Source organism: Mustela lutreola, chromosome 1 (assembly GCF_030435805.1).
Source record: "Mustela lutreola isolate mMusLut2 chromosome 1, mMusLut2.pri, whole genome shotgun sequence".
NCBI lineage: Eukaryota > Metazoa > Chordata > Mammalia > Carnivora > Mustelidae > Mustela > Mustela lutreola.
In genome coordinates, this window is record NC_081290.1 from 95,301,227 (window position 1) to 95,415,873 (window position 114,647).

At 38.9% G+C, this 114,647-nt stretch overlaps 1 protein-coding gene and 1 long non-coding RNA gene across 4 annotated transcripts; one reads left to right on the forward strand and one right to left on the reverse strand.

Moving 5' to 3' along the window:
- Positions 1 to 689: 689 nt before the first annotated feature.
- Positions 690 to 92,024, reverse strand: UGT8 (UDP glycosyltransferase 8). 3 transcript variants are annotated; one of them, XM_059169798.1, is made up of 6 exons: positions 91,454 to 92,024; positions 58,372 to 59,195; positions 12,476 to 12,618; positions 10,916 to 10,992; positions 7,128 to 7,347; positions 690 to 4,907 (listed from the first exon to the last, which is right to left on the reverse strand). In XM_059169798.1, the coding sequence occupies exons 2-6, from the start codon at positions 59,191 to 59,193 to the stop codon at positions 4,544 to 4,546; spliced, it is 1,626 nt and encodes a 541-aa protein (XP_059025781.1). In that variant the 5' UTR covers positions 59,194 to 59,195; positions 91,454 to 92,024; the 3' UTR covers positions 690 to 4,543. The 3 variants fall into 3 exon arrangements, with proteins under 3 accessions (XP_059025781.1, XP_059025792.1, XP_059025799.1); XM_059169809.1 differs by lacking the exon at positions 91,454 to 92,024 and adding an exon at positions 90,575 to 90,837; XM_059169816.1 differs by lacking the exon at positions 91,454 to 92,024 and adding an exon at positions 63,721 to 63,785.
- On the forward strand, positions 17,592 to 21,041 carry LOC131828802 (uncharacterized). The gene is made up of 3 exons (XR_009352581.1): positions 17,592 to 17,653; positions 19,155 to 19,416; positions 20,964 to 21,041. It is a non-coding gene; the product is annotated as an uncharacterized LOC131828802 (long non-coding RNA).
- Positions 92,025 to 114,647: the final 22,623 nt, after the last annotated feature.

Sequence of the window (114,647 nt, forward strand, 5' to 3'; positions counted from 1 at the left end):
GTAGCCATGCTCTTTTTCCCCTAGCTCCAACTTGACCCAAACATCCAAGTCTATGACAGGGAGCCTGAAACATTGTGCAGTTTGTAGAAAAGTGACAATATGAGGATTTTGTGTGGATTCCTAAGACACTTATAACTAAAATTTGTTAGAAAAATGTTTTTGCTGTCTTTCAAAAATTTCACTAACATTTTTGCATGAAACATAGATTTTCAATGCTGGCTGAAAATCTTACCCTTCCAGAAATAAGGAGAATGAGAAGCCCTTTACTGCACATTTTAGAGAATTTTTACCAATAGAATCCATATAATTCTTAAATTTTGTCATGTAAGATTTAAAATTTTTCTCTTTCAAATGTTTTTGATTATACCGGTTATAAATTAGCATTCTCTACTGTGGTTTAATATTTAGAATCCAGCTGAATTACTTAGAAGCAAAAATGAAAATGAATTATACTTTCAATAATAAAACAGATTATGAACTATTCCTTCAAATGGTTTTGTCGCCTTGTTTTGGGTCTCTCATTTTTAAACCTTTTCTTTTCATAGTGGAGTCACTCAATTTTAGTAGCATTTTGGGTTTTGGTGAGGACTTGGCTGTGAAGAGATTAGACAGGACAACTCTGACAGACTAGTGAGCCACTAGCACCTTGGACACCACGGGGGTGAAAAGACAACTCAGGAAAGGGTTGCTGAATCAATGAATAAAACATGTATTTTCAAACACCATCTTTCAAAAACTCAAAGTGCAACACTGTGACAGAGGTTCGTCGATTCAGGACTAACCACCACAAATTTGAGTGCTCATTTCACGCTGGCCATTATGCTAAATAGCCACACACACACACACACAGAGGCACAGTGTGTTTAAAACATTTAGTATGGTAGCCAGTACAGAGAAAGTATGTGTGAGCGTGTATTCATGGTAAGTCCATGAGGTAATTATCACTAGCCAAATCAGAATTACAAAAGTTGAAGATTAATAACTGTTGGGAGTTAGCTTCCAACATCAGGACCCTCGGACAACCAGAACTTGGGTTCAATAGACAATTCTCTGGAAAAAAAAAAAAAAAATGATGAGGAAGTTCCTGATTAAGCAAGACATGCCACAGGAATTGTATTACCAACCACCACCAAGTGAGTCGGTATGAGTGTGGGGTTTACTGTGATGGGTCTTGTTGGCTACTCAGTGCTTCTACAACAGCCCCATGTATTTCTGCTATAGCCATCAGCACTTTACATTATAATTACTTATGTATCCGTATCTCCCAGAAGATCATGAGCTCCTTGAGAGAGAGATGGACCTTGTCATTTGTAAGTTCCCCTGGTATCTGGCATAGTGTCTGGTGTGCGACAGGCATCCCCTGAATGTTGAAAGGAGGCCACTCTGCCCTGGCAGTTCCTAAATTCTAGGATAAATAGGGTTATTTTATATTGAACTCACTTCAGTTGTGTATTTCAGAGAAGGTGCTTACCATTTATAAATAGTAACAGTCCACAAAATGTTCTCCCAATAGAATGAACTTCCGTCAATTTCAGTGCATGTATCACACCCCGTAACATCCAATTACAATGTCTAATATCCTTAATTAGGGCACAAAGCTGGAAGCAGGCCACTGAGGTGGGATATCAGAATCTATCAGACCACTTGAGCATGGATATTCTTATAGTCTTGGCCGAAGCAGGAAATGTATGGGGGATAAAAACCAGGATGCTACATCTTGATGCTGGAGTGTCTCACCACTACCAGTCCCTAGCAGGGAAGGAGGCAGACAGGGGCAGATGGCAGATCACAGAGTAGGACAGTCCTCTGAGGATCCAGTGTGGTGGATTCTCGCCCAGAAGGAGCGGGTGCTGTGTATCACAACGTAGAGGTGGGTGGTAAATATATGGTCGGGAAAGGCACACGCGTGGTTCTTTGAGGACAGTATCCCCGAGCCTACAAAGACCTTATCAGAAAATGATCAATGTAGTACCTGCTAGTCTGAGATTGTCCTCACATTTTAATACAAAGTTTCTATGGTCTCAAGAAGAATCCTGAACGTTCAACTTTAATCACTAACCATGACTTTCACCCAAATATTACTTTCCTTCAATCCTGATCATCCAAATTCTGCCCCTAGATCTATGTGGAGGGATATTAAAAGTTATGGTTCTTAAAGAAAAATGGGTTGATGTGTTAATTCTCATTTGCATTTGATATGATGATGACCAGCTATGAAAATATTTGCAGAGGCTCTTTTTAAAAATAAAATGAATAAATACCTTCTTGAAAACTTTACTTTATTAGAGAATCTAGCCCCAATGTGGAAAATTTAAAATCACTCTATTTACCAAAACTGGCTAACAATAAGCTTACTAGGAAAAAAGAAAAAAGACAGAGAGAGAGAACAACAATGATCAGTAAATGCCTACACTTAACATTCTTCTGGGATAATTTTAAGATCCATGTTGATGTACTTATAAGGTAAATCCCTCTATTTAATAGTAATAAAAAAAATTCCCACATAACATTTTGTTTTTTACACTCATATACACATATAAAAGTTGGGAAACATGTCTCAGAAACCTGTTTATAATGGATATACATACTCTTGTGAAATATAATCTGAGTAAAAATTTTATTCCAACAACATTTCTCTATTTTAAATCATGTTTATTGTTTAAGTTTTCATCACAGTGGAGATTAATTTATGCTTAATCATCCATTGAGTGCCTACTGTCAGCTTCATCCAATTCCAAAAAAGTCAAGTCAACTCATTCATACACTCTAAGCCTGTTTCCATCCCACCATTCATTGCCTGTGCCTTTTTCCCCTTTTAACGGCAACATAACAGTAAGATTGTGAAAAGGTATAACTAACAGACGTATATGTATAATACCATTTCTTCAAGTATTCAGAGAGTAGTACGTCTGTCTGCATTGTACATTAGAAAACTATTTGTGACATTATTTCTAAGTAGAGGAGAGTGGCTCCTGGTGGGAGTGTAATGAAGTTGTATGTCATAGTGTATGACAAGGATTTACAGCATTCTAGAATTTTCACAACTCTTCCCATGTTAGTGAATGTCCTTAGGTGAATGTATGTTTCTACTCTCAGCTGTCAGACATGGGATCTCCAACTACAAATAAATAAGCATACACTCAACACGTGTAGTGCAAACGCTAAGTAAACAGAATGACATGGAATAAACTCATAGTGGCCAACTAGTGAATGGTTCAGCCGGGAGGTCCTGATTTTATGATGTCCGTGACATGCATCCTTCTTCTCCAGTGAGCACTGTCACTGTTCCATGTCAGCCACAGTGACTTGAAAATTCTACTGAGGTGGGGCGTGAAGAAGTGAAGAGGGAAGAAGAAAATCATTTTCACAAGCAAGAGATACAATTTCTCTATCACTTCTGTGAAACCGGTAAAGTCTGTTAACAGAATCTCAAACCTCTCAAAGGTGGTACCAAGAGGGAGAACTGTAAATGTCCCATTTAATTAAATGTTGGCACCTACGTAATATGGATTGTGTGGCCCAGACAACAAAAAAGGATGAAGAACATGTTTTTTAAAGGTAAAACTTTGGAAAGATAACACCTGAAGATTCAAAAATTACATTATAAAAAATCCATCAGTTACAAAAACATTCAAATAACGGCCCTGTTTAAAGATGCCACATAAGCAATAATCTTCAGTACTTTGAACGGAAGTCAGAGTTTTGTAGCTTTGTCTTAATTATGAATTTAACACAAAGTTATTCATTAAAATGAAATAGAAAAAAAAACTACAAAATTCTTTCAGAGGCAAATTATTGGTAGGGGGAAAACAAAAGTAAAATGTGACAACCGATTTATAAATTTACTTAATTGCATGTATTTTTCCCCCAGAAGGGTCCACAGCCTATAAGAAAAAGAAAACAAAAACAAAAAGGCAAAACAAAACAAAAAAACTAAAACAAAAACCCCCCAAAAAGTATAAAAATGGTGCCATGTATCTTTTCATTTTCTTCCACTGCATTCAGTTTTGAGGGAATAGTGTTCTTTCACTGTCAAGTGTTCTGAGTTCACATATATTAAATTCTAGAAAAGAAACATTTGGAGCCTTTCAAATTCATTCTTGAATGTGTTGTACCTTCAACAAATATGCCAAGCAGCCACCTAAAAATTCTCTTAATTAGGAAACACACATACATACACACATACACGCAAACAAACAAATCTTCTTCAAAGAAAAGAAACCATTCCTCATCTGGGACACACACGTATCAAGATTCAAAACTAAGGTCTGACATGGTCACTTAATTGATTTAAATAATTAAGGCTTCTAAAACATTCAGTGCCAAAACTCTCTGTATCAGTATTCAAATAAGATACATTTTTGCATTTTAGGTTTGTGCTTTTTACAGCCATCTTAATTCCACAGAATTTTGTTAGTAAGATCAGGTAATGGAGTGTTAGAATTGTTTACTGACATTTAACTTTTAGTAGTTGTTAGACTAAATTATAGTGATAAAAGGTGAATGACTGAACAGATCTGTTACTATCCTGTGGGCTGTTGGCTCATTTCACCTTCTTTTCATGTTTAATATGGCCATTTCTTTTGTACTTGCCATTGAGGATTCCATTATGGTAATGTCCATTAACTGTGCTATGCTTATTTCTAGACCACAAACTTTTGATTTTTCTGTAGATAAATTTTGTCACCCAGGACAAAAAAAAGTAGAACAAGGCAGCACCAAGCAAAAGCACAAAGGCTATATCCAGTAAAAAATACTGACAGAAAGAGATTTGATGGACAGCGGCACGTAGGTGATGGGCTCCGTTGTGACGAAGAATGTAATCTATCCAATAGACAGTCCGATTGACAGGGTGACCAGGCTGATCCTTGTGGATTTCTGAAAGCTTCTGGGCCCTCTGACGGTAGCTGTGGAGCAGAGAGGCAGAACACAGAATATCATGTCGCTATAAGGTTTAGTACTAGGACTTTCTCATTCTAAAAATGAGGAAAGTAATAAAACCAACTATTCTTTATTAAGTACATAGTATCTTGTGTTAAGACAATAAAATAAATTTTTTTAAATTAATTTTTTATTTTTTATAAACATATATTTTTATCCCCAGGGGTACAGGTCTGTGAATCACCAGGTTTACACACTTCACAGCACAAGCGAGTGACCTGATTAGGATTACAAAGTTGAGATTCAGATTCAAGTGTTTCTGACTCTAAACCCCAGTTTTCTTTGGTTTGTTTTTGCTACACCATACCTCTTACCCATACATACTCCTTCTCTCCCTATGCTTTTAAATACTATTAGCCAATGAGTCTCAACCAGAAGAGGTGTGTATTTATTAGATTCTGAAAGGTGGAGATGAGGAAAAACGCAGAATTTTGTCCCAACACCTTTTTTAAGCAATGAAATTTAACTTTGCTCTGATTTAAAATAACATAAAGTGAAGGTGTGAGGTTTTTATACGTTTCAACAGAGGAAAAGGAGTTGAGAAACACCACTATGAAGCCATCTACAGATAACTGTCATACGGTGCATATATATATACATATATATAGTTTTTCATTTTATACATTTTTTTCATTTTATATATAAAATATAAATAAAATATATACATATATAATACAAAATATAGTAAATATATTAATAAATATATTAATATAATATAATCAATATTATATAAATTAATATAATTAATAAATATATCATTTAATATATTAAATATATAAGTAAAATATATACATATATTTCATATATATACATATATATGCATATATGTATATATGTAGTGAAAATACCCTCTTAAATGGTTAATTGGAACTCCAGAGTACCTCTGTATACTTGAAGACTGCACAACTGGGGTTTAATTGCAGTGTGATGTATGCCTATAGCGTGGCCTGTGATCAGGCCCTGTTTATATCTCAAAGAACACTGACAGAGGGACTGTATGTGGATAATCCAACCTTTTGCTTTTTTCTGTAGACCAAATCCAATCCTTGAAGCTCTGCAATATCTTCCCCCCACACCCAACAAACTTCACTTTGGGGCTCTATTTTACAAACCTTTCTTTAAAAGCCTGTAAAATACTTATCATTTTTCATAAAATCATGTCTTGAAAAACACTCGACTTTGAAAGAAGAGCTACAGAACACAGAGGGATCCCCAAACTAAGGCACCCGGCGCTCCCAGGGCCAGAGCTGGGATCAAGACACTGGATCCTTTAAGAGGTCAGAGCAGGAAGGCTGCCTCTGAGCCCACTTAAGGCAGCATAATGAACCTCAGTGGACCTGAATCCAGCCTTTTATATGGAAGCTCCATCATTTTCTATGAAAGAATTTTTCTTATTGTCAGTTGTTTCTTAGACGATGACAATGTTTTTCAATCCAGTGTTTACCCATACCGTGCAGGTATAAACAGATAAATTCTACTGTCATATGAAATGCAAGATTAACTGAATGTCATATAAAAATGGGGAATACTGCTGCGTTGTTTTAAAACTACATGAGTCATCTCTCCAGACCCTTTGAGACTCAGTGGTTAACTGGGTTAACACAAGAAATCAAATATTTAACCACATCAAATAAATAAATATTCTGATTAGTCATGCACCTGAGTCAATAAATCTCTGTGTTTTGGTGATACTCGTTCTAGGGAAACCCAGCACCAGTCAAGACAAAGGGCACCAACTTTGGAATCAGACAGTCCTGGTTCAAATTTCTACTCTAATAGCTGTGCAACTATGGGCAAATTACTTAAGCTCTCTGAGTTTCAAGCGCCTCATCTTTATAATGTCATTAATGAAAACAGTGGTATACAGATATTATGAGTATTAAAATGAGACACAGAACACAAAATTTGACACATTTTAGGAACCTTATGATTATTCCCACTGGAATTTCTCCCTCAATTTGGCAAATCCTGGTAGAATATTATTCAAGGTCATACCTGGCTGGCCGTATGATTGCTGTCTTTATTTTTCAAATTACAGAAGATGTATAGAAAGCATCAGACACAGGAATCTAAAGGGTATTTCTGTAACCGGTTTATTGACAACTTCTTGGTAAGAACTGGTTACTGACAATATGCTGTGCTATTTATTTATCTTTCATTTGCTTTCATATTAACGGAAAACTTACCTGGGATTATTGATAACTTTCACCAATGCTTCATACAGCTCTCCTTCAGTAACAGTCTTCCATTCTAGCAATATCCCCATGCCTTTTGCCTGGACCCGAGTCATAGTATCATAGTGGTCTCCAAAGAGTGGGATTCCCACGACAGGTACACCGTGATACATAGTTTCAAAAATACTATTCAAACCACCATGGCTCAGGAAGGCTTTAATATTTGAATGCCCTAAAGAAGGATTAAAAAAGAAAACAACTTACAGTACTGTATATTATTCTAAGAGATCTTCCAGGAATCTCTTAAAAATCCACCCTATAATAATGCAAGCTGGTGCAGCCACTCTGGAAAACAGCATGGAGGTTCCTCAAAATGTTGAAAATAGAACTGCCCCATGACCCAGCAATTGCACTATTGGGTATTTACCCTAAAGATACAAACGTAGTGATCCTAAGGGGCACATGCACCCAAATGTTTATAGCAGCAATGTCCACAATAGCCAAACTATGGAAAGAACCTAGATGTCCATCAACAGATGAATGGATCAAGAAGATGTGGTATATATACACAATGGAATACTATGCAGCCATCAAAAGAAATGAAATCTTGCCATTTGCGACAACATGGATGGAACTAGAGCGTATCATGCTTAGTGAAATAAGTCAAGCAGAGAAAGACAACTATCATATGATCTCCCTGATATGAGGAAGTGGTGATGCAACATGGGGGCTTAAGTGGGTAGAAGAAGAATCAATGAAACAAGATGGGATTGGGAGGGAGACAAATCATAAGTGACTCTTAATCTCAGAAAACAAACTGAGGGTTGCTGGGGGGAGGGGGTTTGGGAGAAGGGGGTGGGATTATGGACACTGGGGAGGGTATGTGCTTTGGTGAGTGCTGTGAAGTGTGTAAACCTGGTGATTCACAGACCTGTACCCCTGGGTATAAAAATATATGTTTATAAAAAATAAAAAATTAAAAAAAAAATCCACCCTATAATAAATGTACATTTTAAATATAGGTTTTAAAGGCATAATTTCACTTGATTCCTCTTCTACATCAATTAAAATGCTTATTATAAAAAATAATGAACTGATTTGTGTATATTAGTTAAAAGCCATTTTTAAGTAGCTAAAAATTATGGCTTTAACTTTCCCTTAAAAGCAAGTACCAACTGACTAGCCACATCTATTTAAGTGGCCAATAATAAATAGGAAGTCAATGAAAGCAAGAAATGCCAAGAATACCAGGGTGCAACCACATTCTACTAAAAACAGACAGCCACCTCTGGATACCCAAGCATTTATCCCTCTCTTTATATATATTTTTTAAAGATTTTATTTATCTGAGCGAGAGAGAGAGTGTGCAAGAGAGCACCAGCAGGGGGAGCAGCAAAGAGAGAGAGAAGCAGACTCCTCACTGAGCAGGGAGCCCCTTGTGGGGCTCCATCCCAGGACCCTGAGATCATGACCTAAGCTGAAGGCAGATGCTTAACCAACTGAGCCACCCAGGTGCCTTGGCATTTATCTGTATTAACAGCAGAACACACTTTGTTTAAAAAAAAAAAAAAAGTTACGATGTGGGGCTGGACTCCTAAAGACCATGAAGAGTTTATGTGCTTATCCAAGGAGGAAAACTGTGCAGTACAAAGTATTTACAATATTCAAGTCATGTCAGCTTCTGTGCTTCACAATTTTAGGGTCCAATTTCACAGTCTGGGGACATAAACAAGTAGGGGCTGACACATATAAAAATTAGTTGTAAGCGATGGAACATCATGTAACATCTAGTTGTCACGGGGATAAAAGAAGATAATTTATCAAAATTAATGAGGTATTTCCAAACCCAGATCTCCTCCTGAGCAGCCTATATTTCAAAAAGGGACCAAACGCCTTGTGTAAGAAGTGTAGGACAAAGAAACACTGCATTTAGTGCGTGCCACGGTCAGAAAGGAACTAAAGCTCACAGAAACAAATCTTTTCAATATTCACACACCAGGTACAGTACGGACTCCTGGTGTTGAACCTCCATCTCAGCTGGGCACTGGGACACTGTAGCTAGCAGGGTTAGTCACTCAGTGTCACCTCTGCCTACAGATGGCTTCTCAACTCAGCCCATCTAATGGACCTGCCCTCTCCGTGCATTTCAAACTTTCTTTTTAGCAGCAAAACTTTCTCTTTGAACAAAACCTTACTACCAAGTCCTGAAGTGACAAAGGAGACAGTGCTGGTGGGTGGAGGGCAGGGAGGAGTATGGAAGGAAGGAAGGGGAAAGACAGTGGTTCGGGTCCGACTCCTCATCCCGGAGAAATCTTCTTATCATGGTGAGGAGCCAAAAGAGGGCCCATAAAGTCATACCGGGTGATGAAAAGGACACTAATCTTGGCAAAGGTAGAGAACTATGATTCTGAGGAACCCGGAAGAGCTATGAATTTGAGGAGGGCCACTGGATGTGAACCACTGTGTAGCCAGACCTCGCTGTACAGCCTCTCCAAAAAAACCCCTGAGAACAGCTCAGATGTTCTCAGATCATGGTATAACACTGTGGCACCGAAAGAACAGGCAGTCAAGATTCTCTGACTTAAATTTCTTCCTTCTTTCTACCTCCTATGGAATCTGAAGTCATAATAGTAAAGACATTTTTTTAAAAATGAAAATAAAATACAAGTATTAAGAAAAGTACATTGCCCTGTTTCTTCTTCAATTTTGTCATTTACAGAATAATATATATAATGAACTAGATGAAAAAAATTATATAAGGAAAATTCCTTGCTGTTTTTCAGTTATAAAATTCGATTTGCTGGTTTTTAGGATGGGTCACTTTATTGCATCTAAAAAATGCTTTTCAAAAGCCTATTTTTAAGAATATTATATAGAGCTACTTACATACCTCACTTTTTCAGTTACAAAATTCAATTTGCTGGTTTTTAGGACAGGTCATTGTAGCTTCTAAAAAATACTTTTCAAAAGCTTATTTTTAAAGTGTTTAAAGACACTTACATAATCTTGTATATTTTAGTATTATTGAACAGATGATGGCCAATACTGCCAAAATTCAGTACCATTTTATAACTTTCTTAATATCTTAAAGAATAATATGGCATCACGTTTTCCTAGAAATTTAATGAAATTACAGTTTTACTATCTACACTTATTCAACAGTTAAAATTACATATTTCAAATATCTTAAAATAAATGCATGTAATTATTATTTTAGTTCTCATCTGAGGGTCAGAATCTCAATAAATAAATCATGTGTGTATTTAATAAAATGTTTCAAAAATGTCTGGTGACTTCAGGAGAAATCTAAACAGATGAACCAAACACAGATAGGATGTTTATTGGCCTAAAGATGTTTCCTTGGCCTTTTGCTTCTCTTTGGTTTCAAATAAATGAATAACTTCAAGTTTTCTGAGTTCTCAGGTAAGTCTGTAATAAAACTCGAACACGAATCTGTATTTTCATTGTTTTAATTTTACTACCTTTAGCTGATTAGTCTAATCAGGTAGAACTTTAGTCACTGCCAGTTTATATAGCTTATTAAGTATATTTTCCAGAAAATTAAAACTAGTGACTGGCCAAAAAATATTAATTTATAGACCAAAGGATTATATTTGACAAATTATTTTCCAATAAGATAGATTTGATTTGTTGGCTTGAAATCTAAGATGAGACACTGGATGACACGGCGACTCTTTCGTAAACTACACACGTATCAGAGAAGATGTTCACATGCAAAAATCACATTTATACAATTCAGATCCAAAAGCCAAGTAAGTACCTACATGCAGCTGACTTACCAAGCAGGTCATTTTGTGGTAACCATTCTATGAGCTTAGTGTTGTTTCCTAGATTCTTTGGTTTGGTTCCAGAAAACCTAAAATGTACATCATCAGACAATGAATCTTTCAAAAATCCAACTTAACTCCTGGTACAGACTCTGTGGTTAAATTATCAGGTTTAAAATAAACGTTACATGATCTTTTGTTGATATTTTAAGAAGGAAACCATGCTTTAGCAACAAGAAAATTTTGATATTCTTTTTCACATTTTCACTGATTGAGATTAAAAACAAACAAATGAACAAAGGCCCTTGGCTTATATTGAGATTTTCCTTCAGTTCTCACCTGACTACAGTGGGTGAGGGGGTGGGGTGGGAAGGATCCAAATTAACCTGTTCTAGAAAGTCACTCTCCAGCAGGACCCAGAAGGAGAACCGCAAGAAGCAGGGAGGCCCCACTGGGCAGTGGATAGAGCCTAAGGAAAGGTGTGAGAATTGGAAGAAAGCAGGAAGTACCTCCTCTAGCTTGGCCCCAGAGACAGGAGCTCTGTGGGGCAAAGGATACAATTCAGTGGTTTCTTAAAGATCAAGATCTTTCCAAGATAAACCGTGAACATGCTTAATGACTGAGGGAGTGGCAAGGGTCTGAACTGAGCAGACACAACCTGTCCTCAACAAAGCAGTAGGGTGCTTTCTGGTTTTTCTAATAGAGAAATCGAATCTAACTGGCATCCAGAGAAAAAGTCCTAAACGGTGGGAATAAAAATATATGTCCATTTCATAGCTCAGACAGGAAAAGCGGGACCTAGTCTTTACACAATTGTTATAAAGGAAAAACCTGTAGTATTCAGATCCTACTAGTAATGGCTTGAACCTCTGGGGCCGATGTGGATCACTGCAGGATCCCTGAGCCCAAGGGCAGTGGCAGGCACTAAAGAGATCCATGGTACGTGGTGTTCAGGTCTGATGTTTCCATGGTGGTCTGGGAAGTCCGGAGACGGACACTTGTTGGCAGGGTCTCCCAAAGGAAGTTGGGGCAATCTATGGATCTGTTTAACCAGCATTAACTGGCAAGTTACTGCGTTTTTAAAAACCCAGTCTCTTGGATAAATGAAATAAAAAGGCATGTATAAAGGACGAACAGTTCCATGAAACATTTTACCTGTTTATTCATTCACCCATCATTCTTTACCTCATTCCAACACTGATGTGAAGGTATACAGAAGGTATCTAGAAATGCTTTAATTACAATAACTTTTTTTAAATGACAATAACAAGAGAAGGAGAAACAGGATATAAAGCTGAAGGTAACATAAAAATGCACCCGAGACAAGGATAAATCACTCTGCATCCTATTTTCTTTGCAGGCTATATAGGCTTGATATCTCTCTCTTTATCCATCACAGAGTCTCATAAATTCATCCCTAGATTTCAACAGGCTAAGAAACAGAACGAGAAGTCGGGGGCATCCTGCTCATCCTGCCAGGGAGCCAGTGCGCTGTGTGGACTGGGACCTGCCGGCTAAGCAAGGAGATCCCGAAAATCAGCAGTGAAGAAACCACCGGCATGATTACCTTACCTCCAGATCACTTTCTGGGGCAGTCTCCCCAGAGCTCCAGCCAGCTTGTTAGCAATGTCTTCGGACAGGTACTTGACACCAGCTCCGAAAGATACCAGGACAAAGCCATGTTCGTTAGCACCATTTACCCACCTCTGGAGATCCTATCAATCAAAACGCAGCAATTAATTTGATGAAAGGCCAACACAGTTCATAATCAGCGTCATCAAGAGCCCAGTTTTTAAAAAGTATTCGGGTAATTTTCTTAAACAATTAGGGAGTAGCGGATATAAAATTTTTCTCTAAACATCTGCTTCTGTTTAAAACAGTTCATCTGACAACACTAACTGAAATAAGGAGGGGGAATGGCTAATTTGGTAAGATCAACAAGTAGCAACAAAAAAATCAGTGTCTAATGGCCTAAGATCACGGTCAGAAAACTGAAACTGATGCTTAAAACACCGTCAGGGATAAATTTGTATGAGGAGGGCGCTGGGGGGGTTCAGTCAGTGGAGTGCCTGCTTTCATTTGGCTCAGGTGAAGACTGGATCCAGTCCTGAGTCCCCATTGGGCTGAGTAGGGAGTCTACTTGTCCCTCTGCCCCTGCCTACCACCCTACCCTCCCTTGCCTGTGTGTACTCTCTCTCTCTCTCAAATAAATAAATAAAATCTTTTAAAAAAAATTGTATGAGGATACAAGCGAAAGATGTGGACTGGACATAAAACAAAAACATGAACTCTCACCCTCACTCCTACCCAGGAAGATTTTTGTTTTTAGGAGTGGGCTGGCTTTATCTCGGTCTAAGCTCCATCGTTTTCATCTCTAAGAGTCATACTGTGTAATATGATAAGAAAGAGAAGGAGTTAGCTAACAGGTCCACAAATCCATAGGCCTAGTGAGCTGTACTCTTTCTCTAAATATTCCTCCGACTCACGGAGAACACAAAGCACACATGCTCTATAGTGAGGCATCCAGGGTTTCTGGAAATCTCGGAGTGGTTACTCTCCCTCACAGTGCGGGAAAATGCTAAATTCCAAACCCATCCTTAGATAGCCAACAGATGCCGGCCCACTCTTAACACTGCAGGAATCATTCCCCTTTTGGAGGAAGACACATTCACAGATTTTTGCCAGTGTGGTTGACTTATACTGAAAATGAAAGCAGTTAGTTTTAAGGGATACTATCCTTGCTTTGTTTCATTCTGTAGGCACAAACTTGCATCATCCCCTTGAATAAGTCTTTTGTCAAAGACACTGAGCTTCAGGTTCCCATATAAAAACTAACAGAGCCACAGCACTTTGAGGAACACAGAATTTCACTGCAAGGAAAACAAATGCGCTGTCTGTGGACCACACCTTTGCCGTAATGTAGGCACGAAAACAGGGGACAGGCTCACTCTGTATTCACGACGTGAAGAGTGAGCTGTCTCACGGACCCTGCGGGTCTGTCTTTCAAGATGAAGGAGCTTCTAGGGTGTCACCGTGTTCTTTGCATTGCACACCCCTTTCTGACACACCCTGATTTATTGCCCGGGGAGGGGGATGGGAACTGCACAGTAAGCACTGTCGGTACAAGGGTATCCCCACCTACCTCCATACCAAGTATTTATATGCATATTAGCCCCCACCGCACCGATGTCTTCCTTTCCTTTGTTTTTCTCTTTTCTTTTACCCCTTAATGAGATCTGTATTAACAACTCTATTGTACTCATTCTTAGCAGGAAAGAGGGGGCCACCCGTTTCAAGTCCAAAATGAGTGAGTAAGTAGTGCCACTGGATGACTGGGATGGTGATGGGAGGAGGCACCCCCTTCCGGCTACTGAGTGGGCAAAACAGGTTGTGCTTATTGCTAAAGCTCTCAATTTACAGTCTACTGCACTGACCAACAATATCGCAAGTACTGAAAATGTAACAGTGTTATCTGTGGATTCAAAATAAGAAACGAGAGCAAACGGATTTAAAATTTTCATTTTTGAGACGGTCCTAAGCCAGATGTACTTAAAACGATATGAACGTTGCACAGTAGAATGACTGTAATACTATGCTTTATCCCTACGGTTTGTCTTCAAGTAATTAATTTATCACCTACTGTCCAGTTCTCTAAAGATTAAAATTTCAGGGTCAATGCCATTTTTAAAAAGCTTCCATTCAGATATACCACCCCTTACAGTCATAATGTTATTTAAATTTGCTTCCCAAGGACTTAAAAGGTCTTTGAGTTTGAACTGAATCTATGCAATAAATACTTAAGTTGTTTGTTCTTTGTTCTGCATGAAACAAAATAAAATCCATTAACCTATTTTTCTAGATTTTTTCCAGCCATGCCCATTGACCATTTATTGATATGAAAGGGAGTAGAGAAAATCTTACTCATTATACCTCCCTTCAGGAAAAGCACTCAGCATTTTTAGAAGATAACACTCCAATTGGCTTAGAATGAGGCAAGGGGATTTCCAAACTGTTACTCCCTGGGCTGGAGAAAGAGGGGACGCGAAAGGTCAAGAGAAGAAAACAGTCAGCCTGACTGGGGTCTTGGACGGAAACCCTTCCCCATGATCTCTCATCTTCAGCCTAAATTCACAAAATGTTCGTGAAACATTTTGATGTTTTATGGAAACACAGAGGGTCTGGGTTTGGGGTCTGGCTGACAAGGGAGACAGGCAGCAGAACAGCGGCCCCAGGCAGAGGCTAAAGGGATCCCGAATTTGCTGAACTCAGGGTGAGGATTTGGGAACCGGAAGTATGCCTGGCTCTCCGAAGAGCAGAGAGGCCCCAGGTGGCATTTTGTCTCAATATACAGAGGCAGTATTTTCTGGAATTTAAGATTCTGCAATTATAAAGTGAAACTGATTTAATAACCACTCTTAAAAAAAATAACCTTCATAATAAATGTGTTCAATGTAAAACAAAACAAAAACAACCCAATCCTGGATATTTAACACTGTCACAGGTATTTTAGAGTGTCCTTGCTCCCTGACAAACACCAGGTAAAAATATAGAGTGTTAAAACAAAAAACAACAACAAAAAAACCCCACCTCATTTATAATATCAACAAAAACCACATATATCTAAGAGTAGAGTATGCCTAACAAAATACACAAGATGTACATGAAGAAAAATTTACTGAAGAACAAAAAAGAAAAACTAAGAAGTGGAGAGATGTAACATGTGACAGGAAGGAAGAAACATCAATGTCCTGAAGATGGGTTTTTTTTAAATAAAATTAAGTTCAATGCATTCCCCACCTGTATTCCAAGAGGACTGCTATGGATCTAGAGCAGAGTCTAAAATCCATCTGGGAAAGAAAATATACAAGAAAGGCTAGGAAGATTTTGAAAAAGTACAGGGAAAGAGAGTTTTCCTTCTAGATATCAGAATGCAATCCAGAATTTAGAGTCCTCCCTATGAAATGTTGTTTTAGAAGAGACTGCAAGGAAGGGGCCAGTAAGCTAGTTGCTGTCTACACAACTACACAACAGGAACTGAGCATTCACATCAGTGGGCACAAGTCACCCACCACCGATCAAAAAAAAGGAGGCTAGATCCCCCCATTAATATAAGAGTTGCAGGAGCATTAGAAAGTCAAAATGAATTAGAATATATGAAGTATTTGAAGAAACTCCCCAAAAGGTACTTTTACTGTTTCTGGGTGTGGAAGGCCTTCCTGGTCCAGTCACAAATTCCAGAAGTCATAAAGAAAACACTGAGAGATCTGACTACAAAACAATAAAACTTCTAGAGTATAAAAGATAATTTTTAAAAGTAAAATAATAATAATAATAATAGTAATAATAGATGCAGAAATATTTTCAATATACATAGTAAAAGATTTATATCCAAAACAAAATAATGAGAAAAGAATTTTCACAAACAACCTCAGGAAACACCCATTTCACAGACGGAAAGCAAATGGCATTCACATGGAAAGATGCTTAGCTTCACACGCTAGCCAGAGAAACACAAATTCAAACTGTTTTCATCTCTTATTCTCTGTAGTCTCCACAGTCCTCTGTTAGTGGTGGCAACATAAAATTTAATCCATTTTAAGTTAAAAAAAAAAAAAAAAAAGAATGCAGAATTTACCCTTAAGGATTAATGCTTTGTAATTTTCTACCAACTTTTTTGTTTTGCTATAAGGATAAAATGTCTTTTCCTAAATGGCTTCTGGGTCTATTGACTTAGCACTTTTCCTGCATTAAGATTATCTTTCAAATATCCATAGTTTCTCTAGTAATTGCATAGTTTTATTATTTTTTTTAATCCTTTCATCATCCAGAATCTCTTTTGGGGGGAAAGAATGAGTCTGGGATCCATTCTTATTTTTAAACCTATGGATAATCTTCTCAACACTATTGAATATTTCCTCTTGTCCTCATTAATGCAAAATTCCACCGTCACAGCGGATTTCTGAGTTCCATTCTGTTCCATTGATCTATGTATCCGGTTATTCCTGTGCCTGGGCCAGAGACTTTTATTGACTGTTATAACAGATTTTAATATTTGCAGTGTTAGATTTCTCTCAATTTTCATTCTGGGGATTTTATTAATTATTTCCGTAGTTAGCATCTTCTTTAAGAACTTTTTTTTTCCTTTAATTAGAAAACAGTGTATTATGTTAAGTTTTAAAAATCACAAGAGCTTTGGTTACAGTTGCTATAAATACATCGAGGGACACACTACTGCAGCCCCCAAAGTAGTAAATACTGCAGTATTATATCAATGACTTTAATTATTCTATCATTGCTAAGTTTGTGAAATTTATAAATATCAAGGGGAAACTTGGCGAACACAAGGAATTTAATATGAACTGGACATCGATCATTCTCCTCCTATCTGCTCTCTGCTGTGTTGCGTGAGCTCAAAAATAGCTTCAAGGTTACAAGTAACTGCATGTGTGGAAGCAGACAACCGACAAGCCCCAAATCTTCTTTTTGCATACCCCAACCGCCATTTTCCAGCAGCACCACTCCTTACACAGGGTAGGAGGACTTGCGCAGACACGGACAAACACTTCATTTCACACACCGCACCCTTCCAACAGCGCACTCAGTCCTTTCTGCTCAACTGGCGGGGGCACGTGCGGCACGCTCCTCCACTAGATGGCGCAGCAAGCACGGAGCACGGGCGTCTGGCGTCTGCGGCCGCTCCCAGGGCTTCGGACCGTCAGGACCCGGGCCGACCCAGAGCCTATCTCTACGGTATTTCGGGCTCCTTGTGGAGGGGAAGAACTCGGTCATTTTCCAAATCCAAAGGAGACCGAAGTTATCACAATAATGAATCAAATAGTAAGAAGGAAATCAGCAGTAGGCAGGTGCTTCCTTCACTATATTACTATGAAAATTTCCATTCTTATACAATTAAAATAATTGACTTAGATACTTATGTAGGATATAGGTATACAGATAATTTTTATTTTATAATTTAACATAATAATTATAAAAATGTAATTCCATAATTTTATAGATATAATGATTATTTTTATTGAGGTCTTTTTTCAAAAGCTGTATTATATATATCAATATCGATATATCTATATATAAAATACAGCTTATATTGATATATATATATATACATATATATATATATATATATATATATATATATAATAAGGCTTTTGAAAAGAGAACCTCGCAATAAAAATTATCACTTTATCTTCTTGCACAGTTAAGTTGTCTTGGTCCTTAATGGGAGAAAGTAGAATAAGGACATGTGGATAACATATTTATCATAATTACTACTGTATGTTAATGTATTTGCTTTCTTGACTCGTTATAATCATGACCTGGATATGCAATGATTTGGTTTCTAGTACTGCCAGATTTCCTTTCACCAAATAGAGAATAAGGCACTCTACCCTGTTCCTAAGGTGGAGAGCAGTTCAGGACAAGCCAGGGGGAAGTAACTAGGCTCTGTGAGACGGGACAAGGGCTGGAACGGGAGCCAAGAGATACACAGAGTTAACCGGCAGGGAGCAAGTCGCTCCCAAAGTGTAAAATTTTTAATAATTTTACATCATGTTTTGACATGATGGATATCAAGAAATGAAGGATGTGAAAAATATTAAAAGGAGTAGAGGGATGCCTGGATGGCTCAGTCAGTTAAGCATCTGCCTTTGGCTTAGATCGTGATCCTGGAGATCCGGGATATAGAGTCCCACATTGGGCTCCCTCCTCAGCACGGAGCATGTTTCCTCCTCTCCCTCTTCCCCCCACTTTGCTTGCTCTCTCTCTCTCTCTAGGTCTCTCTCTCTCTCTCTCAAGTGAACAAAATTAAAAAAAAAAAAAAAAAAAAAAAGAGGAGGAGAAAGCAAGATCTTGAGAAACTTAGAGAAGACAATCATTAGGTAACTCCTTTTTATATACCTAGCCACCTGTCCAAAAACAAACAGAAGCCTACTGTTAGCTGTGGTCAATGTGAAAACCTCCCAAGTCCAGAAATGTAAAAACAATTTTAAAAAGATAATCACTTCAGAACCCATGAAAGAAGAACGAATTAAAAGTTGGCTGTGTAGAGGCCCAGCTCTGGCCTGTCTAGGCTTCACTCTGAGGGCTGAGGAAATCGGGAGAGATTCCCTAGAGAGATCTTTCACTGCTCCCTGAGACCTGGGGCCAGACTGGGTCGCCTGAGTTAGTTACTATCAAATCTGTCCTGATGGCAGCCTGTGACCCAAACCTACTCTCTTCTCTCCCCACAAAATAGGAGCCTTGAGCAGAGACCAGCACAGTTGAGAAAGCAGCAACACTGCTTCCTTTGTCAACCGCGTCCATTCCGAGACAAAGAATGCCTGGACTGTGAGAGAATCCTACAGAGAGATGACGATGGGAGAAGAGGGACCTTTTTTCTTGTTTCCAACACCCACATCAATAGGCCTCTTTTCCCATTTTAAAGTGCCCGACATAAAGAACGTTCCACTTTGGTCAGGTGGGCTGCAGAGAATTGGAATATTCATCTGCAAAACTCGGTAGGTAAGATAAAAATGAACATCTTGATATAAATTTATTTAAAAATACCAGGGGACAACAAACTTATCTTTGGCTACTGCTAAGACAGTTAACCAAGACTTATTAAACAACAACAAAAAATGCCATTGAAGATATAAATATGAAAGTTACCATTCAAAATGAAATGTACCAACCATTATTTGCACTGATCTGATTAGAAAAGGATTTTGTTCAAACCTCAGTTCCACCATTTGCTGTGTGATCTCACTCAAGTCTATTCTCTCTCAAGCCCAGATTTCTCATCATTAAAAGTGCTGATGATATTCACAAGGTCATTGCGAAGATTAAATGAGACCAAATATATAAAAGAGCCATGTTAAGTAAAAATTACCCTGTTATTTTTCCCTAGATAGGATGTCTGATAAGCAACAGACTGAACAGGGACTGAAATGATAGCCACATTGACAATGGGGCGGGGGGAGTCATTCTGTACCAAGATATTTTCTCTCAGTTCACCACAGTTGAGATTCTTCTGAAAAAATCTCGTTCAAACAAATGAGAAGTAGTACCCAAAAAAAACGTTTTACACGTAGGATCAAATCTAGTTGTTCGTTTTTTCAGAACATTCAAGGATTTCCAAGATGATCCAAAAGGCTTAAGCCACAACTAATCTAAAGAAGCAATATAGTGATGAATGTCAAGGTGATGGTTCTACTTTTTAAAAATCTCAGAAGATGATTTTTTTATTAACACACTAAGCATTCAGGAGAATGACATTAAGTACCTAAAAGCGTGTGTTCCTTTGCACTGGGATTCTGTAGTATCTTCTTTCTTTTTCATAAGGCTTTTAGTTTTGCTGTTACAGTTACAATGAAAAGTAGGCAAAATTTGAAACACTGATTTGACTTTAAAGAGAGTCAAGTTCTCAAGGTTCTGAAGAACCTCCAGAAATTGCACACAGTTGGGACGTCCCAGGGTTACGATCATGGCCAGGTACTGAGGCATGATGGAAAGTAGTCACTGGGTATATAATAATGAAAATCTCACCAGAAAAAGAAAAAAAGAAATCAGCCCCCCCCCAAAAAAAACATCTAAATCTTTCTTTGTTACAAAAGGAAGTTAAAAATCTAGAGATTTCGGGAGAATAAAAGATATTTGAATATGCTTGTTTGCAACAGAGTAAGAATGAAGGGGAAGGATGAAGATGCAGACAGAGGATGCAAGTGTTTTCTGTGTACATCTGAGTGTACAGTGTACAGATGTGAGTTCCCCAACACTCTTTCCTTCACAATCTGCTGTCAGCTAAGTGTTCTAAGTTTTGCTGGGGGGGGAGAAAAACAAAGGTCATGGCTATCAAATAGTGTCCCAATAAATTAGGTGGGTTTCAAAGTCCATTTATTAATTCAGTGAATACTACTGAGCACCTGCTATGTACCACACCTGACATTCTTTTAGTTTAGGCACTTGAGACATAGCAAAAAGCAAATGAACAAAAATTCCTATCCTCGGAGTTTACATTCTTAACGACATGGCCATAACCTAATTTTCCAACCTTATCTCCCATCAGGTTTGGACACCTTATCGGCTTTTCATTCCCCCAGATACAGCCTGCCCTCTGGTGCCTGAGATTTCCTCCTCACACCACGGTAATTGACCAAAGTCCTGACAAACGATATGTCCTCTCTGTTGATCTCCTTTGAAAGAGGTGTTCTCTCTCCTGGATACTTTCCACCTTGTATGTGAATTTACACACAAGACTTTCTCTCTTCTTGGTGCTCACTACTTACCTTAAGAAATCAAGAAAGCTCAGAGTAATCTACATCCTTAAACAGATGAACAAATGCATTGTTTCATTTTTTTTTCTTTCAGATAGATAAACAAGATTATCTTTTCGCTAGAATTTGAGTCAACAAAGAGAATGTTCAGCATTTTAAAGAAAGGTCTCATTTTTTAAAATTCAACTTTGGCTACTAAACTATGTGGCTTGCCTAGAGAAAATAAAGGTAGGTAAGCCAGCCAATCTAGCTGTCTGTCTGCTTTCCTTCCAAGAAAAAAACCGAAACTTTTTTCGTGATAATCACACTGTTATGCCAGAGAGACAGAATGAACAGGGCAAAATCCATGTCTAGGATGGAGGCAGATGAGTGAAATAGCTGTAATAAAGCGAAATGCATACAAGAAGAGATTATCATGGGGTGTTTAGAAGAGATGGGGAGATGGGGAGGACCAGATGAGGATCTAAACCAGGGCTGGGCTGGTGAGAAGTGTAAGGAATAAATGTGTCTGAGTGTGTATTAGAACCAAAGACTTAAGTAAGAGCTTGGGAGAAGGCGGGGTTAGCATGATTTTCAGGTTTCTGGTCTGGAATCGCTGTGGAATTAACCAAGGGAAGAAACATAAAAGGAAAGCAGGTCTGTTGGGGTGGGGGGAGATGTGCTTACATCTGAACATAATGAATTTGAGATTTCTGTGCCACTTCTGTTCCAAGTGGAACAATCTAGAAAGGAGTGGGAAATTTGAAACCTGGGAGGAAAAAATCAGCTGCGGATATAGCTTTGTACCTCAAGGGGAAACACATGAGTGTTATGGACAATAGGACCAGTGGTGTCCTCAATATATATTTCTCCCAAAGAGAATATGATGAAGAAATTACTGTAATTATTATTTTTTTATTTCATTTATTTATTTGAGACAGAGAAAGAAGAAGAAGGGCAGATGGGGAGGGAGAAGTAGACCTCCTACTGAGCAGGGACTGCCCCCCCCCATGGACAGGGGGCTCAATTCTAGGACTCTGAGATCATTACCTGAGCTGAAAACAGACGCTTAACCAACCCAGCCACCCAGTTGCCCCCAAATTACTGCAATTCTTGAGGAAGAGTGAGAAAAAGAGACTCTGGGTCTAGAATACCCAGCAAGATAAATTAGTAACACTTCTGTTCACAGCACTATTTAAACCACAGTCCACTAGTTCAATAAGTTAGAACGTAAGAGTTGATGTTACGTGCCTACAGTCCTTGTCCAGGCCATCCCACAAAAGATCAATTTCATCTTCTACTCAATCTGGTTCCTTTGAGAGGACTCCAAACCAGATCACAGTCTCATAATGACCAAGACTCTCATTCCAGAATGAGTCCAACTTAATCTGGTCATGGCAGTCCCCTGCTGGGCCTCTCCAGACCACCTTCACCCTAAAGAGAAGTGGCCAGGCAGAAAAGAAAAGAACTCTGACTAGCAAAGTCAGCCACTTGCCCAAAGGGAGAGAATAAAAAACAAAACAGAACAAATAAAACAAATTAAAAAAGGAAGTCTGAGGATCTTACCGATTTTGGTATTTCTTAGAATTTGGTAATTCCTGTATAAAATCTCTCTGTAACTCCCTATTCAATCACACAATAGAGCTTAGAACTATATAAAGTATGCCTTTATGATATGTCTGAACTAAGTTGCCTTCGATTAAAATTAAGGTATGGGAAAAGTTAAATAGCATAAAGCAAAAAGAACTGGAAAAAATTACCTAGAAGCTGAGTATTCATTATTTACTTCTGTCAGAGAAGAAATGCAATCATTTTACTACTTGTACAATCTCATTTTATTAGAAGTTCTAACAATTCGCTCTCCAAAATATTAACAAACCTGTAATCACCACACTGAGGAATACAAATAAAGCTACTATTTTTTCTTTTAAATTTAAACTTTCCTCCATCGATTTCAGCATCTGTTTAAGACATTTAACTCGGGTTGTTTTTTAAATGGATACAAGGAATTGGTAAATAGTCTATTTGGTAAAAGCACTCACTCTAGGGGGCTATAAAAATTATTAATCATATGTGAACATTTTAGCAACACACATGGGAGTTACATCGTGTGGTAGATTGGGACTTTCCCAGCAATAAAACAATGGCTGCAGTCCCACGTGTGCTTTCAGAAGCTTGCCATTCCCCAGTCCAGTGAAGCTCTCTGTGTCTACACCTCAAAGCTGGGCCAGCTTGTGACTGCTCTGATCAATATGGTAGAAGGAATGCTTATGTGACATGAAAAGCTAGGTCATCAGAAAGGATACAGATGCCACCTGCTTCTCTCTCTGGGAACATGCATCCTTGATGCCCAAACTATGATATGAGCTATAAGCAAATCCAGGCCACGTGGAGAAGCCGCAAATAGGAGTTCTAGGAAAGAGCCCCCACTAAGGTCGCAGTGGACAGCCACAGCCACTCTCAACAGCCCAACATCTGACTGAATGAGCCTAGGGATGATTCCAGCTTCTCCTTCTCAAGTCTTCCAGTCGAAACCGTAGAGAAGGTAAAGCACAGGCATTCATTCCTGTTGGGCCCTACCTCAATCCCTTGCCTACAGATTCTACAAGAATTGAAAAAATTGTTGTTAAGGGTGCCTGGGTAGCTCAGTCTGTTAAACGGCATCTTCAGCTCAGGTCACGATTCCAGGGTCCTGGGATGGAGTCCTGCATCAGCTCCTTGCTCAGCAGGGAGCCTGCTTCTCCCTCTCCATCCACCTGCCACTCCTCCTGCTTGTGCGCTCTCTCTCTCTATCTCTGTCAAATAAATTAAAATCTATTTTTAAAAAATGGTTGTTTAAATGTCACTAAGATTGCTCTTACAGCTCTAGGAATCGAAACATCTCAAAGAATTTCACTTGGTTACTTTCTCAAGAGTCACAGATGGATCTTAAAAACAAGGCTAACAAATCATGGAAAGAGCCCAGATGTCCATCAGCAGATGAGTGATAAAGAAGATGTGGTGTACACACGCACACACACACACACACACACACACACACACACACACATACACACAAACGAATACTATGTAGCCATCAAAAAGGATGAAATCTTGCCATTTGCAATGACATGGATGGACCTAGAGGCTACTACGTGAAGCAAAGGAAGTCAGAGAAAGATAATTATCATATGATGTCACTAATATGAAGAACTTGAGAAACAAGACAGAGATCATAAAATGGAGGGAAAAATGAAACAGGATGGAACCAGAGAAGGAGACAAGCCGTAAGAGACTCAATCTCAGGAAACAAACTGGGGGATGGACACTGGGGAGGGTATGTGCTATGGTGAGTGCTGTCAATTGTGTGTGTAAGACTGATGAATCACAGACCTGTACCCCTGGAAACAAATAATACATCATATGTTAATTTTAAAAAATGCTAAGAGATCCAATATGAAGTCGTAGAATCTCTTTCTCAGAAAAGACTGAGAGAAGGGGAAGTAACTGTGGGCACTGAAAGCCTAGTTTGTGCTTTAAACCCACCTCAACTGCTTATTTAAGAAAATAAGATAACAAACTTGAGGCCCAAAGAACCTAATTCTGAGCAGTAGACCTACAGTCTACATCAAGATCAACAGAGAAAAATAGAATATCCACCTGGTATTTTTCCATAAGAATTCTTATAGCCTGTTCCCTTTTCAAGTATACTGGTATTACCAAGGACTGAGTGCACTGCCCTTAGTTAACCTGCAGGCATATTCATTTATCCAAGAATTTAATAACAGTTAAACTTTTATTGGTCAATTCCTAAGTGCCAGGCACTAGGTACCAGGAATAAAAAAGAGCAAGATTATGGTTTCCCACCCAGAAGTTCAGAGTCCAGGTCAGGCTTCACTATCAGCAGCACATGAATGCTACCTTTGTCCTATTTGTTCCCTCTATGCTGGGGAAATGGACACCCTGCAAATAAATAATATAATTTCAAACAACATTTACCTTAAGTTTCTGTAAACTGTAGTCCAGTTTTCTCTTAATTTCTGAGGTGAATTCAGAATGGAATGGAATGTGTGGCAACCAGCAATTAAAAGTTGTATGTAAATGGTTCCAAAACCAATTAGAAACACATTAATAGTTCAATGAAATAAAATGTCAAAAATTCTTTGACAACTAAAGAATCCCTTCATAAATCAAAGAAAATCTTTTTTCTGATACTGTAATACTGGCGTTTGGTGTTTCTAGATTATAAACCTATAAAGAGAAGAATAGTAAATGCAGAAATTGGTTAAAATCAGTCAGATTCCTAACATTTCCTGGGTAAATCACTCAGTAAGATCCTTCCACATCAATAATAGCATCAGAGTGCACCTGAGTCAGTTTCTCCCAAATATCTAAAAAAATGTTTATGAAGCTAGACAAAGACCAAATGTGTGATAAGATCACACCCTATCACCTCATAGATATTTCCATTAGCTCTAGTGTCTTTCCATGCTGAGCACGAATACTGCACATGGACAGGAAGAAGGCAGGAGAGGTGTTTGGTTTACTTCTGTAGTTGCTTGGGGGAGTAATGATACAGACTAGAAAACTAGGAACCGATCTCCCCCTGACCCTCAACCTCACTCCCCTTTTAGATAATCTATTTCCACATCTATTCAGGAAGTGCAACACCTTCTATGCAACAAAGTCAATGACCCAGAAGGGTCTGGGCAATGGTACACTGATCCTGGCATAAGCAGTTGTGTCATCTCAGGGAAAGCACTTCTGCTTGGGGCAGAAATAAGCAGAGCCATGGTAACAGTGCCTGCTAGGTGGTGTAATATTTCACAGACTAACCTATATAAAGACAATTTACAAACAAATCTCACCACTGCTTGGAGAAAGAACAGGAAGATCAGAAAAAGGTAAAACTCCTAGCTGGTCTCAGCAAAGGCTGTATAAATGAAGGACAAACACCATAAGGCTGCATGGGGTTGTCACGTCTCTCAGTCCCTCTCCTGGTACTTCTCTTACAGGTGCACTCCATCAAATTATTCACAGTCTCAAGTCAACTCTGTGGAACTAAAATTTGGATTCATTTGCTTTTCTAATTTGCCAATATCATGACTTCCTTCCATTAATACAATTAACCACACTATGCTCCCAAAGAAGTCTGTAGTAGAAGTCTACCTCTGAATGAGCAGCCCAAAATTTCTTTCTTGACAAGTTCTTTCTATCCTAAACCCTAAGTCCTCTCATAAAAGTTGGCTATATAATCCAAACCAGTATACTAAAAAGTCTTATTCAAGTATTCTCTACTCAATGCTCAAGTTCTTTTTTTTTTTTTTTTAATTATTTATTTGACAGACAGAGACCACGAGTAGGCAGAGAGGCAGGCAGAGACAGAGAGGGGGAAAGCAGGCTCCCCACTGAGCAGAGAGCCTGATGCAGGGCTCGATCCCAGGACTCTGGGATCATGACCTGAGCCGATGGCAGAGGCTTAACCCACTGAGCCACCCAGGCGCCCCAATGCTCAAGTTGTTAACTGCATTTTTCAAACTTAATCTGTGAAAAAAAAATCTTCAGATTTTCATGGACAATCCAAGGCCGATCAGCTTCTCACTTTCTTCAGCGAACCACCTTAGATCATTCTACATTCTCATAGCCTGTCCCATTGCTACCCACACTCGTTCACTCTGGTTACCCTGCATCATGTACTTTCATCTATCCATACTGAACAGGAGCTTCAAGGAAAGATCAAATACCACCTTCTACACCAACCCTTGAGTTTGCCAATTTTAAGAAATTATTATTTGTGTCTTTCTTTTGATAGTACTTTATATCTCTCTTATGGTATTTTTCATATATGGACTTATTATAAAATTATTTGTATACATATGTCATCTCCTTTAGCAGACTATAAATTCCTTGAATATCAAAGCACCCAAAACATTGTACTGACCCTAAATCAGGTATACTCAAACATCCATTAAATACGTATCTGATCTTACATGAAATTTTCATTGTTTTGCTAAATCAAACCCATGCAAACACCCATCAACATATAAATGGATTGATTCCAAAGGTTCATTTGTAAATCTTTTTCTGAAATATACACACATTTTCACAAGTGTTATTACTCTACATGGTATTTAGGATATTTGAAGTTGTATTTTAGGACTTCAGTATATCATAGATCAATTATTACTTTAAGAGACATCTGGAAGACGTCTTAAGAATCTAGTTGTGATGCATAATGACACTGTTCCAAAGGAAACTTTCGGACAACAAATTCATATTCTCTATGCTCATTCCTGGACACCACTGACTACCAGACATGCTATGCGTGTTCCAAAAAACCACTGCTCTGTATAGGTTTAGTAGTAAGCACTTAATGAGTTTATGAAACTGAGCTATGTTTGTAGCAGAGAGAGCATGAAGGAAACCCCTATCAGAGTATGTATGAGAGCAATGAAAGAAAACAAAACAAAACAAAAAAATGACGCATATATTAAAAACCAACCAGTATTGTTTTAAACCTTAAAACTGTCCTGAATTTCTCATAAAATTAAAACATGGAGAATTTTATATCGTAACAAGGAGACATATATAAAGATAAAAACCTTAATACTCTAGGAAGATTCTTCTTCAAATATTCTCAGATGAGGAAAAATGAAAAGAATAAAGACTTGCCAAGTCAAATTGTTGACATATTTTCTTGATACATGGGATTTATTTTATTCTAGGACTCCAAAGGAAAATTTGTATGACAATCATCCACTAGAATGAAAAACAAGAAAACTAGATAAAAAAACACTCCCTCCCCTTAACAGTTGTAACTAAAATGTTTGCTGGCAAAGATCTCAAGCATCTCACCTAGCTCCAAAAATCTAAGACCTGGCAAAATGAGAACAAAAGTAGAGAAGGAACACTTGTCAGGAACAATAAAAAGGTAAGGAGTTTTTAAAGAACTGAGTTTCAGGTAGAAAAGTTTATAGTAGAGACAGGAAATGGTAGAGTGAAAAAGAACTTTTTGGGCAAAGGGAAGGTCATATTCAAGGGAAAAAAGAAAAAAGATGTTGCAGAATAGAAAGAGAACTTCTGCACTTACAGAAGAAAAAATCATTTCTATGAGAGGAAAGAAATGAGCATGATCAGTTAAAGAGAGCCCAGATTAACAAAAACTCTGGAGTTTATGAGATCATCCTGGACTCCTCTTACCTAGCAGATGATTCCAACAAATTCCAATAAATTAACACTTAAAACATTAAAAACCAACAATCAAGCATCATAAACACCACCAAGAAATCAATCTTTTAATGGAACTAGAAACCACGGTCACGGACAAAATATTTCATAAAAATATAGGAATGCATGTGTATCATTTTAAAGTAAAAACAGACAAATTAATATATTGTATGGAGTAGTAGTATATATACTGCATCAAAGCCTACGAACCTTTAAAAAATAGCTCATACAGAAAAGGAATGTGAGAATGTGGGAAAATTACCCAACATGTGCTATTTGTAATACTGTAATATGCTCCAGGAAGAGAAGACACAGGTAAGCAGGGCTCCAGGCCTGGCCAATTGCCAGTCATTCTGAAATAATACAACTCTGAGGGCAACAAATGGCTGGAATCACAGCAAAGAACTTAACACCTGGGGAGAGGGACTCAGTGATCCTAGCAAATATCAGGTCCTCAGGGCAAATGCAGAATCTACAAGTGAGCTCAGTCAGGAAAAATCTCTGCATACCAATCCAATGCTGGTAAAAAACAAAACAAAACAAAAGACAAACAAAAACACTGGTCCAAAACGTTGCTTTTAATCAACAGCTCACATACCGTTTAAATCCGTGTTTACTAAATTTATTTATTTTTTATTTTTTTCAAGATTTTATTTATTTATTTGACAGAGAGAGATCATAAGCAGGCAGAGAGGCAGGCAGAGAGAGAGGGGGAAGCAGGCTCCCTGCTGTGTGTTTACTAAATTTAAAGCAATCCCATGTAAGTCTGTATTTCTTGGTGGGGAAAACACCCAAGTGTACGAGGAATACACACCATACAGCCATAAAATAAATACATTACCCTGGAATGTTCATTTTCACCGATAAATAGCATTTAAATCCTCTTTTATAATAAATAAAGGTATATCATCGTAGAGGAGAAACTCGCTGCCTCGCAAAATCCACTTCCTCTACTTCCTGAGTTCCATTTCCCAAGCATTAACTGGGCATTACTGCCACCCAAGTAAAGAACATTTTTCAGCCTTTTGAAGAAGCTGAGCATGAACATGTGACTAGGCCACATTCCGGACAATGACACATAAGCAGAGTGGGCCTTCCAATGGCTGAAACACAGTAGTCATCTTGACCATGAGGATAAGAACAGCCATCTGGGACAGTAGGACAGAGGGCTGGCCCCTGCTGACTGGTCACAACTGCCATACTACCTTGAACGGCCCACCTCAGTACTTTCTTTATGTGACACAAAAATAACCACCATTGTGTATGGCTCCTTAGTTGTTTTCTTTTATTCGCATTCCTAATCCTAGATGATGAAATCATGAAAAATGCAAAACAGGAGGTTTCAAATAAATGTCCATTACTTCTGCTTGACTGGATACTGCATTCCCAGTATCACACAGGGGACTGCATTCCTTATCGTGTGGCGTGCAGGTCTGAGAAGTACGGTAACTGCGAAGTATGAATATAATACTAATTTTTAGATCATTTGGGTTGCTTTGAAACTGGAATACTCTACCTGTACTATATTATCAATCCAGTACCTCAGGGACCAGAGGCTGTCCCTGAAAATCCAACATCATCCCAGCATCACAAAGTCTGAAGACAAGCTAAAATTCATGTTATCCCCCTAATTTATTTCACAGCTGAGGAAACTGAAGCAAGACATTAACTGACAGGTGGTAATGCAAAAATTACTTGAAGTTCCTCAGAAGGATCATGTTATGTAAACTGAAGTTATTAATATCCAAGCAGTTCATAAAAAGTGTTTTTTGTTTTTTTTTAACTTGGTCAGTGAAAAGATACCATGTTTTATTCCATCCTCAAAGACTACATTTTACCTTTCTCTTGGCAGCCCACTGGAAGGAAGAGAAAAACAATGACATGCACAAAGATCTTAACCAATCTTAAGATCTTTGGTTAAGATCTTAACCAAAGATCTTAACCAAATCTTAACCAATTCTGCAACTGCTAAATATTTTGGTTTTTTTTCTTATTTAATTATTTTATTTCCTTTTATTCCTTTTTGTTGTTGTTGTTGCTGTTGTTTTTGTTTTTTTGCTTTAGCATATAGGTACTAATCCACCCAAAGCACTGCTAATAGAATTTTTTAAAAACTTGCTGACTGCTTCTTCCTTAGAAGTATTTTCTTATTTCATTATGATTCATGACAAAATTGGATGAATAGTACATATAACTCAAACCTCGTTCTTGTATCATAGGCCAAGATTAAAATAATAATAATAATAATGCTTTTCTCCCAATCTGTTACAGACAGCCTAATATCAGTCATTAAGTATCTGGATTTGACTAAAAAAAAAAAAAAAAAAACCAATAATAATAATAATAAATAAAAAAACAGACTATCTGTCTGACTGAGGTTACATATAAATGAGACTACTCAGCATATTCATGACCTAACCCTCCTTTGCCATCACAGGCAAGAAGTGCATACTCTTTTTTGCTAATACACTGTTCAGTTATTAGTAACGTTCAGAAACTGTGCCACATAGTGACCTGCTCAGACTATGCTCAATATGCTGCCATGGCATTCCGTCTTACACAATGAAGATGAATAAAGCGGATCAAAACAAGGAATCTTTCATTATATACTCCAGGTAAAGAATAGGCAAAGCTCTTTAGAAGAAAAGGCTGAATTCATTAGATTTGAGAGTCTTCCGGGTCGAAAACCGCCCCAACTGGCAAACAAAAGACACTGAACTGGCATACATTAACAATAAGCAAGGACACCGTATTATGCAGAGGCCAGAACATCTGCTTGTGTTCACACGTCTTCCGCCATTCCGTCAATTAACAAGCCTGAACAAGAAATGGAAGGATGCCTGGGAAGCACTCAACACCATGCCTCTTCATGGGTAGTCCGCACCAAACAACATCCACTCGTATTAATTTTCAAGGACCTCTTAGTGCTTATTATCGTTCAAGAAATTCTACATTGCCTTTCCCAACAATTTCACTCATTAAATTCTCTCCTCTGTCATAGACTCTGAATTCCTCCTACAAAGTTTCCTTACTTTCCATCTTGAAGATGGTTAGGACACCTCTGTCTCTGGGCAGAGTATGCAGTGGGTGTTTTCCACATATTTAATTACAGCAGAAACTGAACATGACTTTAATGAACTAATAACCAGGTTAGGAACATTAATACATAAATACCTGAATGAAGAGCTAGCAATACGATGATTCCCAGCAAATCAGTGCATCAGTATGATCAAAGGCGAGCACGCCACTGTCAGCTATGGACAGACTGCACAGAGAAGTAGACTCAGCACTACATATAAGCACCCAATACCATGTCTTGTAGATACTTAATGAAAGACCCCTCCCCTAGAAGATAGATAGGATAACTAACCGCTTGTTTGCTTTTCTGTGAACCGCTGGCTTTTAGGCGTAAATTAGGTTATTAATTGCTTATTAATTGCTCTTTTGCCCTTCTGTAACTGCTTGGCCTTTAGAAATAATAGAAGATGCCATGATGGCATTCCTACCTTCCCCCTTCTTGTTCCCCCTCCCTGCCTCTCTCCTCCCGCCCGCGGGCCCTCAGAACCAATCAGCTTGTTCCCCCTTCCTGCCTCTCTCTTCGCGTGCACGGGTCCCCAAAGCCAATCAGCAAACTCCACGTATGCCTTTTTCATTTCAAAAGTTCTAACTGTCAACCAATCAGTTGCGCCCCACCCAAAACTTGTTTGTACCTGTCTATAAAAACCCGGCACCACCCCAGCCGGGTGTGCTGAGCTAGCAGGAGCTGCTGACCACCCGCAGGCGCACGCTGACCACCCGCAGGCGCCTGCGTAACAATAAAGAACCTCTTGCTGATTGCATCCAGTGGCAGTGTTGGATTCTTGGGTAAGGGGATCCGCGGGTCTTTCACTTAATACTCAATAAACTTTAACTGAACCAAAAAAAAAAAAGAGTAGATAAAGTCCCTTAATACAATGATAGGACATTTTACACAAGTAAAGACTTAAAAATGTATAGACCACCAACTGTAAGTTGCATGAGCCTACAACATTACAAGTCCAGGGACACCTAAGAGATGAAATAAAGTGCCTACCTCAAGAGGCTGGGAAGAGGAGAAAATAATTACAATTCAAAGTGATGTGCTGAAATCCATTACGTAATTTAAAAAAGGGTCCACAAAGTCTTTCAAATGGAGTTATAGTTAAAATCGATAAGACTGGTCGTGAGTCAACGGCGAGAAATAACAATAGATACACGTAAGCATGTAGGCCTGACTACAAGTTTCAGGTTTTTGACCTTGATCATTTATGTAAGGGAAAGAGAATTTCGTTAGAGAAGTAACTGCAGAGTGCTGTAGTACCTGAAGATTAATCTGTCGTCGTTTTTAGGGTAGATTAGCGTCAGGGAAAAGGGCACCGCGCCTACAGAGGGAAGCCAGGGAAGCAGGTCAGCAGGCTCTGTAATTGTTCATATGTGAGGTTATTGTAATTTACAAAAACTGGGAGTGGACAGAAAATAAAACAGAAAAGGACAGATATCATTTCCAAGGAAGAAGCACCAGTATTTGCTGAAACCAGAAAGAAACATGGAAGGAGTTTAAGAAAGATGTATTTCATTTTTGATGTTCCACGGCTTCCAAGAGTTTTCAGTACAACATTAAGAAAGAATGCCTACATTCACCAAAGAGATTCCCTCTCTAAACTCTGCTATGTATTATGCTTGAAGGCTGAGTTTCCATCTGAGAAACTAATATAAAAATTATAAATGTGTTCATGCATCCCACGGAGATCACAGAGTACCTACCACGCATATATGCCAAATAACAAGCTCAGCACCACCAGAAAAAAATTAAAGCTTGACTGGTTTATTTTTTTTTTTGATTTGTGAAATAGTAATCTGACTAGAATAGAATAGAAATCTGACTCTAAAATAATGCCCTGAAGAAGCTATTTAAGGACTAAGTATTATTAACTCACTCAGGAAAATACGTAAACATTTTTTCCTAAGCCCCACAAGTGCCTTTTCACAAGCACCAAATGTTATAAACCATAAAACACACGTACTTCTCCTTGATACCATATGACTTACCACTACTTTTTTTTCCAAGGATTTTCCTAATTGTCCTGTAAGGGCCTATTCAGCCAGAGCAGCCCCATCCCAGTCGAACCAGTTGAACCAGGGTTGAAATTGACCTTGCCACCCCCCTCCAGGGGAACTTATTTAAAAGCAAGTCAGGGAAACCAGTCCCAGGTAACAAAGTCCAAGTACAAGGGTGGGTCAGGCCAGAGGTATTCAGTCAGTGGGCACATTCTGTCTCCTAGCTGCCAAGGAGTATGGGCCCTGCCCTTTGGGAGCCTTTTGGCGCCAATCTTAACCAAGGTGTGATAGGCTGGTTCAAATGTCTACTAGAGTAAATTGTAATTCAGTTGGTCACCTAGCATCACTGTGGGGTCTCCTGTGTGTGTTACAATTGGACACCTGTGTGTGGCCAGGTCCAACCACATGGCCTTTGCTCTATAAAAGTTAGTCTGGAAAGCAGGGAGGGGTTGTCTTCTCTGGAGGGGCTGCCCCGACCGGTCTGTTTGATGGTCAGTATGATTCCTGATGCTTCGCTTGAAATAAAGCTTTGCTTGACCTTTGCTCTGTATCAATCTCACTCCTTTAATCACGGACTCATTATTGGGGTACCCAATTTTGGGGGACCCAACAGTCCTAAATATAATTCAAAAGACTTACTTAGGTGCTTGCTTTATTATTCACCAATACTATGTAACTATTAAATTTGGGGTGCCTGGGTGGCTCAGTTGGTTAGGCATCCACCTTTGGCTCAGGTCATGATCCCAGGGTCCTGGAATCTAGTCCAACATCAGGCTTCTTGCTCAGCGGGAAGCCTGCTTCTCCTCCTCCCTCTGCCTGCTGCTTCCCTGGCTGGTGTTCTCTCGCTCTCCCTCTCCTCTCTGACAAATAAATAAATAAATAATCTTGTTTAAAAAATTTAAATTTACATCGACAATATTTTTCTCTGAACATGAGGGCCTAATCAGCTAAGAGCTGCAATTGAGGTCACTGCCATTATCCTGCGTCCAGACATTGTTTTTAGAACTTAATATAAATAAAACAATCAGAGAGAGTGTGACCGTGCATCTTAAGTACTGGGCCCTGCCCTTCCACAGTTTTTACCCTGGACCTTAAGCCAAATTATACAAACTAAAACACCATTAAAATAACAAGAACCAAAAAGGTCTTTTTGTTTTTCTTTCAAAACCCCCAAGGGTGATTGCCCATTTTGGAGAAAAAGAATCCTTTAAAGGGACAACTGTTTCTAATTTTGTTCTGATTGACGTATGATACTCAACAGACACCACATACCTCAGAGGCTTATAGATAATAATTCACAAAAGAAAAGCACCATATTCTGCATTTAAAAAAAAAAATTCTCTATGTCCAAGAGGAGAGTGTCTTTAAACAGGTAATTCCACCCTATTAATTTCTCTATGACTTATCCTTTCGCAGGCCTTTAAAACAACCTTTTTTTTGAAATAAATACATTTTTCTCCTAAGCCAACCTAAAGTCAAACATCAAACATAAATCCCATTGCTTACAAACTAAAATAGCTATGAAAGAGAAAGGTGAAATAAATAAAATGCAGTTTTATTTACTGAATTGTTGAGTGTTAGCTTATCCAGCTGTCTAGGCTGGGAGTTTTATCATACAGCTGCTCATTCAAGTGAAAACACAGCAGTGGAATTTGGGAAGCAAAAGAGTCATAGCTTTTCCAGTTGGTAAAAAGAATAGCTAAAGAATCTCATACTGCAAAGAACACAGCAATAAAATTCTACTAAAAAAACTCTAACATAATGTTCATCCTGCTATAAATTAATAGCTACCAATTACTGGGCATCTAAAATAAGCCCGTCCTGGCATTAAACAATGTGCTTTACTCACTCTGCTGTCCTATTTAGATGGCAAAACACCACTATAAGGTAGAAAGTTTTCAGTATATAGGTGACAAAACTGTAGACTCAAAATCCCAATATTTCAAAGATATAAATGGCTGAAACAAACAAACAAACAAAAACTCCACTAAGGTTAATGCACGTTGAAAAACCTCATTATCTTTCAGCCAGTCAATGTTGCATCTGACATTACAATTGTATTAAATATGTGAGGGTCATGTTCACAACTTTAGCAGGAGCAGACTATTAGCGTGTAGAGAGCACTAACTCTCAGAGCCACTACGTTACGAAGCATAATGAGCCCATTTCCTCCTCCTCTTACTGATGTTTATTTATTTTTCTTTAACGGGAATTTCAATATACTTAAAAGATATGAAATTTCCTCTCATTATCATTAATTTTAAATTATCAGTTATGTAGCACTATCTTTCAGTAAACAGGTGAATGGGAAATATAATGATTACTAATTTTTGCTTTTCTATCAAACTGCACATGAAGATGAAAGACTAATTCTGGCAATGGAGAAATTTAGACCCTATAATTCCTTCAAGTTTAACTGCATGTTTTAGGTTCAAAAGGTCTAATAAAATCCCAGGCACATAAGGCTGGTTTAACATGCAAAAATACATTATTATGAGCTATCACATCAATAAGCTAAAATAGAAAAATCACATGACCGTATCAGAGATGCAGAAAAAATATCTAACAAAATCTAATGCACATTCATGATTAAAAACTCTTAGTAAACTAGGAATAAAGAGATATTTCCTCAACTTAATAACCTCCAGCTTATCTCAAACCTAATGGTGAGAAACTAGAAGCTTTCCAACTTAAATCAGGTACAAGACAAGGATGTCCCCTCTCACTACCCTTTTCAACACCGAACTGCAAGTCCTAGCTAATGCAGTAAGGCAAAAAAGAAAAAAAAAAGTGAATTAAAAAATATAGATTCAGAAGGAAGAAATAAAACTGCCTTTGTTCACAGATGACATAATCAACCAACAAAATAACTCCTACAACTAAGTGATTATATCAAGGTTTTAGGATACGAGGTTAATACACAAAAGTCAATTACTTTCCTAGATACCACCAATGAACAAGTGGAATTTGAAATTAAAAACACAGTACCATTTAAATGAGTATCACCAAAACTGAAGTACCTAGGTATAAACCTAACAAAACACATGGAAGATCTATATAAGGACAACCACACAACTCTCAATGAAAAAAAATCAAAGAGATACTAAATAAATAATATTCCATGTTCATGGGCAGGAAGAATCAAAACTGTCAAGATATCAGTTCTTCCCATCTTTATCTATAGAATCAATGTAATCCCAATCAAAATCCCAGCAAGTTGCGGATATCAACAAATGATTTTAAAGTTTATATGGAGTATCAGAAGACCCAGAATAGCCAACATAATACTGAAGAAGAAGAACAAAGTTGGAGGATGCTACTTGGCTTCAAAACTTACTATAAAGCTATAGTAATTAAGACAGTTTGGGACTGACAAAAGAACAGACAAATAGGTCAACAAAAGAGAAAAGAGAGCCCCCCAAATAGACCCATATACAGTCAATTAATTCTCGACAAAGTAGCAAAGGCAATACAATGGAGCAAAAATGGTTCTTCAACAAATGGACCATCTGGACATCCACATGCAAAAAAAAAAAAAGAATCGAGACACAGTATTACACCATTCATTCAGAAGAATTAACTCAAAATGAATCACAGATCTGAACATAAAATACAAAACTACTAAACTCCTAGGAGATAATATAGGAGAAAACCTAGAAGACCTTGGGTATGGTGATGACTTTTTAGATACAGTGACAATGACAGTATCCATGAAAGAAAGAATGGATAAACTGAACCTAATTAAAATCAGGTTCATGAAGATACTTTCAAGAGAATGAAAAGCCAAGCTATAGTGTAGGAGAAAATATTTGCAAAACACACATCTGATAAGGGACTGTTATCCAAAATACACAAAGAACTCTTAAAACTCAACAATAAGAAAACAAATAACCTGACTTAAAAATGGGCCAAAGACCTGATCTAATACCTCAACATTGAAGATACACAGATGACAAATAAGCATATGAAAAAATGTTCCACATCATATGTCACCAGGGAAATGTAAATTAAAAAAACAAGGATGTACTACTATACACCTATCAGAATGGCCAAAATCTGGAACAATGACAACATCAAATGTTGGCAAGGATGTGGAACAACAGGGAACTCATACTCAATGCTGGTGGGACAGCAAAATTATACAGGCACGCAAACAACCCATGGTTTCTTATAAAACTAAATATATTCTTAGCATATGATCCAGCAATCACACTCCTTAGTAATTATCCAAGAGAATGAAAACTTACGTCCACACAAAAACCAGCATATGGGATGTTTACTGTGGTTTTATTCATAATTGCTAAACTTGGAAGCAATCAAGATGACCTTCAGTAAGTAACTAAATAGGTACATAAACTGTGGTACCTACAGACAATGAAGTATTTTTCAGCACTAAAATGAAATGAGCTGCTGAGCTATGGAAAGATGTAAAGGAACTTTAAGTGCATAGTATGAAGTCAAAGACATCAATCTGAAAAGGCTACATATGGTATGATTTCAACTAGAAGACATTCTGGGAAAGACAGAACTATAGATGGTCAAACAGCTCAGTCATTGCCAGAGGTTGGGTGAGGAGGGACGAACAGGTGGAGCACACAGAATTTTTAGGCCACTGAAATGCTCTGCATGATACTATCATGATGAATACATACCATAATACACTTGTCCATACCCAAAGAGTGTGCAACACCAAGAATGAACTCTTCTTTAAATTACAGATTTTGTGTAATTATAATGTATCAATGCAGGTTCATCAATTGTAACAAACATACCAGTCTGGTGGGGATGCTGACAGGGGAAGAGGTTATATAACGTAGGTGCAGGGAGGGCATCTATGGGAAATCTCTGTACCTTCTCAATTTTGCAGTGAATATAAAACAGCTTGAAAAAAATTAAACAGCTTAATGACTTTTTTTCTCTGCCCTTCTCTCTCATTTTTCTATCAGTTTACTTCAATGGTAATCCCTTATTTTATGAATCACTGAATAATCAATATACATGGGTCTTATCTCACTGTAACTCCACTCATACAAAGGTGTATGAATAAGCCTCTGTCTAGCAACGGTCGAAATTTGTAGACACCAAACATTCTTTCTTTCTTTTCTTCCTAATTAACATTATTATGGGATATTAACAGACCTAATATTTTAGAAATGACTAAAATAATTTTCTCACCACTTATATGAATTAGCCCCTAGGATTATGTCATATAGGACCAGTTACCAGACCAAAATTTTATAAAGTCCAATTCAAGTATCTGTTTTTATTTCCACACAAAGTGAGACTGAGCAAAGAAAGAGACAGATCTCTCAGATGGTTGGAGGAATGAGGAAGAATAAATTAACAATGAAACTGTATTTTAAGATAACATTATTATCTCTGAAGATAGCAATGCCACCAAAGTAAGCCTTATGTGGTTCTTCGATATCAATTATCAGTTGACAAAGATTCATTACAAATTATGAATTCGAATTTCATCCTTAGCCTTTTAAAAGGCTATTAATTTTAGGTATTAAATTTGGATTTTGCCTATCAGGTTTTTCAACATAGCAACATCAAAAGCTTAGCAGAATTTCTCCACAGAAATTACTCTAAGATTGACAACAGGAATTAAAGTGTCCCAAAACCAAGGCTTCACTTTTTCGGTGGTATTTTCTAGGATAGGTCTTTGAACTGAATAAAATCCAGCAATGCAGGCGTCCCTGTCTGGCTCAGTCCATGGAGCATGTGACTCTTGATCTCCCAGTCAGGAGCTTGAGCCCCATGTTGGAGCTAGAGATTACTTAAAAAATCATCTAGCAATACATGACCCATACATTTATTTTACTTGAACAGTATTTTTAAAAATATTCTATTTACTTTGGATGGCAGCTAATATCTACTGAAGCAAACAACTATAACTTTATTCTTGAAAAATATTACATAAGTGGGAACCTGAGGAATGTTTCTAAGAAAAATTCTTCAGAATTCTTTTTCTTCTAATATCTCTTTCCATGAAAACTGTCAATCTATGAGATCATAATAGTGAAAGGGAAAATGCACCAAAGGTCACACAAAAGTCAACAATTTGTGTTTTATGCCTCCAATAAAGCATCCATTATCTCCATTCCAGTTCAGTGTTTACCTGTGATCCACTTTTCCTCTCACCAACTGTTCGTTTCTGGGAGACAACACTAGGCAACCAAAGGAAACTAAGTCTACCTGTGCCAGGTACTTACAATTTACCTTGTGTATTTTTACAACAAAATTATCTTTCTTATTTCATGGATAAAGAAGTTGAGGTTCAGAGAAATTAAGTAACTTGCCCGATAACCTAAAACCAGTAAATGACAATTAACACAGGTTTGCCTTGTGTTAAAGTCTCTGCCCAGTCTGGTACCAAGAGGCCTCCATAGGTCAGTTCCAACACTGATGGTTTCCAAAAGTAAAAGTCAAGGAACCATAAAAGAAGAAAAGGTAAAGGGAAGAAATGGGAAACATCAGAGGGTGCAGATTCATCGTCACAAATTACCTACAGACCAGCAAGGCTGCCTTTCCCGCACCACTTTCTGACTCTTGGCCTCAACTGGGTGTCTAGGCCTAACGGGGATATGAAAGCCCTTGTTAAACAAAAGAGCCAGGGAACCAGAATGCCCCTAACATCAGATTTCGGGATGGTAAGCTCTTCTAGTCCCTTGAATGGAAGGCATGGTTAATATACTATTTGACCATGGCATTTAGAACTACACCTAGCTCTCAATAAATATTTGGTGACAGAATTGATGGATGGATGAAAGGAGTGAAGGGAGTCTGATAAAGAGGGCAGCAGAGCTCCAGAGATTGCTATCCTTCATGTCCACTTGGGGTTTTCTTCCACAACTGGAACTAGCACTAGATGCCCAGCGGCTATAGAACTTCACAGACTGCATGTAAGATCCTTTGGAGTTTTAGGGAGTGTGAGGTTTTATTCTGCATTCCCAGCACCTACTGGAGTACCTTGCACACAGGAGCACTCAACAGGTATTACTCGATAATGAATGGATGGATGGATGGATGGATGGATGAATCAAAGATATCGGTATGAAGAGGACTGGGCATTTTCTTTTATAAGGATAAAGAAATGTTCTCAGCCAAGATTCCCGTCAGATTAGAAAAGATCTGAGAGACCTAGAAATCCTCAGTGCCTGTTGGACGCAAGCTACAAAACTCCTCTGTGCTTTAAGAGCGATCTAAGAATGGCAGTTGAACCTAGGTAAAGCTGCAAATTGAAAAAGAGAATTCATTACTCAAGCAAGCAGCTTGTGGGAGGGAATAACTTTCCAGTAAGTAAAGAACATTTCACATGAACCAAACATCCAAATGATCTAAAATGTTAACCTCGGTAGTAGCCGAAGGAGGTTCTTGCTCCCTGTCCAGAGAGATGAATTTTAAAATGGGAGAATGCCTACTGCCTCATACATGATGTTCATCAATAAATTATGGAAATGACAACAAAAGACAGGAAAAGAGCAATGGAAGGCAGCAGAACGGGAGAGAAAAACAGGTAACTGCCCCTCAAAATTGGCCTAGCCCTTTCCCTTTACTATTCCTTTCAAGGAGTTTTAGTTCTGGCTGCTCCAAAGGATCTTGCTATAAAAGGCAAAGTGGTCTTACTCAGGAAGCATTTCCATAGCACAGATCCAGAAAAACTACAGCGGAACATTCTTAGGACCTGCAGGGAAAAAGCTCTTAGTGGACCCTGCTCCTTATCCCTACATTCTAATGCCAAACTCTCCAGGCACCCGTCATTTCCATAGTTCTTCCAAATGTCATTCAATGTGATTAGAAGTTAGTATCTGTCTTTCCTACCAGATTTAAGTTCCTTGAGGACACAAGACTGTTCTGCTAAATCCTGTGTTCCCAGGAGCTAATGCAGTCTCTGGATTTAGGCAAGTGCTCAATGCATATTTGTTAAATAAATGAATATGACCTAAAAATTTCTAAGTCTTATTTTATGGTCAGATCATAATGACAAAAGCATTTTTGATGTTTTTAAGTGAATAAAGCAAGTACCACCTGTCATTCTAGATCTATATTGTTTGTATTCTATGGGAAAATTGGTTTTAAGAAATCTGACAGAGTTTTAAGATGTAGTATTAATCTGATAGAAAGGGTATATAAGGTTACATATTTTGGCCTGTAACTCCAACGGTTATTTTAGTCCACACTCTTCATTTTGCAAATGTATAAACTGGGCCTATCTCCATGAAGTGTTTCTGAATCCCTTAACCTAAGTACAAATACATCTGAAGCCTGTTGTGAACTGCATCGTTCTGGGTCCTTCGGTTTACAAGATATCTAAGGCCTATTGTTACTTATAAAAGGCTCTATGCATGTCTGTCCTTGATTACACAAAGAATATACAACACATGGTTCCAATTATATTTTGTGTCACTGTAACAGAGAGACGTCCTCAGTGTCTACACTAACGGCCCCAGAGGGCTATGCTATACTCTTCCTATGGTTATTTCGGAAGGGACTCCTTTTTCTGTCATGTTATTAAACTGTCACTTTTCAGGCGCCCGGCTAGCTCAGTCGGTAGAGCATGAGACTCTTAAACTGTCACTTTTCACTGTTTTAAGCATGCCTATCTCAGAAATTTGTTTGCTCTTTTAATCTTCAGCAGGCTTGAGAATAAAGTAACCAAGGAGTTTCTTTTTTTTTAATTTGTTCGTTTTTTAGTGATCTCTATACCCAATATGGGGCTTGAACCCACAACCCAGAAAGACATCACGAGTCACATGACTGAGCCAGGCAGGCCCCCCCAGGCAACTCTTCATCTTGGTTTCTCACCTTTTAAGATCTTTAGCAGATGAACTTTAGCCCCCGATTTCATAAAATAAGGACATCAGGTCAAAATTTTCCAAGGTCTAGAACATTCCCAAATAGTGTGATTTTGTATCATTTATACATCTGTCATTTAAAAGCTAGTACTGAGCTTTACAAAGTTACTTTTCCTGAAAGCATGAATTAAAAATAAATCTAGGGGCATCTGACTGATTCAGTTGGTAGAACTTGCTACCCTAGATCTTGGGGTCGTGAGTACAAGCCCCACATTGGTCACAGAGATTAGTTTAAAAACTGTATTTTAAATGTGTAAGCAGAGCTTGTTATTTCTCAACATTCTGAAACTACTTTGCAAAGCAAAAAAAAAAAAAAAAAAAAATTTGTAAACTTAATTTTATTAAAAAAAGAAAAAAGTGGCCCAAGAGGAGAGGAATCCTGGAGCCTGGCCTCGTGTTGGGCAGCCGCCAGCTTTGCCAGAACACTGGTGACCTTTAACCAAGCTGTTTCATAGGTACATAATTAGAGTAAATGAACTTGGGATGGACAAAACCTAAAGGTATTTACTGTGAGTCAAGTATACAAACTTGAGTTCCTGGACATCTGGTCATTTATTTTGGCTTCTCAAATGTCTTTTTGACTTGCTTTTCTAGCTCTTGGTTGGCATCCAGATAAATGAGACTGCCAGAAAAAAAGCCTGTTTGTAACTGGAGTTAGCAGAAAAAACGGCACCTAAACTCAGATCTCCACTAAATGTTCTCTTAAAAATGCAGCTCACTGGTTAAGGCCTCTGCCTTCGGCTCAGGTCATGATCCCAGGGTCCTGGGATCGAGCCCCACATCGGGCTCTCTGCTCAGCGGGGAGCCTGCTTCCTCCTCTCTCTCTCTCTGCCTGCCTCTCTGCCTACTTGTGATGTCTGTCTGTCAAATAAATAAATAAAAATCTTTAAAAAAAAAAAATGCAGCTCACTTTAGGTCAACGACGCATCTTTTAAAATTCATAACATATAGTCCCCACATACTTCAATATCCTCTAATGTAACACTCTGTAATTCATAGGTCCTTACAAATATTATTTAAACTGACCTTTAGTGAACATTTTTTATATAAGCAAAGATCTTCTCCTTTTACAAATAAGAAAACAGCCCCTGAGAAATTCTTGTGGGCAGTCGTCGTGATGACAAAGCTAGCAAGGGGCAGACATGGGACTCACACTCGGGTCTCTGGAATCCCAGGACACTCGTGCTATGCAGGGACACAGGTGTGATCACGTGAGTCAGTGGAGCAGAGGTAGTCTACGAAGGTCACAAACAACAGCAACACGAGCAGAAGTGTGTGCGCTTGTGGAATTTCAGGTGATCACAACCTCAGTACTTCCGCAAACGCGTGTTGGAGAATGATGAAATGAGGAAACATTTTCAACAAAATCTGTGCCATTTAAACACTCAAAAAGTATTTGAAGATTTTCTGCACACCTTAGCTTCTCAGTGTAGTATTATTCCTTGTCTGGCCTATTTAATCCCCAAACCAGAGAAGGGGGAAGTCAGGTTAAGCATGCCTAATCCCAGCACCATGTCAGGTTTGCTAACAGTCCTGTTACCGCTGAACTCACAATGACTGTGAGACCGAAAGGTGGCAAACTAAAAATGCTGCATTTTCTTCTCCCAGGAAACAGTCTGAACCCTTCAGAGCATAATCCCCCGTATGAGTGAGCAACAGGAGCTGATAGGAAAGATACCCAGAGTGTGGTCCCCATCCCCTGGGCCTGTTCGCCTCTGCCTTTTACTAACCAGACTAATTACGCTACTGGTATAGATTCTTCTCACTTACGTCGTACTGTCACTGGACCTCCGATTGCAGTATAAAATATTCACTACTCCTAGAAAGGTAATACGTTACATTGCTATCGGCCATTAACACAGCACTAAACAAATTTCTTAGACCTGACCTTTGCTTCAGCTCACTGCATCTGATTATTTAGGAACAAGGTAGTTTAATAAAAGAAAAGGAGATGGGGCTTTTGGAATATAAGGCAGTCAGAGCCACGGTAAGGGACTGAGGTGTTACAGAAGGGTTCCTGGCACCAGGGTTTAGATCAGGCATAAAACAAAGCAGAGCGGAGGAGAGCAGAACAAAGTTTCTGTGTGTTGGGGGGCTCGCGGGGTGGGGGCAGTCAGGCTGGTTGGGGGCAGTTGCTGAATGGGAGCAGAAAGAGAAAAGGGAAGAACAGAAAGAGAAATCAAAAGGCCACATGTAAACTGGACATTTTTTTACTAAGCTGGCCATTATTTTAGAGAGATTATGTATCCTGATGAAAGGATGATATTGCTAAATTATTCCTAGCATTTTGTTAAAGATTGCCTGCTTTACATACTCGACACAAATGCTTATTAATGAAACCAGTAATGTGTAAAGATTATTTATTTATGTTTTTCGAACAAAAATGGTATTGTATCAACTCCACTGGGTACGCTTTGTCCAGTTTGATGTTCTAATTAGCAATTCTTAGCATGATTAAATGCTAAATACACAGCTGTGTGAGGCTTCAGCTGGTAGTAACCAGTAGTGCCTAATACTGACTTTTTAAAGGAGAAAAACAAAAGTACTCAAATACTGGATAAAAAACTTTTGAGGCCCTATTCAGCTGAAAGAAGGAAAGTTATCAATATAAACAGCAATTATACATAACATGTTAATAAAGCTAATAGCTATGTAGTATTCGTCGATTCTGCTGAAAAGCTCTTTGGACTAAAAGAAAGTAAGCCTAGCCTAAGTCATTGACTGGTCGACCTCACATTATTACGTATTATGTACGGAGCTCCATTAAATCATCTTAATTAAAAAAAAAAGACTTTAACTTTTACTAAGTAAGTCTAGAGAGATAAACTTAACTTATCTGCATTCAAACATTATTCTAAGAAACACATATACTTTTTGAAAAAAAATGAACTTTTCTGCGTTCACCTGAAAAAAAGTTGTGCATTGTCTAGTATATAAATGATTTCCCTCTCTACTTTGCTTTCTTCCTGAAAACACCTAACACTTCTAAATAGCTAAAAATGATGGAAATTTTTCTATCTTCATAATAGAAAAGTGATGCAAATTACATGTGTCAGTATAAATTTCTACCCTTTAAATGGTAAAAATCGTATAAATAGATCTCATTTCAAGTTTTATTTATGAAGCAAATTACCTAAGGCTTAACCAAAATAATGCTAAGTTTAAAAAAACAAACAAAAAAATGCATTGTTTGGTAGGCACAGTAATAAACACGTTAGTATTACATGCCTCAGATGACTGGTTATTCTCAATCTTATGTATTTCTAACCAAGCCAAGTTTTTACACCTCTGAGCTTTGGCAGCACAGGGAGCGAGTTCTCTTCTTTTTTACTACTCTATATAAAATTCAAATAAGTATGAACTTTACCAAAATGAAATCCAATTTCCAAAGGCTTTAAGCATTTCCTATTTCAATTTTTGCCTTTCAGAAGAAACACACTTTGCAAAATGTACTCACAGATTACCTATCATAAAAAGCTGAAATAATTTTTCAAGTGAGAAGAAACCAAATTATGTATATAGCTTGACGTGTCTTAAAATTCTCCTTAAGATTACAGTTCAAGAAAAAAAAAAACTGTTCAATAAAAGTGGTAATTCAACTATATTCTCTGAAAAAGATATACTTTCTGTATTGTATAAAATAAAACCAAATGATGGTTTGCATTTTTAATCATAAATTGTTTATAAGTCAAGAACTACTTATCTTAATACTATTTCTAATGACTGCTATGATTTACTAGAAAATCAAAGTTTCACTACATATAAAGTGTAAAAATCCTTTTCTATAACTAACCCTGTCCATCCTCTATGAGCCTCCACCTTCATTAAGCTAATACTAAGATCACACCTACACAGAGAGGTCTGCTTGACTTTGGTTCTGTCAATAGAACTACACCAGAAATAAAAATGTTTTAAGAGTATAAACTGTTTTAATGTATGTATTTTAATGCATGGCGCTCAAAATGTTCTATTTCACACCATCACTGAAGTGGAAGAAGAAAAAAAAAAAAAACTAATCCAATCCCCACCCACTGACCTGACCACAATTTACTAATAAAGAAACTGGGGCCCAGAAAGATAAAGTGATCTTTCCAAGAACCCCACTGGAGACCTTGGCTATATATACTCTCCCGGTTCCTAGTGAGCACTCTTTCAACTTTACCAATGGACTGACGTAGATGTAAAAGGATGTTAAAGGAGAGCCTAAATCTAATGTTTTGTTGCTACTTATCTACTCAGCAAACCGCCAATATTGTTCAGTGACCTAGGACCACCTGTATTATGTTCCCAACTAACACCAAGGAAACCTAATTCAGCAACAGTGATAACTAGTGGGCTGCTCCTTCTTGAAACACTTTTTTCTTAGATTCTAAAACACCACTTCTTCCTGGATACTCCACTTCTTAGGTCATGCCTTCCCACTGCTCTTGAAGACTTGTCTTCCTTCACAAAGCCTCTACATGGTTGAGTGTGGTTGGCTCGAACAAAAGTCCTCCTTTCTTTCTGTACCTCTCTAAGTAATTTCATTAGTTCCCACTGCCTTAGTTCAGTCTCTTGGAAGATAACCCCCATATCTTAATACCCAGCCCTGACCTTTCCTATCAGCTCTGTGCTCATATCTTCAAAATTTGGTATTTGTACTCATAGATCCCCGGTTTCTCAAATTCAGTATGTCCGAACTGAATGGAGCCTTTTCTTTCAAAACCCCACTCATCCGTCAGTCTTTACCATTAAGGAAATGCCCTCTACCAGTTACTCAAGCAGGAAACCTGCTATTCTCTTAAAATTTCCTTCACCCAATTCCATTCCAGTTAATTCTACCTCCCAAATATACTTGGAACCATCCCTCCTTTCACCAGCCCACCTCTCTCCCCAGTGAAGGCAACATTCACTCAACTGGTCTTCTGGTCTTCTGTCTTCTCTCTCCCCTTGTAACAGTATTTCTCCACAAAGAAACCAGAGCAATTCTTTCTAAAAGCAAATCCAGTCATAGTTAAACTCACTGAATAAAACCCAAATCCCTTAGAGCCCCTAAGGCCTTCTGTGAGATGGTCTCTGCTCAAAAGTCAATACTTCCCTGAGTCACCCTGCCCTAGTCCCTTGCCTTCAGCCCAGCCTCATGGAACTTTCTTGGGGTTTCAAAAGGTACCTTGGGATCCTGTGTTCACTGTCAGGAATATTCTCCTTGCATGGCTGGCTCCAACGTCTCAAAAGACCCTACTTTATCTCCTGAGAAGACTCCTTCTTCTCTATCAATGCACCCTATCAATGCATTCTCTATCAATGCATGATCTCAGGGTGGGTTTCCTTCACAACATGTTAGTGATGCAATTATGGATCTTATTCATTTATTTACATCTTTTTTTTTCTAAGATTTTATTTATTTATTTGACAGAGAGAGATCACAAGTAGGCAGAGAGGCAGGCAGAGAGAGAGAGAGGAGGAAGCAGGCTCCCTGCCGAGCAGAGAGCCCGATGCGGGACTCGATCCCAGGACCCTGAGATCATGACCCGAGCCGAAGGCAGTGGCTTAACCCACTGAGCCACCCAGGCGCCCTATTTACATCTTTTTAATCACTTACAGTCTAAGTGGCACAAACAGAGAAACTGGGACTTGCACTTAATATTGCTAGCCCAGTGCCTGGTACACTTCAGGCTCTCAAGAAATATGCAGGGGCGCCTGGGTGGCTCAGTGGGTTAAAGCCTCTGCCTTCGGCTCAGGTCATTATCTCAGGGTCCTGGGATCGAGCCCCACATGGGGCTCTCGGCTTGGTGGGGAGCCTGCTTCCTCCTCCCACTCTCTCTGCCTACTTGTGATCTCTGTCTGTCAAACACGTAAATAAAATCTTAAAAGAAAAAAGAAATATGCACTGGCTGTGTAACAAAATAGCTATCTATCCCTTTCACGAATGGCCATCCCTCTGCCATATGCAAAGGCTTCTCACTGCCCCACCCATGAAAAAGTTCTACAATGTCAAACTGGCTTTGCCCTCATGATGGCCTGAAAATGGTAAAGTTATCTGGTTAGCCTCAAAGTTTTAGTAATATTTATCTGGTCACTTGAGCTGTTTTTCACTGATAAAAGCTCTGGGAATCTATAGGATAAAAACAATTTTTGCAAAATAAATTGGGCAAATACACTGGCTTTTACAACTAGAAATTACATTAATTCAAAAATATACATTTTATATACATATATTAAGGCCTATACGTGCGGAGTGCTGTGCACTAGCTATGTTAGTGGGTGGGATGTAAAAGATGAGCCTGGGATGCCTGGGTGGCTCAGTCGGTTAAGTGGCTGTCTTGGGCTCAGGTCATGATCCCAGGGTTCTGGAATCAAGTCCCACATCGGGCTCTTTGCTCGGCAGGGACCCTGCTTCTCTCTCTCTCCCTCTGCCTGCTACTTTGCCTGCTTGTGCTCTCTGTCAAATAAATAAATAAAAATCTAAAAAAAAAAAAAAATGCCCCTGGAGTGGCTCAGTCGGTTAAGTATCTGACTCTCGATTTCTGCTCAGGTCATGATCCCAGGGAACATTCGAGCCCAGAGATGAGCCCGGCATCAAGCTTTGTGCTCAGCAGGATGTCTGCCTGAGATTCTTTCTCCCCTCCCCGGGACTCATGCTCTCTTACACATGCTCTTTCTCAAAAAAAAAAAAAAAAGGAAAAAGAAAACAACAGATGTGCTAGGATCCCTGCTCTTATGTTTTGCTTCTTCCATTACTCTTTCTGAAAGGTTTTCAGTTTTTTAGAACCTAGTGTTCTTCTTAAAGATCTATGCAAATAAGTATTTTCAACTGCTTTTAAAAGAACTCCTCTACTCTAATTAAGTATAAAACAATTCAAATGACATTAATTAAATACTTATTATAGTCAAAGAAGTATAAAATCAGGTCAGCTTACTTTGATAAGTTTATTTTTACGCTATCATATATTTAGGGAAAAAAGCAGAAGAAAATCAAGGGGAAACAAATAATATCTTCAAAATGGCATATAGTTTCTCCTCCTGCATCTGAAAACTGTAACCGTCCTGAAAAGCTACCCGGTCAAAAAGCCACCATATGAAAAATCTAATTATATGTAAATGTCCCTTTCAACAGGTACTCTTCTCTTAAGTAAACTTTTTAGGAAAAAGGAAGACATGCCTCTCTGTGTGCTCCTCTTTCTTTTTCTTTCTCTTTCATTCCTCATAGCACCTTCACCTCATACGCACTCATGGGAATGCACGCTCTGTTAACAGACTATTATATTTATACTGACAGATTCAGAATTCTTGCACCTTCTACTAAAAGTGGTCTCTATAATGTTGCTTTACAAAAATACACCTTGACAGAAATCCAAAAGAAAAAATGGTGGAGGTACGTGTATCCCTTGCTGGTAGCACAATTGTGCCTGACTGTACAGAGGGTCTCAGGGGCTATCACGGCTTTGCATCCAAGGTTTAACAAAACAGGCCTTCTTCCACAAATACCCAGGGTTCTGGTCTGCAGAGTTCCGTCATTTTTATTTTGGTGCCCAGTTCCCATGACTGAGAACAGGCGATAGAGGGAGAGCAGGGATTATGAGCGCCCTGCAGCCCACTCCCCTGTGCTTTGTGAAGTGATCTTTCACTGGCACTATGTAAGGAGGAGTTTCCTGTACCACTTTGATTTCAGACAGAATCAGAGCCCACCCTGGATTAAGAAGTGCCTGAAATCTGTCCCATGACTTCAGTGCCTATTTCTCTTTGGCTGTTAATCCTGTTTTCTTGCTACAAAAATACCCATCACAAAGCAACTCTGTCCCAGGTCAACTCTGGGCATATCAGACAGGGACCAGTATTTTGTGTTAAGTACATGTTCAGGATTTGTAATTTATGAGATGCCCTCAAAGTAAAAAGACAAAGTGGTTCTCACAGCATAAAAACATTTCCCGAGTAAGCAAGCAGATACAAAAACTGGACACTAAAAAATAAATCCTTTCTCATACTTTGTATTTATAGTATGTCAACAATGGGTAGTGAATATTTATAGAATGCTGTATAGAGTACATGGCATTCTGCTGGCTACTAAATTTTGGATATAAGATCACAGGTAAGAAAAAATATTATTTTGGCATATAACTCCTTAGACTTTTAAAAACAGGCATTTATATCTTATGACTTTAAAATCATATCTTGCTTAGGGGGCCTGGTGGCTCAGTCAGTTGAACATCTGACTCTTGCTCTTAACTACTCTTGATCAGGGTTGTGAGTTCAAGCCCCATGCTGGTTTTCACACTAAGCATAAAGCCTAATTAAAAATTAGATAAAGGGGCACCTGGGTGGCTCAGTGGGTTAAAGTCTCTGCCTTCGGCTCAGGTCATTATCCCAGGGGTCCTGGGATGGAGCCCCGCATTGGGCTCACTGCTCAGCAGGGAGCCTGCTTCCTCCTCTCTCTCTGCCTGACTCTCTGCCTACTTGAGATCTGTCTGTCAAATAAATAAATAAAATCTTAAAAATAAAGAAAATAAAGAAATTAGATAAAATAAAATAAAACAAAACGAAACAAAACTACAACCTGCTTTGGTCAAATTCTGTATATCATTGAGATAGAATATTTTTAGAATGTTGTAAAATAAAAAAAATAGTGGAGATGAATGAAAACAGGGAAAAGAGCTGAGGGTATTAGTTCTGAAAACCTTACCTATTATTAACATGGCTGCACAGGGACATTCTATTTAGGACTGTATCTTAAAGCAGTGACTGATAATTCAACAGCAGCACTGTAATTTCACAACACAGAGGAGTAAAATAATAAGCTCGCCAAATGTACACTGGAATCCAGGGATTTTCTAGTTATTGAAATACACATGCACACACAATTTTCACTGAACATAATTGTCTAGAAGAGAGAAAACTATAATGATCAGAAAACAAGAAGATTCTCAAGCAAAGTGCGTTACATAATATAATTAAAATTTAGAGATCACACAGCTTGTCTACAAAGTATGGTTGGCCCCAGACCAGCAGCATCAGCATCACTGGGGTACTCGTCATAAATTAGAATGCCCACCCCAGACCCACTAACTGGCCCTACAACCCCTGTTTTACCAAGAATGTCATGGCACTCTCAGATGAATAATCCTGAAAAGAGTAAATACAAGTGGGGCAAGATACAGAGACATAGAAAGAAGTCCAGATAAAGATTGGGGTTGGTTGCTGAGTCTGCATTATAGATCTTGGGGAAAAAAACATAAATTTATTTATTTATATACTTGTGTAGGTTTCTAAGTTATCTAATCTAACAACGTAGTTTACAGGGTCTGACTGTGGAGGAGAATGTGAGGAGAGTCTCTGGCTAGAAGGCAGGCAATTATTTATCTGCCCTAAGCACCTTCAGGAATGGAAAGCTCAGAAATAGGAAAACGGACAGGGGTAGAGCTGGCCGAACAGGGGCTTGAGTCCCAGCTCCTCCATGTAAAGGACTGAAAAACCAGAGACAGTATCACTGAGTCTGAAGAAGCCAGCATTCCCAAGTACCATGAAGCTATTCCCAAAATTCTCTCACCCTTGAGAAAGACACCTGTCTGCTTCTGCTAATTTCTTCCAAGTCAGATGGACTAATGTCTACGCATCTCACTGGTCATGTTCTCTTCCTTCTATTTCTGTGGGAAAGAGGATGAAAGAGACAATGAAGAAAAGAGAAATAAACATCCCCAAGAGAGGAAGTAGAAGGACCAAGAGCCAATCCGTAAAATAAGTAGAGGAAAAGCCACAGAGACTTCCTCCGCAACCCTCCCTCGCCCCTGAAACCATGCTATTTGCCATGTGGAAAACAGCAAGCGAGAGTGATTCAGTAATGAGAGCTCATCTTAACTGATAAGAGTTACTGGAACAATAACAAAAGCAACACCACCAGCTACTGCCCCGGCTCTCAGCTTTCGTCTACCACCCCTCCGAGGTAAGCACTGCCATCCTCCCTTTAAGGAGGCCGACTCCCTCATCCAAGAGTCCTATTAAGGCCAAGATTAAGGGTCAAGACCATTTGGCTGAAAAAGCCCATGTTTTTCTACTTTGCTACTTCTGCCACAAGCTCCCGGAAAGTTGGTATTAAAAAATTCCATCAACAGGGGCGCCTGGGTGGCTCAGTGGGTTAAGCCTCTGCCTTCGGCTCAGGTCATGATCTCAGGGTTCTGGGATCGAGTCCCACATCGGGCTCTCTGCTCAGTGGAGAGCCTGCTTCCTCCTCTCTCTCTCTCTCTCTCTGCCTGCCTCTCTGCCTACTTGTGATCTCTCTCTGTCAAATAAATAAATAAAATCTTTAAAAAAAAATTCCATCAACAAAACTATGAATTAGGTAGTTTGTCTCCAGTGACACTGACTCTTGAGAAGCTCTGTGCGCTCTGCCAAAATCTGCACTCAGGAGTTGGTCTGGCAAACTCAATTGACAGCGGAGATTTTAATTTCAAAAACAGAACTGTTTGGTTTAGAATGAGAGCATTCACGATAAATATCATACCAAAAACCTAAGTACCAACAGCCATTTAATGATGAAAATTATAATTGTAAAGATGAGCAGTTAAAAATATTTCCCTTGACCTGGCCAGTGTTTGAGTTAATATCTAAATGAACAGTTCTATAGGGTACCCTAAAGCTTAAATACCTAAGAGCAGAGGGAGGAAGGTGTTTAAAAATCCTATCAGATTCTGCAACTTCAATTATGTTTGGGTCTCCTGTCATATCAGGGAACCTCTGTAAACCCATAATGCTTACAGAAGCAACTGATAAGCTACTTAACACTCCAGGGCTGCTCAGGAAATTATCCTATCAGTGAGCTGAACAGTAAGTTACTGATGGTTCTGACAGTGTCCAAGTTACTTCCTGGACATATTCATTTAGCAGGGTAATCTGGTTTCTCGCCTGAAAATAAAGACAAAATATATGATCAACCTATAAAACTTCTGCAAGAAATATCTGCAACAAAATCTTACATTAATGAGCTCCCACTGAATCCCACTGAATCAATCATTTCTGCCCAGTGCTACCACGTTGTAGTGAATATTTAAGCTCAGAGTTAGTCATGGGAATGAAATCATTAGTCTCATCCAAACATTAGTGTTATCAATTTTCTGATTTCTCACATAGCTACCAACAGCACAGCAGTACTCTTATAGATGAAAACATTTTACAAAGTTCTTTGTGAGTGATGGTATTCAAAATAAGGAACCAGATATGAAAGATAAATATTTTAATTAAATGACACTTATTTAAAAGTGGACAGTTTAATCAGTATGTTACAATGGTTATAATCCTATCTCTAGCTTTACATTTCACGATAACAAAATCTGTATGTTACACAATATTAAAACGGCCTTAGTTTTCCACATCTGCTGTAATCCTGGATCAAGTCTGTCAGCCCCAGCGACTCTGGTCCCATTTCTCAGCCTAGACACTTCATTCATTATTGCGGAAGTCCGCTTTCCACTACCATATGTACCAGTAAGTAATGGCTTCCAGGCGAATCAATAAAAACTGAACATAGAAAGCCATTGTTTAGCTCCCCTGTTATTCTTCTCATAACCTGATCCGCTCACAAGAAGTTAATGAATCCGCTGTTCAATGTCTCAATCTCCCTAAAACCTTTCTCTGTGAGGGAGTTGTGGCAATAATAAAATGAGCAACAGTGAGGATTTCATGACCCCGTCCTTGGCTTCATGCTCTTTCTTATCTCTGTTTATCTCTTATCTGTCTCTCTCCCCAGGACTGTTTTCCCTCAATTAAAAATGTCTGCAGCGGGGATGAAATGAAGCTGCCCTTTATACTACCAGCCCCGCAATAAAGCACCTGGGAAGTAGGTGTACCAAATGAGTACCTCATCACCCCAAAACATCTTTCCAGACAGCAACAGCCGGACTGATTTATACTACTGACCCTGGTATATGCACATCCGGAATACAGAAGGGACCATTTAGATCACCAGCTGAGTAATGTATGATGACCTTCTGCCAACATCAATAATATTATGTAGCAATTCTAATTCATTAAAATAACTTGGCCTGGAATGTTTAATTGCTTAGTGGCTGGGATGGTATGTGGACATAAATTTGAAATAAGCAGATAATGGCCATAATATTAACATTGCTGTACTAGCTGAAACCTATTTTTTGGGCAACTATATCTACTTGATGCAGTTCATTTAATCTTAAACATTCACTGAATTCCTTCCATTTTCCAGATACTCAGGGTACAAAGATGAATAAATAGAGGATCCCCTTTGAGGCATCCACACTCTAGTTAGGGAGAGAGCCATGTGAAAAACTGATAGTTAAAGTACAATCTATTAAGTGCAAAAATAATTTGGGGCTGTAGAAGCAGGAAGTGGGAGAGATCAGCTGCCTGGCAGGGAAGTGGGAGAGATCAGCTGCCTGGCAGGGTTATGCCATTTCGGTCAATGAGAAATCATTTAAAAATTATCACCAGAAAACATTATTTTTAAAAATTAATAGACACCTTAAGTAAATGTACTACTCTTTAGTTGTGTTATTATTCCCCCCCCCCAATAAAACTGCTAAAAGCTACAATGGCTCTCTATTAGATATTATTTCATTCACATTCAACATTTAAAGGACCTAGTCAAATGGGATCTGTTTACAGACCTCCTTCCTGGCCGAGGCAAAGTTCTTTTTTAAAGAAATGTGTATTCATGTTCTCTGCCACCCCGCAATGATAAAGTACACATGATCCAACCCAGACCTCTTCACCACTGACACATTTTAAGGACTCACACTCTAGGCACTCAGGTAGTAAATAGTATGATAAATTAGGCACACTGCTAACACGCATTTTAAAATGACTGTATTATTAAGGCACACAAGTGCTTCACTTTATGACAAGACAATACCTGGTAATCAAAAGCATTTGGATTCTGGTGATTGCTATTATTAAATTTCTAAAGCATAAGTGAGAATATGCATGATTTAAAGTCTGACTCTCGCATTAAGTCCTCATAATCTTTGAGATATCAAAGAAAGAACTGAAAAATATTTGTCTCTGCACAGTTTTGTATACACTATAAATGTGTAAATGGGTGATATGAGTAACGAGAGATGTAGGCATCTTGACAAAATATCCATTCATAGCAAAATAATCCACATTTTACTTGGCTATGTCACAAACTAGCTTAATGGCCTTGGGTGAGACATCCAAAGTCTCTGAATCTCCTATGTGACAAATGAATGGACTATTTATGTTGGGGGGCGGTAAACTAAATTAATGGAACTGAACTAGATGCTCTCTAGAGTTTCTCTGGGCTCAAACATTATGAAAGCTACTAAAAAGTGTCTTTTAGAAATTTTCTGTACCCTTTCATCCCAGGTTTTGAAATGAAATCCCACTGTGAAATCATTTCCAGACATCTGGAAAACCTAATCCATTCCCAGTGTAAGATACCAAGGCAGTTAACAATTAAGCTGTTATTAGTGATTCATGTGTTCTCAACCGTCACTTGCTAGGCCCTATTATTTTAGTGTCACAACCATGACCTGTAAATAATACAGGTATTTGAGAAACTCATTAACTTGTATAATGCTGAGGTACAGTTTATCATATCATACAAAACTACTAGAGAAATCCCAGTAGGAACACATGTGTTCCTAAGCATATAAAGCCTCAGCACAGTAGGAAATATCTGAAAGGGTAGGACACCTCTCCTTCAAAACATTCCCAGGTGAAAAACTTTGGAAATGGCATACTGAAATGAAAATGGTCCTTCACACTTATGGCCTAAGATGTTTTCAATGGTAACAACAGACGTATCTAGATCTACACATCAAACACGTGCACATGCCATATTTGTATGTGTCTGTGAGTGTGACCTCACCTGCAGAACGAAAGTGGTCACCATAAATAAAAAGCACATTTTCAAGAGAATCATTACAAAAAGCCCACGGAGGAAAAAAGAACAAGGAGCCCAAAAAGTAAGTCAAGCCAGTATCAAACTAGAATTACACAATTCAGAAAACATTTTGAGTAATAACCTTACATAAGGCTCTAAAACCACTCAAAAGATATTTTAAGGGCACCTGGGTGGCTCAGTTAGTTAAGCAACTGCCTTCCGCTCAGGTCATGATCCTGGAGTACTGGAATGGAGTCCCACATCCGGCTCCCAGCTCCGCGGGGAGTCTGTTTCTCCTTCTGACCTTCTCCTCTGTCATCCTCTCTCTTACTCTCTCTCTCTAATAAATAAAATAAATCTTAAAAAAAAAAAAAAGATGCTTTAAGGGTAAAATAAAATAGTGAAACTAATTGGCAGAGGGATCTACAGGGGAAAAGATAAGCTTGGGTTATAGGAAAAAAAGAAGCATTCTCACATGCTATGCATCTTAATGAAGGCTAGAGGATAGAAAAAATGTATTATTCTGTACTTAGGCTATGCAGGTCAAGTTACTGCATCTCAAGACAAATGGACAAGGAATGAAAATTTGTCAGAACGTTCCTTTTCATCATCCATTCCATCGTCAATTCCAGCACTAAAGAAGGGAGACAGCCTCCAAACAGAAACCAAAAGGAGCAACACAGAAGGGCAGGGTGCTGGTTGAGGAAAAAATGGAAGACCTGGAGGGAACGGGGCTGATCTGTGTAACATTATGAATGACTCAGAGTAAGTTCAGCTAGAGTTGAAGTTCCTTCTCAATCTGATTTTCGCTCACTTTAGGAAGGGGAGTTACTACATCACATGGGGACTCTGGCAGAGAACAGTTAAGGATTTGAAATAGGCTTGGATAAATTCATGAATGGCTAAGAGACGCTGAGATGAGTACCTATTCTTTACAGTTGACGTCAGAGAGCGGAGCCCTTCCAGACTCCGCTAACTGCAGCAGTTTGAAATGCTGGGAGATAGGGGGTGGGGGGAAAAGCCCCACATCCGGCAAGCTCTATCTTTCTCATGTGATGTAAAGGTATTTTTTATAATAAAAAATAAAGGTGTTTTTTATTAAATTTACTTCAAAAGGATGAGAAAAATCTACAGGCTGTATATTTCAATCACATTAATTCTCCATTCTGCCCTGTGACTGTCCTTATTTGAGGCCTCTATGAAGAAATCTGGATTTGTTCTTCAACAAGGCCCTGACAAATCTTTTGGTATGTAGTGACCAGAGATTTTGCAGAGGTGTTGTGTGTCTTTTCAGATTTTCAAGAGTAGAAATAGTTTCGATAATGAGCAAAATCACAGTACAACTTGTTGCTTCCAGGTAAATGCCATCAGATGTTGAGATTAAACCCAGAGAGCCAGCCTGAGGTCAGAAAATCCTAGAACAACAGATACGCAAGTTTGGCTCCTGTGAGTCTGAGTTACTTAACACAAAACAAACTAGGATGGAGAAGAGAATACAAGAGACTCGCTGACAGCTCAACCAGAAGAAGAATTTAGGTTTGACTTAGATAGGAGACAGCGTTTTGTTAAAGGGCAGTCAATTCCATCTTTGAAATGAAATCGCAATGGGGCAGGATTTCTTTAAAATAGTTACAGCTGTTTGCTAAAAATTAGTTGGCTCCCGAGTCTGACAGAAGGGACTGCCTCATTTTCATTGTTGGACATAAGCTTTCTAGTGGCTATGGCTTTCTTCACATGGCTTCTGTTTGACTTCACCAAACCTGATCTAGACCTGGAGACCGGAGACTGTGCTATCTGGGGGAGAATAAAGAGAGTGAACTCCATGTTTAATTAAAAGCAAAACCACTTATGCTCATTAAAGCTAACTATCTAACTCATTCTCCTCACATACTACAGTTAGTACTTAATCAAAAGCCTATTTCCCAGCCCGTCTACTGACCATATGGCAGAAAGGCCTCTCAGCATCATAGAAACGCTCCACCAAAGCAGAAACGTGCTGCACAGGCATGGTGCATCCACAAGGGAGCCACCTCCACAAGGGAGCCACCTCCACAAGGGAGCCACCTCCACAAGGGAGCCACCTCAGGAGGCTCTAGCCACCACTTTGGCTGCTTTGGGGAGCAGCACTTATTAGCCAACAATAACCAATCCCATCTCTCCAAAAATCAAAAGCTAACAAATTGACCTTCCAGTTTAGAAAAGATTACCAAGGAGTTCAGCAAACCTTACTTCTGGTAGTGGGCTGGCCGGTTTGGTGAGGATTCCTCCTACGTACACAACATTAGGCAGAGTGGGTCTTGGAAACTCCAGCGCTACATCTGTACACAGCATCCACAGACTGGACCCATGGACCAAGTCGTACATGGACTTCTCCGGCAGCAGGTTGTACTTCTGCATTATCCTTTCGTATTTGGGAAGAACCAGAAAGCTGACCCCTAATCTGGAAATGAGGTAAACGCCGGTATTTTTCATCCTTTGCAGCAAGTTCATGTGGTCTGTGAGGAGTGAGTTAAACTCTGGGACGTAAGCTAATGGGGCGGGAGCACCCACTTCCGCTGGGTACCAAAGGCCAGTTGAAAATACAGCATATTTAACCCCTAAAAGATGAGCTATCACAAACCCACACATGTCATTGGGGTCCACCAGCAGCAGGTCAAACTTCTCCTTCTTCAGACCCTGAATCAAGGCACGGTTGCCAACCATCATATCACAGTTCTTGGTATAGTGATCCAGTATGTCAAACAGTTCGATTGCTGTCAATCTCCCAGAGAAGATATTCCGCATTTTGGACTGCAGGAAAGCATCCGAGGTGGTACTGTTAAAAATCCCTGGGTATCGCTGGAGGCTGTAATGATTAGATGGCGCGATGTCTCTGCCTTCGGAGAGAAGAAATACTGTGCGGTGTCCTCTCTCGTGCAAGGCTGAGGCTAGTGTCTTGAAAATGTACATATGGCTTTCAAACATAATTGGCGGCACGATGATGATTTTGGCAGCCTTCGCTATCCCCACAGCACTCCACAGGAGCATGAAATACGGAGTGTAAGACTTCATCGCTGAAACAAAAACCGGAAAACGACTTAAAACAAGGTGCAATCCTTACCATTCAAAACAATCACAGAGGCTTTTTTTTTTTTTAAAGTAGCTCATGATTCAATACTTCATCTGTGCAAAAGCATCCTGATTTTGTTCTAATTACCCGTTTTTGAAAGATAATTTTTTAAAGTAGAGAACTGACAGCAAAGCTGGCAGAAACCAAAATATGTTTAAAGCATATCCATTCCTGAGCACACCACTGCAGCAACAACAGAGAACTAGATGGTTTTTTTGAGAACTACAGTTTTGAAAATTTGAAAAAAAAAATTTCTGTTAAGACTGAATGTCCAAAGATCTTTTTTCTTTGAGTAATTCCTCTATCTATGAAACATCTGTTTATCTTTTAATTGAATGTCAACGTTAATTCCAGAAGAGACAAGATTTTTGATATCTGGGTGCATTAGCATGTATATCTCTTTTTAAATCATCTTATCACAGAAGTTACATCCCCAATTACCACCAAAGCATAACAAAGGAAGATTATGTTTGAAAAATTAGTCCTTTCAAGTAACAGTTCTATAGAAAAGACATTTTTCTACAGGAAAAATTATCTTTAATGTGAATTTCCCCTTTACCTTAATGTGCTTATGTACCCTGGCAGTTTCTATTTATGTAACCTCTATTAATGTGCCAATTCATTTCAGGGCATTAAATGAGAAACTTTCAATAGAAAAATTCAAGACACTTAACCGGATCTCTGTAAATGCTTATGGAAGAAGTGATGATGAACGAATGTATCCCAGAACCACACTTCCTTTGTGTTCTATCTCTAACTCAGGTGCAGAGGGCAAGACAGATGATGGCACCTATCACTTTTCCTACCCTTTCATGATAGCAGACTAGGTACAATAGTTAGTTATCCCGTCGTTTTTTAGAAATACATGTCCTACCTATGGGGCCTCTACAGTGTGCCACCTCCCTCTACCTAACCCAGGATAGTTTTTACTTACGCTCTAAATCAGCCTCCAAGAACAGCAAAGATCTAAACAACAGTTACCCATGCAAACTGGATCTTTTTACTCAAAAGAACAGTTAAAATAGATTTATATGCACATCACCAAACCAGTATCTATTGTTATTCATTATCACGTATTAACCACCCTCCTTGTACAAATTCCCACCATCTAAATGCAGCTTTAGCAACTATACCTTCCGAACATTCAAACACTGCAAGCAACCTTAAAAAAACAAAAAAAGACATCAATAACAGGCAAATGATAAATTCTTCCAATATCAAGATAAAACTACGAAATGTGTTCTATTTCAGGTGCCTTTTACCTCTCTCACTCCAAGGAAATTTTCAAACTATTTCTAGATGAGCTGACACTATACCAATAAGAACAAACAGAAGTAAAGCACATTGTAAGCATGTAACAGCCTATGTTAAATGTTGCTTGAATTAAATGAGGGCTTTAAAAAATAAGTTTGGAGAAAACACTATTCCTGTAACAATCAAGTAAGTTTATTCAATAATTACAAGATCAATAAAGAAAAAATAGCCATTCTTGAGGAAATTTTCCAGGCCTTTATTCTATTGTACTGTGTGTCTATTGTGTCTCTGGTGCAGCCTTCCAATTCCAAGGAATTAAAAATCAGGAATTCTCAGTAAACTTGTTCTTAGTTCTAGGAATGAGATTTATGCAAACACGGTTATTGCAGAAGCTAGAGTCTGGGGCTGTGATTAATACTACCTGTCACTGTTTGCATGTCCACGAAGACAGACTGGTTCATGGACCAGTCCGTTGAACTGCTCCTCCCACTGGGTTTTGCATCTGGCTGAGCAATGAACACACAGTTCATTCAGCTACAGTTAAAACCATTACTTTATCTATCATAAATGACAAAGACACAAAACCAAAAATAACAGTAGGGAAACAAATCCTTTCAATGAGCTTTTTATTCTATTCTTCCTTTTTCATTTTAATATTTTAATTCAGTAATTACTACAAAGTAAGAAAATTTACAGGAATTTTTTTTTTTTAACGTACAACTACTTGTGTTCAAGAACACCATTGTTCAATAGAGCTTTCTGCAAATATGAAAATGTTCTAGATCCCCACCATCCAGCATTGAGCAGCTGAAGTGTAGTTAGTGTGATCGAGGAACTGAATTTTACATTTTAACATATGGCTAAATTAATTTAGTACTAGTGGCTATACAATACTAATGTAAGGTTAGAAAAAGTGCATATATTCTGTATATATGGATTCTAAAAGTAACTATACAAACATACCAATATCTGTGTGACAAAATATCTTCTAAAAGAACGTCTACTAGAGCTTCATGAAAAAATAGTGATTACCAATAAAGAAGCATCATTTGTACAAGTGTGTTACTCTGTTGTTCAATTCAAAATTAATTATGAAGGACTACAACAGCACTTTAATCTCACAAACACCACTGTGGTGGAAAACAGAATGACTAACACAACTACCAACAAATGGTGAGGTTCTTGCTAGTCCAGACTTATCAGAGTGTGTCTACTGACAAGCTGGAGTTCATGAATATTAAAAACTTCTGCTCTGAGAAAGATAATGTTAAGAGAATGAGAAGACAAGCTGCAGACTGGGAGAAAATATTTAGAAAAGACACACCTGCTAAAGGACTGTCATCTAAAATATACAAAGAACTCTTAAAATTAAACAATAAGAAAGTAACCAAGCTGATTTTAAAAATGGCCAAAGACTTTAATAGACAACTCATAAAGAAAATATACAGATGGCAAAAGAGCAAGTGAGAAGATGCTTCACGTCATGTGTCATAAGGGAAATGCAAATTAAAACCTCTATTGAGAGACCACTTTACACCTGTCAGAATGGCCAAAATCCAGAACACTGACAATGTCAAACACTAGAGAGAATATGGAGCAACAGGAACTCTCATTCATTGCTGTTGAGAATGTAAAATGGTACAGCCACTCTGGAAGACAGCTTGGCGGTTTCTTACAAAACTAAATATACTCTTAACATATGAGCCAGCAATTGTGCTCCTTGGTATTTACCACAAAGAGCTGAAACTTCTGTGCACACAAAAACCTGTACACACAACACAGGTGAATGTGCACAGCAGCTTTATCATAACTGCCAAAACTGAGAAGCAACCAACATGTTCTCTAGGAGGTAAATGGATAGATAAGCTGGAGTGGAATATTAGTGCTAAAAAGAAAATGAACTATCAAATCCACTAAAAGACAGGGAAGAAAATTAAATGCATATTACTTATAAGATGCATATAGTAATATAAATTAGAAGGGATTTTAATTTAACATTTTCTACAATGGGCATGCATTACTCTTCTCTTAATAAAAAGAATAAGTATTGTTTTTAATAATACGTGATGAAAGTACCTCATTTACAGTAACAAAAAAGTACATAAAATACCTTTAAAATGGGTATTTTTAAATACCTTTAAAATAGTAAACAGGATGTTTGTTTACTATACTAAGCATGGCAAGGCTTTCCCTAAAGACATATACATAGAAATAATACTAAGTGTAGAGAAATACTCTATTATTTTAGTGAAAGATGTTATTTGAAAAAAGTCAATCCTTTCCGTATTTTAAATAGACTGAAAAAATTTCCCCATGACATCCTACTAGATAATTGGTTTTGTTTTATTTGGAATTTGACTAAATTCTATCCAAGTTCACTTATTAGAATATGCAAGAAGAGGGAATACACTTAGAAAAGAAACAGCAAAGCATTGGGACAGCAAGGTATATATTAGAGCATATTTTTAAAAAATAATTAAAACCCTATGGATTTAGCCTAAGAACCCTACTTCAGATAAATGGTTAAGAGTAGGTAGCCTACAGGGACACCTGGGTGGCTCAGTTGGTTGGACGACTGCCTTTAGCTCAGGTCACGATCCTGGAGTCCTGGGATCGAGTCCCGCATCAGGCTCCCAGCTCCATGGGGAGTCTGCTTCTCCCTCTGACCTTCTCCTCGTTCATGTCTCTCTCACTGTCTCTCTCAAATAAATAAATAAAAATCTTAAAAAAAAAAAAAAAAGAGTAGGTAGCCTACAACAATTCCTTGAATAAATAGGAACATAACATGAGATGAAGGGAGCACAAGTAGGTAAGGGAGAAGTAACTTCTTTGAAATGGAGTGTTAAAATCTAGCTTTATATCTGAGAAACAAAAACCTTTGAATTTTTTACCTTAAACTTTCCCCAAAGCAAATCAGAATAGTGTTAATTTTTTTTTTAAATAGAGCCCAAAAAAGTGTTGAACTTTAAATGATCTCTGGAAAGAGAAAACAAAACAAAACAAAACAAAAACAACCTGAGCATAAAGCAAAGAAAGAATACCTTATTACAGATACTATTAGACTACATAATTGTAAAATATTTTTGGAATGTTTAAAACATCTCGGGCAGAGGTTTCCAGTCCAAGATGACTGACTGAGCCCAAATGTTTCTACTCCTTTCTTCCTAAAGCTTCTTCAGAAATGACAGGAACGCAGAATAAAAGGAACACCTTACCTCTCTGAGAACTGGTATTGAGGAAACAAGGTGTGAGCTGGACTAGAGTCAGTGCAATGGATTTTTGACAAATCTCTAGAAAACAAATGCGAAGAATAGCTTATTGAGGAATAAAAGTGAGTGGAGGAAGTCATGACCCAAAACACAGAGAGGCTCCTGGAGCCGAGGTGAAAAGTGCCTCCAGAATGGCCGAGAACTGAAGTGGACCAGCCCGGGAAGCAGGAGTAGTGCGAGGAGCAAGAAATCAAAGGGAAGGAGGCGCCAGAGCAGAGTCGAGTCCCCATCCGTTAGATCTTCCCTTCACTCCCAGTTGCTTTCGCTCCCCAAAGTAAAAACGCACATCAGGTCTCTAGAGAAAGAGGTGAGGTGCCCGTAGAGCGATCGGACCTGAGAACTCGCGGAGTGAAAGCCTCCTAATGCTGGCTTGCGGGAGGTGTTGCCGGCTCCTCCCGGGTGCGTCCTAGCGAAAGCGGGGCTCCGTCCGCACAGTTAGAACCCAACCTCCAAGGTACAGGCAAGGAGCTCATGTTCGCTGAATGAGCAAAACAAACTAGATTTTTCTTTTAGAAAATTAGCAAGGACGTTATTTTTAATGGTAACAGTTTTAGGCAGGCGGTGAAAATGTCCATCGGTACAAATGTTAACTACTCTAAATCAGAAATACCAACACACGTACAAAGATGTTCCTGTATTTGCTTCAAACAGCAAACAGCTGGACACCACTAGGAATCCAGCAATAGAGGATTAATGGCATCATGGTATATTTTACAATGGAGCATTACAGAACTATCAAAACTATGTTTTAAACATTTTTAACATGAAAAAATTCTCATAACATAAACAAAATTATATATATATATATATATATGTCTATATATATATCACCTATATACGTAAAAGGATTGTATTGACTCACAAACTAAGTAAGAAACTGTTATCAGTAATACATTTGGATTTTCAAGTTGTTAAGTATGTTTTCTCTTCCTACTTCTGTATTTCCAGGTTTTTGAAATTTTCTACCAAAAATATTGAATATTTATTAACACTACTCATTCCATTCCCATTCCCCTTTAGCTGGAGCTTTACTCCCACTCTCTTCTTGGAGTCAAATGTCTTAAAATATCAATGCTATTTGCTAGGATCCACTTACTCCCCAAATGGTTACAGCCAGGCACTGTTTCCACTACTACTGTGCCCAAACACTCATTGTTAAGAGCACTAAATACCTCATAATAGTCACACAAATGCCCTTTTCCCCAACACTTATCTCCATGGACTTCTAACACTATACACGAATGCTCCCTTTTCTCCTCCAAACTCTCTTAGTTGAGATGCTACTGCTACTTGACTGTATTCCACCACCCAAAGAATGAAGAAAATTCAGAATTCAAAGACTCTGAACAAATTTCACTTTGGGGGTGCCTGGGTGGTACAGTCTTGAAGCATCTGCCTTTGGCTCAGGTGATGATCTGGGGTCCTGGGATCGTGTCCCACCTCAGGCTCCCTGCTCAGCAGGGAGTATGCTTCTCCTTCTACCCTTCCCTCCACCCTCTCTCTCTCTGATAAATGAATAAAATATATTTTTAAAAAATTTCATTTTGCATATCAGCCCACCCTTTCTTCTTTATATTAAAAACTGTCGGGGTGCCTGGGTGGCTCAGTGGGTTAAAGCCTCTGCCATCGGCTCAGGTCATGATCCCAGGGTTCTGGAATGGAGCCCCCATCAGGCTCTCTGCTCAGCAGGGAGCCTGCTTCCTCCTCTCTCTCTCTCTCTCTCTCTCTCTCTGCCTGCCTCTCTGCCTACTTGTGATCTCTGTCTGTCAAATAAATAAATAAAATCTTAAAAAAAAAAAAAAAACTAATTCTTTGCTTGCATGCAAGATAAGAAACAGTGCCAATTTTAATCAGAGTGTGCACCTCTCACCACAAGGAAGCCAGTCAACATTTGAGTGCAAATTAGTTCAGCAAGGATATCAGAGCAGCATTTTACTTGACTGCTGCCTATCCAAAACAATCATTTGCAAAAGTGATCCCTCTAAGGCCAAACTCTTACAATACCAGAAAAAAACAGATTAGCTATAATATTGTTCCTGATCCTAAACCTCAATGGTTCACTCCAGCTGCAATTCAACAACAGAACACCCCACTATACTACTGAGATTTTTTTTTTAAGATTTATTTTTTTATTTTAGAGAGAGAGAGAGAGCTAGGGGGGAGAGGCAGAGGGAGCAGGAGAAAGACTTAAGTAGACTCTGTGCTTAATATGAAGCCACAGGCAGGAGATGGGAAGCTTATCAGACTTAGCCACTCAGGGGCCCCTATCCTACAATTTTTCAAAGATAAAAAAATAAATTTCATGAACCCCTTATTTTCCTATTTTCTCAAACAGGAGTCTAAAATACCAGAGTCTAACCCCTACCTTACTAGATCTCTAGCAATCTCACTTTTTAAAATGCTATTTCCATCTACTTATTAAAAGAGAAAGTAGAGAATCACCACATGAAAGAATCATTTCTCTGGTTCTTGCTGTTTGAGGTTAGATCATGAATAATGCTGAGCTGTGACGTATAGGTGAGGATGAACTATATAAGCAAAAAATGGCAGGCGCCTAAACTACAGGAAACAATGTAAGTTTTGACAGTCTACCAGCCCATCAGCTGAGCAATTCCTGAGCAAAGTGGGGGCAGGGGTGCGGAGGGAGACCAACCAAGAAACAGACTCAGCTGTTCTCTATAGAGCTAACTGATGGCTACCTAAGGGGAGGTGGGTGAATGAGGAGAGGTGACCTAGGGGATGGGGATTAAGGAGGGTATTTGTCAATGAGCACAGGGTGATGTATGGAAGTGCTGAATCACTGTATTGTGTACCTGAAACTAGTCTTACACTGTATGTTAACTAACTGATATTGAGTAAAAACTTAAAAAAAAAAAAAAAGGCTATCATTTTAAACAATAATTGATCAAAGTGTTTTTGTGTTAAAGGAAAAATAAAATAAAGGCTAATGGGAAATTTAAAATCATGTCTGTACGTGGTGAATTGAGCTATTTAGAAAAATGAAGTGAATAATTTAGTTCTCAAAGCAGATTATGTAGTCTGGTAAACTGAACAGCTAGAATGCTCAGTACTTTTAAGTTTCCCTGGCATTGAGTATCAACATGAAAAAATATATCAATCATAACGACAACCAGAGGTCAGCCTTGGTACTACATGAAATACTGTTTATTATAATTTCATCTCTCTTCAAAGCACCTTTTATAAGTAAGCCTAAGAAAATACCATCCAGTAAAATAAAAAATAAACAAAAAATCAAATTAATCAAAGTAAAGACTAATTAGTTATCATTACTAGTGCTTTTAAATAAGTGCCAACAGCATTTTTCACAGAACTAGAACAAATAATCCCAAAATTTGTATGGAACCACAAAAGACCCAAAGAGTCAAAGCAATCTTGAGAAAGAAGAACAGAGCTGAAGGTATCACAATCCAGATTTCAAGATATACTACAAAGCCATAGTAATCAAAGCACTATGATACCGGCACAAAAACAGACACATAAATCAACAGAACAGGACAGAGAGTCCGGAAATAAAGCTAGCTACACCTACATGGTCCATTAACCTACGACAAAGGAGGCAAGAACACACAATGGGAAAAAGACAGTCTTTAAATAAGTGGTACTGGGAAAACTTAACAGACACATGCAAAAGAATGAAACTGGACCTTTTGACAGGGAAAAACTAGACCTTTTGACAGGGAGAAACTGTACTCTAAGCTGGCCAGCCAAACCAGCAAGGGATTCCAGTCGCTGTCTCAAAGCCCTCCCGGGTTCTTCTTTCCTACCTCATTTCCCACGCGTGCCAATTGTACCAAGTATGCGGAAGTAGAAGGGTATAAATTACCCTCCCTGATTGTGCTCAGGGTTGGGGGGTGGTGGTGGTGCTCAGACCTTTAGAGAACAACCTCCTCTGAGCCCACCAGTGTTATGTAAACCTCCGATCCTGGAAAATCTCCCAGTGCCACTTGGTTCTTCCGTCAGGATCCAGTCCAGGTTCTGTAACATTTGGTTCCCTGACAGGGAAACCCAACCGTGCTGACCCACTGTTGCCACCGATTTGGGGCAATGGTGGGGCAGTGACGGAATGAGGGATCCTAAGGGAGAAGGCGCGCCCTGCCTAATTTTAGGCAGTCTCCCACCTGGTCGCCTCAGGCCAGCCCACCCTGCTGTCCCAGACTCAAAGGAGAACGTGGTCCCAATGTCAGATTCCGGTAAGGCCTGGGGCCCCAGGACCCAGTCAGGTCCACCCATGAGGGTGGAAGGGGAAATTGATCACTTCCCAGAGACCTCTTAGAGGTCTCAAATGGGGAGAGGGCCCCCAGGGGAGAGGAGGAGGTCACTCAGGTCAGGAACCCCCAGAAGAGGGGACAGGAAGGAATTTCCTAAAGGAATTCTACAGGTCAGGGCCTCCTGGAGTTGGGGGGGGGGGGGACTATAATAACTTCAGTGTGAATGCGTGAGGGAATGTGCTGTTTGACCTGGCTTGTCAGGCGGACTGATTCTGTTCTCCATGGGTGAACACCCTTAGGGTCCCAGAAGCCTGCAGAGTCCGAGCGGGCCCTAACCTGCTTCCATGGTGACCTCATAGGGTCTTTGGGGTGCCAGTCTGGGATTTATACAAACTCACTAAGGCTAAGAGGCACTCAGTTCTCCTCCAGAGGGCGGATAGGTGGGCATCTGACTGGGCTCTCCTTTGGAGGGACAACCACCTTTGTCTTTACACCAACAGCACAGGGAGGGAACACATAGGGTGGCCGAGAGAGCCCCCCTGCTCCTCATAGGAGGAAGCTCTTTAGCTTCCTACAGTCCTTAGACTGTATGCTCAAAATTTTAAGAAACCTACAGTCTTTAGATTGTATGCTCAAAATTTTAAGAAGGGATTCTCGGGAGACTATGGGATCAAAACATCTGGAAAATTAGGCACATTATGTGAAATGGAATGGGCCACCTTCGCGGTCGACTGGCCCTAAGACCTACCCACTGTCCAGGTCACTTACAAAATTATAGTCGGGACTCCCAGACACCCTGATTCAATTCCCATATATTGATTCCTTCCTTCAGGTAGCCCAAACTCTGCCCCCATGAGTCTGATTCTGTGCTAATAGGAAGGACCAAAGTAGGACATTCGTAACCGAAGTAAAAGAGCCCAAAGGCTAAGGAAGCAAAGCCTATCAGGGAGGCCTTGCCTGGGGAGCATCAGGGGCAGCAACGCAGATGAGCTCTAGACAAGGATGAACCTATCAGAAAGTGTGGGGACCACAGTCCTCTGACCCAGGGCCTAAAGCTGAGCTGCAGGAGACAGTGCTCCTGCTTCTTTTAAGTGGCATGTGTGGGGAGATACTCGATTTAGCAGCTCTGACAGCCCATAGGAAACTTGATCCAGACAGAAACAGGATGGAAAATAACAAGAGCTCTCATATCTACCTTTAAGAGAAAGTGGGGGAGGTGCCTGGGTGGCTCAGTCGGTTAAGCGTCTGCCTTCCGCTCAGGTCACGATCCCTGGTGTCCTTCAGGGCAAGGACTTTAAGGAATATTCCCAAGCAGCTACTGAAACTCCCTTTGTTTCCGGGATATTCCCTTGTCTTATCTGGCCTGACATGGACTACCTATCCCTGCTTGTCGGCTGGAAAACATGGCATCTGCTTGTCTGGAGCTGATGATGATCTCCTAAACTGGAACCTTTTCTCTGCCTTCTGGAAGCACTCTCTCTTCTGTCTCCCCATCCCCCTATTACTGGTTTCTGGACCATCCTCAGTGCCTCAGGCACCATGGTCCCTCTCTTCACTGCCAAGGAGGAAGAAAAGCACCCCCAAGACCTAACCACCATCCACTCCAGATTTCTCCATGTGTCTCAGGTAAAAATTGACCATGGGGAAGATCCAAGTGGAACATAATTCAGCATTTAAACTAAGTTTGTTGGTTTAGGTAAGAAAGATGTGTCTTTTAAGTTATCGGTGGTAAACAGGAAACTTTTATTCTATCAAGGTTTTCCAAAGGTCAAATAACCTCATGTTATCTCTGTTGAGTTGTTTGTAAAAAGATGACTAAAATGGTTAATTATCTCATCAAAGTTTTCATGGGTAATTGTTAAAGTAGCTTTCAAAGTCTTTGGTAACCTGAAACTTTATCAAGTTTTGGTTGGATGACAGATGGAATTAAATTTGTTGGACATCTAGGTCCTTTCCAAATGGGATCAAGTGCTAAAGCACTGATTACAGGACACAGGTCTGTGCTTTTGACTTACCACAAAGAACTAAGAATATTTAAATCTGTTGGTAAACATGTTTTTGTGCTTAACTGATTTCACAAATTTGCCATTTAAGAATTCTGCTGTAACAGTTCACAATTGGCTACTCCTTAGTCGTCACTGGAGATTAAGGTTTCTAAAGAGTGCAAAATTCTGCTAACTATAAGACTGATGGAAATAAGGGAATCAACTCTGTATGTGGAAAAGTAGGAGATATGTAGAAAGATAAAGAATGGCAACGCATTTTGCTGAAGGTAAAAGAAGGTAATTTTGTCTTAAATGAGACAGTTGTTTGGAAAGAAATGGCTTGGGACAAAACTTAAATGCAAAGGGAAGTTGTAGACGGTTTCTGATGGGAAATCTTTGGAAATAAATTTTAGGTGTGGTCAGGATGGACTAAGATTGAAATTAATTTTTAAAAGACTCTGGTATAGAAAGTTGGTTTTCTCTCTGTTCAAAAAGACAGTATTCTCAATTGTTGGTCTCCTCTTAATAAGAAAATGCAAATAGTTGTTTTCTCTCTGCTTGCTTAAAAAAAACAGTTTCTATGTCTTGCCTTTATCAGGTCTTCAACATCCCCAATCCTATGTAGGCATGTGTTTTAAAACTTTTTAAGGTTTTAACAAACATCCCCAAGATTTAAATCAGGAACAAACTCTTACTGACTAATCAGGCTTGCTTGTTTGGTATGTAACAATCTGGTTCTGGCTATTGATGTGTTATGTATCACAGAATAACTGAGTTTCCTCGTCAATCGTATCATAGTGAACTCTCCTATCAGATCATTAACCATGTCTATCCTGAGTTTTTGTCATTTATAAGTGCCCTAATTCTCTTGTAAAGTGACTTAGTTCTTCAAAGAGATTCATATAAAGGACAGATACAGATATTCAGTATGTTAAAAAGCCTAAAACTGAAATGAGTAAGAACTTCCAGAACTAAGAAGCTACATTCAGACTGAACAAGAATCAGTAACATGGGACTAAATGAACTAAAAACATGATTATAGTTTTGTGATCCTTGTTTGAAAAACATTGTTGGTCCCTTAATGTTCACTCTTCCTAATTAAGGAAACTAAGATTTCTATGACATACAGAAACATGATAAAATAATCATTTGTGGGACGCCTGGGTGGCTCAGTAGGTTAAAGCCTCTGCCTTCGACTCAGGTCATGATCCCAGGGATCATGGGATCATGATCGAGCCCCGCATCAGGCTCTCTGCTCAGCAGGGAGCCTCCTTCCCTCTCTCTCTCTCTGCCCGCCTCTCCGCCTATTTGTGATCTCTGTCTGTCAAATAAATAAATAAAATCTTTTAAAAAAAATAATCATTTGTAAGCAAATTAAAGCACTCAACTTTTCTCTCTATCTGAACCCTCTGAAACCCAAAAGGCCTCATTAAGTATACCTTCTTCTATGGCAATCCTAGTCATTTGTATAAGTTCAGTAAGAATCGGCTCTCCTTGTAACAGAACACCATGGGAAACATTGGTTATTTTACCAAGGCTTTGTTTGACTGGGATATCATTATTTGAGGAAGACATGCATAGACTTAGATATGACCAGACAGCTTTAAGGAGCTAAGGCTGACTTTATGAAACTTAGAGCCATAAAGATCCTTGAAACTGTTGGCCTGATACCTTGCTTACAGAGGTCCCAGGAACCTCACCAGGTGAAAAAAGAATGTCACTTCTCGGCAAGGGCAGGAACCTCAGGATACTCTGGGCACCTCATGAAGAGGAATCTGCCCAAATCTTAGGGGTCTTGCAGTATGTCTGATGGCAAGTGCATGGCCTGGCTTCTGGCCTGGAGAGGCTACCAGAAGTTCAAACCAGAGATTCCTTATTAAGCTCCAGCAAAGCAGATTCTAAAAGATCGATATGATCACTCACTGCTCTTGCTGAGTTTATGTAAATAATTAGGCCAGGTTTGTTCGAACTGGACTTGTTTCTCAAGTAAGTTAGTCCTGATTTGGCTATCTCTGGAAATGAGGGTTATTTTAGAGAGAAAAAATACGTTTAAATAATCCACCTTTGTGGATGTAAATTCTAGATTTGATTGTCTTTAAGTTTTTTTGTTTACCTAAGCTAGACAACTTAAACTTCAGAGATGCTGTGCAATAGCTTGTTTAGACAATCTTCTTGTTTTTATTCTGTGGGGCTAATAACAACAGGACCCCATGGCACACGATTAAACAACTGGAAAATGGGACTGATTCTCCAACAACTGTATAACTTATCACCTTGACCAGTCCTATGTGGCTGGGATAACGAAATCATTCCCTAAAAGCCAAAGCATACCCCACTCCAGACGGCAGACTGTGTGGAGTGACTATGGACTTGTGGAGATAATGAATGACGCCACTTTCTTTATGATTGGATTGGGTTATGCACTTGGCATCTCCTGAGAAATGTTTTCTCCCACTTGCCAGTGATCCTTTGTAATTAGTATGTTAACTCTTTACCTCAAACAAAGAGGTCTTCTTAGTGGTATTTTTCAGTTATATTTATCCTAGAAGTCACCTCTACTGAGGTGCAATTGCAAATAAAGGCTTTAGCTAAGCATACAATAATGTTCTTGGTAAAAGGAGCCTCAAAGCTCCCTAGGGGACAGTCCCTGACTATAATGACTTCACATCAGGTCCAGAGTGTCTTAGAAACCAAATGCCACCAATGGTTGATTGAGGCCAACTTATATAATACCAGGTACACTGGTAGATATGCCTGAAATAATACCTAAAACCTGTCAAACTTTAAATCCAACTATCCGTATGCCTGAATGTCATACTTTTGTAGAACATAACTGTTGGATGTCATTGATCCAGTCAACTGGTTTTAAAGGATTGCCACAGATATAATTCACCTCAAAAGCTCTATGGCAGGCTACCCCCCGTAGTAAGTAGGCTTAGAGGAGACCTTGAACAGATTGGAAACTTAGAAGTGTTCCAAAATCTCCAAGCCCTGGGAAAAACTCTAAGGCACATCTCCTGAAAAGCATTAGAAAGGACCCCCTCAAACCATGGTGGACAGGGCCCCCCCACCCTGCTGTTCTAACCACCCCTACCGCTCTCAAGGTCTTGGGTGTCACCCAATGGATTCACTGCTTTAAAGTAAAGGCAGCTGTCACCAGTTGGATGAATCACACCAGTGGAAAGCCCAACCAGATCCTATGGACCAGTTCCAGCTCCACCTTCAATGAGACCCCACCGACTCATGGACATCTGTTCACCATGGTCCCAGACTATTGTCGGCACAATATCCCTCACCTCAGTTGTTGGACTTAACATACTGCCCCTTCTGACTGGACTTTCTCCCAGAAACTTGTTATTGTTACTGCTTGTTGGACAGCCTTAGGAACATTAAGATGGATTGCTAAGTTCATAGAAAACACTGTTACCACGTGAGCTGCGCCCCAGATACTAGCCTTTCAGGGCCATCATAATAGATGATAATGATGCCCTCTAAACTAGGTATTTAAAGGGGCATCAAAGAGGGGAATGATAGGGAAAAACTGTACTCAAAGATGGCTGACCAAACCAGCAAGGGAATTCCAGTCCCTGTCTTGAAGCCTTCCCGGGTTCTCCTTTCCTACCCTGTTTTCCGCACGTGGCAGAAGTACCAAGTATGCAGAAGAAGAAGGGTATAAATCCCCCTCCCTGCTTGTGCTCGGGGCTCAGACCTTTGCAGAACAACCTCCTCTGAGCCCACCCATGTTAAATAAACCTTCCATCCTCCAAAGTCTCCCAGTGCCACTTGGTTCTTCCATCAGGATCCAGTCCAGGTTCCGTAACACTTTCTTACACCAACCACAAAAATAAACTCAAAATGAACTGAAGACCCAAATGTGAGACCTGAAACCATAAAACTCCTAAAAGAAGATATGGACAGTAATCCCTTGGAAATCAGCCTTAGCAACATTTTTCTAGCTACGTCTCCTCAGGCAAGGGAAACAAAAGCAAAAAATGAACTACCAGAACTACACGAAAGTGAAAAGCTTTTGCACAGCAAAGAAAACCATCAACAAAATGAGAAGGCAACCCAGGGAATCTGAGAAAATATTTGCAAATGATATGTCCAATAAGGGGTTAGTATCCAAAATATCCAAAGAATTTCTACAACTCAACACCAAAAAAAAAAAAAAAAAAAGGAAAAATCTGATTAAAAAATGGGCAAAGGACCTGAATAGACATTTTTCCAAAGAAGACATAAAGATACAAAGATGACGGGCGCCTTGGTGGCTCAGTGGGTTAAGCCGCTGCCTTCGGCTCAGGTCATGATCCCAGAGTCCTGGGATGGAGCCCCGCGTCGGGCTCTCTGCTCAGCAGGGAGCCTGCTTCCTCCCCTCTCTCTGCCTGCCTCTCTGCCTGCTTGTCATCTCTCTCTGTCAAATTAAAAAAAAAAAGATACAAAAATGACCAACAGACCCACAAAAAGATGCTCCACATCAGGACTCATCAAGGAAATGCAAATTAAAATCACAGCAGGATATTCCCTCACACCAGTAAGAATGTAGTAGCAAAAAGACAAAAAGATAAGAAGTGTTGGTGAGGATCTGGAGAAAAAGGGAACTTTATGCCCTGTTGATGGAAATGTAAATCAGTGGGAAACAGTACAGATTCCTCAAAAAATTAAAAATAGAAATATTATAGGATCCAATTATTTCATGACTGGGTATTTATCCAGAGAAAATGAAAATACAAATTTGAAAAGACATATGCACCCCTATGTTTACTGCCAGCATTATCTACAAAAGCCAAGTTATGGAAGCCACCAAAGTGTCCCTCGATAGACAACCAGATGAAGAAATGTTGTATATGCATGAGGTCCTACTCAGCCATAGAAAGGAATGAGATCTTGCCATCTGCAACAACGTGGATGGACCTAGAGGTATTATGCTTAAGTGAAACAAGTCAGAGAAAGACATACACCATGGAATTTCACTTATTTAAGGAATTTAAAAAACAAAACAAATGAACAAACAAAAAACAGACTTTAAATAGAACTGGTGGTGGTCAAAGCGAGGGATGAAATAGATAAAAGGGTTTAAGAGGGACAAACTTCTAGGTATAAATAATTAAGTCACGGAGCTGAAATGTAGGACACAGGGAGTACAGTCAATAATACCGTAATAACATGGCGCACACTGAGGAATGTGTAGAATTATCCAATCACTATTATATACCTAAAACTAATACCACACTGAATGTTAATTTTACTTCATTTGCAAACACAAAACAAAACAAATCCGATTTCTGTATCCTCTAGCACAATTTAAGCTCCAAAAGGTTGGAGATTTTAGCCAAAGTAGGTAACTATTTCATTCCCTTTGCTAACCTTGTAGTAAGTGCTCAATAAATATTTACTGAATGAATTAACTATAATTGTGATTTTGAACCAGGATATGTAGCTGGACCACAGGCATTACCACAGACCCATTGTTTTCTTTAATCTTCAATGAATGAAATGCAATTTTATCAACTGCCTTACTTCTCAACAAAATTCTAAATCAAAAGCTTTTGCCTGAGGCACTAAAGTCAGTTACACATCTCAGTTACAGAAAAAATTTCTAAGGTAATGGGTATTGCAGTTGGAGGAAGAAAGTAGCAGAGTATAGACTGCATTTCAGCCCTTCCTAAATTTAGGGATCTTTCTGCATCTTATTTTTAACTTCTTACACATTCGCTGTATAAATGACCGTTACATTAAGTAACAAAAGAATGGGAGAAGCAGCTGGAGTTTGTTGGATGCCATTATAGGCCCAGGAGAGACAGCAGCAGCATATATTTTTCTCCTCTTTTCTAGTAAGGGAATCCTCTGCTTTCCCTTGACTCACCACCAGAAGACCAAAGCCACTTCCCTGCCTCGCTAAGAGCTAGTTTGAGCCCTCTAAGTAAGTTCTAGTGAATGGACATGGAACAGAAGCAGAAGTGATACCGGCCATCTCTAATTTATGCCTTCAGAGGTTTCACTTTTTACCTTCCACCTTTCTGGCGGCTGGAAGAAGAACATGGTAATGATTAACATCCTGGACCACAAAGGCAGAAGTATAAAGTTGGAACAACAAAGATACTGGCGTGACAAGAGAGAAGCCGGTATGAGCCCTGCCTTGCTCAGACCCATGAGGACCCTTCTCCGTGAAGCAACTCTACTACTTTTTTTCAAAGCCACTGCTATCTTGAGTCTCTGTGTCCAGCGATGGGGTGAGTCACCATGCTGCCTTGCCCAGACCCGAGGGGATTTCCAGGATGTGGACCTTCCAGGGTTCTTATCTGGGCAAACCGGAACAAGGTGGTCACCCTCAAGCTGGGGCCTTGCATCTTCACATAAAACTATCAATAAACAGCAGATCTTAAAAAGAGCTGTACTATGCACTGTGTGCCTTCCCTGCCCTACAGGCTTAATGAGCATGACCTCATGTTATAAAGACCCTACACCAAGGAAAAAGAGTTGTTCCCATTTCACAGACAGGAAGACTGAGAACCTGAGCGAGATCCAGCATTTGTATACTGCAGAGGTTCACATCCTCAACCACATAACCCACTTTTATCCCACAACGCGAAGAAGAAAACCAAGCTGAAAAAAAAAAGTTGTAACTATGGATAAACTGGGAGGAAACTCTGCTTTATTGCTAGAGAATGGGTCAATAGTTTCATAGGCAGGCAATAGCTCGTGCTCTGAATTTAACCATGGCTGTCTTCTTGCAACTAAACTATAGAGAGGAAGGAGTACCCTAAAATCACGCTGTGAAATGGGAACACCCTGACTGGAGATGGGAGGCTGGCAAGGTCAACCACTTCCCCACATTCATGGTTTCGGGTCACTCACGGGAACTCACAGTTAACTACCTATTTGTATGGAAGTGTACAATGTAACTACAGAAGTACAACCACTATACGCTAAATGCAAAGGAAAAACCTGGGTTCCATTTCACAGACTTAAAAAATTAGTCAATAAATTCATCCAATGCTACTTGTCAAAAGCTTTCAGTCAAAATTTCTAGCACAGTCATTTTTGCTTTTTTTTTAATATTGCTTTTGTGTCTAATAACAAAATCAAAAGGCACAACAGAAAATATTCTACTATTAATACCACATTCCCGACACTGCCATGTCACCTTAAAGAAAAAATGAGACCAACAGAAATTTCTAAAGGTACCACACAGGCAGATTTTTCTTTATACACACGAAACACTGAAAGGAATAAACCAGTAGCAATACCATTCAAAAATGTTAATTCTGCACTTGGGACTTATACGTGTGCCAAGGGGCACACGAAAAACCTCCTTGTGAAGGAGAGATTATAAAGAATGCTTCTGCTGTCCTTTGTTGTTCTTACAGCATTCCAAGTTAGCTGCACTCAACCACTTTTCTACACGGCCAGTATCTTGTCGGGCATCTAGTACAGATGGTAAAGCTGTCGTGAGAAACCCAATGCTATTCCCTTATCAGTGGAAGCTGGCCCAGGCCCTCCTGGGCACTTCTCCGGCATCATCAGGTGGGAAGGGAAGATACAAACAAGCAAAAGAGAGGAAGGAACAACAGATGATATGGACACCAACAGACAATGCCACTCAGTACCTTGCAGTGAATAGGTATCAAATTACTACTCAATACTAGTGATTAAACATGGCTATATTAAACACACAAATTTAATGATCTAATGAAATAGTCCTCAAATATTCGTGTCCAGAAAAATCACCTGTGGTGCTTACTAAAAAATGTAGATTCTGGGGTTTCTTCATCACACAGGCTATTAGGAAGTCTGGGGGGGAACCCCAAAATCTGCATTTCTAATAAGCACCTGGAGATATTGATGCAATTCAACCACCAGACAGAAAGACAAGGATCTAATATTCAATTCTATGTGCATCAAGAGAAACACAAGTGATTCAAAGGGCATGTGCATCTGAAATAGAAAGACCAGAATTAAAGCTCATTTGTGCTGGGTACTCAGAAAGCATAAGACCCACTCAAGATCCAGAGCAACTCAGAATAAACAAGCAAGCAATCCCAAAGTATATGTTTTTAATATTCTGTTATGAAGTACCTATACAATCTCGGGAACACATACATGAGTACAGTCTGAGTGATTTATAAGGACATGATGGTACCTTTCAATTTTCAGTATATTACACATCCAACTTTCTCATTACTACTTAACCCCACAAATTATAATGTAATTTGAAATATTAGTGTATTAGTAGGTATTAACCAGTGTCACATTAAGACAGGTAATCTAAATAAATGTCATTGTGTATTTAAAGTTTTGTTTTTGGGGGGTATATGTCATACTTGGTTAACCTAAGACTGTCATTTCAGGCAGCTCACATTTCAAGTTGTTTACATTATGAAAATAGTATCATTTTAAGTGACCCTATAATGAAGTCTCCATAATGCAAGAAAAAATAAAAATATATATGGCATGCATCTATGGATTCCCCTATCAACAGCTTTTGTAATTTGGGCCAAGTCGTTTAATTTTTCCGTGCCTCATTTCCTTCTCCTGCCAGGTAAGCTATGACATTAGATGGTCTTAGAGATCCCTCACAATTAAAAAACTTACTGAAAAAAATGGATTTAAAAATGGGTTTAATGAGACTGATATGATTTGGTTCATAAAAGTAGTCAAGACCAGATAAATAGACACTAAGGAAAAAAAAATGGAGAAAAAGGAAACTCACCAATTTTTATGTCATCAAGAATTTTTAATGTGAAGGCAAATTTCATAGGGATACTATTAAAATGCGAATTCTAACTCAGTACAGCTAGTGTATGGCCCGGGATCATTTCCTTCTAAGCTCTCTGGTGAAATGGGAGGGTGCAAGGACACGGACTGCCCTTTGGTAAGTGAGGATCCAGGGTAAAGCCAAGAAATAGAATGAAGAACAATTAAAACCTACTTAATAACATGGCCACCCTGTCAACAATACCATAACCTACTGGAAAATAAATTATTTTCTAATTGCACATACACAAAAGATAATTTGCTTAAAATAATGGAAGGGCCTAATTTACTTATATCATTTTTTAAGGGACTGTTACATGGTAGGTGAGCCAATCTTTGAACATATGGCTACATTCCAGTGGCTCTCAACTCTGATGATACCTTATAATCAATCACCTGGATGCTTCTAAGAACCAGAGATGCCTGAGAAACCTACCAGCCCCTAGCTTATCAATTATATCAGAATTTCTGGGGATAAGACTTTGGTCTTAGCACTTTTTTTCTTTTGCTTTTTTATAATGCCCTCCAAGTAATTACAGTACTGAGAACCACTGGGCTGCATTTACACAAAATCATAGCAAAGCACACAAAAGTAAACGACTAATCCAACCCATTATTTAAACAAAATGCTTCATTTAATAAAGGAAGGAGCAGAGTGTGTATGTAGGAAAGTATTAACAGGAGAGCATTTTGAAATCGAAACCTAATATTTCTTTGTCCCTAAAATGATCAGAAATGTTCTCATCACATGGAAAAACTGAACTGATTTCATTTAGAGATCAGAGGTTTTACAACTTCAGCTTGCATCAAAACCATCCCGAGAGCTAGTTAAAACAAAGACTTTCGGCGGTGTCCTCCCAATTTCAAATTCTAGAGATCTGGCTGGGCCCCAAAATCTTCATTTTTAACAAACTTCCAGGTGATGCTGATGCTACTGATTCAGGCCCCATTTCCAGAATCACACATAGAGATAAAAGCTTGCAATTTTTAAAAATGCAATTATCTTTTTTTAATAAAGAAAACAGTGGCATTATCTTTATCACATACCCAGGGTTTTTTTAAAAGATTTTATTTACTTGTTTATTTATTTGAAAGTATAAGTAGGGAGGGGAGGAGAGGGTGAAGCAGGCTCCCCACTGAGCTGGATATGGGGCTCAATCCCAGGACCCTGGGATCAGGCCCTGAGTCCAAGGCAGATGCTTAACTGACTGAGCCACCCAGTCACCCCTATCACATACCCAGTTTTAAAATACATATGAGATTGATTATATATATATATATCTCATCACAGGAATAAGTGTGGGTTTCTTTTCATCTCAAGACCAGCCTGGTACAGTTATCTCCATGCAACTGTATCATGTGATCACATTCAACAAACAATAAGGAAATTCTTTGTTTTTATTCTGATCTCATCTTTAAGCAAATGAAAAAAGTTTCATAAATGAGACTGCTTGAGACTTTAAGGTCTTATAGGTATATGCTTTCTTAAAAGAAAACTGATGTTCAGTTAATGTTTTAAAATGTTTCATGAGGACTTTTTATAGTTCTCTATTAGGATTCTAAATCATGGAATACCACAGTGAATGTGGAGGAGATCCAGATCAAATTTTCACCTTCTCCCAAAACAAGACAAATTCACATGTGGGGAAACAGCTTTCTTTTTAAGGTTTCATTATAATTTTTTGAAGTAATCTCTACATCCACAAAGTGGGGCTCAAACTCACAACCCTGAGATCAAGAATCACATGTTCTACAGACGGAGCCAAACGGATACCCCAGGAAACAGCTTTTCAAAATATCATTACATGACATTCTTAAGGTTGCAGAAATGTACAAGGACCCCAAAATATCACAGGATTGTTTCTCTTATATTAATAAAACAATCCTTTCGTTACTATCCTTAGTTTAAATGGATTTTTAACAATTAATCTACATTAACATTATTAAGAGTCGCAAAAAAAAAAATTGCCAAGTGAGGTCTTAAACACGTTTTAGAACAGAAGACATCTGCGTAAACATAACCAAAAACAAAGCAAAACAAAAAACAAACTTCTGGACATTTCCCTATTCACATGAACAAACCACAAACTTTCCCAATGCTGTCTTCTAAAATACATGAATAACCGCTAAGAGAAGGTTATTATGGGGTATTAGATGAAGGAGCAAAGTTGTATTTTCCCCAGAAAAGGAAGATTTTGGTAGGTCCCGTAGAAAGACTGAATGCATTGCTCTGATGTTTCCCTACTAAAGGTGAAAATATAATTTTACCTGAAAATATAATTCATCTAGAATTACAAATGGTATTCAGCATAATGAAGCAAGTCAGAGAAGTCTTTTGTATAGCACTGCCATTGCTATTAGTCTTGGAAACATAAATATACTTGATACTGGTACTTAATACATTTATTATGAAACGATACCAAATATTGTTAAAATATGTTTTTCATTTAAAAAATGTCAAAGGCCCAATTTCAAGACTAGAGCTGACAGAGTCCAAATCCTCTCATTTGTAAAGAAAGGTACAAGCTCCCCAGGGGGGCTGTTGCCTGGCATCACCTGGATAAGTCTGTAGTACTTGCTGGCAGAATGGGACACAGCACTTGGGTTTCCCGGGTCCCAATCCACTCTCTCTCGTACCTCTACCATATAGACTCTCCAAAGTGGCCACTGCCCTGTGTCAGATAACAGATCAACTTCTTCTTAAATTCTGAGATATGCAAATCAAAAGCAGTTTCTGAAAAGCCTTAAAAATTACCTTCTTAAACCTTTATACATGCAATGTGTACGTTTTTTATTAGATTTTTAAGAATCACCATGTATTTGTGGCTCTAAGGCAGAAGAGTTCTGTCATTTAATAGGCTGCTTGTTCAATGAATGGCTGAATTAATTCGTGTAACGTTACAGACGCTCACTATACAGAACTCCAGGAATCAACATGTCTGGTTCAAAATGTCTCCCCTGACATGAACTTTAGGGCAGAGAAGTGTAAGTAGGAAGAGGAATGCATTTAAGGAGTATCAAAACTGTAAGCTAAAGTATTTTTACTAGTAAAAATAATGATAAGAAAGCATAAAGCAATTAAGGTCCTTATACAGGCTGAACAAGTACTATGCAGGGTGATTTGGATAAAAATGACCAGCTCGTTTGTTGGTGACACCTGCTGGACCACCCCCTTACACATTCCCCTGCATCCCTCCCACCAATTTTAACCCAATCACTAGGATCCCTCTCCTGAATTCCCCACAAAAGGCAGGGACTTGATCTTCAGAAAGGCCACCAGATGTAGGAGGAAAGAGAGTGGACCAGCAAAAGGAAGGAGCAGGACAGCCAGAGGAACGTGTTTGTGTATTTTGCATAGTTATGAAATTTTAAAAAAATGATATTCCTAAGCATATGCTAAAGTCTAACGGATCAAAATAACATAGTTACCTCCCAGTGCTCTCAAGAATTAAAAAAAAAAAAAATTTAAGGGCGCCTGGGTGGCTCAGTGGGTTGAGCCTCTGCCTTCGGCTTGGGTCATGATCCCGGGGTCCTGGGATCAAGCCCCACATGGGGTTCTCTGCTCAGCAGGGAGCCTTCTCCCTCCTCACCCTCTGCCTGCTTCTCTGCCAATCACAAGCAGTGACCTCTCTCTCTCTGCGTCAAATACATAAATAAAATATTTTTTAAAAAATTTAAACAGGCAAGTGGGAAGAGTCAGGCATCATTTCTTATAAATAGCCTTACCAAACTGCTTATTTTCTTTTCAGTCTGGCTGAAGAGATTCCTCAAAATGTGCTCTTCTTCCTATGCCCACTCCTACTGCCCTGCCCAGAAGGAGACAGAAGAGGAGACATTTGCAACCAGAGAATTTTGCCAACTACCAAAGGAGGAGATAAGCACAGAGGAGGGAGAAAAGGGCTCTGCCTGGACGGGTGCTTTGAATTAACTGGTATAAAATGTCTTATCTGGGGGTGAGGAGGAAGGGAGCAATTCAAATGCCTCCTAAGTCAGATCTTCCTAAAGTGTGTCATCGTTTGTTTCTCCAACTGCTGTTTTATGACATGAGGTGATAAAATACAAAATAAAAAAACTAAATACACGTAATTATCTGTGAAGACTCTACAAAGAGAGAAAGACCAGAGTTAGCCTTGCAAATCTGCATCATCTCTTTATAAATAAAACTTCAATGCCTGCCGCACAAATAGCTAACCAGCCCAGAGGGTCAAGGGGAAAAAAAATCTTCAATGAGTGGGTAAAGCGTCTCTGGTGAGAACTGAAGAAAGACTTACTCAACAATGGTCATTTCAAGGAGGCCCAGGTCTCAGCAGGTGGTGAGCTGTAGCTCCAGGGCCCCATCTAGGAAAGAAGGCTGTGCTCCAACACCAAATCCTCACAGACCGTGCTAGCGACCTCCAGAAGTTACTGAAGTCCCTACTGGACAGCGCGCAGGGGTGGGATGAGAATCACACGGTAAGAGTGCATGAGTAAGAGATATACAAGCCACAAAAAGGCTGCACGAATATACCATTTTACTGTTGTTCAAGGGAACGATGTACTTCCAAGATAAAGTCAGTGTTAAGAGATGGTTATCTACAACATTTTCCCAGGAATATTCCTCGGAAGCCTCAGCCCTGGCCCAGTAGAGCGTTCTCGATATTGGATACTGAAGACCACAGGTATTCACTTGTTTTAATTAAAGTCATTCTCAGATCAAAGCTCACACAAAGCCTAGAAGGGGCACTGAAACACTGGTCCTCTTCCCATCGTTTTTGTTGTTGTTGTTCTTATTTTTACTCCCCCTCCGCTATTGTTTTTCCTTACCCTCTGTTCATGTTGTTCTAATTCCCTATGTTTTATTCACTTCTTTCAGTTCCTTTTACTCTCACTCTAAGCTCCATGAAGATATGTTCTCACAAATGCCCCCAGAGTATTTTCAAAACCCTGGAGAAAATAAGAGTTAGTGATCAGCATTAATATTCCTTAAAATAGTTTCACCCTTGACCTTATCCACAAATTTCACTGTGCTCCCCCCCTCCATTAAAATAGACGGGCAAACCTGTCTGACTAGTTTTCCTCTAAGCCCCGCTCTCCCTGATTGGCTGGTGAGTACAAATGAACACCAGGTACGGAAGCACAAATGCAAAAGCTATGTAAAGCACAATGGCCTTTCTTCCCAAGAGCCCACGGGGAAGGGCCTGCAGGTTGCGCCCTGACCCTTCAGTCTTAGAGCAACACTCTCAAAGCTGAAAGGCAACGCTCTCGAACCATTCACTCCACTCCTGGTTCAAAACCAGAAAACAGAAACACAAATCCTTCTTTGGATGCCTCCTCTTTAGAGTAAGGAATATTATGATGAGGCTCACATTAAACCTTTATCTTCAATTCAGAAGTTTAGGAAATTCTGGTGGCTGCAACTACGTTCAAAATATGGTACAGAGGTGTGCCAAAGTTTGCGGCTGGTGTGGGGGTGGCATGTATTTGCTTAAGTAGATTAGGAAAATTTGAATTTGTCTAATCGAAAGGGGATTCTTTTTATGGAAAGATTTACTTTCATATTGCTTTAAATAGCAAAGTCTCTGGGTACACTGATAGGTGTAGTGTGTACAGTTGTCCATATTTTTTTTACTGTAAAATATTTCAAACATACAGAAAAAGTATTATAAAGATTAACAAACATCTGTATACCCATCACCTTTATTTACATTCTATAAATATTATCTGATTTATAAACCTGATTTTTTATACAACTTTTCAGGAACATACAAAAAATAGAGCATATTTGTAACACTTGATCCTACTTCCTTTTAATTTTTTTAATTCACAGAGACACAGTATTAAACTGAAACGTCTCACTTGAAAGAAAATCAGCACCACAGTTATTATTTAATAAATCTAGTTATAGCCAATGTTATAGCTAAAAAAACATGACTCATTGTCTTGAAAATATTTCGAGGATTAATTAAAAAAACAGAATTGGAAAGTTCAAAGTAATTTTACACAAAGTTTGTATTAATAATATTCCAAAATCAAGCAAATATTTACCAAATCGGTTATAATGTAAATTTTTTTAATGAACTGGAATACCTACAGATGTGTTTCTGTTATCTCAACCAAGCCAGGGCAAATATAATCAATACAGTGATTGTTTTGATTATTAACAATACAGATAAACAACACAAAACTAAGAGCAAAATACACAGTCTCTCCGAAATGTTCCTAATCACACGTTCTTTCCAAATGCTTTAATACTTATGTAAATTTCCAGCCAAGAAGTAGGAACTGACCTATGCTGTCCTAGATGCCCCACCATTCATAAATCCAAATGTTCTGTTTTTGTTTGGCTCCACACCCCCAAATGCTGACCTGAGGATGGCACACACATCCAAGTCAATTTCAACTTGGCATTTGTCATCTCCACAGGCAGTGCTGAGCAGGACAGTATCTAGTCTAAAACCGAGTTGGTGAATATACAATATGGAAATGCACAGACCACCCCGCTTTGCAAGAATGAGATGAGACACTGGGAGGGAATTAGCGCCAAGTGGACAAAAAGTACCAAAATTCAACCTCAAAATAGAGAGGTCCTAGTAACAAAAAGTGTGTCTAGAGAAGTTCAAGTAAAGAACATCATCACGGAGATGAAAATCCACGCACACTGAACACGTAAAAACTACAGATATAACGATTCACCTTAAAAATATGAACATTTAATTTCATTTTATTTCAAAAAACTGTATTAGAAATTCTAAAAACTACATATACTCTAAGTGCTATATAAACAAATGACATGTGGCGAATAAAGGTATGTATTGAAAGATCCATATTAATTTGCACTAAAAAAGAAAAATCAGTATCATTTATAACCAATTAATCATTAATATGGCTTGTAACCAATTAGTAAATAATACGCATTATGTTCAGCTATTGATTGGTTCCCAAACCAGTTCCTACATGCAAACATTTTTTTCAAAATGCTCATGTATTACAGGGTGAGAAATGTAGACACGTATTAAAATAGAAATCTAATTTTAGATGTTTATCTCTAATATAAAGCATTACCTCCTCCAAATAGAGAAAATCCTAAGGAAAAAAAGGTAGGTATTTTTAAATTGTGCCACGGTACACTTAATTTTTTAAAAACACTTAATGAATCAGTCCTTCTCTTATTACACAAGTTAATAATTGCTTCCCACAGTGTTGTCTTTTAAGACCCCATATGATATGGAGGTGCCTTCTGAATCATCAATTATTAAATATTTTGTTCAGCTTTAATATCGTTTGTCTTGTTTTTTGCTGTTTGTGTTCCAACTCTTTTAAAATGATTAACCTATGCCCTTATTAGATTATCTAAGAAACTAGAATTCGCTTTTAATACCAGAAACAATTTAACATTTAAAACGTCTATGATTTGATTTGATTACCAGATGCTTTTAAAAAGCAACCTGCCTGCTTTAGAATAAGGGGTAAGAATAAGAACCCTCCAGGCTGGTAGAAAAGTGAGGCTTGTCCTGAGGATCCCAACAAAGCCCCAGAGCTCTTGCAATTTCCACCCTCTCCTCAAGGAATGCCTTCCAATGCTCTCTCTGCTCCCTTCAAATTTTCCAATTGCCTCTCTTCTACTGGCTTCCTTCCCAAACGCTATAAATCTGATCAAGTTTTCATCTTAAATATAACTTTAATCACCCTCCTTGAATCCTGACAGCAAGTACTGCCAAAAGCAATAGTCTCCACAGACCAACTAATCACCAAATCGAAGTTCTGCTTTTCACAAAAGACAGCTAGCATTTAGGGAGCACAAACCAATGACCTTCCAGGCACAGAGCATGCCAGACTTTATCTCACTTGATCCTCAAAGTAGCCACTTGGTGTAGGAACTTTGATCCTCTTTGTAGATGACAACAATACCCTAAGTTCAAGGTCACAGAGTTTATGCAGGAGCAGAATCAGGACTGTCTGATACCCCTCAGTTTAGTACTTGATCTCACTTCTTGAACTTCTTTCCTTCTTCAGCTACTCAAAAGCTGTTCTATCCTCGTTCTCCTCCCACCTTTCATTCTGTACTTCCCATGCTTTACTGTTCCCTATTTCTCACCAAACTGTTAGGATTTTTAGGATTTTAGGATTGTTAGGATTTTAGGATTTCCCTAGGCTTCTATTTCTCTCTTACTCGTTGTACTTGCCCTGGAAGGCATATCAACTTCTTTTCCCCACCCCCAACCACCCATGTACTCAAAACTGCTGTCAATCCATCCAATCATCCATCCATCCATCCATCCACTTCCATACCTACCTATCCATCTGTCCATTTATCTACCTTATTTATCCAGCCAAGACTCCTCTACTCAGAACTTCTGTGCAATGATCCATTGGACACTCTTCTCCAGTTGGGACATTCTGTAGGTACTCCATACTCTTTCAAAACTGAACTGAAACACCCTTGCTCCTCTGACCTGCCTCTCCTCGTAAGTCACACCGCTGATCCTAGAGATTCCCCTACCTTAACATCTGTGACCAAAACCTTTTCTTCTCACGGCTACCACTACGGTACAAAGTCCTGAGATCACTGGATCTCACTCTGCTACCTTCTAACTGAGATCACTCTGGTACCTTCTAAACTGCCGTTCCTGTCTCACATTCCTCAGATCCATCCTTCTAGATGGCTTTAAGAGCTATCTTTGCATCCTATCATTCCTTTTTAGAGACAAACCTGAACAGAAAATGGTCCATATTCCTTATGATGGCAAACAGCCCCACATGACACTGCCCGTGCCTATATGCACTATGAGGCTCCGGGTTAAAGAGGTTAGATAGATTGAAAATACACTAGTTTCAGTAACTGCAATATAATGTTGTAGGTTCTGTGAGTGCACTTATTGAAACTAGTGTGTTTTCAATCTATCTAACCTCTTAAACCCAGAGCCCTTCCATGGTCTTCTGTGTCTGTACATCCCCAAAGCACAAGAACATAGTATGCTTTTAATAAATATTTGCTGAATAAAAGAAGGAATGCTTATGAAATGTTTTAGTTTAGGAAGATGTTGATTACTACTACTGTCCTCCAAAACTAAATTAAACTAATTTATTCAAACTAATTTGATTATGTAACTCCTCCACAGGGAGTTTGCAAAATAGTATTGAAATGATTAACCTCACTTCAATAGGTGATCGAGATTATCAAATCACACCTTTTACACCAGAGTAGGAAAATATTACCAACATTCCATCTAGCTAGCTAGTTTCAAAGGCAGAAAGTGGTACAGAAAACATCACTGGACACATATTCCTAAACAAAGACAATCTGGGCCTACTCTAAGAAAAGTAAACTTTTTTTAAAGGGCTACTGCAATTTCTCAGAAAAGCAAAGATTTTTCATAAGACTGAACTGTCTGAAATTAAGACACCCTTCTAAAGATCTCATATTCTGTAATATTAATATTTTTCTGTAATTATTATTCTGTAATAATCTCATATTCTGTAAAATATTCTGTAAAACAATGACATTAAAACCATACATACAGAGGCCATCCTACTAGTCCCATTGGGAACCTCAGCCATACAGCTTACAATCCAGCCCAGAAATAAAGCATGAGAACACCAAGTACCTGACACAAAGCCCACAGGCTTTAAACTCAAGCAATTGCCCACATCATTTCACAGAAAGAAAAGACAACAGATAACATAGCAGCAACATAGCAGCAGGACTCGCTCACAGCCTGACAGCAGCAGAGATAGCTTATAACAGAAAGAGGACCCAGAAAAACCATAAAAAGAATAGTACTCTGTCTTCAATCTAGTATTTCAACAGGGCAGACTGAGACCATTTACTATAAACAAAAACAGCTCTATACACCTCAACAAATAGCACTATTCAATTCTTTATGAATTCATGCTCATAAAGACAAGCCAATAAAAAAATTTAATTTAAATCCAGGGGAGCAAGTAAGAGTGTAAGATTTAGAAATTATTTAATAGCTGAATTTCTAAGTTTCAATAATTAGTTGATCATGGGAGGGGTCAGCTAAGGAGAAAATGCACTTATGTATATAAGCAACAACCCAGAGAGTATCAGTATCAGTAGCTGTAGTATTAATATATATTACAAAAACAATCAAGAGTTCTTATTCTCCGGGTATATTCTGAAAATCTAGTTGAAATAAACAGCACCAACTCAGTATTATTTGATAAATAAATATATAAATAACTTTGAAAAGGAGTCTGCAAATCTGGAATGTGGTCATTTTCTTCCTTTGTCATCCATATTGAAGTGGTAATTAAGCTGATAAGGTATCATGAATGTTTTTTTTTTTTTTTTTTTTTTTTTTTTTTTTTTTAAAGATTTTATTTATTTATTTGACAGAGAGAAATCACAAGTAGATGGAGAGGCAGGCAGAGAGAGAGAGAGGGAAGCAGGCTCCCCGCTGAGCAGAGAGCCCGATGCGGGACTCGATCCCAGGACCCTGAGATCATGACCTGAGCCGAAGGCAGCGGCTTAACCCACTGAGCCACCCAGGCGCCCAGGTATCATGAATGTTTTAAGTAATTTAAATTCAATGTTAACTGTCAAACTCTTTCCACAAAAAGATTTTACAAGAAATAGATTTTGTTATAAATATCTTTATCTATTTTACTGGTTTATTTATCCTAATAAGTGCACCAAGTATTAATACAACATGCACAAAGTTCTGGAAATTTAAAGAGTTTGAATCTCTATAGTAGTATTACCCAGAAAAAAACAGAAGTATTGTTTCTCCTAAGTTATGCCCAGCTACTAAAACGCTATTAAGCTTTTACCAAATGTCAAGGCATCACGCTTCACTGTAGTTTTAGAATAGTCCTACCGCACTAAATCACACACTAGATGTCACCTTCATCTTCTGGGTGGCAGGCAAATCAAATAATACTAGAGTTATTTCCCTTTGGAATTATCTAGAATATTTGATGAACCGAGTTACATTCTTAAAGCAAAACCTCAAACTAACCATCAAGAGATAGTTTTTACAGAAGAAAACTAAATCCACAGTTTCCCCCTCTGGCACTAAAAAAACAAAAATAGTGATTTATGATTTAGCTTAGTTAACAAATTCTGGAATCCCTTATCATATAACACTGAAGTGCATAACTCTTCAATTAATTTAAGAATCTCCAGAGAATAAAGTGTGATTAATCCTAGTATGAGCAGAATACCAATTAAAAAGGACTTTCTATCCTTCTTTCAAATGACTGTCATTTCTTCCCCCCAGAGATATAAAAGCACAGAAATTCTGAGTGGAGAACTTTTTTGAAACATGAAATTATCAGAAGAACCCGCAGCACACCTGGCATATATAGCCAAAGAACCACACCTTTAGGATATTAATCTTGAAAAACTCAATATCCAAGGTGACAGCCTGAGGGGATTGTTTCTAGAGTAGTGTGTGTGTGTGTGTGTGTGTTCCTTTGTTTGTTTCTGCGTGGAACCCACCTGGCACTGGTACTGATACTGACTCATAATAGAAGTGACTCCGGGTCACTCCCGCTTGAGAACACCGCCCACCACCCGTCCTCTAGTGATACGCCCTCTCCTTAAGAATCGCTACTTAACACGATCTAGCGTTCCAGTGAGTTAGTCTGCGGGACTCTCAGAAGTTGGCCCACCTTCTTCCCACCCCAGCGCCCCGTGATGCTTTAAGGTGACGGCAACCAGCAGTACAGGTACAGAAGCGGTTCCTTCCCTAAGGAAGTGCTGCAGACTAGTACATTCACCGCACTCAACTTTATCAACGCAAAATTGAACCAGCGAGCTTCCGCGTACGTTTGGGTACACCCCTCCCCACCTCTGCCTGCTCTTTTGGCCCGACGCACTGCACATACTTGCGCCTTCCGATGCGGTTCGCCTCCTACAACCCCGAATCACGCATCCCAGGCTCCCTCGCCGCTCCTCCAACCCGTGGAAGGCGCCCTACTTCCTGCAGCACGTCCTTCTCGCAACTCCCCTCTAACCTCGGCAGCCCGTAGGAGCTTCTCTAAGGCAAGGGCACGCCGCATGATTCTCTCAACCGCGTGTGAACCCGCGAGCGACCCCGCCACCACTATACATTCCTGGGGGGGGGGGGGTGTCACGCGGGCATATGGGCTCCGGGAGATGCTCAAGGGTCCCAAGAGAGTGCAAGAGAGAGACCGAGACAGAGTGTGCGTGTTTGTGTGTGTGTGTGCACGCGCGCGCGCGCAGCCCCGAGACATTCCCCACCCCCAACACACCCAGTTCCCCTTTAGAGAGGACGAAGTAGAAGACTGTTAAGAGAAGTCCGAAACTTCCTGGTCCCCCATCCCTGCAGGCAGCGGGCACGGGCCTTGGAGCTCCCTGATGCCCATCCCTCCAGGGTCAAGTGCAAGGTCCTCCGCCAGATCCGCGCCAGGTTATCCCCTCCCCTCTCGAGTTCAACCCGCATGAACTCAAGCAGACCCTCAAAAGGGTGCCATATGGGAGAAGAAAGTACGGGAGCTACCGGGGGCAGCTAGGAAAGACCTCTTTCACGGCCCCTCAACCTTATTAACCTTTCTCCTTAACCCCCACCCCCACTCCCTCGGTCGCTCTCAGCCCAACCCCATCGGTCCTTTCCGATCCCAGCCCCCCGCCCCTGGATCGCAGCCATTCGCCCAGCGCTCACCTTCGGGAGCAAACAACGCCCATCTCCTCCTCCCAGCCCGCCCCCCTTCCGCCCACTGGAACGGCGCGGTCCCTCCGCTTACCTCGGCTCTGGGCTGCTGCGCGTTAGTTTGAATGTGTCTCTGCCGCGTAATTGTATCCGGGGACAGAAGGGACCCGTGCTTGTGCGCTGGATCAGGTGTCGCCGCCTTCGGTGGTTTGGGGGCGTGAGGGAAGCTGTAGAGTTAGTGTGTTAGCTTAGGACGGCCTCACTGGGCTCGCAATTGATGGCAAAGCTTTAACCGTGCCCTCCCTCGGGTCCGCAGCGCGCCTGCTCGTCCGCTGCTTCCCGCGGGTGGCCGGGCCCCCCCAAGCCGCGCCCCGCCCAGCGCACCGCTAGAAGAGCTGGAGCGCGCCCCTCTCCTCCCGCGTCCGGCTCAGCCGGGCAAGACGCGGATGCCACGCGCTCAGCCTCACATCACACGTTCGGGTCTGTGAACGCCTTCTGCTCCCCAGTCTGGGGCATGGATGCGGACGCGCCTTCGTGCGACGCGCTCGCGGGCTGGTCGAGGGGCAGGTCCTGGGACAAGGATGCTCGCCCGGGGAGCGGCGGTCGGCGGGCAGGCTGGGACGCTCAGGAGCCCGCCGGTCGCACCCGAGCTGGGAACCCTGGGACTGGCACGTGGCCCCGCCCCCTGTTCCCCCTGCGAGGCGTGCCCTGTGCCCTTTCTGCCACCACCCCTTTGGTCCCCGTGCCCGCCTTTTTTTTTCCCCCCCCCGCCGTCACGCTATTGCAGTAGAAGTCGATGTGGTGGTAGCGCGCTTTCTCGCACCTTCCCAGCCTCACCGCCTACTGCGCTCCTCTAAAGCCGATTAAAAAGTTGAACTTGGGCAAGGAGGTAGAGGAGTTACGCGAAAAAAAAGCGAGGTGGGAGGGTTAGGTGGTGAGGCACCTGCCTCAGGAATCCGAAAGCGTTAAAACAAAACAACCAACCACAAAAACTCGAGTTTGGTGATCCCAGAAAAAGTAATTTGGGTTGCTGGGCTCCGTAACATCCCTTCTCGGCGGGCTCATGCTGAAAGGGCCATTTATGCTTTGCCTGGTTGAGTCTGTGGCGACTTTATCCTTACTAATCTGTGTCTGCCAGCAGCAGATCCTTGCCAAGTTGGCGTTCCGGCCAGGAAGCAACTTTGCCTACCCAGGCCTGCTGGAGCAGCCTTCTTGTGGCGCCTCCGACCTGAGAGGCCAAGCGCCTTTAAGAGTCTGAGGGTAGATTGTGAGCTTCCTGGGAACCAGGAAAACCTAATAGTGTTGTTTGGATTTTCTCTAAGCCCCCATAGGCATTGTATTCAATAAATGCATAGATGAGGTGACCAGAATTGTTTGTTACGACTTTCAGAAGAGCGAAATCTTGTAGGACATAAAACTCCAGAAGCTAAAATGTTTCCAGTGCGCACAAACGTTATACGCTGAAACACTGGAAATCCAAAAAAATGCCAAGTCAGGCCATTCTTTAATTGCTCCGAACTGAATTTCAGGAATGGGTTGGGGCCACTGCACTTAGATAAGAAACTGGAAATTATGTTTTCTTGTATATGTTATAACTTAATGATAAATGGGAAAAAACACTAATGTACACCATTGTTCTCATTAACGCTCCTATATTTAATAAGTCCAGGATCTAAATAAAGTCCATGTGCTAAAGAATGTTCACTGATGTAGTTGAGTTTCAAATGCCGAATTCAAAAAGGAACACACTTTCCTTCTTTGCAGATTAGAAATTTGAAATATTGTGAAAAACACTAGGAGTATGTTCTCGGTCTTTGTACCTGGCAAAAGATTACCATCCCGTATATTTACTTTTCATTTAACTTGCATTAAAAGAAAATGTAAAGATAATAAACATTAAACATAACAGATAATGAATGATCTGACCCAAGAGAACTTAAAAACTCTTTTCTCTCAAGGGTCAAGCTTCAAGCAACTGTTCTTGCAATTGCAAGCTACTGTTTTTTGATAACACATGTAAACTCTTTGTTAAAAAAAGAAATCATTAGAAATCAAGCAGAGGGGCGCCTCCATGGCTCAGTGGGTTAAGCCTCTGCCTTTGGCTCAGGTCATGATCTCAGGGTCCTGGGATCAAGCCCCACATAGGGCTCTCTGCTCAGCGGGGAGCCTGTTTTCCCCCCTCTCTCTCTCTACCTCCCTCTCTGCCTACTTGTGATCTCTCTCCCTCTGTCAAATAAGTAAATAAAATCTTAAAAAAAAAAAAAAAGCAGAAACTTTACCTTTTATGAAAAACCTTTTTAAAATTTGTGTCACATTCCTTTGCTTAATAAAAATATGTAAACTGACCATAATGTGAGATTTCTGTCAGACTTTTGGAAGGAAAATGTATTATTATACTGTATGTGGATACTACGACCCTGTGTATTGTTTCTGGGGTCTCTGTAGTGCCTTTTATAGTCTTTTTATCTAATGATTATTGAATTTCTCACAGGTCTGCACTCACAGGACATTCTATAGCTTAAAACAAGTTAATTCAATCATTGTATAAATAGCTGAATTGCATTTTTGGAGCTTATAGTTATAAAAAAAAATGGTGAGAATCTCCTTTTTAAAAAAAATCTACCTGCACCTGGCACTTAATATTATTGGCAGAATGAACAGATAAATAATGAAAGTATTTGCTACTTCTCTTTAACGCGTATTTCCCGTATTTAATTCATCCTCCAAGTTTCCATTCAGATCCAAAGCTCTCCCTATCATTTTTGTATATAAAATGTTGAATTGGACAGCATTATCTATAGTAAGGAACTTCTAGCCAATGTGAAGTATGATAGTAAAATTCCTCATTATTTCTATAAGCATGTGTATCAGTATACTCAACTGTTAATTTTTTTAAAAAAGCTTGTTCTAGATCTTTAGCCAGTTGGGCCTATATGATTTTTTTTTTTTTTTAATAAATAGTAACCTATGAGAGATACTAGCTTAGCCTGGTGATTATTAACCATAAGCTCTGGAACCAAACTTTCTAGAGTTGAACTTCAATCAGTTATAAATGACACGATTTTGTTATCAGTTGATCCTGTAATGTAGACCATATAATGTAAAGTACAGCAGAATGGATTTAGATTCAATCACGGAAGAAATATGGGTGGGTGTACATTCTAACACCCGTTTGCTAACATTCCCAAATATTCTAATATATTCCAGTGGAGTACCATATGACTTAAAACATCACTGACTTCACAAACAAGACTTTGAATTCTGCTAAGACCCCTTAAAATAAGATTGTGGTTTTACAAAGACTCATTAGCTCTAATTTGATGCTGCCCCCCCATAATAACAATAATGATTCTTATTCCTTCTACTTGAGTTTTTAAAGTGTATTCCAGGTACAGTGCTAAGTAATTAACAAGAATGATCTCATTTAGTCCTCATAAAAAATCTGGAGGTAGGTACTATTATTATTTTCCCTTTTGAAGGTGAAGTAGCAGAGAGTTGGAGAATGAAACTTATTCAAGATCAAGGTGAAAAGTAACAAAACTGGGAAGTGAAGTCTGAGTCAAAGATGATGCCCTAAATTACTAGAATATTCAGATTAGATCTCATAGTACAGTATAAATTTTGGTCAGAGAAAAAGTTGAAGTACATAAATGCAACCTGGCCATTTGGACAACCCTCGAAATTCAAGAAGCACATAATGAACCCAGCCTATCTTGCTCTGTCTCGTCTTATACCCCAAACAACTGCTCAATATGCATGCCATAGGACAAAGATGCTTCATGATAAAAGGGGTGTAATTTTCTGTGTATCCAATACTTAAATCTTTGCCATTATTTTAATTCCTGTTTCCTGTGGACTCTGACTTGCTGTATTTATAAGAACACTAAACCTGAGAGCAAACAGTATGAAGATCTGGGACTCCTGGGTGGCTCAGTTGATTAAGCAGCTGCCTTCGGCTCAGGTCATGATCCCAGTGTCCTGGGATTGAGTCCCACAACGGGCTTCTTGCTCCGCAGGGAGTCTGCTTCTCCCTCTGCCTCTGCCTGCCACTTTGTCTGCCTGTGCGCTCTCTCGCTCTCTCTCTGACAAATAAAAAAAATCTTAAAAAAAAAAAAAACAGTATGAAGATCATGCACAAAGTCCCTAAGATAAAAAGTCACACCGTCGCATCTTCACCTTTCCCTTTTTGTTCCTTCCTTTTTCCTTTTTCTTCATCTCTTATTAACTTCCAAACATCTTGCATTCAGTTTCAATTATACACTATACAAATGTGCCATACCCCATGTTTTTATATGCACAGATATATTTCATTTTTTTCTTAATTTTTAAAATGTGCAAAGTAATTTTTTCCTAATTCAGTTTTACTATGCATCATAGACAATGTTAGAAAATTAATCTATGGATCCAATTGTAACAGAAAAGAAGGATCAGAGGAATGAAGAGGGATTTCTGGAACTGTGAAAATGATGGAGATAGCTAGAGCACCTGACAACTTCCAGATTCTCATCAAAAGATTTTCTGTAACTGTATAAAAGAAGATCTCATTTAAAAGGCAAGCCAAAAAAGCTTATACTCTTAATAATTTTGATTATATGATAGTAGATACTAGCTTATTCTATATGTTCCTTTAAAGCAATATTTATTTTCATGCTTAGATAATGTCCTCAATGAAACTTTGCTCTCTAATCTAGTACCCTATAAGTTAAATCTTTTAAAATAATTTCCAAAACTTCATGATGAACCCTGTTCTGAGTTAGTTGTAGGAAACTTATGGGAGTAGCAAATCTTATGGCCTTTAGCCTTTCAGAATTGGAAAGTTTGCTATACTGGATTCCTATGTAGCTCTATATTGAGTTTCAGTGACACCAGCCAAGATTTTAAAGGGGAGGAAGGTAGTCCTACATAACATTAAAGGTAATTAAGGCTGTGTCCACGACCACTTCCTTTCCCACCCATTTTGCAGGTGTTTCTTATTGCAGCCTTTCTATATTTAGTCTGTAATGCTTCCTTGTAATGAAGAGTTTTATTATATATTGCAATTATAACACCATAATTTATTTGACCTAAATACACTGCAAGCTCCAAGCAGTACCAACCAGTTATATATAATTCTAGCACTAGGTGAATGTGGTCATGTTTACCATATCTGCTTCACACTTTTATAGATACTAATCTACATCCATATCTTTTTATTATCACTCTTCTATAGCAGTACTCAGAGCCATTGAATATAATTCTAAAATATCAAAACTTCCTAACTAATATTACATCACCCTGGTATCACGGTCTATGTGCTTCCCGAAGTAAACATGAATTATCTGCATTGTCAACTTGCATTTACTGGGAAGGTTAAAGAGGACACCCAGAAACCATATTTTTTTTAATTTTTTTAGAACTAAACCCTCTGCCTTTTAACATAAAGAATGAATTGTATTATTTTCAAACAAGAAATAAGGGACTTGCTTTGGCAGATTGGTATAAGCAGTTATGTATGATTCATTTCATGTGGTTATCTTGGAATCATAGTACTTCAAAACTCACTTTCTCAGGCCACACACCAGCTGGCAGATAACACTGTTAAGTATATATGCTTGTCCGTAAGTGCTAGCTCTAAGCCTGACTGTACCGAGGTCTGCCAAGAAAGTAGATTTCTGTATCAATGTAAAACAATAAATACAAGGACTTTGGTCCTGGTGTTCAGACTTATGTTACCTGTGTGTGTTTTACTTTATAGTTGGAATTCCATTTTGAGTATCTCTATTCCTGTCTTGTTTTCCATTCATTGCTTCCCTTCCCTTTGTGTATCAAAGAACTATGATGTAGTAAAGAAACTCTCTGAAGGAATATCCCATAAAAAGGGCACCCCGGTAGGGAAAAATCCTACTTCAGTGCGAGCATATTTCTATAATGTGAAGATAATCAAGATTGTGTGGCTCTTTCCAGGGTATCACTAGAAGTTAAGGTTCTTAATGTAAAACAGACACAAACTACTTTTAAAATTGTTTATAAAACAATTTTAACGTTATCTAGAACTTCAGATACCTGTTCTGACCCTGATCAAGTAGAAGTTTTTATAAAACGTGGACAGAGTAAAATGGCTTTTCTAAGTTTATGCTTTTACATAACCTCTCAATTTCAAATAAAAATTAATGCCTCATAAAATATGGAATTAAGAAACAAGATAATCATCCTCCTGAACTAGAAAGAGAACAGAAACGCAAAGCAGGCAGCCAAGCTGGGGGTAAGGGCCGTCACTTCTGGGACCGGACACAGATGGTGGTTTGGGGATTAAAAGTGCTTGAAGCAGATAGACCCCAAGGTAACCCCATGAGTCTCACCTCCTGGCATCATGCTTTCTGTAATTTCCTCCCTTTGTGTGGGGTAGGACTTTGTCTCACTTCTAGTCAACAAAATATGGCAAAGATAAAGGGATATTTCCTATGTGAAGGCCCCAAATCTGGTGATGTTGAGTTAATCGAAAGGGAGATTATCCTGAATAGGTATGACTCTTAAAGGTATCGTGTGCAAGCCCTTAAAACAGGAACTGGACCCTTCCTAAAGAGAGAGCCTCTCCTTGCAGGCTTGATGAGATAGATAAGCAGCCATGATGGGGAAGTGCTTATGGCAAAGAACTATGGCCTCCTTCTAGGACCTAGAGTGGCTTCAAACCAAAAGCCCTCCAGGATTTGAGGACCTCAGTCATATAGCCGCAGGGAATGAATTCTGCCAGCAACTGAATGAGCTTTAAAGTATGTTCTTGCCAGTCCGAGGCCAGCGGGGCCAACACCTTGACTGTAGCCTTGAGAAACCCCTAGTCACAGAACCCAGCCAACCCCTGCTCCGATTTCTTACCCACAAAACGGTGAGATAAGTGTGTATTGTTTTAACCTACCAAGTTTGTGACAATGTGTTATACAGCAATAGGTAACTAATTCAGTACTCTGTACAGGAAGAGGATAAAGCCGGGTTCATGCCTTGAAACCAGGGGCTGGGCCAAGACTCCCACACTCCCACACATGTCAACGCAGTCTGAATAAAAAGGCTGGAAACCTTGCTATACAGAAAATAGTGGCTATATGGATGTTTGAAAACTCAAAACTAGGAATCAAATCAAGTTGCTAGCTGACAGCAGTGGCTGGACCTTTGATATCCCCAGTATCTACCCACCACAGGAGCTTGAAAATGCTGTTTTTAAACTTGGTTCTGGATTAGTGGCCCAAGAGTGCCAGGTGAAAGCAATTACAGACACCAAAATCTAGGCAGGAGAGGCAGACCAACAGAAAAAATCCCTTTCAAGTTCAGACACATGAAGAACTCTAATGTTAAGGAAAGCAAACAAACAAAAATCATAGGGCTCCAACCCTGAATTCTTTGTAAATAAAATTAATCTTATGGAATTATTTGACAAAGGCTTAAAATGTACTTAATGAAGGCATAAATCTATTGAAGTCAAAATAAAAAATTCCCTCAAATTAGTAAAGCAAACACCTATCTCAAAATTTGAAACATGAAGAAAATGGAAACCTTAAAAATCCATTCTATGGGGATGCCTGGGTGGCTCAGTTGGTTGGACGACTGTCTTCGGCTCAGGTCATGATCCCGGAGTCCCTGGATCGAGTCCCGCATCGGGCTCCCAGCTCCATGGGGAGTCTGCTTCTCTCTCTGACCTTCTCCTTGCTCATGCTCTCTCTCACTGTCTCTCTCTCTCAAATAAATAAATAAAATCTTTTTAAAAAAAATCCATTCTATGGAATAAATACATATTTTAATAAATCTTAAGATTGTTCTGAGAGGGTGCCTGGGTGGCTCAGTGGGTTAAAGCCTCTGCCTTCGGCTCGGGTCATGATCTCAGGGTCCTGGGATCGAGTCCTGCTTCGGGCTCTCTGCTCAGTGGGGAGCCTGCTACCCACCCCCCACCCCCCGCCCTCTCTGCCTGCCTCTCTGCCTACTTGTGATCTCTCTCTGTCAAATAAATGAATAGAATTAAAAAAAAAAAAAAAAAAAAAAAAAGATTGTTCTGAGAAATTACCTCAGGATTTAGGAGAGAAACACACACACACACACACACACGCACACATTCTCTCTCTCTCTCTCTCTCTCTCTCACAAAAGTTAAGAGACCTGAAGAATATATTTACTCAGTAGTACATGTAACTGGAGTTTCAGAAGAGAAGGAGGGAATATCAAAAGAAACAAGAAATAATAAGTAAGAAATTTCCAGATTTAAGACTAGATCCTCAAATCTTAATCCTTAACTCATTGTCAGGTTGTTAGTAGACAAAGCAAATAGCACCATCAGAAGAGACAATGCAATCAATGACTGAACCGTGAGATTTTGTAAAATTTTAAATTCTCAGGTCCTACCCCCTATCTACCAAATTAAAAACAAATACAAAAATGTATATTTTAGAAAAACCCCAGTCTTTCTCCCCTAAACTCATAACTCCAGTCTAATTACGAAAAAAGCAACAGCTAATAACCTCCAGTAGGGGGACATTACAAAATATCCGGCCACTATTTCCTGAAGCTATGAAAGTCATGAAAGATAAAGTCTAAAAATCTTATGACAAGAGAAAAGAGCCTAAGGACATGATGACCAAATATTATGTATTCTGAGTGGGATTCTGGAGAGAAAAAGAATATTTGAAAAAAAGTAAGAAAACCTGAATAAAATATGGATAGCTAATAATCATGTATTAACATTGGTTCATTAATTATAACAAATTCACCATATTAATGTGAGATGTTAGTAAGCAGAAATGAATGTGGGGCCTTACTCTACTATATTATCAAGTTTTCTGTAAATATAAAACTAGTCAAAATTTTTTCTTACTAAAAATAAAAGCTCCTAATTTATTTTCATCAGCCAGATTTCAGAATTATTTTTCACTCCCTCATATTATAGATGAAAAAACTGAGGCACTTCAATTGTAAGCATTTGTCTAGTTGTGATCATTTTTAGAGAAAATAGAAATAACTTATTAAATTATGGTTGCTGTAAATTGTGAATACGCATTTCTGTAAAATATATTAGAATTAGGGGGCCTGAATGGCTCTGTTGGTTGAGTGTCAGACTCTTGGTTTCGGATCAGGTCTTGATCTCAAGGGTTGTGGGATCGATCCCCAGGTGGGCTGCCCACTCAGGGCTAAGTCTGCTTGGGATTCTCTCCCTCTCCTTCCCCCTCTACCTCCCCTGCTCAGCTCCTGGGCATGAGATCGCACTCTCTCATAAATACATACATACATACATATATAAATACCTAAAATTTTAAAATATTAGCATTAATCCTGACTTGAATTCTGTACTTAATAGCTGAACAATAGCAATATAATAATTGTAGCTTAATTACAACAATGTTTATTTTTAAGACCCTTGAAATGGTAATGAGATATGGAGTGGATTGCCCCCATGAATATTAGATAGTATTAAAATTTATTGCTCAGGGGGCAGCAGATGGTTCAGTTGGTTAAGTGGCTGCCTTCAGCTCAGGTCACAATTCCAGGGTCTTGGGATCAAGCCCCACATCAGGCTCCCTGCTTGGCAGGGGCCTCCCTCTCCTCTACCTACAGCTCCCCAATCTTGTGCTTGCTCTGTGTGTCGAAAATAAATAAATAAAAAATTTTTTAAATGTGTTGCTGAAATATTTTTTCTGCACCATGTCAGCACTAACACAGTGTACATAAAGTTAATGAGAGGCTTACACTCATAGAATATGCTTTCTTGCTTCCTCTTTTCTCATTAATCCCTTCCTCTCAAGTATTTCGTTGAAGCATTCCACCTGTCTTCACACCCACTTTCTGGTAGTTTCACAGAGGAAAATCCCCTCTGCACAGAAAAGCTACAATCTTCCACTGGCACTATATCAGCATAGTGTGTGGTCAGAACTGATTCTGCTATTTGCTCTGCTAAAGTGCCTCCCTTTATGTGAACAGGCTCATGAAGCAACCTTGGAACTTTGGAATTTCACTCTGGTACTGCCACTTCCTAGGGGCGTGTGAACTGAAGTATATCGCATAACTTATCAATGCCTCATTTCCCAACTTGGAAAGTGTCAATAAAAGACCTACTTTTCAGAGTTGTAAAGATTAAATGAGATAATATATAAAAGAAACTTTCTGAAGTCTCTGGCACTTTATAAGTCATCAGATCTTTGGGAAAACTTTCCACTTCCTAAGAAAGTCCTAGCTACACTACATAGGGGGAAACATCCGTTTCCATCCATTTTTCCTAGACTGGCTAATAACCCTTGACGGTGAACTCGGATCTGGCTGACTCTAACTGAAGCCAGTACTGGCCTTATAGGTTGTTGCTACTGAAATTCAAACAGTTACTTAGGCACGATGGAAGTGAGTAGACTGCTCAACAACCACTCTTCTTTACAAACTCAATTTTACTGTCATTTCTGGGAAACAACATCCTTGTATGCACTTCTGCAGACTCTATGTTGTCACGCAAGTGCTACCGTTAGCTAATGCAGAGCATTACCCTACTGTGTTAACATCAAGTTCTGGAAATTCTCGGCTTAGTGAGCTGGCCTTCTGAAACATCTGGTATTTCCCTACAATGGTATTTCAAAGATGCATGTTTTATAGTCCAGAAGTTCAAGATAAGGTATTTTTTAAACTGCTGATTGTCAATTAAACATGGACCATCCAACCTCGATGCTGTTACGAATATCAAATTTGGTTCATACGCTTAGAAATCCATACACACGGAGTTTTTGTGACACACTGAGAGAAATCTTGGTGAGGAGGCCCCGAAAGTTTTCACACACATAGTGGTTATGAAATATTTAGCTACATTCACTCATTCACTTATAAAGATCTACCCAATATATTCTCTTTTAATACAAAGATGATAAAATATAGATCTTTGCCCTCTAGCTCACAGCTTACTCAGGGGATTGGGGAGAAGTCGGGACAGACAACAAGGGGAGCAACTCACTGCTACAGAGGGAGGAAAAAAACAATAGAACCAACAGAGTAATGTGGGAACACAGCCTGAAAAATGTCTGAGAAGGCTCTCTTGAGAAAATGACATTTGAGCAGAATTTGATAGCTAGTTTACCGTCAAGCTAATGACAGCTATCATTAGAATTTAATCTCCATGAGAAGAGACTTTTTTTTTTTTTTTTAAATACTCACTGTTACATCATCAGGGCCTAGAACACCACCTGGTTCAGGTGTGCTAAAACTCTTGTATTAAATGAATAAATGAATGGCTGCATAGCACAGAATTCCTTGCATGAAAATATTTGCTCCCTCGACAGTTGAACTGAACCAAAATATATGACAGCTCCTGATACCACTGGTGTTCACATCATTTCAAATACAGCGAGAGTCAAACTGATTAAATATGTGACTCCAGTCTTGGATTTCAAGTTTCCAGGGAGGGCATGAAGAAGTTTATGTAACAGAAAGGCTTTGATAATAAGAACAAACTTCCAAGAAATAGTCCGAAGTTAAGAAAGAGAAAAATTGGCCTTCTTCTTCCGCTAAAATTCCCACCCCCCATAAACACATACATTTACATGGTCTGTTGGGCTGGACCAAAATTCAACAAAGGATCTATGATATGATAAAAACCCACACAAAACAACTTCTTGAATCAACTGAACAGAAACAGCATAAAGAGGAAACTGACTGCAGATGTTCAATTATCCCTTTAAGATACAGCCCAAACTGACTACATCACATTATAAAATCATCACTCCAGCAACACCAGTCCCCAACAATGGACATGCGCTGTGTGGGAGAAATTATATTAGAAATATAGAGAGTTATGGAACACACTCTTCCCCACTTCCACTTTTAAAAATTCTTCACAATCATGAAATTTAAACCCCATTGTGAAGCATTCTTGAAATCATCTCTCCTTTCAAATACCAATAGCTCTTTGGTCAGATTTCTACCTTGACAATATGGTCTGTAATTTTTTACATACCTGTCAAATTCCTATTAGAATGTGAGATCCTTGTGCACATAAACTATTATCTTTTCATTCTTGTATCTGACCCCACATTTTCTAACTTCCCCTTACATACACAAATAAACATAAACCTTTGGTGAGTGCTGAAAGAACACTAAAACCTGACCTATTACAGCTGACCCCTGAAGAGGGCAGGGGTTAGAAACATTGAAACCCCAAACACAAATTGCCTACTGTTGACTAGAAGAGTTACCAATAACATAAAGGGACAACACACACATATTTTGTATATGTATTACATACTATATTCTTATACAATATACAAAGTAATCTAGAGAAAAAATATTAAGAAAATAATAAGAGAAAATGCTTTTATAGTATTATACTGTACTTATGGAAACATCCTCCTAAGTGGACCTATGCAGTTCAAACCTGTCTTGTTCAAAAGTCAGTGGTACTTGAATTTTCGAAAATAAAAGAAAATCGTGATACAGGCTTCATGGATGGCAATGCAAGATATAAAAACAACTATGGAAAATAAATAGAAAATGAATCAAAAATTTGTCATGTAAAATTCATATTAAGAATACTCGCTGATACTGATAGACATATATTTTATCAAAATTAGGAAGTTTATGTTAGATATTTTGTTTCTGAAAGCTTGGAATCAGTAGCATTTACACATCATCAAAATGCCTTTTAATGATCATCCAAGAGCTGTTCTTCATCCCTTGTATCAGTTAAAATGCTTTCATCTAGTAACAGGACATCACATCTGGAGTGGCCTAAACAATATGATCTTTATCTCCTATAAGAAGTCTGGAGGTTGGTGGTCCCAAGTTTGGTGCAGTGACTCAATAGTGCCAACAGGATTGGGGCTCTTTCGATCTTTCTGCTTTCGTGGTTGCAATACGGAAGCCAGAGCTGCACATCCAAGGAAGAAAGCAAAGAGCTGACAGAAACAAAGGCTTTCTCCTTGAGTACCCCTCTTTTATAAGGAGTATCTTTCTTAGAAGATGTTTCTCGGCATATTTCCCTTTTCAGTTGGCCAAGATCAATCATGAACAAAGAGGAGAGGTGTTATTATGATGTGCTTACATGGGTTAATAATCACCCAGTAGAACAGGTGCATCACTGCTTTAGCCAAATTGGGATTCTGTTTACCAAGACTGAAGACCAATAATTCCTGAAAAGGAAGCCAGCAGTGTTTGTAACAACACAAGATAGCCCCTACAATTTTTGTGTCATACCAGAAATCTGCCAGCCTTGGTTTTTATTGATTTATTTTATTAATTAATAAAAAAAATACCTGAAAATTCTGTACTGCTTTAGTATTTAGTTTCAACTGATCTTTTCAAAAACTTGGGTGAAGTGGCAGTAGAGCCATGTTAATTTACAGGTTCTGTAAATAACTTTAAATAGGAGAGAGAATCATATTTTAACTTACAACACCTAATCAAGTAACATAAGTTAAAAAGAGATCACCTTAACAAAGATACCAGAACTAAGACATAAAAAATGAATGTTTTCTTACAAAGTACTTTGCTTGGGAAACTGTACATTTCTAAAGTAGCTACTGGTCAAAGAAAGCTAGAGCTAATCTTGCAGAGTTGCTATCAGGTCCTGTGACACAATTCTTAGGAGTATTTTCCATAATACGAAATCAAGCAAATGAATTTGCTTGTTGGAAGTAAATGCCATTCTGAGCCACGTCTGGGTGAACCGGAATAGTCATCTCTTGGTCAAAAAATAATATGACTAAGAAACATCTGATAAGTTTTATGTGGCTTGTTAACATGCTCTAGAAACAATTCCAAATGGGATATTCCAAATCTACTCTAAGAAATGGGAAGAGCTGAAGTACATCCACAAACATAGTAAAATGACATTTTTCAGGTAGTTACTTTTGAAAATATTTTAAAAATCAGTTTTTTCCTTTCCCCCCCCTTTTTCCTTTTTGCTTTGCATTACGATGCTCTGATCTGACAATTGACATGAACACAAAGTGCTAGATGCTTTTATTGACTTCCAGCAAATGGGATGGGGAAATATAGCAGTTTTTGGTAAAGTCCTTTATAATAATGGTTTGATTTTTTTATTTCGAGAGAATCTTTTTTGCAATGTATGCTTTTTTTTTCCTTTTTGCCCCGTTTCCTTTTCACTTGCTGTAGATGGCTTATTTTGCATTCATGCAGACTATGTTGCAAGTCTGTTTCATCTAGTAAACTGAAAATTATTGCTTAAAAAAAAAGTATAGTCATCTTGAAATCAAACCAATTTTAATAATATTAATCTCAAACATATGGCTCAATATAAAATGTATATTCTTGAAAATATATCTTAGAAGTGAGATTCTCAATTATTAAAGACATTTATCCTAAGTGCTTAGGGCATAATAGGCATGCATGCTGTTGGAGAGCTGAGTGAGTCAGTCAATCTCAAATAAATAATAGGATGAAGAATACTCATTTGGAAATGGTAACTTCTAAATTATAATCCAGGATGCATGGGTGGCTCAGTCAGTTAAGCCTCTGCCTTCGGCTCAGGACCCTGAGATCATGACCTGAGCCGAAGGCAGCAGCTTAACCCACTGAGCCACCCAGGCCCCCCTTGACAGAGAATATTTTAAAACTCCTCTGTTGCCTTCTTAATGAAGTTTAAGACTGCACAAAGTGTAAAATATTGTTGTTCATATTTATTTGTATATGAATGCATTTATTTAATGCTAATTAATTTTATGCTAATCTTATGCAATGTATTGTTCCCCAGAGTACACCAGGCAGCTTTGAAATCATTGCCTCCCTAATCATGTGTAGAATCCTAGGAGGTAGCCTGGTGATAAAGACTACCTGTATTATTTTTATTTTTATTCCACTATATTTAACATAGATAACTATAGCATATAGATAACTGTAACATACAATCTAGCGATTCACTACTTTCATACATCACCCAGTGCTCATCATGACAAGGGCCCTCCTTAATCCCCATCACCTGTTTCACCCATCCCCCCACCCACCTCCCCTCTGGCAACCATCAGCTCATTCTCTATAGTTAAGAGTCTGTGCCTTGGTTTGTCTCTCTCTCTCTTTTTTTTTTTTCTTTGCTCACTTTTTTCTTAAATTCCACCTTATCTAAAAACCTGAACCAATTACTCAAATGCTTAAAAATCCATTTAGTATCTGTCAAGGATTTTTGTGTCATAAAGCCTTAAAAACCTATTCTTTAACTCTCAGCGAACTCCCTGATGGACATGTTCATATATAGTGCACAACAACATTGTACAGTATTAGATAAAAATTGCACTGTGCTTCAGTAAAATTGTTAAAAAAATTTTTAAAATGTAGTGAAATAATGTATGGAGATACATATGTATGAGTGAAATCATACAGTATTTGTCTTTCTCTAACTGACTTATTTTGCTTAGCATTATACTCTCCAGCTCCATCTATGTCATGGCAAATGATAAGATTTTGTTCTTTTTTTGTGGCTGAATAATATTCTATTAAATATTTTATATACATTAAATATATAATTTTATAAATATTATCTATGTTCTATTATATAGATACAGGTGTAGCTATAGATTTATAGATAGATAGATAGATACAGATATCTTTATCCATTCATCTATTGGTGGACACTTTGGTTGCTTCCACCGTTTGGTTTATGTAAATAATGCTACTATAAACACAGAGGTACAAATATCCTTTCAAATCAGTGTTTTCATACACTTTGGTAGTAGTGCAATTACTGGATCATCGGGTAGTTCTATTCATAACTTTTTGAGGAAACTCCATACTATTTTCTACAGTGGCTGTACCAGTTTGTATTCCCATGAGAGTGTATGACAGTTCCTTTCTCTTTACATCCTTGCCAACACATGTTTCTTGTGTTTTGGATTTTAGTCATTCTGACAGGTGTGAGATGCCATCTCACTGTAGCTTTGATTTGCATTTCCCTGATGATAAGTGATACTGGGCATCTTTTCCTGTGTCTTGGCCATCTTTGTCTTTATTGGAGACCTATCTGTTCATGTGTTCTGCCCATTTTTAATCTCATAATTTTTTTGCTGGGTGTGGGACTGTACAAGTTCTTCATGTATTTTAGAGACTAACCCTTTAGGAGGTATGTCATTTGCAAATATCATCTCCCATTCTATAGGTTACCATTTCGTTTTATTGTTTTCTTTACTGTGCAGAGGCTTTTTATTTTGAGGTGTTCCTAATAGTTTATTTTTGCTTTTATTTCCCTTGTCTAAAAAGGCATACCTAGAAAAATATTGCAACAGCTGAGGTCAGAATCATTAATTCTTATGTTCTTTTTATGGTTTCAGGTCTTGCATGTAGGTCTTTAATCCATTTTGATTACTTATGTTCTTTTTATGGTTTCAGGTCTTGCATGTAGGTCTTTAATCCATTTTTATTTTATTTTTGTATATTGTGTAAGAAAGTGGTCTAGTTTCACTCTTTTGCATGTAGCTGTCTAGTTATCCCAACACCATTTATTGAAGAGACTCTTTCCCATCGGATATCCTATCCTGCTTTGTGAAAGATTAATTGAGCATAAAATTGTGGGTTTAGTTCTAGATTTTCCATTCTGCTCCATTGATCTGTTTATCTACTTTCATGTCAGTACCATACCATTTTGATTACCACTGTTCTTTAATATATATTGAAGTGATATGCCAAGTGCTTTTCCTTTTCAAGATTGCTTTGGCTATTTGGGGTCTTCTGTGGTTCCATACAAACTTTAGGATTGTCTGTTCTAGTTCTGTGAAAAATGCTATTGGTATTCTGATAGAGAATGCACTAAATCTGTAGATTGCCTTAAGTAGTACAGACATTTTAACAATATTTGTTTTTCTAATCCGTGAGCATAGAACGTCTTTCTATTTCTTAGTGTTATCTTCAATTTTTCTTTTCTTCTCCTTCTTTTTAAAGATTTTATTTGTTTATTTGACAGAGAAAGAGCACAAGCAGAGGCAGTGGCAGGCAGAGGGAGAAGGAGAAGCAAGCTCCCCACTGAGCAGGGAGCCCAAGGCAGGGCTGGATCCCAGGATCTTGGGATCAGGACCTGAGACGAAGGCAGATTGTTAACTGACTGAGCCACCCAGGAATCCCTTCAATTTCTTTAATCAGTGCTTTATTGTTTCCAGAGAACAGGTCTTTCACCTCTTTGATTAGGTTTATTCCTAGGTATTGTATTATTTTTGTGCAATTGGAAGTAGGATTGTTCTCTTAGTTTCTCTTTCTGCAGTTTAAGATTAGTGTATAGCAATGCAGCAAATGTCTGTAGGTTGATTTTGTATCCTGCAACTTAACTAAATCATCTATTAGTTCTAGTAGTTTTTTGGTTAAGTCCTTCAGGTTTTCTACAGAGTATAATGTCATCTGCAAATAGTGAAGGTTTACTTCTTCCTTAACAAGTTGGATGCCTTTTATTTCTTCCTGTTGTTGATTGCTCTGGCTAGGACGTCCAGTACTATGCTGATTAAAAGTGGCAAAAACAGACACTCTTGTCTTGTTCCCATCCTTAGGGGGAAGCTTAGCTTGTTTATTTGAGATTTTTCTTGCTTCTTGAGGTAGGCATGTGATGCTATAAACTTACCCCTTGGGAACTGCTTTTGCTGCATCTCAAAGTTCTTAAATCATTGTGTTTTCATTTTCATGTTTCCATGTACTGTTTGATCTCTTCTGTGATTTCTTGGACCCATTCATTGTTCAGGAACACGGTATTTAACCTCCATTTATTTGTGTTCTTTCTAGATTTTTTTCTTGATGTTAATTTCTAGTTTCAAAGTGTTGTGATCAGAAAAGATGCATGGTATAACTTCAACTTTTTTAATTTGTTGGGATTTGTTTTGTGGCCCAATATGTGATCTATTCTGAAGAATGTTCTGTGTGCACTTGAAAAGAAAAGTGTATTCTGCTGTTTTAGGATGAATGTTCTGAATCTATCAAACCCATCTGGTCTGGTGTGTCATTCAAAGTTGCTGTTCCTTATTAGTTTTCTGTGTGGATGATCTATCTGTTGATGTAAGTGGGAAGATAAAAATCCCCTAATATTATTGTATTACTATCGATTATTTCTTTTATGTTTGTTATTAACTGTTATATATTTAGGTCCTCCCCGTTAGTGGGCATAAATAGTTACAATTTTTGTATCTTCTTAGATTTTTCCCTTTATTATTATGTAATATCCTTCTTTGTCTCTTGTTACAGTCCTTGTTTGAAGTCTGTTTTGTCCGACATAAGTATTGCTACTTCAGGTTTTTTTTTTGACATCCATTTTACCTGATAAATATTTCTCCATCTCTTCACTCTCAATCTGCAGATGTCTTTAGGTCTGAAGTGAGTCTCTTGTAGGCAGCATATAGGTGGGTCTTATTTTTTTATTCTGTCATCCTGTGTCCTTTGATTGGAACACTTAGTTCATTTACATTCCAAGTAATTACTGATAAATGTGTATTTATGGCCATTTTGTTAGTTGTTTTGTGATTGTTAAAAGCACATGTATTTTAGGGCGCCTGGGTGGCTCAGTGGGTTAAGCCGCTGCCTTCGGCTCAGGTCATGATCTCAGGGTCCTGGGATCGAGTCCCGCATCGGGCTCTCTGCTCAGCAGGGAACCTGCTTCCTCCTCTCTCTCTCTGCCTGCCTCTCTGCCTACTTGTGATCTCTCTCTGTCAAATAAATAAAAAAATAAAATCTTTAAAAAAAAAAAAAGCACATGTATTTTATAAAGTAATAATGGTCTAGGACAAAGTAGGATTTAATAGGTCAGAGAATAAGAGACCATTAAAAACAGATCTGGAATTGAACTAAGAGATCTAGGTATCCTGGCCAATGATATTTTGTACAACAAATATATCATGTGTGAAAACTACATACACAAATGAAATTTATATTTTATAATTGTTATCTCAACTGGAAAAAGAAGTCAGGAACGTTTAGAGTCATTTCACACTACATCAATAACTCTGTCAAAACATTCATAGCAATAGTTCTTTGATCTCTCTAGCAGTCAAAAACAAGGACCAAGAAGGAAAAAACATATGATGCAAAAACTTTTAAAACATCACCCCATAACTGCTGTGTGCTGGAGCACTGGAGCACACAGCTATTCACATACAGGATTCTGACAGTACAAATATGTAGAGATAGATACAGATATATAATATAACTTGATTATTATTAAACTGGATTAATAGACATATTTCATTTCCTTTCCCAATCTCTGTTCCATATGTCATGTTGCTCAGCTGATTCTTCAAGGCCTCAATATATGGTAGATACTAATCTTATTCAGATATACCCTGAGCTGTAATAGTATAAAACTATATAATTGTACTTTCCAACAAGTATATATGGAGCTTTGATGACCTACTCAGCACTCCAGAGTTCTCCAGGACTGAAAACAACAACAAAAACCACAGATGACAGGGGGGAGGGGGGTTGGGAGAAGGGGGGTGGGGTTATGGACATTGGGGAGAGTATGTGCTTTGGTGAGTGCTGTGAAGTGTGTAAACCTGGCGATTCACAGACCTGTACCCCTGGGGATAAAAAATTAAAAATTTAAAATTAAAAAAAAAAAAACACACAGATGACATTCTCTTAACCCTTTCAAGAAATAGGACTAAACATTTTCACTGTGGGCTCTGAAGATCTAATATGTTCTTTGAATGCTAGCTTTACATTGTCACTAAAAGGTGCCAAACCTTTTGCTTGTAAATGTTTTTAAGATTTATTTATTTGAGAGAGAAAGAAAGAGTACGAGTGAGTGGAAGTAGGGGCAGAGGGGAAGAGAGAATCCTCAAGCAGACTCCTTGCTTAGTGGGGAGCCCTACATGTGGCTTGAACCCAGGACCCTGACATCATGACCTAAGCCGAAATCAAGAGTCACATGCTTAACCAGCTGAGCCACCCAGGTGCCCCTGCTTATAATTTTTTAAATTTTAATTTTATAAAGTGTGTTGAGCGCCTATCTTCCCTGCAAACTTTGCCTGGCTAGCCTACTCAGGTGTCAGGTTTCTATTTCTTGGAAAATATCCTCTGAGATCTTGTTGAGTTTAGTTGCCCATCACTGTTACATTCCTACATGCCCCCTATCCTGGTTGTTATACTACTATGCTGTAATTATTTAGTTACCTCTATCCTCTGCTGAACTGTAAGTTCTATAATGACAGGGAAATGTCATTATAGACATGTCATTTCCCACATAATGGGAAAACTGTGAGTTAATGAATAACAGTACATAGACTTTCAGAATTCTGTTGCTTGAAATGTGCCTATTAAATTACAGTTATGTAACTATAAGCACAAGTCTTTCCCTGTACTGGAGGCAAATAAGTTGAAAACCACTGATCTATAACATAGTCAGAAATTTTACTGAAAAGAAATCAGGGTACTATCTTCCTATATAATACAAATTAAAAATTTAATACCTAACATTTGTTCACACATTTATCTGAGGTTATATGTGAAGTTTACTTCATATTGAATTTACTACCCACAAGTCCAAGATGTCAACACTGTCCCCATTTTATACCTACAGCAAATTAATTTTACCAAGGATAAGTAACCAAAGATCACATAGCTGGTAAGTGATGGGGTCAGGAACTAAATTAGGGCAATCTACAGGCCCAGGTCTTACCCACCATATAATACTTAATCACTATGCTACCTGCCCAAGGTATTACCTTATCTCCAAGCTTCAAACAGTCTTTCTTTCCAATGAGTTGTGATTCTGAAGCTGAGAAGCCACATTTCAGTTTCTCTAGCTGGACCTACGTTAGGTTTTGCCAAGACAGGGCACGACAGGGCTGGAGGTAGAAGAATAGGGAGGGAGGCTCTTTCCGGCTGCTTCCTGCGAGCTCCCAGGAGGCTTCTCCTCTGCTTATGTGTGCCATGGGCATTAGCCTTGCCTGCTTCCTCACTCCAGCCGCAGAAGTCCTTTCTCTAGATGCAGAAGAATCAAGTTTGCAGTAGTCCAACACTTGCAGAACCAGCTTCATTAAACTCCTCTCCTCAGGGTGTGTAGGTCCCTGTCCACGGGGCCCTTCCCCTTCTAAATTTCAGTAACTGTATCTCTGTTCCCCCAGTACTGGAGATGATGGCTGCTTCCTGCACTTGCAATCTCTGAGAAAACAAGAATTCTCCTTCTTGGACCTAAAGAACAACTTTATACTTTGGTAACATTCAAGCTACTGGTGTTCTCTCTTCTGACTGAATCTTAACCCTTAAGGTCATACATATAGCTATTACATGATAATCAAGAACTAGAGTTGGGCCAATCTACCAGCCACTGCTCTTCCCAACTGTGAAATAATACTCTTAGCACCATGCTAGCCAAATGAAATTTATTGACTTGTCAGCATTTTCTAAATAATAATAATGAAAGAAGAGTAAAGAAATAAATTAACAACAACAAACAAATTAAGTTCTAAGCTTACAAACTGTCAAATTGGAATCTATTAGTCATGCAAACACAGGGACTTCCTTAAATAATCTTTTCTTCTAATTATATCATAGATAGGTATGTATTCTGCTAGCTGGATTACCATCTATCCATCTAGATAGAGAGCTGTGTTATATAGCTAATCTTAATTATATAGCTAACATAAAGCTAGAAAACACTAACTACTAGTCCAGCTCCTGATTTGAGCTTTTAGGTATTTGACAGTGTCAAGAATCATGACTTGTCACATCTAAAATGGGAGAATCAGACTGTCTGTATTTTTCCTATACAGGATAAATGCCGTAGGGAAAGCATTGAGTATATCTGATATATCCATGTTTGAAGTTACCATACTGTTGCCGATGCTGCTGTTACTGTTCTCCACATGATTCTAACTCTAAGTTTAAGTGAATTTTTCTTCAAGTTCTCATATTTGGAAAATACTTAACAATATATATGGCCTCAATTTGATCATCAAATATTTTAATCCCCTATATGCTAGGTACAGAATTAAGTTCTAGTTATACAATGGCTAACTGTGGGTGCCTGGGTGGATCAGCCGTTTAGCATCTGCCTTCAGCTCAGGTCATGATCCTGGGGTCCTGGGATGGAGCCCTGCATCAGGCTCAGAATCAGGCTCCTCATCAGGCTCCCTGCTTGGCAGGAAGCCTGCTTCTGTCCCTCTGCATGTCTCTCTCCCTGTGTTCCCTCTCCCGCTGTGTCTATCCCTGTCAAATAAATAAGTAAAATCTTAGAAACACACACACACACACACACCAGCTAACAAGACAGACTATGCAGTTCCAGCACTGCCCTATAATCTAGCAGGTTAAATATATGTGAAACAAATAGGTATTTCATAAAAAGTATTTTATATTTAATTTTAGGCCATTTATTCCTGAGTTGTTTGGGGGGTCCTGGTGAAAATAAGATAATACCTTTAATACATAACTGGATGATAGTAATCAAAATTTTAAGAATTTTTAAAAAATGAATTTATTATCTCAAATTGATGAATTACATGGAAAACTCAGTAAGATTGAGAGCTACAGAGATTTATGCACTGATAACCTTACTTTCCCTGATTTTAGGCTATGCTCCCAAATCTAAATGTCAATAAATAACCAGCTGTATTTTGGGAGTAACACAGTGTTCACTGACTCATAAGTCATATCCACCTTTTGTAAGTAAAGCTCTCTCAATCTACAAATTAAGTACTTTCAAAAGCTTTCTTCAGTATTACTACAGAATGGCTTAATCCCACTCTGTGAAAGGTGCTATAACTGGGAGGAAATGAGAGCAGGATTAATAGCTGCTCTTGAGCGCTTACCATTTATTGTCCTCTCTTGTACTTCATTCCAGGCAAGTTTTAATACCATAGACTGCAACTCTGCAGTCCCAGGAATCCCTCAGAAAGCTTGTTAGAATGACACATTTCTGAACTCCACCTTCAGGTCTAGGGTTGGGCTCAAGAATTTGCGTTTTCAATTTGGTTGAGAAACTCGAATGCAACAGAATCCTTGCTTTGAAGATTAGCTAGGTGCTCCAGAGTGAGAGTGAATCAGAAGATAGGTGTGATATGGGGTCAGATCTAAAACAATGTAAATTAAGTCCACAGGGGTTTGAAGATATCTTGAAAAGGTGAACATTGTCACTGGAGATGATCATCTGATCACTGTTGTCTGAACTTGCCTGGTGATTGGAATCCTCTGGGGGAACCTTTGTAAAGCAGTTCATCCCTGGCTTTGTCTCCCAGATTAGTGGTCCCCAAATTCATCTGCCCCAAAAAATCACCTAGGGAACATCAAAAAATTCAGATACCCAGGCCCTACCATAGACTGAATCAAAATCTCTAGGACTCAAGTGAGGCATGAGTTTGTTTTAATTTTTTCTTGAGATATAAC

Excerpts from the sequence above, each read along its gene's own strand:
- UGT8 (XM_059169798.1), bottom strand. The coding sequence starts at position 59,193 with ATGAAGTCTTACACTCCGTATTTCATGCTCCTGTGGAGTGCTGTGGGG. Across the intron at positions 12,619-58,371 it reads CGGCCAGCCCACTACCAGAA|GATCTCCAGAGGTGGGTAAA; the intron begins GTAAGGTTTGCT and ends TTTGATTGATAG. Across the intron at positions 4,908-7,127 it reads AAAGTTATCAATAATCCCAG|CTACCGTCAGAGGGCCCAGA; the intron begins GTAAGTTTTCCG and ends TCTGCTCCACAG.